The sequence below is a fragment of the Anabrus simplex genome, chromosome 6 (genome assembly GCF_040414725.1).
Source record: "Anabrus simplex isolate iqAnaSimp1 chromosome 6, ASM4041472v1, whole genome shotgun sequence".
NCBI classification, from domain to species: Eukaryota; Metazoa; Arthropoda; class Insecta; order Orthoptera; family Tettigoniidae; genus Anabrus; species Anabrus simplex.
Genome location: NC_090270.1, coordinates 306,926,870 through 307,071,048, shown reverse-complemented (window position 1 = coordinate 307,071,048; position 144,179 = coordinate 306,926,870).

Genomic DNA, 144,179 nt, shown 5'->3' with positions numbered 1-144,179 from the left:
TGAAGATAGACATAGTTCTGGGGTTCACTCAGCCTATCGCAGGAATGGATAACAGGAGAAAACGTGGTCAGGAAAATGTGCATGAGTCTCCATTCCATATTCTGTTGCTTCGATTCGGGCGTGATATGCGAAACCCATGTTTCCTCTCCCGTTACGATCTGACTTAACATGTCGTCACCTTCTTCGGCATAATGAGTCAAAAACGTCATTAAACACTCAAATCTGTACAAAAACAAAACATTCACCTGTAAAGGTAAAGGCCTAACGAACTTTGTCCCAGCTCAAGTTCAAGATCAAGAACTCTTGGTTATCGGAGCAGGCGGCAAGGGTCTACGAAGAAGGTAATCAAAACTTAGCTGTAAGATATGGTGTTTAAACAAACTTGGCGGCTATTTTGAAAAATAGAGTAAAGCATGAAGAAGCTGAAAATAAATGTCGTGTTTGAAAATCGTCTTTCGTTATGTAGTTATTTTCAAACGGCCCTTACTTAAAAAACATCCCTCGTAATAATAATAATAATAATAATAATAATAATAATAATAATAATAATGCGTTCCACTTACGATTTCGATGGTTTTCGGTGACTCCAAACGGTCAGAATTTGGTCCGGCATGAGTTCGTTTACTAGCCAGTAAATCTTCCGACACGAGAGTGGCGTATATGAGCACCTTGAAGTACCACCGGGGTGAGCTGAGGTTCCGCCATCGCACTCTCACGAAAGCACCGCTCTACCGCCCGAGCCACTCAGCCCAGGCATTTAGATGAATACGAGACATCGAATTTTGAGGCACTGAAATGAAATGGCGTATGGCTTTTAGTGCCGGGAGATTCCCCGACGGATTCGGCTCGCCAGGTGCAGTTCTTTTGATTTGACTCCCATAGGCGACCTGCGCATCGTGGTGGTGGTGGTGGTGGTGGTGGTGGTGATAACACATACACCCAGCCCCCGTGCCAGAGAAATTAACCAATAATGGTTAAAATTCACGACCCTGCCGGGAATCGAACCCGGAACCCCTGTGACCAAAGGCCAGCACGCTAAACATTTAGCCATGGAGCCGAACTGTTGAGTCACTAATAAGATGGAATGCAAACTCATTGTAGCGAGTGACAAGTATACACAACTGTACAACAGTTATGCTATGAGATTTGCAGGAAAATCAGGGGTACGACCTATCCGAAGACCGAACCCCTTGAATTTATGTTGTTCTCGCTACATCGCGGATGAACGGGCTAGTCGACGCTTCCTAATAACGAAATTAGTTTGCATTCTGAACTGTTACTGGCTAAAAATCTGGCGTCTAATGATTACTCTAAGTCAATTTGTATCGACGTTATGAAATAGTGAGGCATTTGTTTGATGTGGAAAGTGGAAGCAATGGAAAAATATCTTCAGGCTTGCGGACGGTGTAGTTTGAACCCACCATTTTCCAAATATAAGATCTACAGGGATGTTACCGTGCAGCCAGATCAATCGATTTATTATTCTTATTAGTAGTTGCGGTGGGTGGGTAGCTACCCTTCTTGAATACCAAGTATTAATTGGGACTTAGAATTTACGTACTATATAAACGAATGGTAGACAATCACATGAGGCGAGAGAATTATCAGCGTGGATGTAGTTCTCTAAATGTGAATTATTTCCATTTTTGCCACCTACAATCTGATTTACAAATTGAATTGTGCTCCATCACTCTCGGCGCATTAATTCAATTATCCGTCAGGGATAGCTTTCCGCCCGCGGTGAGATTTCTAATTCTCATATAAAATTACTTGTGCAGGACATTCTCTCTCTCTCTCTCTCCGCTATGAATCCACACAACTAATTTACAGTAACTCCTTACAGCATTTTGCATGACTTCTTACGTCACAGTTTGTACTCTTGTGTTAATAATTGCTGTTTTTTATTTACTTGTGTGGCTTTTAGCGCGGGAGGCGTTCGGGGACATTTTCGGCTCGCCTGGTGCAAGTCTTTCGATTTGACATCCATAGGTGACTTGCGCACAACGATGTGGGATGATAGTGAGGTTGGGTGAAGTTGAGACCAGGTGTCGGCATGTAGCCTACTCCTGTCGAATAACATCAAGGGGTCTGCACAAGGATTAACGTCGCCATCCGACGGATGAATCACCATCAACAACGTCATATGCCCTCACGGCATATGAGTACTGCGGAGGGGTTTTGGAATTAATTCCAGGCTTTTGGCACGCAACCTAATGATTCGAAATTGTATACCACTATATCTCCTACCCTGCCGCCCGACAGTCTAATGATGAAATATTTTTCGACCAACTGGGCACGAACCGGCTAACAACTTCATATACAATTCAATGTCTTAACGATCATGGCCACCAGGCTGTAAATAATTCTGAGCTTTGAACTGTAAGTGCCAGGTTTAAACTGTAGCCTATTATTCTTGTAGCCGTAGGAAACTCATATACAACCACGCGAGTTGTCCGTGCGTTTAGGGGCGCGCAATTGTGAGCTTGCATTCGGGAAATTGCCTCTTCGAGCCCTACTGTCGACACTCCTGAAGATGGTTTTCCGAGGTATCTCATTTTAAGACCAGGAAAATACCGGGGCTGCACCTTAATTAAAGCCACGCCCGCTTCCTTCTCAGTCTTTGCCTTGTCCTATCCCTCGTCTCCGTTAGGTCTCAGTCGATGCGACGTAACATTAAAAAGAAAAAAAAAAATAGACAAACATCCAATACTGTAAATACCTACCTGCCTTTCATACAAACAAGTTGAGACAGCATGCGAGCATGCATGCCACAGAGTGCATTTTTATCGCATTTATAGTGACAGTTGATGATAAACCTTGGCGAGATATGTGGGGATTATTTGTCTCCTTTATTGCCATTATAAAAGCTAGGGTGCGTGATGTACCCAACTATTATTATTATTATTATTATTATTATTATTATTATTATTATTATTATTATTATTATTATTATTATTATTATTATTGTGTATTCAACTTGAGGGGGTTTGAACCTCACCAGCTCCGCCATCAGCTCATCAATGAAGAGGCATTCTAGGGGAACGAAGAGTGAGGTGTACAGAAGTCAGTCTGCAGTGATAATAATCGAGGGCTTTTAGAAAGAAGCAGCAGTCCAAAAAGGAGTGAGGCAAGGCTGCAGTATGTCCCAACTCGTTTTTATTGTTTATATAGAACAGGTGGTAAAGGAAATCGAAGATAAAATTGGAAAATAAATCAAAATCCAAAGGGAGGAATCCAAAACCCTGAGATTTGTCGATGATACTGTTATTTTATCTGAGACTGCAGAAGATCTGGAGAAATTGCTGAATTGTATGGACAGAGTCTTGAGGAAGGAGTGCAAGATGAAAATAAATAAGTCCAAAACAGTGGAGTCGAACGAAGTGATGCAGGAAATATTAGGTTAGGAAATGAAGTCTTAATGGAAGTAGGGGCATATTGTTACTGAGTAAAATGACCAATGAGGGTAGAAATAATGAGGGCATAAAATTCAGAGTAGCAAAAGCAAGGAAAGCCTTTTTTTAAGAAAAGAAATTTGCTCTGTCCGAACATTGATATAGGCCTAGGAGTTAGAAAGATGTTTTTGAAGACTTAAGTCTTGAGCGTGGCATTGAATGGAAGTGAACATAGACGATAAACAGCTCAGAAAGAAAGAGAATAAAAGCTTTTGAAATGCGGTGTTACAGAAGAATGCTGAAGGTGAGATAGATCGAATCACGAATGAAGTGGTACTGACTGAAATTGGTATAAGGATATCGATTTGGCTAAGTTTAACGAGAAGAGATAGAATGATAGGACACATGTAAAGGCACCAAGGATTTCGTTCAGTTCGTTTCTGAGAGAAATGTAGCCGACAAGAACGGTAGCTAAACCGAGGTTTTAATGTGACAAGAAGATTAGAGCAAGTGTAGGATGTAGTTACGCAGAAATGAATAAGATTAGCACCCGTTAGGTTGGCATGGATGCCTGCATCAAACTAGTCTATGGACAGATGCCTCAAACAACAACAACAACAACAACAACAACAACAACAACAACAAAGAAAGAAGCAGAAGTCCTAAAATGAGTGAGGTAAGACTGCTGTGAGTTTGCATCCGGGAGATAGTGGGTTCAAACCCCACCATCGGTATCACAGATACAATAGAGAGCCCTCTATAGATCCCTCTATAATTTACATGTGATTTGTCACCTTTTTTAAGTCGTGGATGGATTAGAGAAATCTCCCAGCCATCCGGGAGCTTTTCAGTTTGCCAAATATTTTCAATTATTTGTGTAATTTATTTGAGTGAATGTTTCAAAAGTTCAGCTACAATTCCTTCCTCCCCTGATGCTTTGTTGTTTTTAAGTTTCTTGTTGTGTCAACAAATTTCTTCTTGTGTTGGTGGTGACGAATTTTCTAGTGTGATTTCTGGCTGGTTTTTGGGAATGTATCTGTAGGTTCGGAACAATTTAAAAGCTGTGAAAAATACGTTGCTAGTACCTGGCATTTTTCGTTATTTGTTAAGGCCAGTTTATCATCTTGTTTCTGAAAACAAAGGTTCTGCGGTGAAAACCCTTTAATTTGTTTCACGAAGGTCTTCGTGTGTGTTGTAATTTGTGAAATCGTCTTCAATTGACTTCAGTGGATCGTTGATGTATTTCCGTTTATTTTATCTTAGAAGTTTAGATGCTTGTTTTCTAACTTCTAAAAATTCCTCCTGTGTTTCTTCTGATTTGTTGCAATTGTAGTTTTGAAATGCCTTTTTACTTTTTTCTAACGCACTCACACATTCTTGATTCCACCAAGGTTGTTTTGGTTTCGAGTGAAGAGAGATGAGATCCTTCGCCGTTTTGATGATCTTCGTTTGAAATTTCTCCCAATCCTCTGCAGGTTGTTCTTCCCATTCTTCTGTTATTCTGTAATCTTTGGTTTTGTGTATATCAAATGTTGGGATCATGGGCGTTTTCCTGTTGAATTTTCTTTTGGGTCTGTGTATTTAATTTTGGTTCTAGATATGTAGTGGTCCGGATAGATGTCAGCACCTCTGCGCACCTGCACATCATGAATTTCCTTTTGTAAATCAAACGATAATGCCACATGATCAACCTGTAATTCTGCTAAATGATGGATGGGTGATCGCCATTTTTTGTTTGGTATTTTTCTGGAATGAAGTTGACATAATTTTCAAATTGTTTTGCTGGCATAACCCAATGAGACGAGTGGTAATCATAATGAACCCGTGTGCCGGATAGTGTCCTACTGCCTTTTTGTATTTGCCTTCCCTGCCATTATGTGTATTGAAATCAACGAGTAGATTCTTCACATTTTTGAGTTTTTGGCCATCTATGTTTCAAAGTTCTTCCTAGAATCTTTCCGTTTTCCAGGCTCTTCCTTATTGCCATCATTTACCGGTGCATGGACATTAATAGAGGTGTAGCTTTTGTTGGTGAGTTTGATTATTAAAGCCATAAGTCTGTTGATGGGTTTCACCTCTTTTACGGATTCTAAAACTACTTTGTCTACAGTGAAGGCCATGCCAAATAGTGTTACTCATTTGCCAATTTTCTTGTTTGTTCCACTTTGGAAGATTCTGTAATTATTGTAGTCTATCGTTTTTGAAACTGTGAAACGTGTTTCTTGCGGGGCCAGTATTTGGATTTTCTGCTTCGTGAGTTCTGTTGTGAGTTGTATAGTTTTTCTGTTTGAATCAGTGTCTGAATGTTGAAAGTGCCAAGATAAGTGTGTGCTTTCCGTGGAAGTTTACCAGAGCACTCCGACTTGCTCTCTCGTAGAAGTCCAAGCTCCCCAGAATGCGAATGCTTGGTTGCCACTTTAGCGTGGATGGTACGTCCTCCTCGGGTGATGTCGTCATTACTTATACGAGTCATGATTGCTTGTAATCAATCATGTGGCTTTCGCTAGTGGTGTAGAACCAGGGATTGTTAGTTCCTGGAGCATGTTTTCAGCCACACTTCTGGTCGTCAGACGCTGACCACTTAGGCGCTTGCTACAAGTCAGAGGTGAATGGTTTTCAATCGGTTCTTCCACCCTCCCTGCCATTGGGATATATCATCTTCTGCCGCCGAGTCCGTTGACCATTTTTCTCTTTACCTCAGGTCATCCGCGAGTGCTTATTTGGCTAAGCCTTATTTACACCTGTCTTGCATGTCTACAGGAATCTGCACTATCATACACTAGGATGCGCTGTGTACGATTTGAGGTGCCCCCATCACAGTGTCTCAGGCAGTGTTGTACATAGCTCTTACTCAGTTCATATTATTATTATTATTATTATTATTATTATTATTATTATTATTATTATTATTATTATTATTATTATTATTATTATTATACTGTCACATTCGATTTCCTATTCCTTGTATCACATCTTTCAGCACCAGAGCTTCAACACCATCAACACCTGTTTGATGCGCCCGTCGTCATTACCATGCTAAAGTTACATGAGAGCAGTGCGGCCCCTTTGATATACTTAATACCCGCACTTCGTCCGGGATACAACTTCACCTTTAATCCGAGTTAATAATGCAACGATTCGCTAGTTAATCCCAGTACACTCAAAGTGTGAATTAATATTTTATCTTCTAGCGTAATCAAAGAGGGATTAATCTGGACCGAACAAGGAATATGATAATTTCCTAGAAAGGCAAATTCATATATCGCACGATGCACAATGGTGCTCTTAAGGTATCATAGAAAATGTAAACCTTTAGTAATACGGTTGTAATTATTTTTGGTATTTTTAGGTTACTTTAGTTTCATGAAGGGCTTCCTAGCTGAGACAGTTCACCTGGAGGGACATAGGTTCGATTCGCTGTTAGGCAGAGGAAAACGTTTAAAAAATCCATTTCTGGAGCAGCCCTTCTGGAGTTCAATCATCCTGCCCCAATAATGATTAGCAGATTAGCCATGGGGCTAACAACTCTGTTCCACTAAGTGGCGAGTTAAAGAAAGTGAATGTCTATATCTTCTATTGGTCCAACGACCTTCATAGCCTGCATTGCTTAATCTTCAAGGATTATTATTATTATTATTATTATTATTATTATTATTATTATTATTATTATTATTATAATTAGCAGTAGCAGTAGTAGTAGTCGTACTAGTAGTAGCAGTAGTAGGAGTAGCAGTGAATTCTCCCAATATTGGATGTCGTTAAGCATATAACTCAATCAATTATTCGTGGATTCTTCTTGCTGTTCCAATAGGTTTTCTTTCTTTCTGAGAAGGCTTCTTTACGTTCAGTACTGCTTTTGTTGTGGTTGCTCTGATGTAGCTCCCAGTTTGTCTACTTTGTGTCTAAACTGTATCTTTCTGGAATGTCTGTTGAACTTATGTTTGCGTGTTTGTGGTTCTTTCGAACTTCGTTAAGCCAGAGTGTTGAGTTCTTAAGTGAGGTTACATTATCTGCTATCCCTTTTGTCAGTCGATTTTCTGGTATAAATATATTGAGATGACCGAAGAATTTCATTCGTCTTTTACTAATGTCAACTTCAATGTTTGTTGCTTTGATAGATTGTGACCTGTGACGTCTTGGCTGTATCTTGCTCCTAAGATTTTCTTAACGATCTTCCTCTCTTCCTTTTAGATGTCTTCAATTCTTGTTTTCTGTTGCGTGCCATTGTTTGACTTGCGTAAAGGACTTTTGAGTTTATGACAGTGTTGTAATGCCAAATTTTTATATGTCTCGACACAGATCTTTTATTGTATATATTTTGGACTAATCCTAATGCTTTTTAATTTTTTTTGGAGATGATATTTTTGTGAGATCTTTTCAAGGCCTGTCGGTTCGATCAGTTCTTCGAGGTACTCAAAGTAATGAACCCTGTCACTTGTATCATATTTTGTCCTCAGGCTCTTGATATCTGCATTTGAACATAAGAAGTTAGTTTTCTCGAAGGATATCTGTAGTCCACCTTTTCTGCACTTTCTTTAAGTATATCTATTATTATTATTATTATTATTATTATTATTATTATTATTATTATTATTATTATTATTATTATTATTATTATGCTTATGATTATTATTATTATTATTATAGCTGCCTCTGTGGATCCGTGGTAGAGTGTCGGCCTCCGGATCCCAAGATAGCGGGTTCAAACCCAGCAGAGGTAGTCGGATTTTTGAAGGGCGGAAAAAAGTTCATTCGACACTCCATGTCGTACGATGTCGGCATGTAAAAGATCTCTGGTGATACATTTGGTATTTACCCGACAAAATTAATTAAATCTCAGCCATAGACGCCCAAGAGAGATCCGGTTTACTCTGTCTGCCATCTAGCGGACCTAGAGTAAAACGGAACGTCGAAAATGACGAGCAGACAGCCAGATGGCGTCAAATTAAAATGTCTGCACACGGTAGCTGAGGCCATACGATTATTTTATTATTATTATTTATTGTTATTATTATTTTTATTATTATGCTAATGTTACACCAGGGAAATAGTAGTAATATTGTACTCTTATTTATTTATTTATTTATTTATTTAATATATTTATTTATTTATTTATTTAGCGTACGGCAACACATTGGAATATACGACAATATATAAATCATGTGAGGCGAATGGAGGAGGATAGGTTACCTAGGAGAATAATGGACTCTGCTATGGAGGGTAAGAGAAGTAGAGGGAGACCAAGACGGGGATGGTTAGACTCGGTTTCTAACGAATTAAAGACTAGAGGTATAGAACTAAATGAGGCCATAACACTAGTTGTAAATCGAGGATTGTGGCGACGTTTAATAAATTCACAGAGGCTTACAGACTGAACGCTGAAAGGCATAACAGTCTATAATGATTATGTATGTATGTATGTATGTATGTATGTATGTATATAAATCGTATATTAAAAATAACTAGGGCCTTATTACTATTAGACATGAAACAGCGTATAGAATGACAATGTATGCACTTATATAGTGAGAGGAATTTTGTCTATCCAGTTAACAGCATCTGGAGTCAACGATAGAGAGTCCTTCAGATCTCCCGAGTATGACGTAATACTAGCCTACACTGCTGCACAATGTGTTGGATGGTCTGCGGAGTCGCTCCGCAAACACAAGATGGATCAGAATTTTGTTCCATTTTAAGAGGAATTCATTACATACTCCATGGTTTGTACGAATCCTGCTGGCAGTTTTCCACGTACGCCGAGGCAGATCAAAACCAGCTGGTTTAGTTTGGGTATTTAAAACAGTTATAATATCTGGTGGTGCATGTTGGATCCATTTTTCTTCCCAATGGTCATTTATATTGAAGTCCGTATTGAAACGTTCAACAGCAGATTTAATTGCTGGATGTCTGGATCTTAACCTGCCAGATATTGCACTTGGAATGTAGTCATGAATTGGAAGGTCCGGGTGATCCAATATTTTCTTATATTCACGTAACAAAGCATCCTGTTTGTTTTATGAATACGGAAGAACAGGATATGTGTCATTTATGTTTGAAAACCGTGCCTGAACGGACAAGTTTTTTGACAGTTCTTATCAGATTCTAATAGATATGGCAAACCAGGGTATTTGCTTCCTTTGTAAGTTTTAAAAGTAGTCTGGAATTTGCCATTTCTTAAATTGCTTGAAAATCAAGAAGTTTTACCAATTAACACTTTTTTTTTGCTAGTTGCTTTACGTCGCACCGACAAAGATAGGTCTTATGGCGACGATGGGACAGGAAAGGGCTATGAGTGGGAAGGAAGCGGCCGTGGCCTTAATTATTGTACAGCCCTAGCATTTGCCTGGTGTGAAAATGGGAAACCACGGAAAACCATTTCAGGGCTGCCGACAGTGGGGTTCAAACCTACTATCTCCCGAATACTGGATACTGGCCGCACTATAAGCGACTGCAGCAGTCGAGCTCGGTAATTAACATTCTAGATTTAGGGATGTTTAGACCCGGAAATTGAGGCAGGCCCATCGATTGATAATAGATTTATCCAGTAGTATGGAACCGATGTCGGATTCTTCCCCTACATGAAAATTAGCAACAATATTTTGGAACCTTGCCTTTTCTTCCTGTCTGAAAGAATAGCACTGAACTTGCTTTGTGAGGTTTGCCTACAAATAAAAGTGGTAACCGATTTCTTCTTTGTCATATTATTGAATCCTCTCTTTTGCAGTTACGAAGACCTGATGTCCACATTATTATAGAAAACCAACATCTGTATTTGAGGAATCATACGCAGCCCAGGTTGAACCCGATCCAAAACAGTATGAAGAAGGGAAATACACTGACTGACAGAGCAAATGCAACACCAACAAGGAGTGTTTCGAAAGGGATGAAAGTTGGGGGAAAAACAGAGACGGCACGGACGAATAATTGATGTTTATTTCAAACCGATATGCAGGTTACACAATGCGCACGGCATCGACTCAGTAGGATGTAGAACCACCGCGAGCGGCGATGCACGCAGAAACATGTCGAGGTACAGAGTCAGTAAGAGTGCGGATGGTGTCCTGAGGGATGGTTCTCCATTCTCTGTCAACCATTTGCCACAGCTGGTCGTCAGTACGAGGCTGGGGCAGAGTTTGCAAACGGCGTCCAATGAGATCCCACACGTGTTCGATTGGTGAGAGATCCGGAGAGTACGTTGGCCACGGAAGCATCTGTACACCTCGTAGAGCCTGTTGGGAGATGCGAGCAGTGTGTAGGCGGGCATTATCCTGCTGAAACAGAGCATTGGGCAGCCCCTGAAGGTACGGGAGTGCCACCGGCCGCAGCACATGCTGCACGTAGCGGTGGGCATTTAATGTGCCTTGAATACGCACTAGAGGTGACGTGGAATCATACGCAATAGCGCCCCAAACCATGATGCCGCGTTGTCTAGCGGTAGGGCGCTCCACAGTTACTGCCGGATTTGACCTTTCTCCACGCCGACGCCACACTCGTCTGCGGTGACTATCACTGACAGAACAGAAGCGTGACTCATCGGAGAACACGACGTTCCGCCATTCCCTCATCCAAGTCGCTCTAGCCCGGCACCATGCCAGGCGTGCACGTCTATGCTGTGGAGTCAATGGTAGTCTTCTGAGCGGGAGCCGGGAGTGCAGGCCTCCTTCAACCAATCGACGGGAAATTGTTCTGGTCGATATTGGAACAGCCAGGGTGTCTTGCACATGCTGAAGAATGGCGGTTGACGTGGCGTGCGGGGCTGCCACCGCTTGGCGGCGGATGCGCCGATCCTCGCGCTCGCGTGCTGACGTCACTCGGGCTGCGCCTGGACCCCTCGCACGTGCCACATGTCCCTGCGCGAACCATCTTCGCCACAGGCGCTGCACCGTGGACACATCCCTATGGGTATCGGCTGCGATTTTACGAAGCGACCAACCTGCCCTTCTCAGCCCGATCACCATACCCCTCGTAAAGTCGTCTGTCTGCTGGAAATGCCTCCGTTGACGGCGGCCTGGCATTCTTAGCTATACACGTGTCCTGTGGCACACGACAACGCGTTCTACAATGACTGTCGGCTGAGAAATCACGGTACGAAGTGGGCCATTCGCCAACGCCGTGTCCCATTTATCGTTCGCTGCGTGCGCAGCACAGCGGCGCATTTCACATCATGAGCATACCTCAGTGACGTCAGTCTACCCTGCAATTGGCATAAAGTTCTGACCACTCCTTCTTGGTGTTGCATTTGCTCTGTCAGTCAGTGTATTTAATACGGATTTAAATCTTTATTTTAAGATTTGTAAATCATTTTATCCAGGAAATCATTTTGCACGGGCAGCGTAAAGGCGTAAAATGATCACACTGCTGTAAGGCAATGAAGATGCCGCTGCTCTTGCAGCTGCCGATGATATTCTGAAGAACCATGCTGGGATTCTCCTCCTGCCTGACGCCATCCCTATATGGTGGGCTGTAATCACTATTGCGTGTTTCTGGAATGGTTGCTAGTGTAGTGTGTTGTCTGAATATGAAGAAGAAAGTGTTGGGTCAAATAAAAACACCCACTACCCGAGGCAGAAGGATTAATCGGACGGGATTAAAATTCCCAGTCGGGCTGGGATTCGAGCCCGGGACTCTCTGAACGGATGGCTTTAACGCTGACCATTCATCCAATGAGTTGGAATAATAATAATAATAATAATAATAATAATAATAATAATAATAATAATAATAATAATAATAATAATAATAATAATAATAATAATAATAATAATAATATATTCATTATGTAATTTTTTCAGCGTTATGTCCATCTGTGGAGCGCGATAGAATTTATTTAGCTGATGCTTACTTTTCCCTTCTCCCAAAATCTCTTCACCTGGGCACTGAACATTTTTCTCCGTTCTTCAGACCTTGAGATATTGGTCCGGGTATTCATTTTCTCAGCAAAATGATGGTTGATGACTGCTTTTTTGAACTGGAGTCGATTCTGAAAATTTTCCTGTGGGATGCCAACTTCCTGAAGGTCTTTTTAAATTTCACTAAGCCAGTTATTCTTGACTTGCATTGAGAGAGCAAGGTTGAGAATCTTTTTGGTGAGCCTGTCATTGTTCATTCTGAGAATATGGCCATAGAAATTTAATCGCCTTTTCCTGATGGTATCGGCGATCTCTTCAGAATGTTGATCAAGCTCCTGAGACTCCCGTTTCAACCATATTCTCCCTGAGATTTTCCTCAATATTTTCTTCTCCTGTTTCTCTTTGTCATTAATAAGTGATCTTCCTCCAATGATCAAGGTTTCCGAGGCGTATAGTTTGATAACTGAGTTGTAATGTCTTAATTTTGCGTTCCCGGATATTGATCTTTTGTTATATGGAAGTCACAGCTGAAGGGAAAGAAATCAAAACTGGGAGGTTCGCGCTGATTATATTGTTGTATTATAAGAAGATCTTTATAAAGTGCTGAACGGTATGGAAACAGCTTGCGGAAGGAGTACAGTACGAAAAAATAAGTGTCTAAAACAAAAGGGAAATGAAATCAGGTCATTCCAGATCAGATCAGGAAATGTCTGAATATTGTTTCTTAGGTAGCAGAATAATGATTGTTGATAGAATTAAGGAGGATATAGAATGTTGGTCGACCGGGAGAAGGAAGGTCTTTCTTAAAGAAGTACCGCCTACCTCAAACGTAGGAAGTTCTTCTTAAAGACTTGTGTGTGGAACTTGCCATTGTAAATCATTTTCAACGACTAGTGCAGAAAAAAATAGCATAGAAGCTTTCTAATATTGAAGATGAGTTGGGTAGATTGGATTTTAAAAAGGATATACAGAAAAAGTTTATGAAAGGAGACATATTTTTTTGAAATTTGAAGACAAGGATAGGTTTATTGGACACGTCATTGGACACCCATAGCTTATTCAGTTGATTTTGGAGGGAAGTTTCCTTTGTTTCTGGTTTTAGGTCCCATTAATTACTTTTACGACTTTTGGAGGCTCCATGGTACTGGGATCTCGTCCCATAGAATCTTCAATCGTCTGTGAATGAACTTAACACCTCCACAATGGATTTGCCACTATCTCTTTGGTCTCGTATAGTTCTACATTGGTAGGTGTGCTAGTTAATAATTGATGAGCCCAAATTGTCACACTGTGGTGAAAAGCTGCCAACCAAGAATGAGTTAGCTGGAAGATATATAATTTCCAATAACGGGCCATTGAATTGGAATTAACGAAAAGTCATGAAGGATGGTGAAATGAAACTGTGTCGCGAATATAGGGTCCACAGAGAGAGTTGAGATTGCAAGACTGAATAGGAAGTGCGTGTGGCACGGAACTATTTACTTCCTGTTGGTTCATGTTAATTGTTGATGGTTGTAATTCAGATTTTGGTGTAAATCAGGACGAGCATTGCGGGTTGCGTTCTCTTGATGACTTGATAGAGAGGCTGTGTTGAAAATTCCATTAACAGTTCGTGGCTGGTGATTACTCTGCATGTAAATGAAGTGTAATGAGCTCCTCATCAAAGACGGCAGCTCACTTTCTCTCTTGTCGCCTTCATGGGGGAGGTAAACCGCTTAAAGCATCCAAGGACTACGCCTTAGTGTGTGGTGTTTAACCTCATGTGAATCATTAATAAAATGACCAGGTTACGTTTCATGTGTAGAACTTCTTACTGTTTAAAACAGCACACTGAAATAATACATTGTACTGTGTTTTCAGTCGATAATTTTTATTCAAGTTGTTTTACGTCGCACCGACATAGATTGGTCTCATGGCGACTATGGGATAGGAGTGGGAAGGAAGCGGACATGGTGTTAATTTAAGTACAGCCCCTGCATTTGCCTGGTGAAAATGGGAAACCACGGACTTTCAACGTCGCGGCTCTAACCTACTCTTTTCCTAATTCGAGCTCCTAATCTCACGACCATCTAGGTCGGTCCGGTAGAATTACAGGCCTACTCATCTTAGGAGTTCTCCGTGGCCAGATTCTCACTTATATAACGTCAGGCTGCGCTCACCCCTTTTGTGGTAGAACCAGGGATTGAACCTGGCTCAAGGAGCGAGAAGCTCCTGTAATACCCCCGCCCCCAAATATCAAATTTAAGATACAGTAGTATATAACCACATCTACTGTTCTTCGGACATTCCTTCGTTTATGATGTGTTGAGTGGCCCAGAATATAAAGCGCTGGCCTTTTGTGTCCAAGTACTGGGGTTTGATTTTAGCTCACGAGGGAACTCCGTGATTTTACTAGAAATAATGTGTACAGTGAGCTGAAAGTAACAATTGTGAAATAGTTTGTTTCGGAGCTCCCCCTGTCTCGAGATATTGAAAGAACGTTAAATCCTTCTAGGAATTAGGCAAACTGAAACCGTCTCCTTTAGCTTAGTCGGGGATTAATAATAATAATAATAATAATAATAATAATAATAATAATAATAATAATAATAATAATAATAATAATAATAATAATAATAATAATAATAAGGAATGAGGAGATAAAGGATAAGTTAGGAATGAACTCGATGGATGAAGCTGTACGCATAAACCCGCTTTGATGGTGGGGTCATGTGAGGTGAATAGAGGAGGATAGGTTTCCTAGGAGAATAATGGTCTCAGTAATGGAGGATAAGAGAAGTAGAGGGAGACCAAGACGACGATGGTTAAACTCAGTTTCTAACGATTTAAAGATAAGAGATATAGAACTAAATGAGGCCTCAGCACTATTTGCAAATAGAGGACTGTGGCGAAATTTAGTAAATTCACATAGGCTTGCAGACTGAACGCTGAAAGTCATAACGGTCTATAATGATGATGTATATAATAATAATAATAATAATAATAATAATAATAATAATAATAATAATAATAATGCGATTATTTTTATATTTGTGAGGCGTAGAATATCATTCATTTTTCTCACTATTTATGAGCCTTACCACTGTTTTGCGTATACACTCAGTTTTCTTTATTTTTTACGCCCCACTAACTACTTTTTCGGTTTTCATAGCATTTTTCATTCGAGTTATCGGAGCTCTTTAACCCTCTCAGTGCGGCACATATTTGTCAGGTACTAGCAAAAAGTGCCACTTACTTTTTGTTCGTTTTGCAACTCTCTGAAACAAATCTTCACCCTCTCAATTTATACCCATTTTCATTGAAACATTTTTCTCCCATATAAAAGAAATATACCTTTTAATTAATGACACGTAATATCAAAAACACATATAGTTAAAATAATTAATGAATTTAAAAATGTAAAACTTTGAACGTCATATTAAGTGAGATATATAGGGCACTGATGCTCAGCAAACATACGGGAGGGTGGGAGGTTGAGTTAGTGGACGGTCTTGGATAACGGCAGTGACCTGCATATGACAGTGAGGCAGGTCAGGGCAGGGAACATTCAGCCTTGTCGAAAATCAGTCAAATATGATTCAAGGACAGGGTGATATGAGCATTGTTCTAGTTCGTGGCTTACGAGACTAGACCTGAGTGACAAGACACGCTGATTCAACCCAGACTTGACATTTATATACCTTTTTAAGGTTTCTTGTTATATATTTCTTCTATTACAACGAGAAATCTCTAGAGATACAGAAGAAATAAAGGTGTACTTGTAACTTGAATTTAAAAAATTAAAATACAGTTAATGAAAATGCTCATTTAAAGGCAAACATGTAGTTCCAAAAATCAATATCACACACTAACTAATGCTATTTCTTGTAGTACACCCTCTTGACTGTCATCTTGGATAAAATTATGTTATTTAGAGTGATAAAACGTCGAAAAATTCAAAATTAAAGATACAGGTTCAGCATTATGGGGATGGCCATGTTTCTGTCCTTGTAACTCGAGGAAAGGGCGAGATTGTTGGTATGGTAAACTAATATCAGGGGTAATTTCACTGAATAATGGTAAGGTAAGGGTCATTCTGCCCGAAGGCAGGTCCGAACGTCCGCAGAGGTGTTCCTGAGCCGGAGTTTACGTGCGGTAGGTGGCCAGTTCCTTTCCGCTCCTCCATTCCCTTACCCCCCCACACCAACAGCGGGTGGCAACCCATCCAACTCCTGACCACGCCCAATGTTGCTTAACTTCGGAAATCTCACGGGATCAGGTGGTTCCACACGGCTACGGCCGTTGCAATGTGGTGATATTGTTAATATTGATATTACCTTTGAAATACTTTGTTACTTTCCCAGTTATCTCTAACCGTGACAGTTGGCAGTGTTGCACTTACAAAATCGTTTTCAAAATCACTCTCACTGACTATAACATCATTAGAATGGTATTCAACACTATTATGAAGTCCAGTTCCTTTCTGACTCGACATAACAATCATCATTCCCTAAACTATGTATGTAATCAGCTAGATGATAATCGTCGTTTGCAAATGTGTCGTTGTGTATGTCCACCATCACTGTTGACCTGCGCATGAGATGTGCGGACAAGACCTTCACATTTTAAAATATTCATCACACGAAAACAAACAATTTTGTATGGCTCCTAGTGGTAAATTTGAAGGTTACGCACCTTCCTTGACAGGAATATACTGATGTGTGCTACCATTAACTGAAAAGTAAGAACTACGTTTGTTTCTAAAAGAGTCTGCACGAGTGATGGAATATCATACCTGGCACTCAAATAGTCAAGGATGCATTATCTGTATCCCCTGCATGTCGTAAGAGGATAATGAGAGTGGAACAAGCAAAGAATCTCTACTTGATCATTCATCATCTAAACCCAAAAACATATCCATGATTCCTTGCTATTTCCGTGTATCAGAGAAAATGTACTTGCGCGATTTTGTTTGACATACCGTTTTGAACACAATTTCTTTCTTACATAAGTTGTGTCATGTTGCCTAAATATTGAGAGGAGTTAAAAAGTTTTCCTTTCGATAACTCGAGATAGGAAGAGCTTCGAAACAAACTTTTTTTTTTTGCTAGGGACTTTACGTCGCACCGACACAGATAGGTCTTATGGCGACGATAGGATTGGAAAGGCCTAGGAGTTGGAAGGAAGCGGCCGTGGCCTTAATTAAGGTACAGCCCCAGCATTTGCCTGGTGTGAAAATGGGAAACCACGGAAAACCATCTTCAGGGCTGCCGATAGTGGGATTCGAACCTACTATCTCCCGGATGCAAGCTCACAGCCGCGCGCCTCTACGCGCACGGCCAACTCGCCCGGTAAACAAACTATTGCACGGAGGTTACTTTTCCCTCAATATTATTAAGTTTCATAAAATTTAGAAGCAGGAATGTTGCGAGGTTCCCTGGAAATTTGGCCCTATGTTGGGAAGGTGGGTGCACGGGGGTGGGAGGGAGTCCAGGTTCAGGTTTGTGATATTTTCAGGCACTGAAATACGCCAGTCTTCTGTCTTTAGACTTACTGGCACGTAAAAGACCTCGTACAGATTAAATTCCACCACCTCAACATCATTGAAAATGTTAAACAATTACTAGTGGAGTTTCGTTCCAAAGGAGTAAATCAATCGTCACGAAGCTGGCGTATTTGAGCACTGTGAAGCTCCACTGGACTGAACCGTTCGATTTGACCGTCTGAGCCACTAAGGACTAGTATCCGTTGACCTCGATGCTCCAGAATCTTTGCATGAAGCGACATGAAGCGAATCGCACTCATTTCGCCAGTTACGAGTCTGAAAATATATATGCGTATTATGTGGTTCTGAACGAGACATTCAAAACTGTAATTGGCACATTGCCTGTTTTAACAGGATATATCTGGGTTCTTTTTTAACATTCTGGCTTATTTATTATGCGATTTTACTTGCACGGTGTCATTCCCACGTTATGCCCTTCGTGATGAATACCATTATATAAGGCGAGTATAATGTACAGCTCTTACCGTGCCCTTAGACCATGGCGATCATTACTAATTATCCTCATAAAAGTTTAGTATAGGGTACTGTAGCCTATGACACACCTCCCACGTATTGCAGTGTTGTTAAACAGTACAGTAGCAAGTCTGACTTCGACTGTACGTGTTATTGCCTTGCAACGTGATAACAAATTTTCCACATTTCTCTGGGGCCAGCGGAGCACCCAGATTATGACATTTTCAGGGGTCAAAGGCTGGATGACCTTTCTGTCGCTGTTCCTATTCAAAATCTTTTCGACGACATCAGGATTCAAACCCGGGACATTCAAATTGTGTGGTGGTGGTGATGGTATAGTGACTGTTTAAGAGGAAATACAACTAGGCAATTATCCTATATTCATACTAATCAGAGGGGGAACATGAAAGGGGACCGACACTTCGGGAAATGAAGGTACCGCCCAAAGGAAGATTAGGGCCATGAAAGGCGTCAAAATGAATGTATCCCTAGATGCGCAACCTAATACCGTCGGGGTCGAAGAGGACAAGAACTGACAAAGGGAGGTCGGATAGTATAGTTGAAAGTGATGAACCTGGCACCATTAATTGAAAATTGACTCTTTTAGAGCCCTACTACTTGGACACACTGGCGACTTCACACTGCCGACCCTTTAGTAACACCAGTGCACATCCAACCACAATGAAATTTTCTTTTTGCTTATGACATTCTAGGATCAGTCCCTAATAAGCTAGGTGTGTGTAATTCCAGGACTCAGATAAGGGCCTCATAGTCGCCAACCCAGTGTCGCTAGTTAAGAGCCCCTGGGCCCCTTTAGTTTCCTCTTAAGGGGACTGGGTAGTATGGATGACCAAAAATAGCATTTTTTGTTTTTAAGTTCAAAAATTCTCCATTCTTTCCCCATTACAACAATATATAACACATGGATCTATAAACCATATTTGAGGTCATTATTGATATTTTAGAGCCTCCGTGGCTCAGACGGCAGCGCGTCGGCCTCTCACCGCTGGATACCGTGGTTCAAATCCCGGTCACTCCATGTGAGATTTGTGCTGGACAAAGCGGAGGCGGGACAGGTTTTTCTCCGGGTACTCCGGTTTTCCCTGTCATCTTTCATTCCAGCAACGCTCTCCATTCTCATTTCATAGCATCTATCAGTCATTAATATATCACTTTGGGAGTGGCGACCCCATCGCACTAACAGCCTATATATGTTTCATTCATTACATCCCTGACCCGGTCAATGACTGGAAAACAGACTGTAGGATTTTTTCATTGATATTTTAATGTAACACGCCCTCTTTTTGTTTTCCGGAAATATTTCTTGTTCTACATCGTGTAACTGAAATCAGGAAAGTTTGTTATCTTGGGAGTTTTTTCTGTTCATCACATTGGCTAGCCTGAGCACGCATTAACGATTGTAAGTAATTTTACCGCATTTCTAATGTTTATGTTAACCTGATGTTTACATTGTGATTGTGCTCATATTCAAACTTCAACCTCATTTTTCTCTAAACACAATTGTTGATCGGTTATGTACTTTTTTCTCGGGAACTAGCAACTGTACAATCCTGAAATTTCTACCACGTACTGTGCAAGTACAAGTACAAAGACTTTAGCAGAATCGCTTTGAATCCATTAGTAGCTATTGAGATAAGTTATGAAGTAAAACCAAAAAATGCCATTACAAAATGCTCAAAAAGTTTGCTCGATCAGATTTTTGTTTAAACATTAACCATCAAGCCCATCAATATAAATCTGCTACAGGATATTAACTACACATTTGCAAGTACATACTCCAATACTCAAGGTCCTGAATCTTCTAGATCACAAGAAAATGGTACAATAACAAAGCAGCCCCTTTTTAAAATTTAACAATACGCCACTGCTCATAGTTTTTCTCAATCATCACGAAATTCACATGATGTATACCCTTACATTATTTTAACAATTATACAAAATATCATAAATATAGCTCAAGTAGTTTCGGAGATATTCAAGATTTATTGGGAACTAACGTTTACACTAACCGGTTCCCTTAAGAAGGCAGGAGATTCCGTGGGTGTTATTCTATGGTGCGGCCCCCACGCACAAGGGCGTATTCAGGTTGGGAGCCAACAGACTACCGCGTCAGTAGTACTAGTAGAACTAATAGTATTAGGTGTCCTTTTTCGTCTTATTTTCTTCATCTTACTGTTCTTTGTTGTTGTTGCTGTTGCTGCTGAACTAGAACTCTCCTTTGTTCGTTGTGTGATAAGTCAGTGTCGTTGTCTTCGGTAAGTTACGTTTGAAATCTTCCAAATCTGTCACCTTGGTGTCTCTTCGAATCGACAGCAGTTGAAGGTGTTGGTGGTGATTATTCCTTTAAGAGGAAGTACAACTGTGCAACCGTCCTCTATGTGACACTAATTGGAGGAAAAAGTACAGGGGTCCAACAGTTCGAAGAATGAAGTTATCAGCCAAAGAAAGACAAGGCCCACGAAGTGTGTGAAAATGAAAAAAAACCCACTCTATGTTCCATAGGTAGTCCAGTCGGGGTCAGAAAAGAACAACAGTTGACCAAGTGAAGTCAGATAGGATGTATGAAAATGAGGAGCCTGGCACAAGTAATTGTAAGCTATGCTAGGATTCAGCTAATGGCCCTGTGGTCACCAACCCATACTTTCAAGTTCAAAGCCCATGAGGCCCCTTTTAGTCACCTGTTACGACAGGCAGGGGATACCGTGGGTGTTATTCTACCGCTCACATCCACAGGGGGAAGCAGTTAAAGATCATTATACAATCATATCGATTTCACACATCATTAAGTACGCTTTAAATTTCTTAAAGTACGTTACTTTTAGAAGGAAGTTACTAGTTAGTTTTTGTTTTCAGACAGTAAGTTCCACTTCTACCATAATAATACGTTTTTAAAATTATACGTGTACATCCGACTTTCTTTACTTCCAACTTTCCTTCTTAGACTGAAACTTTCATGAACTATCGTTTTATCTTATGCACTTACACGATAAATGTCGGGACGTAGTTGTAAGCGGAAAAACAACGCGATTACCACCTACACCACAAGTTTCTTCTTCTTATTATACCGGGCGAGTTGGCCGTGCGCGTAGAGGCGCGCGGCTGTGAGCTTGCATCCGGGAGATAGTAGGTTCGAATCCTACTATCGGCAGCCCTGAAGATGGTTTTCCGCGGTTTCCCATTTTCGCACCAGGCAAATGCTGGGGCTGTACCTTAATTAAGGCCACGGCCGCTTCCTTCCAACTCCTAGGCCTTTCCTATCCCATCGTCGCCATAAGACCTATCTGTGTCGGTGCGACGTAAAGCCCCTAGCAAAAATCTTATTATTATTATTATTATTCTGCTTCTGCTTCTAATGCGTTTTTCCTGTCTCGAAACAAGACATGTATACATTATTAAGATTCACCTTTCCTTTGCCCTTCCAATATTTCTGCTCTTGTATGCTGATAAACGAATGCTTTTCACGTTAGGCGATCGAATGGCTGTAACATTTACAACTGTAAGTATTAATGTCTCCAACCATCCTTCATCTCACTTCGAGTCCTTGTCTGATGGCATGCTCCGTTATACTATCTCCCACCGTCAACCTACGAAGAGATCTTCAACCTCATTTCTTCAGCTTTTGAAAACTTTTAATCCTCTTCCTGTACTTCGTTTTTTATCTCGGTTTCGCTATCAGCAGGGTTCTGCATGATGTCAGGTCCAGAGTGCAATGTTTTCTCCTTGTGAATTTCGTTATATAACTTCCTTATTTCTGTTAATCTCTAAATGTTACACTTCTTCATTCTGCTTTGTTTTCTGCTTCAGTATTAATTGGTCGTATTAATTAAGCTTTTCACTTCCCTTACCAATAATCAAACGTCCTTGTTTGTAACCTAACCAGTGTATTTTACTTCTAGTTGTATTTTCCTTATCCATGCCTCAAAAGTTGTTGTAGCATATCAGTCTCCTTGGCTGTGCAGGTTCATTTCAATATGAAATTAATGAAATGAGGTGGCGTATTGGTTTTGGTGCCGGGAGTGTCCGAGGACATGCTTGGCTCGCCAGGTACAGATCTTCCGATTTGATGTCCGTAGGCGACCTGCGCGTTCTGATGAGGACAAAATAATGATGAAGACGACATATACACGTAGCCCCCGTGCCAGCGGAATTAACCAATGAGGGTTACAACTCCCGACTGTGCCGGGAATCGAAGCCGGGACCCATGTGACCAAAGGCCAGAACGCTAACCATTTAGCTATGGATCCGGACCGTATCAAAGAAAATTCTGTACGTAACACTTAACCAATTGGCACTGGATTACTAGTATTTCTTTCTGAAAACTTCCTTTGCCACCCTAATCATATTCCCAATTTCTTTTTCAGACCATCAATCCTCCCTTACAGTGTGGTGTCGAGATATTACTTTATTTTCTTCTACTTATCGTATCTTCTGGTATTTTGTACAGACTTCTTGCCAAGAAAAGTGATCGACTGAAGATTTTCTCAAGTCCCCAAATACAAGCACTACCGGAACGAAAGAGCACATTATCATACAGGCTACTTGCCTACTCAATACATGGAAGTTCGTCTACTCTTTGCCAATCAAGTGGTGTATTTCTACGGTTCTACAGGGAGATTAAGTGATTACGTTTGTTGCGAATTTTCTTAAACGCTGCTTGTGACTTTCGGAATACCACGCAAGGAGGGTGTATTGAACAAATTTACAGCAGCGCAAAATATAAAATTATCGCATAGTATTGTATGAGCAGGATCATTTTCTGACACACTTAAACTTGCAAATATGTTTGTTGTGGTTATCCATTTGTGGCTATAAGGGATGTAAGTTATATTTTGGGTTTAAACAAAACAAGCCTACAAATAACGTAAACTTCCATTTGTTAGTGGACATTTAAAATTAATAAATCAGTGGGTTGCAGATGAGACTTTTTCATTCCAATAGTTAATTGGCCGTTATCCGTAAATCTTCAACCTTCAAATGAACCACTGCCTGTTAAAATGCAACGAAGCTCTTTTTTTGTCATCCAGAATGAAGCAATAACGGGAGAAAACTTGCCCGAACTTAGTTCTACACGATTTCACGTATTCATCACAAAAGGAGCAGAACTCTGAATATTAGGTAGTGAGGGGAGACGTGCAGGAATTCAGAGGCCTAATGAGCAGATTCATTACAGTTTCCTTCGACAATCTACTACAACATGTGAAGTTCACATCATAATTTTCCATTGAATTGTACCTGCCTGTAATGAGTCGAGGTCTTTCAGTAGAAGTATTAACATAACCGTATCATGGGAGGATGAAGTGTAATCTCTAATATAAAAATATTTGTAACAATTGAAATTCACGGCTAATTAATCAGTAATAAAATTGGCTTATACAATATACAACTTTAGATAACCTGAACCTGGTACAGAAGACATTGCCAATAATTTAATGACAATTGCACATACTCTATTTAACGTGAATATTATAGAAAATGGTAATCTAACGGAGGAATAAACCTTTACAGGAAGGAAATCAGATCTTTATATTAGTGGAGCCTTTATCGCACCATTAACCCTAAGGATGTTCCTTAGAGCATATCTTTGTAACTTGCAGTACCATTAGCTTCTAGCGAAAGAGTACGTTCGTTTTTGCGACCCATTCTAAGACTGACATAGTGTAAGATGCGAGGAACAAACAATATCATGCCCTCATTCTTTCTTGAACCACCACCACCACTAAAAGCTTACTCTTAATATTGTATTAAATATTATTAATTGTATAAATTTTAAATTGGCCTACGTGTTTGTACATAAGATTAAAATATATTTTCCTTTTTATTGGTGCATATTAGCGCGTATCATAGCAAGCAATCGAATTACACACTTAGCAATACCGGCACTTCCATTATAGAATGTTTTTATTTGCCGCATGTAGGGAGCATCACTTAATGTTTTCTCTCTCCCGCCAGCATTCTGTGCTGTGGATTTGGAACTATAAACAGTGTAATTACTTCACAAGAATGGGTCCTTCCGGACCCCCTTGTGACACTCGCGAAGTTTTACGAGGCTGTTGGCAATTCGCCAGGGAGCTATTTCGGCGTGGCTCCCTCGTATTCCTGGTGTTGTTGCAAACTTCATGCCGGTGCACAAGTGCTTCTTACTCATGATCATTTATTGTGATCATATTATCGTGAAAGTCTTGTAACGGAACGCAGGAAGGTAGAGGATTTCATTTTCATTTCGAGTTTTGTAGGAGCAGCTGTTTGGGTAATAAGTTTGAAGTTCTTGATTTCTATTGAGAAATAACAGGTACCGCATTGTCAGGAGCAGTATTGCAGAACTTCTCAAAACATCTGGCAGATTTGAAGTCGTTCGGGAAGTGCACTGTATCTCTAGCGATGGATCTAGTAAGTAAACGTGCAGACATTGTCGGGATTGATAGGGAGAGAAACGTCGGTGGTGTTATTGATCCAACAACAATGTTTGAGAGTAACAGATCAGAGATCAAATAAGTTGATTCTGAAAATAAGACACTCTACGTACCCTGTTTTAAGTACTTTGAAGAAAAGTATCGCGAACCTACCAGTTGCTGGGAGGTGATTGGTTGCCTTTCCGTGCATGAGGGTCTGTCTCAAAATTGTCCAATAATTTCTTGCTTCGTTTTGGTATTCAAGTTTCGTTCTTTAAAAAAATATATTTGTTTAGATGTTTTACGTAATTCGTTGTCAATTGTAAGACTCCATTTATATTGTATATGAAAATAAATTTTCTGATCGATGAATATGATGATGTTTGTTGTTTAAAGGGGCCTTACATCTAAGGTCATCGGCCCTTTTCCTGATCCTGGATAGCTGTACAACATGGGAATTCCAAAATTTTAAAAATATGTAAGCTCATTTTTTCCTAAGATGTGCGAAAATTACTATCTATTTGATGCATTTACCGTATTGTACCCCTTGCTCTAGGGCAGATATCCCTTGTGGATTCTCTCTCTCTCTCTCTTCATAGGCTGCAATTCCGGTAAGGATATGTCCAATTAATTCGATATGTGTACAGTCAACCAACTCCTACCTATTGGCTTCCTGTACGCCACCCGCCACCTCATCTGTGCAGGAAAGTTACTCTATTTCAAGAAAATACGGGAAGAGCTTTGAAAATTCAGACCTTCCTATTAATAACAGCATATCTGATCTCAATAGGGACTGGTGAAATTTCAAACATGCTCAGAGTCTAACAGAGGACCATCTTGATGCAAATGGGCGGTGGAGAAAAGAATTGAACTTGAACACCAGCCTTTCAGCTTTCGTTGTATTCAAACATAAGGAAACAAATGAAATCTATGATGAATTCCTTTACAAGTGGGGGTAAAATTCTATCTTCATAGTACGGCTATGGTGCTCCTCTGGGCTTGAACAACAACACTAGGGCTCATCGACAGAATTTGCCCGATTTTCTGTTCGCAACACATTAGATCCGAAGCCCTCCTTATCTTGTGGCAATGTAAATGCGAGTAAACATATTTTAACTATGCATACTGTGCCTTTTCCATGCTATAAATAAATAACTAAACAGTGCATCGATCTTTGCTAACAAGAATACGATTAATTAAGTACCACAACTCCACATCTCGTGCAGCAGCTACCCCCCCAGGGAAGCCATATTACTGCACAGCCGTCCTTTGTAACAGGGAAGTCTGCTCATAGTTCTTGTACACAGGTTTAAGTTTATATCGAAGAACATGGCCGTCATGCGAAGCCCATACTGAAGTTAGTATCTAACATAAAAAAAATACAGATTCCATTAATATTGTACTATTCTTCCTCCCCAAGCCTTAAAGTGTGTATCTCGTGTTTAAAAACTCGCTGTTTTAAAATCATGATTATCTTTAGAGGTCTCTCTGCTTAATTCGTCAGCAAAGTATCCGTATGTCATTTGGAATGCGATTAAAGATAATGAAATGGGCGAGTAGGCAATGTAGTTAGGGGCTCGTAACTGTGAGCTTGCATCCGGGAGGTTGTGGGTTCGAACCCCACTGAATATGGTTGTTCTTGGTTTCCCATTTTCACACCAGGCAAATGCTGGGAGTATACAGTAAATAATAGGGAAAGGTTTTTAAGGTGGAAGGTTTGGTCACAAAAGGTTCTAAAAATTACATACCATAAGTGCAAAAATGTTGCTGAAATCAAGTTAACTAAGGTTTAAACCAGTTACATGTGTCTTCTAATAAATAATGAACTTGTTGTATTGGATTGCACACAACATTTCAATGTCTTTTTTTACAATACATCACTGGTGCATTCAGAGAGGAGCTCCACTCGACATCTCCAGAGACCAATGAAGCATATCTTGTGAGCACTAACAAAGACAGTTCAGTTATAGTTACAAACGTTTCCACATCTGGATTGTACTTCAAATTTAGTATTCGAATTTATCTTTAGCAAATCCATCAAGGCTCTTCCTAACACTCATCAACTTCTTCCAAACTTTGAATATCATCAGACATAGCCTTGCACTGCATAAAGTTACAACACTAGGTCTTTATTGTTGAGCAATTTTTGGGCATGTTTGATAGCTTCTGCGTCCGTTGAATCTAGGACACATTTGACGCATTTTATTTTATCAAAGTTTTTGCCCAATGAAATCTGTTGAAGGAGAGAAAAAAATTCTGTCTAGTCTTTAAAAACGCAGATAAAAGCGGGGAAAAATGTGCTGAAGCATGAAATAGAAAAGAAAACTGGGCACCATGTAGTAATCACACCAAAAAAATGCAAAAGGCGCAACAGATTGTGTTTACTTTGCTTCATTTCATGCCCCCAAGTACATATATTGACCTATCTGTATGAAAATAGCTATATTTTTGGAAAGGTCTGCTCCTTAAAATCCCATCACTAGTAATTAAGGCCACGGCCACTTCCTTCCCACTCCTAGGCCTTTCCTATCCTAACGTCGCTGTAAGACCTCTCTCTGTCGGTGCGATGTAAAGCAACTTCTGAAGAAATATATATACGGTACCGTATCTCAAATGTCTATATTGAAATTCTATAGTTCTTATGAGTTTCGACTTGACGATTGAGCGCTGCCTTTTGGTGGAGGCTAAGTGAATCAATAAACAGCCAATCATAGGCAGCCGATCGCTCCGATAGAGCTCGTTACCCTCTAGTTCATGTTACAAGTGTTGTCAATCTGTTGTTTGCTGTAACCACATGCTATCAGCTGTGTGTTGTATTGAGCTCAATTCTTTTCGCGGTCTTTGTCAGTTCACTCGTTCATTCTTAACGAAGCACCAACAATGGCGGCTAGAAATGAGTTGATTAAGTGGTTGAAGGAGTAGTTGATGACATGAGGAATGGGGATCTCATGCATCTTGTGAAACAAAACAAGCTCTAGTACCCAGTTTACGTGGTGGGTGAAATAGCCAGGAGGCATGGGCGTCAAGTTGTTCGCCTTCCACCATAGTTTTGCCATTTTAACGCCATATAATTGATTTGGGCCCAATCGAAGGATTATGTAGCTGCAAATAATCGACTCTTCACAGTTTCAGATGTTGAAATATTTCTTTGGAAGCCGTAGGCCGAGTAAGTGCACACAATCCGAGATAAGTGAAGCTTAGGAGAGGGGAAGTGTCACAGACGATTATCTTCAAGACATTATAATCTCGTTACGGTCAAGCGAGAGTGAAACCTCAACAAATGATGTCAATGCCGATAGTGACTCAGAAATGAGTGGTGTATTCCCTTTGAAGATTTTTCTTTCCCTAGGAGGAAATTAATCTATTAACAACGCGAGCTGTTGTAGATGGTGAGTAGAAATTTCATTTTCTTGCATTTTATCTTTTCGAGGATTGATCTATTTTTATCTTACAGCCTTATCCTAAGTATGTCATGTGTTATTGTGAATCATATGTCAGTTATTCATGTTGCTACAAAGAATAATTGGTTCTGGACTTATTTTCGATTATATAGCTGCAGTCGCTTAAGTGCGGCCAGTATCCAGTATTCGGGTGATAGTGGGTTCAAACCCCGCTGTCGGCAGCCTTGAAGATGGTTTTCCGTGGTTTCCCATTTCACACCAGGCAAATGCCATGGCCGATTCCTTCCCAGTCCTAGCCCTTCCCTGTCACATCGTCGCCATAAGACCTATCTGTGTCGGTGCGAAGTAAAGGCACTAGCAAAAAAAAAATCGATTATATAGATTTCCGTTCGTGTTGTGTGATGTGAATCAGCTGTTTGTACTCGTAACAATTTGGCACCAGTGTCTGTCTTCCGGTTAACTGCCAAGTCGAAACTCATAGGAACGGAACGATAGGCGAATGTGCAGTGCCGTACTTTCCTTAAGAATATAGCTTTAAATCTGGGACATGGTTAAGCAAATGCAATTATCATCAATATATAACACAAACATAGATAAGCTTTTGTTTCAAAAGATATGCGATTTGTTATTTGGTCATTTGCCAAACATGTAAAGCTCTTGAGATAAGCCCTTTAGACTTTTGGACGGCAATGGAGCTAAGTATATTATCACATGCTACAGACTTCACACAACGCTTTGTGCAATTACTTGAGCACAGGCAGTTGTTATAAAATGCATTGAATGACTTCCGCATATGTTTGGAGATATATGCATCGGCACTAGGTATTGGGAGATCCGTGGAATATTTAAAAAATTTCCATTTCCAGGATCAGACTCGGAGCGGTCTCTCTCGAAGAAGTCCAGTCAAATCAGAGCAAGTCCAGACAAGAAAGGTGTCCCCAGAGTTGCCTGAGAGGTGTCTGTGCTTTTTTGTTCATTTCTATTTCTTTCCCTCCTATCCTAACCTCCTGAATTTTTAGTTCTCTTACTGTCTAGCCAGTGTCCCTACCTGGCGTAATACTACCCTCGGGTTCGAATCCCACTGTCGGTAGCCCTGAATATTGTTTTCCGTGGTCTCCCATTTTCACACCAGGCAAATGCTGGGGCTGTACCTCAATTGTGGCCACGGCCGCTTCCTTCCAACTCCTAGGTCTTTCCTATCCTATCGTCGCCATAAGACATATCTGTGTAGGTGCGACGTAAAGCCGCCAGCAAAACAAAAAAAAAGTACTACCCTCCGTGGGTGGGGGCGGTAGAGTAACACCCAGGTAACTCCTGCATGTTGTTAGAGGCGACTAAAAGAGGCCCCAGGGGCTATTAACTTGGGAGTGTGGATTTGCGACCACGGGGACCTTACCTGAGTCCTGGTGTTGCTTCCATTTTCTTGTGCCAAGGTCCTCATTTTCATCTATCATATTCCACCTCCCTTAGTGAACTCTTGTTCTTTTCCAACCGCGACGGTATTAGAATACTCGGAGCCTAGGGAGTCTTTCATTTTCACTTCCTTCGTGTCCGGCTCCATGGTTAAATGGTTAGTATGCTGGCCTTTGGTCACAGGGGACCCGGGTTCGATTCCCGGCAGGGTCGGGAATTTTAACCATAATTGGATGATTCCGCTAGCACAGGGGCGGAGTGTATGTGTCGACTTCATCATCATTTCATCCTCATCACGACGCGCAGGTCACCTACGAGCGTCAAATCAAAAGACCTGCAACTGGCGAGCCGAACTTGTCCTCGGATACTCCCGGCACTAAAAGCCATACGCCATTTAATTTCATTACACTCTTCGTGGCCCTTGTCTTTCTTTGGCCCATGCGTCCGCCTGTGGGTGGAGTGGGGAGGTATAATAAGACACGCAGTATTCCCTACCTATCGTAAGTGGCTCTGAACTTTGGAGCGTGGATTGGCGACCACGAGGCCCTAGCTCCTACTACTGATTTGTTTCTGTTTGACGTTGGAGGTGTAACGTTCGATAAAGGATTGCTACGTTAGACCAAACGAACAATGACACTGCAGATAACACTTGTCTGTGGCAGTGTAAACAGACAGCCAGGCCTCGCTGGACTAATTTACTCGACAACAGTTGGTGATGTTATTGGATGACGTAATCCTGTGGTCATATGCATCATTGACAGCCTCAGCATACATCAAGCCTTGTCAGTTATCCGTAGGTAAATACAGTCCAATCCAGACGCGTTGTTTTCAATACCACCAATAACTTGATGAACTGATTGGCGCAATCGCTTTTTTTAGTTTTTCTTTTAAAGTCATCTCCATACAGGCCATGAAGGCTCTTGGAGGGGTGGAAGGTAAATGCTTCCACTATCCGTAACCTCGTCACTAGATGAGATATAGTGGTTAGCTATATTAACCTGGTACTCATTTTTGGTATAGGCTGAGTGAACCTCAGGACCATATGCACCTACGGAAGTAGAAATCTCATTTCTTAAATTTTACGACTTTGTGACGGGGATTCGAACCCACGTCCTTTCGTGCGAACCGAGCACGCCTTTGCCGCCTCGGCCGGGCGGCCTTTGGCGCAATCGCCTAGTCACTGTTATTCTATTCTCAGGGTTGTTGGTTCTAGGTGGTGGTGGTGATTATTGTTTAAGAGAAAGCACAAGTAGGCAACCATCCTACGTATAACAGTAATGGTAACTCTGGATTTAGAATGTTAAACTAGTAGTATTTCTTGTAATATTTTCCGTTCATGGAATTGCTTGTTGTACTCTTGCTTTTGTATTTGTTATTGTTGGGTAATTATGTTTTAACTTTACTTCATTATCACACTACTCCCAACTGCGATTTATTTTAATAATAATAATAATAATAATAATAATAATAATAATAATAATAATAATAATAAAAATAATAATAATAATAAAGCCTCCGTGGCTCAGGCGGCAGCGAGCCGGTCTCTCACAGGTGTGTTTCGTGTTTCAAATCCCGGTCGCTTCATGTGAGATTTGTGCTGGACAAAGTGGAGGTGGGATAGGTTTTTCTACAGATACTCCGGTTTTTCCTGCCATCTTTCATTCCAGCAACACTCTCCAATATCATTTCATCTCGTCTGTGAGTCATTAATCATTCACCCAGAGGAGTGCGACAGGCTTCGGCAGCCGGCAAGATTCCTATCCTCGCCGCTAGATTGAAGCTTCATTTATTCCATTCCCGATTCGGTCAAATGACTGAAGCAGGCTGTGGATTTTCATTTTTCAATAATAATAATAATAATAATAATAATAATAATAATAATAATAATAATAATAATAATAATAATAATAATCAGACAGAAGAAATGGAAGGGATCAGAAACTGTGAAAAAAGAAGATATCGGTCAAAGGAATACAAGGACCACGAAGGGTGTGAAAATGAGCGACTCCCTAGCCCACAGAACCGAATAGCGTCGTGGTTGTAAAAGAACAAGTGTTGACCAAGGAAGGTGGGATAGGATAGATGAAAGTGAGGAGCCTGGTACAAGTAAATGGAAGCAATGCCAGGATTCAGCCAACCCACACTCCCAAGTTGAGAGCCTCTGCTGCCCCTTCTAGTCGCCTCTTACGACAGGCAGGGAATTCTACCCCCCGACCCACCCACAGAGTATTCTGCGATAAGTCTGTTGGTCAGTTGCCATCATCTCTTGCTGTCCTCCGCCAGACGTGTTGCGCTAAAGATGTTCAACCCAGTTATTTTCTCGATAAGGTTCGACACTATCGAGAAGGAGTTCGTCCACAATTTCTCCCTTACCGGGAGTATTGCCAAGACTGATCAATTTTTCTAATGTTGTCTTTCTCACATCTAATAGTGTGTCCAAAGAATGGCGAAATTCTTTGTGCATGTATTGATGATAATCTACTACTGGGGTTGAGCTGGTTTTTAATGGAATCAGTGGTGCTAAATGCTGTCCAAGTTAAGCGCGACATACTTAGCCAACACCACATTTCAAAATAATGGACTTTTTCAATAGCACGAAGTCCATGTCTCGATTCCATAGAGCAAAGCTGAAAATATCAGACTGGATACTACACTCATTTTGAGTGGTAACGAGACAGAGCGATTCTTGTGGCGTGTAAGATGGGAAAAATCCGTGCTATTCGCTTTCAGTACATTAAGGAATTCCTGAGGGACAAAATGGCTACACTGAGACTCCCCCTAATATAGATAACAAAAGGAGAGACGTTGAACAAAGGTTCATTTTATACATCATTAACTAAGCTCCAATTTTCTTGGACCGAGCTCGATAGCTGCAGTCGCTTAAGTGCGGCCAGTATCCAGGATTCGGGAGATAGTAGGTTCGAAGCCCACTGTCGGCAGCCCTGAAAATGGTTTTGTGTGGTTTCCCATTTTCACACCAGGCAAATGCTGGGGCTGTAACTTAATTAAGGCCACGGTCGCTTCCTTCCCACTCCTAGCCGTTTCCTGTCCCATCGTCGCCATAAGACCTATCTGTGTCGGTGCGACGTAAAGCAACTAGCAAAAAATAGCAAAAAAAAAAAAAAAAAAAAAAAAAAAGCAATTTTCTTGGAGGGCAAATCTATGATTGCAGTTACAACAGTAAAATTGGTGATACTGATAATTACTAGGACATTATAATTTATTATTTTAAATTATTATTATCAAGAACCTGGAAACAATACAGGTATACTTGCTCAATTACCTAACTGATTGAATTGTTTCCTACCACTGATTATAAACGATAAAAAATGAGTAACACATGGGCATAGGTGTGAACAGGAAAATCGTATCACTTTTGATGTGAAAATAAGTACCACTCTCACCTTAAAATAAATTAATTCAAAGCAAAACCTTAAAATACAGGACATTTGGTGTTAAAATGGAATATACCTCATGGAGATAAACGTATCTAGATTAATACTCTTTCAGTCGCAGTAGTTAATTTTTTCTACTGCTATAATATGTGTTTGTTCCTAAAAATATTACCTTAACAGGTAGGTGGACTTGTCATGGATAGGGAAAGTGACTCATTATTGGAATTAAAATAGCTGACGAAGTCTGGATATATCCCATTTAAATGTATTGGGAGTCAGAATGTCACGTCGTACGCCTTACCTCAACTGGGAGTCCTTTCGTCCATTCTTCCAGTTTTAGCTTTAGCACAGTCCGGCTGGTTTCATTCAAGAGGAAAATCGAACTCAATGGCGTTTCACACTTGACACCGTTCATGAATATATCCATAACCAGTGTATATTGAGTGCTGATCCTTGATATAATCCGACATCCGCAGGAAACGAGGTGAAAAGTCAGGTTGTACGTTTCACATAAAGAAGTTCCCACAGTTTTAATTACTGTGTTGATTGGGTGACTGTAACTCACTGAGATCACTGTAAGTACCTAGGTGTTAACTTAAGGGAAGGTATCCATTGAGTAATCACATAAAGGTTAAAGACCTCTTCGTACGGTTATGAAGATATTTAAGGGCTGTACATCATCATTATAGACCGTTATGCCTTTCAGCGTTCAGTCTGCAAGCTTCTGAGTATTTACTAAGCGCCGCCACAATCCTCTATTTGCAGCTAGTGCCTCATTTAGTTCTGAACTTCTTATCTTTAAATCGTTAGAAACTGAGTCTAACCATCGTCAACTTTGTCTTCCTCTACTTCTCTTAACTTCCATACCAGAGTCCATTACCTTCCTAGGTAACCAATCCTCACCCATTCGCCTCACATGGCCCACCATCGAAGCCGGTTTATGCGAACAATCATCCATCGAGTTACTTCCTAACTTAGCCTTTATCTTTCCATGGTCCGGCTCCATGGGTAAATGGTTAGCGTGCTGGCCTTTGGTCACAGGGGTTCCGGGTTCGATTCCCGGCAGGGTCGGTAATTTTAATCATCATTGGATAATATCGCTGGCACGGGGGCTGGATGTATGTGTCATCTTCATCATCATTTCATCCTCATCAACGCGCAGGTCGCCTACGGGTGTCAAATCACAAGACCTGCACCTGGCAAACCGAACATGTCCTCGGACACTCCCGGCACTAAAAGCCATACGCCATTTCATCTCCTCATTCCGAGTACACTCTTGCCATTGTTCCCACCTGCATGTACCAGCAATCATTCTCACTAATTTCATGTCTGTTACTTCTAACTTATGAATAAAATATCCTGAGGCCACTCAGCTTTTACTTCCGTAAAGCAAAGTTGGTCTGAAAACAGACCAATGTGAAGATAGTTTCGTCCGGGAGATGACTTCATTCTTACAGAATACTATTGATCGCAACTAAGAGCTCACTGCATTAGCTTTACTGCACTTCGATTCAATCTCACTTACTATATTACCATCCTGCGAGAACACACATCCTAAATACTTGAAATTATCGACCTGTTCTAGCTTTGTATCACCAAACTGACATTCAATTCTGTTGAATTTCGTACCTACAGACAACAATTTAGTCTTCGAAAGGCTAATTTTCATACCATACTCACTGCACTTCTTTTCAAGTTGCAAGCCATTAGACTGCTGGCTTTCGGCACAATCTTGCTATTAAGACCTAACTGAATCACTCCTTGCCACTCTATACTTGTAGTAAGGGTGAAAAGGAAACGGCGTGTAAGTAATTGGTAAGACCCCAAATGGAAACGATTAAAAAAAAGCTGATTGCTTTTTCTGGGTGATTCCCGACGAAAGAATAGTGTTACGAAAATGTCACAAACTTTGGGCTGAGAAGTCTTTGAAGTAACCAGATGGACAGTTCGACTAAACGTTATGTTTCGAGTTGCCAGTGAAGAGATGGCTTGGAACACAATTAGACGAATGAGCTTTAGTGGAGTGGAGTGGAGTGGAGTGGAGTAGGGAAGATAACAAAATGATAATAAAGTTGGAATTCAGGAAGACACATTGTGGCAAATACTTGTTTAGAGGAAGAGGAATTAGGGATTGGAATAATATATAAACGGACCTGTTTCGATAAATTTACAATTTCTTTAAATTTCTTTAAATTAATGAAGAAAATACTGTGTAAAAACTAATAAGGAATCTGCCACGTGGGTGGCAATCCTAAATGCATATCAGTGGTAATTGTTTAGTTGATTGATTGATTGATTGATTGATTGATTGATTAATTGATTGATTGATTGATTGATTGATTGATTGATTGATTGATTGATTGATTGATTGATTGATTGATTGATTGATTGATTGAATAAAACCTGGTGTACCGAGAGAGTTGACGGTCCCGTGGTGTATTAATAGCGTTCCTGCCTCTCACCCGGAGGCCCCGGGTTCGATTCCCGGTCAGGTCAGGGATTTTTCTCTCGACCTGGGGCTGGTTCGAGGCCCACTCAGCCTACGTGATTAGAATTGAGGAGCTATCTGACGGTGAGATGGCGGCCCCGGTCTCGAATGCCCAGGATGAAGGTCGAGAGGATGCGTCGTGCTGACCACACGACCCCTCGTAATCTGCAGACCTTCGGGCTGAGCAGCGGTCGCTGGGCAGGCCAAGACCCTTTCAAGGGCGTTATGTGCCGTGAAGTTTTTTTGTACCGAGAGAGTTGACCGTTCGGGTAGGGCCGCGGAGCTGTCGGCAGCCGTGATGATGGTTTTCCGTGGTTTCCCATTTTATCACCGGGAAAATGCTGGGGTTATGCCTTACTCAATGAGTCTAACCGTCCGCTTCCCTCCCACTCCTCGCTCTTTCCTACCCTATATTCGCCGTAAGATCTATCTTTGTTAGTGCGTAAAAAGAAGCCTGGTGGAAAACCGACATTGCTCTACTCTTAATCTTCGAGGCAGGCTGAGTTGCTCAGACTGAGTGGATTTATGAGCTCATGTTGGCCGGTAAAAGAGCGCCTTCGGGAAAAAAATCCGGAACTTAGGCGTCTTCGAATACCGTAATGCTAGTTAGTGAGACGTGAAAGCATTAATGTTAAATCACACTAAATATTACCAAACCAAAATCACACCAAACCAAAGTCACAGCTATTTTAACCAATTGAATGGAAATAAAAATAATTACTGAATTCGTACACAACGAATGAACTTGGTAACGATAGAAAAGTAGATGATTAAGAATTCGTACAAAATGTTCAAACTGAAATAGAAATAGATACATACCTTATAACTTAATAATGTTATTGGTTTTAATTCCAACTAAGTACCTTTTTGGTTTTCCGAATTGCCGATGTTGGGATTTTCCCTCACAGGGCTGGTAAATGTACCGACGCGAGACTGCCGCATTTGACGAGGTTCAAATACTACCGCACTAAGCTGGAATCGAACCTGCCAGCATGGGCTCAGATACACAGCATTCTGTCTTCTGAGCCTTTTAGCCTAGCAAAATGCATCAAAAGCCTGTGGCTATTCCCTGAGTTGCGTGTACGACTACGAAGCAAGCGAATTCTTTCATTTTCACGTCATTCAAGTCTCTTCCAAAATCTTGTTTTACCGATATTTCGAAGCTTCAAAGGAATCAACAAATTCCTCTGAATCGTATTATTAGCGTTAAGGAGAATTGGTTATTGTTTAATGTTTCTTTCACCGCCTCCATCTCTTGCTTGCATTCGGGATATAGTGGGTTCGAACCCCACTGCCAGTAGCCCTGAAGATTGTTTTCCGTGGTTTCCCATTTTCATACCACAAAAATGCTGGGGCTCTACCTTAATTAAAGCCACGGTCACTTTCTCCCAGTCCTAGGCCTTGACTATCGCATCGTCGCCATAAGAACTATCTGTGTCGGTCCAACGTATACCAAAGGGTAAATTAAATAAATAAATAAATAAATAAAATAAATAAATAAATAAATAAATAAATAACTCGTGAGGACAGATGAATAGACAGAAATTTTGAAAACTCGGAGACAAAAGTCCATACCGGTGGAGTATGTATCTCCTGTGTATGCCATGGAACATAAGTCTACTGAAATAACAACGGAATCTTGAGCGCAATTTAAATGGTAATAGACCGTCAATAGAGTGACTCACGTCATTCTCCCCCAGTGTCGGAAGGGTCGTGGTGTTTATGTGATTGGCAATTTCACCCTTGTACTGTTGCATGATGGAAGGGGTGAAGGCCGGTAAGGGTAGGCTCCATCACTTGATTCTCATGAAAAAGTGCCGGGTTCGAATTAATTATCTCTCTTTGTGATGGATTACAATGGTTACTAATTTTGTTAGATGGTATGTTTCATGTTCATAAGCGCTCTTCGTCATGATCTGAATATAATATTGTAATATTGAGAGCCTGACAAAAGGCGTATTTCCCCCTGGCGCCCGTCCCAGCGCCGAGTCAGATTCTGATGGAAATCATGCCGATAGTTATTTTGATAGGACCTGAAGATGGGGATGTCGAAGGAGCGGGAGGGTTTAGGATATGTTTTGCAGATGAGCGCAATGTCTATTTTCTGGCCTTTAATTATCTCATACAACTCTGTGTGCTGACAACGAACGCCTTCACTATTGGGTGATAGCAAATTCCACCAAGCCGTATATGTATTAATATTTATCTCCCGTATAGCCTCCGTGGCTATGGCAGCAGCGCACCGGTCTCCCGCCCGTCGGTTCCGTGGTTCAAATCCCGGTCACTCCATGTGAGATTTGTCCTCGAAAAACCGGAGGTGGGGCAGGATTATCTCCGGGTACTCTGGTTTTTTCCTGGCATCTTTCATTCAAGCAACACTTTCCAATATTATTCATTTCATCTGTCAGTCATTAATCATTTTCACAGAAGAGGGCGACAGGCTTCGGTGGCCGGCATGGTTCCAATCCTCGCCTCCATTCCTGAAACTGAAACTGCAAACAGGATGTGGTTCCTCGATTTTCTCGTGGCTGGAATACGCTGGGATATCTTTGGAGAAGACAAAGCTGGGAGTAGGGAATGTGGAAGATGATCTTCATTCTGGTACAACGGGAAGTGTTGTAGAGGGGTAAAATGGAAACTAAAGTACGTAACCTAAATATTCCATTAGCTGTTTTGTACAGTTTTTATTGCTTAAGGTTGGCTATTGCCCCATGTCCATCTACAATCAGCGCCTTTGTCTTCCGAGTCCAGGGCCTCTCAAACGTCTAAAATCTCACGAGTGCAAAGCGAGGCGCAGAGGTTCTATGCACCGTACATCGGTCCTACGCGGCTAGGTTCGGACCAGCGTTTTGTCTCCGGGTGACTCGACTAAGCTCGGCTCAACTCGGCTCGGATGAAGAAGCCCTGCAGAGCGTGTGAGGAAGGGGAAACAGGCAGAGCGAGCGAGACAGGCGTTTGGAGAGAGAGAGAGAGAGATACAGCGCTATTGCTCAAAATCGAGGAGTGGGGAGTCTGCACTCTGGTCAACCTAGCGAAGTCGTCTTATGCACCGGTGCATGCATTCTGAGAGGCCCTGGCTTAGTCTGTTACTCTAAGGCATCCTGCCCTTCTCCACTCGCCTCAAATGAGCCCCCCCCTCCCCCAGAAGGCGGTCCATATTATGTGCCGCTTCTTCCATTGGGTTAATTCCTTTGTCGCATCATCGCGAATGCCTTCCTGCCGTTCTTCCCACTCGCTTTTTCAAGTTCTGTTTCTATTTGCTTTACGTTGCACCGACACAGATAGGTCTTATGGCGACGATGGAATAGAGAAGGCCTAGGAGTGGGAAGGAAGCGACCGTGGCCTTAATTAAGGTACAGCCTCAGAATTTGCCTGGTGTGAAAATGGGAAACCACGGAGAACCATCTTCAGGTCTGCCGAAAATGGGGTTGGAACCAACTATCTCCCGGATGCAATCTCACAGCTGCGCGACTCTGACCGCACGGCCAACTCCCCCGGTTTACAAGTAATAATTCTCGCTACTTTCATGTTTGTCACTTTCAGTTTATGCGTAACTTATCCTGAATCTGCCCAACTTTCACTCCTATACAAGGAACTCCGTTTGAAAAACAGAGTGATGTAAAGAAAATTCCCCCAAAGAGCTCATTTCTTTCTAACAGAGCACCGCTGATTGAAGCTGCGAGCTATTTATGTTAATCTTACTAAATTTTGATTCTATTTAACTACATAACTGTGCTGCCATCCTGGTAGAATACACGTGCGAGTAATGGAAATGATCCATATGTTGGTTTTCCCTTCACGAACACGGGTGGCTTTTCTCCAGTCAAGCAGCAATGATCGACACGTCGAATGCCAGCTGTCATCAGGGTAACCGAGCATTCGTTGTGCTTGAGTTAAAGGTAACGTTCTGTTTCCTAGCTCGACTTGCCAAGCTTTCACACGCTCAATATTCGCCACAGGACAGCATGCAGGAGCTGCCATCTCTCGCTAGCCACGTGAAAGTTTTCGCTGACAGCACGTGAAACAGAACAGAACGAGATTGTTCCCGTACAGACGGGTCAAGTGTCATGTATAAGAGCATTCCTATTTTCCATTTCATTTAGGATGCCACGTGGGTATTCGGATTTTTCTGGCAAGAGAATGGACTAGCATCTTAGTGAATTTTTAAATAATAATTTTCATTGACTTCGTTATACGTATGAAGGTCAGTTCATCTTGATATCCGCTTTGTGGAAAGGGGTTTACAAGTCAGGAAATCAATTTTCAGAATTTATTATTATTATTATTATTATTATTATTATTATTATTATTATTATTATTAGAGCCCGGATTGTTATGCATTAATAGGTTAGAATTCAAACATACTGAAGCTAGTAGCAATTATAGCCTACCTTCACAATGAATATGATATGAGGTTTGCATAAATATTAGGGGTACGGCCCATCAGAACTCCTATAATTTATGTTACTCTTGCTACACTATGGAAGAGCGGGTGACGGACACTTCCTGCTAACCAAATTAGTTTGCAGTCTAACCTGTTACTGCATAAAAACCCGGGCTTTTATTATTATTATTATTATTATTATTATTATTATTATTATTATTATTATTATTATTATCGATATATTAAAAGAGTTTACTGAAACAGTTTTGGCGAATACGTGTGTCCGTCCTACTGGACCGATTTACTTCATTTCTGTTTCATTCTCTCCGGAATTACCTGCCGGTGAATCATGTGGCATTGATAGGTCTCTAAGTTTAACCAACTTTGAGTGATCCTAAAATCAAATCACTGAATGACAACTCTAATAATTGCAGTCGAAGGCTTACCCTAACCCGCAATACATTCCTTACTTAAAGGGTTACCCATTCACTGCCAAACCCGTATATATACGTTTTGGTGCAGTGTGTACCTCGCCGATCCCATAATGAACGCGATATAGTGTCATGGTTTGAGATTCCGCGGAAATGCTCAAAGACGTTCTGTACGGCAGATATACCACTCCATTTCGAGTGTTTTGAAAGTGATTTGGTGTTACTTCAACTTCGTTAGAGTGGAACATCTTTCCCGCTAGCGTCCTGAAGTATACATTCATCTCTTTTTGACAAAGAAATTGAATGTTTCCTCATAAATAGTGATTCTTTAGTGCTATAGTTTATAATAAATATAATAAATATGGAGGTTATCTAAGTGGCGATAGTGAACTACAAGAAACTGCGAGGTAGTGATGATGAATCTCATACGGAGTTGTCACCCCTTCCTCAGATAAATTATTTTTTCCCCAAATGTAAATGATTTTGATAATACCAGTTCTTGGATCAATAATTTTATATTATGCTTCAGTAATAGTATCACCGAGCGGAGTAGCCGCGCGTATTAACATGCCACGTCTATGGAGCCAAGCTCTGCACTCGGCAGGCGAGTGGTTCGAACCTCACAGTCAGCTGTCCTGAGAATTTTTTTTTTTTTGTGGTTTCCCTTTCGCACTCCCAAGCAAAATGTCGGGACAGTTCCTATTCATAAACCACAGCCGATTCCTTCCACTTCCTCACCCAGTTTCAATCACTATCATTCATTTCATATCTTCTCAACTGAGGTTTGCATCAGGAAGGGCATCCGACCGTAAAATTATGGTGTAAAATATCTCATTTCATCCCTGAGCCCGTATTGGGCTGCAGGGCTAAGGGGACGATATGCATTCCATTAATAGTATCATGATTATGTATCTGTAAAAGTATGGCTTTTAGTGCCGGGAGTGTCCGAGGACATGTTCGGCTCGCCAGATGCAAGTCTTTTGATTTGACGCCCCTAGGCGACCTGGACGTCGTGATGAGGATGAAATAATGATGAAGACGACACATACACCCAGTCCTCGTGCCAGCAAAACTAACCAATGATGGTTAAAATTCCCGACCCTACCGGCAATCGAACCCGGGACCCCTGTGACCAAAGGCCAGTACGCTAACCATTTAGCCATGGAGCCGGACTCTGTAAAAGTGCTTCTTCCTTAAAAAAAACCGTCCCAGAGGGTTCGCCTGGTCATCAAAACTCGGCAGTGAAAAGGTTAGGGTTGCTAAGCGACTAACACTTTCATTAAAAATCTGATGTATTATGTGATTTTCATCCTTAGTAACGTCATCGCATGCAGCCATATTTGATTACTGCCTGTGAAGCTACAGAGTGTACACTTCATCTACTACATACACCTCGATACTCTGACCTTCCCCTGCTTCTGAATATATTCAACAGATGGCAGAAAGTTCCTAATAACTAACATGCTGCTAAGAGAAAATAGTCTACGTACGCACAGACGAGAAGATGGTATGAAGTCAACTAGCCTCCTCTCTGACCATTATAAAATTGCAGGGACAAACTCTTAAAAAGTCGGGTGTCTACTTCTACTTACCTGAACCAGTGTTCAGCCATGGCCAATTGTATGTTGCAACATCTCGGGCAAGATCGTTTGAAAATGTTAAGATCCAGATACGCTGGAATGGTCGAAGCACAGAGAATATTGTATGGAAAGAAGTGTTCTAAACTAAAATACGAATGCTTCTTTTTTGCTAGTGGCTTTACGTCGCACAGACACAGATAGGTCTTATGGCGACGATGGAATAGGAAAGGCCTACGAGTTGGAAGGAAGCGGTCGTGGTCTTAATTAAGTTACAGCCCCAGCATTTTCCTGATGTGAAAATGGGAAACCACGGAAAATCATCTTCAGGGCTACCGACAGTGGGATTCGAACCCACTATCTCCCGGATGCGACCCCACAGCTGCGCGCCCCTAACCGCACGGCCAACTCGCCCGGTAAAATCCGAATGAATCAGTTATTACGTACGGGTATTAAATGTTCAAAATCTATTGAAAAGGGCAGGCAAAACAATGTGACTCCAACAGGCAGTTCAAGACGAGTTATTTGACCCATTTATAAAGAGTGCTGCGGAACAGCACATGTCCACCAATTATTATTATTATTATTATTATTATTATTATTATTATTATTATTATTATTATTATTATTATTATTATTATTATTATTATTATTATTATTATTATTATTAGCAGTTACCCTTGGCTTCGCTCTCGTGGATTCCGTTATTTGTTAAAAGTAACCGTTCCTCAGTACTGTACTAAGATGTTTGAAAAACAATAAAGTATAAAAACCCACCGAAAAACTGAATTTCATTTATCCCAGAAACTCCTTGTAAACCACATTTTTGGTATTGCCTTTTGAGGCTAACATGACCATGTGACATAGAACTGTACATGTGAGAAACACTTTTCTGTCAAGCCGAAGATTAACTTTAAAAAAAATATTTTCTTTATTTTTATGAGAGATTCTAAATACCTATTTCCACGTCTGTTTCATCTTCAGTTTTTGAGATATACCTAACCCCTTAAAAATAATTCAACCCGTTTATCTGTCCTTCCCCATTCGCACCCACCTAAGTGGATTTCCGAAAATGAAAAAGTACATGTTTCTTTATGCTTAAAGAAGATTCCAAATACCAATTTTCACGTCTGTAAAATGTTACGTTTTTGACATACACTGTAGATACACTCATTTTAAAAATTTACCCGCTTTTTCAATTCTTTTCACCCTTTAAGTGGATTTTCCCGGAAACAAAAAAATACTTGTTTCTTTATTTTTAAAGGAGATTCCGAAAAAAAAAACTGTTTTCATGTCTGTAACATAGTCACTTTTGAGACATAAGTATCCTTATAAAAAGAATTCAACTTCTTCTTCTCTCCTTTCCACCCCCCTTCTCCTTAATTGGACTTTCCGAAAACAATAAGTACGCGTTTTAAAAAATTTTAAAGTAAGTTCAAAATACTAATTTTCACTTCTGTAACAACTTCAGTTTCTGACATATAAGTATCCCCATAAACAGAATTCAACTCCCTTACTTATTTTCACCCTCCCCACTTATAGTCATATTTCGAAAATAAAAAATACATTTCTTTATTTTTAAAGTAGATTCTAAATACTAATTTTCACGTCTGTAATAATCAGTTTTTGAGATATAAGTATCGGAATAAAAGAGTTTCAATTTCATTCATATCCTTTCAACCTCCTCCCTTAAGTGAATTTTCAGAAAACAAAGTAATGTTTTTCTTTATTTATAAAGGAGATTCCAAAAATCAACTATCATTACCGCAATATCTTCAATTTTTTTGAGATATATGTATCCTCATAAAAATAAATCATCTCCCTTTTCAGCCCCTCCTCCAAGTTGATTTTCTCCAAGAAATGACTATTTATTTCTGAGGGAGATTCCGAATTCCAATAATCACGTCTGTAGCATCTTTCTATTTTTGGATATGAGTATCCTTTTACAAATAATTCAACTAATTTTTCAGTTCTTTCACCCCTTGTAAGTGTATTTCCCGAAAGCAATAGAATGCCTGTTCCTTTACTTCTAAAGGAGATTCAGAATTCCAATTTTCAGGTCTGCAACACCTTTACTCTTTGAGATATAAGTATCCTCGTACAAGTAATTCAATTAATTTTCAATTCCTTCAACCCCCCTTTAAGTTGATCTTCTGAAAACAAAGAAATACATATGTCTTTATTTTTAAAGGAGACTCCGCATACCAATTTTCATATATGCAACATTTTCAGTTTTTGAGATATGTCTATGCTAATAAAAATAATTCAACCCCTTCGGTCCTTTTTAGCCCTCCCAGCTCAAGTGTTCTTTGAAAACAAAAGTACATGTTTCGTTATATTTTAAAGAGATCAAAAATATAAATCTTCACGTCTCTAACATGTTAAGTTTTTGAGATGTTCTGTAGATATTCTCATATCAAAAATTCATCCCTTCATTTCCCCTTAAATGGATTTCGCGAAGAGACAGTCTGTTTCTTTGCTTTTACAGGAGATTCCAAATACCACTTTTTACGTCTGTAACAATTTACGTTTATGAGATAATTATACTGTAGATATAATCTTTTTGAAAATTCACCCGCATTTTCACTCCTGTTCCCGCCCCCCATTATTTGATTTTCCTAAAACCAGAAAATACGTGTTTCTTTATTTGTAAAAGTGATCCCAAATACCAGTTTTCGTGCCTGTAACATCTTCAGTGTTTTAGATATAAGTATCCTCATAAATGTTATTCAACGAATTTTCCCCCTTTTTCACCCCCTTTTTCAAAAACCGATAAATAGGCTTCTACTTGTTTCTTTGTTTTTAAAGTACATTCTAAATACCAATTTTTACGTCTTTAAACTTTAAAGTTTTTGAGATATAGATATGCTCCTTGAAACAATTCACACCCCTCCCACTTTTCATCCCCTTAGCGACAGAATATCCTAAAATCCAACCTTAGTGAGAACCTGCACTCTAATATAAGTGTATCCCCTGAATTTTATTTCGTTCTGTCCAGTAGTTTTGGCTCGGCGATGATGAATCAGTCAGTCAGTCAGTCAGTCAGTCAGTCAGTCAGTCAGTCAGTCAGTCAGTCAGTCAGTCAGTCAGTCAGTCAGTCAGTCAGTCAGTCAGGAAATGTTATTTTATATATAGATAATAATTACAATAACAATAATAATAATAATAATAATAATAATAATAATAATAATAATAATAATAATAATAATAATAATAATAATAATAATAATAATTGTACCGGTTGGTACACCTATACGCCGCACATTTGAATTTTCCGCCTTAAAGTACTCCTCTACAGCTGAAACTCTGAACTTTAAACTGAATTAATTCAACCGTTTATCAGAAGATGTCACTGTGTTAATATCGAATTGTTTTTGTTTACTATTATCAAGAAGTTAGGACATTCTCTCACAGATGTCTCTACCAAAAGATTATGATCATGCACCCTGGTGCGAAGTGAAGAAACTTTTCTTGAAGATATTTTGTATTCATAAGTCTGTTCTTTACTAAATGTTGTTCTTTCATTTGTGGGTTGGCAATACTAATCTTTCTTTCCGCCAGTTTTAAAATTAGCCAATCGTAAATTTCTGTCATTAATTTTCAGCCAATGGCGTCTTTCTTTACCAATGTCGATGTGTAACTGTAAGCTACGCAATAAACGACCGTGGGTTTGTCTTAATCATTCATGAAAGGTCTCGAATCTTCCCAGAGAGTATAAAAACTGCTGATTTTCCTGGCTCTCCGCCACTCGTACAACATCTAGCTTAGTGTATGGAAGAATAGCAGGAGGCGGAAAGCGCCTCTTTCATCAGTCAGCAGCCCTTCAAAAAGGTAATGGCCGTTTAACATCTTTATTTTCTTGCTAGCTCAGGAGTTTAATCCTCGGGGAAGGTCCGAAACCGTTTTTGATGTAACCTATACCATTTTGATGTAAAATTTCCATGTTACTTTAACTGTAAATCGGGGATAGAGAGTGCTTTACCCTCTCGAGCTCCCCTGCATTTTGATCTGAGGTGACTACGTTTTCATAACCGATTTTCTTCTCTTTCCTAATGTATTAAAATTTTATTATACGGGTCACCTCCCTAGTGTGGGAATAGCCCCTGTTGAATTGGCCTAGCGCCACTTATGTTTTACCTAGTTTCATGTAGGAGTGCAAGTTCCCGCCTCCATTCCTTTTGTATTTAGGGCCGTTTAATTTAAGGTCCAGTAGAATGGGTACAAGGTACCCCTGTTCATTTGTAAGTGTGCCTTGAGAGGCAGGCAATGCGAAAGTTGTTGTGGCCTTTAATAGGCTTGAAAGATTGAGAGCGGTCAGCTCTTTCTGGTATTTTGAAAGGCGCCTCTAGGATGCTTGACATTACTAGGTGGGAGCAAGTGCTCCATTTAATAAGGGTTTTCTGCCCTTTGGTATTTTGTGGTTGTAAGCTGAGAGCTCAAGGATTGTGAAATTGGGGCTTGAAGCCCAGGTTTTGTAAGAACCCCTTAACTTGTGCTTTCGTTTGTAAAGTTATAATTGTACCGGATTTTCTTCATTGTTATTTCACCTAGTGAAAATTTGTTAAATCTTGTTGTCTATTGAAAATATAACCTTTATTTAAATTTTTTATTCATCTTTCGGACTTGTAGTTAGACCCATTCCAGCCCGCAGCTTCTTTCACCTCTGCTGTTCCACAGATACCTCGGAATAAGAATAATAATAATAATAATAAGAAGAAGAAGAAGAAGAAGAAGAAGAAGAAGTTACTCAGTGGTCCCGGATTTTTTTGTCTGTTCATCCAAGAATTTTACTCCTCCACTGATGACTGTAATAGGAATCACCCACCGCAAACAAAACTAAGAAGCTGTCTGACGAGAAAGAATGTTGACACGATCAAAAAAACCGAGACATACAGCTGTTGAAGTCGTCATGCTCAAAACGTACCACTCCAGCTTGTGCCGGTCTTTTGGAGGGGGAGCTATCATTTGGCATTGTAAGCCCCAGTTAGGAGGTAGCCTATATCTCACAGATTCTTCTCCTTCTTCTTCTCTTCTTCTGGCTGGGAAATTCGAACCTGGCTCAATCCGGTGGTACCTGAAGACGCACAAAGGCGTCAGCCTCGTGTCGGTAGATTTACTGTCACGTAAAAGAACTCCTGTGAGACAAAATTCCGGCACCTTGGCGTATTTAGTGGGACGTAAATCTAATAACATTACTTTTTAAATGTGTTTATTTCAAAGCTTAAATGTTATCTTTAGCTTAAAAATATCTCGTAAATGAAAGTACTTGCAATTGAAACTCGTTATTGTGTGGCTTACTGATATGTTGCGGGGAATAACCAAGAGAAAATCACAGGTCTGCTCCTAGTTGCTGTGTTCGTGCGAGCCGTTCGTTTTAGGGCCAATTTTTTGGTTATTTGTTTAATGTCGCACTAGCACATCGAAGGTTTACGGCGACGGAAGGATGGGAGAGGACCAGGATTCGGAACGTGGAGACCGAGGTGTTAATGAAGGTACAGCCCCATCATTTGCCTGGTTTGAAAATGGGAAACCACGGAAAACCATCTTAAGTGCTACCGATGATGGGATTCGAACCAACCTTCTCCCGAATTCAAGCTCTCAGCTGCGTGACCCTAACTGCACGGCCTACTGGCTCAGTGCCAGGAACTGACGAGGTGGGACGAGAAGCTACTAGAGCACAACTGCAGAACTTTGGTAACTTTGCTTCTTAAGGAATTAGTTAGAGCACTCTCTCATCATATGTCAGAAAATTAACGAGATACTGAAAGATTCTTTCTGATGACTAGCTCTATTATTTATGAAGCACACTGTACTTACGCTGCATAAATGACCGCTTGAAGAATATTAAAGAGACCTGCTGCATATTGGCCTGAGTGTACCGTAGTTGCATATTCATGAGCTGTGTGCTCGTCAGAAGTTATACACACAGAATGGAAAGCAGACTTTACACTATATCCCCATGAAACATCGCACCTTTCTAATAGGAGTGTGTCTAGTTTGCGCACTGCATCATCGTGGGGTGTGCGATTTGTCAATCGTCCTCAATAACAATGCATACTGTAGTAGCAAACACATCTGGCCGAAATACAATAGTCAAGGTAACGTATTTCTTTATCTTAATCAATTCTATAAAGTTCGGTGCTGGGAAGTTGCAGCTTTCTAATTAAAAATCCACTGCAGTCATTCGACCGGGTCAAAAAGGAATTAATGAAGCCTCCATCTAGCGGTGAGGATAGGAGTTGTGTCGGTTGCCGAAGCCTGTCCCACTCCTCTGGAGAAATGATTAATGAATCACAGATGAAATGATATTATGTTTCTGGAAAGGATGATGACAGGGAAAACTGGAGTACCCGAAGAAAAACATGCCCTGCCTTCGCTTTGTCAGGCACAAATATCACATGGAGTGATGGGAGCCACGGAGGCTCTGCAGACGGTTCCTTGAATGAATGGTCAGCGCAGTGGGATTCGGTACACAGGGCCCCGTGTTTGATTACCCCTGCAACTTATACACCATACACAACACTATCCTCCACTACAATAACACGTACCTTCCCACACACGACAGACGCCGCCTACCTTCATCAGAAGGTCTGCGTAACAAGAGCTTCACCAGGCTAGAAATAGCCACACGAAATTATTATTATTATTATTATTATTATTATTATTATTATTATTATTGTTGTACCGCACGGTTGGCTGCGTGGTTTGGGCTACGTAGCTGCCACATTTAAAAAGGAAGATATTGGGTTCGAATCCCGCTGTCGGCAGCCCTTAAGATGGCTTTCCGTGGTTTCCCCATTTTCAAACCAGGCAAACGCTGGGATTATACCTTAATTAACGACACGGTCGCTTCCTTCCCACTCCTAGCTCTTTCGTATCCCATCAACCTCATACGAGCTATCTGTGTCGGTGCGACGCAAATCAGCTTATAAAATATTATTATAATTATTAATATGTCCGGATCGTTGGCTGACTGGTCACCATAGTGCTCTGCTGTTCAGACGAAAATGATTCGATATCCGACCAGGTCGGAGATTTTAATCTTATATGGTTAATTCCTTTGGCGCGGGAACAGAATCTAATCCTGCCTTGTGTAGGCCTAATGATTCTGATCATGTTCGGGAGGTTGACATGGGTTTATTCAAATTGCGGGGGGAAATATCTCGTATAAGAGAATTGGATTTCGATTTTTAAAATTGAGTTGTATCACTGAAGGAATAGTTACGCTAACTACGGGAACCCTTGAATCTAAATATAATTTGGACAAGCAAGGATACTCCTTAGATATTTGATATATTTGAGCCTCATTAGCTATCAGACAGATGATGTTAGACATCTGATATATTTGAGCCTCAGTAGTTATCAGACTGATTATATTAGACATCTGGTATCTTTGAGCCCCAGTAGCTATCAGACAGATGACATTAGACATTTGATATCTTTGAGCTGCCAGACAGATGAAGTTAAACATACGATATCTTCGAGCCTCAGTAGCCATCAGACAGATGACTTTTGGACATCTGATGTATTTTAGCCTCAGTAGCCACCAGACAGATGACGTTAGACATCTCATACCTTTGAGCTTCAGTAGCTATCAGACAGATTATATTAGTCATCTGATGTATTTGAGCCTCAGTAGGTATCAGACTGATTATATTAGACATCTGGTATCTTTGAGCCCCAGTAGCTATCAGACAGATGACATTAGACATTTGATATCTTTGAGCTGCCAGACAGATGAAGTTAAACATACGATATCTTCGAGCCTCAGTAGCCATCAGACAGATGACTTTTGGACATCTGATGTATTTTAGCCTCAGTAGCCACCAGACAGATGACGTTAGACATCTCATACCTTTGAGCTTCAGTAGCTATCAGACAGATTATATTAGTCATCTGATGTATTTGAGCCTCAGTAGGTATCAGACTGATTATATTAGACATCTGATATCTTTGAGCCCCAGTAGCTATCAGACAGATGATATTAGACATCTGATATCGTTGAGACTTAGTAGCTATCAGACAGACGACATTAGACATCTGATATCTTTGAGCTGTCAGACAGATGAACTTAGACATATGATATCTTTGAGCCTTAGTAGCCATCAGACAGGCGACTTTAGACATATAATATATTTGAGCCTTAGTAGGCATCAGGCAGGTGACTTTAGACATCTGATGTCTTTTAGCCTCAGTAGCCACCAGACAGATGACGTTAGACATCTCATACCTTTGAGCTTCAGTAGCTATCAGACAGATTATATTAGTCATCTGATGTCTTTGAGCCTCAGTAGGTATCAGACTGATTATATTAGACATCTGGTATCTTTGAGCCCCAGTAGCTATCAGACAGATGATATTAGACATCTGATATCGTTGAGACTTAGTAGCTATCAGACAAACGACATTAGACATCTGATATCTTTGAACTGTCAGACAGATGAACTTAGACATATGATATCTTTGAGCCTTAGTAGGCATCAGGCAGGTGACTTTAGACATCTGATGTCTTTTAGCCTCAGTAGCCACCAGACAGATGACGTTAGACATCTGATATCCTTGAGCCTCATTAGCTGTCAGACAGATGCTATTAGATATCTGATATCTTTGAGCCTCAGTAGTTATCAGACAGTTGACGATAGACATCTGATATCTTTGAGAATCATTAGCTATCAGACAGATGAACTTAGATATCTGATATAGCCTCAGTTGCCATCAGACAGATGACGTTGGCCATCTGATAACTTTGAGCTTCAGTAGCTATCAGACAGATGAACTTAGATATCTGATACATTTTAGCCTCAGTAGCCATCAGGCAAATGGCGTTAGACATCTCATACATTTGAGCGTCAGTAGCCATTAGACAGATGACGTTAGACATCTAATAACTTTGTGCTGTCAGACAGCTGACATTAGACATTTGATATCATTGAGCCTCAGTAGCTGTCAGACAGATGACATTAGATATCTGATATCTTTGAGCTTCAGTAGTTATCAGACACATGACGATGGACATCTGATAACTTTAAGCCTCATTAGCTACCGGACTTAGACATCTGATATTTTTGAGCTCTCAGATAACGACAGACGGCTGTTGTCTCTAACAACAGAATCTATATCAGACAGCTGACGCATTTGATATCTCACGAACGAGCTATTTCTTTTAACAATATTGTGCAAATTAGCTGTGAGTAAATCTTGGACTCTGAGCGTGGTTATCGGGACTTGAGCTAGGATGTGATGTCATTTGGTGCGCATAAGAACGGCAAGTCTTAACAACCAACAAAAATGTATGATGTAGATTTTGTAGCGAAACGTGCTTCTCTCGCTACAAAGTTAATAAGATCAAGTTGCGAACCGTAAAGTTTGTTAAGGAGTTTCAGATTACCTTTCCGAGACGCTCATGGATGTATTGCAGAAACTTTTAGCGCTCACAGGTTACAAAACTTTTCTTCGCTATGTCAGTATCGCGTAATGTTATTATAAACTAACTCTTTACTTTCTAGATATGACTGTACTGATCTGCAGTATCGGCTGATTTATTTCTCGTTACATCGTTTCTTTGCAGCTCATATCCTGTGGTCTATTTAGCGTACGGTGACGGGAAAGAATGCATATCCTTTTATTTAGATAAATGGACCCTCATTATCGGAAGATGGTGGGTTCGAATCAAACTGTCGGTAGTCCCGAAGGTGGTTTTCCATGGTTTCCAATTTTCAAACCGGGAGTTGCACCTTAATCAAGGCTACGGTCGATTACACATCACTCTTAGCCCTTTCCTGTCCCATCGTCTCCATAAGACCCATCTGTGTCCGGCTTCGCGGTGTAGGGGTAGCATGTCTGCCTCTTACCCGGAGGTCCCGGATTCGATTCCCGGCCAGGTCAAGGATTTCTCTGTCCATCTGAAGGCAGGCTTGAGGCGCACTCAGACTACGTGATTACAATTGAGCAGCTATCTGACGGTGAGATAGCGGCCCCGCTCTAGAAAGCCAAGAATACCGGCTGAGAGTTTGCGTCGTGCTGACCACTCGACACCTCGTAATCTGCAGGCCTTCGGGCTGAGCAGCTATTGCTTGGTAGGCCATTGCTCTTCGTGACTGTTGCGCCATGGGGTTTGGTTTGGTTTCTTTTTTGTGTTAGTGCTACGTAAAGCAAATTGCAAAAGAAAAACACCTCATTACCACACTTCTAGATCCTTTCCGCTGTGTAATTCCTGTGTTCCCAGTTTTAATGTTGGAAACCTTTCTTAGCAGGCAAAGAAGAGGTCTCCATAGTAAGAAAAAAGTAAAATTAATCAACTCCCTCAATTGTGCAGAGAGTTGAAGGGATAAAGGGCCCGGAAAGGTTTCAGATTGTGAGTCTTGAATAGTTCTATCAAACTAGGAAAAAATTCGAAAATTACTTACGGCCTAAATGCAGTTCCTGAAAAACAGCCTAAAATCGCTTATTTCTTTACTCGTTTTATTTTTGGTTTATATCCCAGTCAAATTAAGTTATTTACATAATTCTTCCTGGGAAATATTCCTTGGTTCAATACCCTCAGCTGAGTTTTTGATTTCTTGAAGAATGTCCACACCGAAAGTAGTTATAAGGGCATAAGTGAAACTCTGCATTGAGTCACATTAGCGCTTGTAGTGGCGCTTAAGTGAAACAAAGCATTGGCTCATATTAGCGCTTGTAGTGGCGCTTAAGTGAAACAAAGCATTGGCTCATATTAGCGCTTGTAGTGGCGCTTAACTGAAACAAACCATTGGCTCATATTGGCACTTCTAGTGGCCCTTAAGTGAAACAAAGCATTGGCTCATATTAGCGCTTCTAGTTGCGCTTAAGTGAAACAAAGCATTGGCACATATTAGCGCTTATAGTGGCGCTTAAGTGAAACAAAGCATTGGCTCATATTAGCACTTGTAGTGGCGCTTAAGTGAAACAAAGCATCGGGTCATATTAGCGCTTGTAGTGGCGCTTAAGTAAAACAAAGCATTGGCTCATATTAGCGCTTGTAGTGGCGCTTAAGTGAAACAAAGCATTGGCTCATATTAGCGCTTGTAGTGGCGCTTAAGTGAAACAAAGCATTGGTTCATATTAGCGCTCGTAGTGGTAGAAAAGGCAAACTGCTAAACTAATCGACCGGATAACGATGATTAAGAAAAGGATTGCAATATTTACGAATAAATAAAGAATATATTCTCATACTAATTATATTTTATATGCCTAAAATTCGTAGCTCATACCCCAGGATGCTTTTAACATTGAGTTGTTTGCCTGAAGGGCTAGAACTGTGTTTTTTTGTTTCCTTTTTCTCGTGTTCATCAGGATTTACTGAAGATTTAATATCTTACAAGATAGCTCCTCAATCAATTTCAGTCACTACACTCTTTATGAAACCGGGAAGTGGAAGTTATGTCGTTAGGGGATAACAATAAATGAATGTAGAACAATTAGGATTGATGAGAACAGGGTCTATGAATGTGAAGATGCTCTTGTATAAAGCTGTGGAGATTGCCTTCTCTCTTCCCTCATTGACCCGTTGATTATTCTGTGTTTCTGTGTAGGTTTCTACCTTCGTCTATATAATTTCATACACAAGTCCGTAGATCACTAACGGCTCTATGATCAGATGAGAAATCGAAGTAGCAACTTTATTGGACGCACTGTGGAGTCCTTTCTGTTGAACCTTTGGAAACTTAGAGACGGCATTTGAAAGCTATGTGGTCCACAGTTAGCTACCCTTCTTAGAGTTCGCTGCAAGATGATGTTTTCGTTCCCGTTCGTTTGAGTGTGACAATGGCTACATAATTTTAGAGGTTCTGGTTTGTTTGTCCAAATAGAGCAGGATGGAGGACAATTCCTCCTTGATAAAGTAGATTGCAATCTAACATACTACTGTACACAAATCTATGTCATAACTTTAACTCAAAGGGATTTCTTGAAAGACTACGTAATGTTTTAAAGAAATGTAATGAGTTACGAGATGAGTCTAAATTGATATACGGAACATTAGTGAGATCAGACTATTCGGGTCCTTAGTTCAGACGCCATCAAGAAGTTTTTCTAAGCAGCAGGCGCTACTTGCTCCTATCGGGACGGCTGACTGCTGCGTCAGGAGAGGGAAGTGGACAGGCGGGTTGCATACTGTGGCGGTGCCTACAGTAAACGCACGGCGATAATATTACCTTAATAATGTTAATAATAATTGTTTCGGGGTATCCCATGGAACGCAGAGGTGGTAGACGATGCGGGGGTGAATGGGTCTAACTACAATGTCAAGAATTTAATTTAAAACTTAAACTGAAGGTTATATTTTCAAAATCTTCAAACTTAACAATTTTTACAGGTACAGGTAGCAATCATTAAACAGATGGGGAAAAATCCAAGATTCAGAATCTTAACACTTTGGGCTTTAATCCCCTAGCTCTACATATCCTGAGCTACTAGCTCAAATTTACAAAAGAGCACAAATTTATACAAAGGCAGAAATCCCCTAATTCAAAGAGCACTTGCTCCCAAAATTACAACATCTAGCCCTGAAGAGGCATTCATTAACCTTACAAAAACTTTGAAAAAGAGCTAACAGACTCTCAGTTTACCAAGCCTATTCTAGGCGACATCAGCTTACAATTTCTGGATTATACAGGGGTATTTAATACCCAACCTACTGGACCTTCATGGAACAAGAATAACGGCTAAATAAATGGCCCAAACACAAAATGAATAGAGGCGAATACTTGCACTCCTAGATATGGACACATAAAACCTAACGGGCACTAGGCCGATGAAACAGGGGCTATTCCCAAACTATGGAGGTGACTCGTATAAGAATAGATTACAACATTACGGAAAGGAAGAAAACCAGTTACACAACATAGTCACCTCAAACCAATATGAAGGGGAGTTCGAGAGGGTTTATCACTCTCTATGCCCGATTTATAATTAAAGATTTTATAAATTTTTTACATTAGCCGGCAGAAAGTTACATTTTAGAAAAACTAGATTACACAGTTAATGATTCGGACCTTTCCCTCAGGTTAAACTGCGGAGCTAGAAAGAAATAAAGATGTTACGTATCCATTACCTTGCCGATGTACTTCTGCCTGATGAATGAGGCCGCCCGCCTCCTGCTTTGACACACACTTAGTAAGATAACGATCAATTGGCCAAGAAACGAGAAAATTCGCAGTTTATAAACCCTCGGCGAAAGTTCGAGATCATTCAAGATTAAACAAGCCACACCCTCTCACGTTTATTGGTCAGTTTAAAAGTTACACTCAAAATCGAAGAAGAAGAAGAATAAGAAGAAGACTGTGATTGGTAGAAAATTAATTACAGAAATTATGGATTGGCTAGATTCAAAACTGACGGAAATCAAAAGGAAATATTGCCAACCCAAAAATAAATGAACATCAATCAGTAAAGAAAACTTATGAATACAAAACTTCTTTGAATCATAAGTTCTTATACCTCGCACCAGGGTGCATGATCATAGTTTTAGTAATGACATCTGTGGAAGAATGTACACACTTCTTGATGGATAGCAAACAAAACTAGTAGAAATACAGTCAGTTCAGGAAGCTTCACAATAACAAAATTACATCATATTTTAGTGGTAATATCTTCTGAGTAAATTTCTAAGTGGGTGTCGTTTCAATTTCACTATTTCACCAATAGAGGAGTTCATTTAGGCGCTAGATTTAAATACGCGGCGTTGGGGTGTACCTCCCGGTACAGTAATAGTAATTTGGAGCATGGATGATGGGGAACTAACAGCACACAGATTATAGAGTATAACAAGGCAACAAAATTATTCACCAAACAAGGAAAAATACAGGAATATGCAATATGACCTGAAAAATACATTTTCACGATTAATTCAAGTTTTGGGATACGTGCCTTTACTGATAGAAAATATAGGCTTGAACGTCGTTTGGCGTAAGAATATCGTGCATCCCCACTGCACTTCAGGTGTGGTGGTGTTGATTATTGTTTTAAGATGAAGTACAACTAGCCAGCCATTCTTTGTATAACACTAATCAGAGAGAAAAATGGAAGGAAGTGGACACTTCAAAAAAAGAAGGTGTCGGCCAAAGGAAGACAAAGGCCATGAAGGGCGCGGAAATGAAAGACTCCTTAGGCCTCGAGTGCTCTAATACCCTCGGGGTCGGAAAGGAAGAAGACTTGACCAAGGGAGGCCGGATAGGATAGATGAAAGTGAGGGGTCTGACACAAGTAAGTGGGAAGCATCGCCAGGAGTCAGCTGAAGGCCCTGTGGTCGGCAACTCACACTTCAAAGTTAAGAGCCCATGGGCCCCCTCTAAGCCGCCTTTAGCAACAGGCAGGGGATATCGTGGGTGTTATTCTATTACCCCTCATCCACAGGGGAATACTGCACTTCAGTACGCATTTCGTCATTCACTTCCCCTCCATGCTCGTTCAGTTGCTCTCGTTGCTCGACAGCCGGGAGGAAACTGGCTCCGAACGCTCTGAATTGACGTTAGCTGCCTTAGCTAAGTGGTTGGTGTATTGCCATTCAGTTCATCATATTTTGCTTTACGTCCCACCGACACAGATATGTCTTATAGCGACGATGGGATACGAGAGGCCTAGGAAGTGGAAGGAAGCGGCCGTGGCCTTAATTATGGTACAGTCCCGGCATTTGCCTGATGTAAAAAGGGGAAACCACGGAAAACCATCTTCAGGGCTGCCAACAGTAGGGCTCAAACCCAATATCTCCCGATTACTGGATACTGGCCGCACTTAAGCGACTGCAACTGTCGAGCTCGGTGCCCTTCAGTTAATAAGGCTCCAGGTTCGTTTTCCGTGTACAGTTAATTCCTCTACCTCTGCTGATTTCTGTTCGTTTCAATTCACATTCCTTTCTTTATACTGTACACAGTACATAGGCAGTCACTCTACCAGCCACCACAGAAATACGCAATAATGATTACACCCCTCCACGTATGGTTGGCGTCAGGAAAGACAACTGGGTTGAGTGACTGCGACGGTAGAACTTAGCCAAGGGTGGCGGTTCGATTCCACCTCCGTCCGATGGCATTTGAAGTTGCTTAAAAACGAAAGGTAGATTTATCAGCATGTAAAAGTGGTTAGCGGTACATAAAATTATTATGAGTATTATTAATAAACGAAGTGGCGGATGGCTTTTAGCTCCGGGAGTGTCCGAGGACATTTTCGACTCGCCAGGTACAAGTCTTTTAAATTGACTCCCGTGGGTGACCTGCGCATCTCGCTGAGGATGAAATGATGATGAAGACGACACGTACAACCAGTCCCCGTGCAAGCGGAATTAACCAATGAAGATAAAAATTCTCGACCTGCTGGGAATCGAACCCGGGACTCCTGTGACCAAAGGCCAGCACGCTAACCATTTAGCCACGGAGCCGGACAATATTATTATTATTATTATTATTATTAAAGGATTCCGACTGTAAAACTGAGCATAATCTTCATTTTTGTACCGAATCCAAGTAATTTAGAATAGATCATGAGAAAAGGAAGAGGAAAGAGAAGGAGAGTCCTCAGTGCGTATGAAAATGAAAATGAAATGAACATGTGTTAGTAACCGAATCCAAAGTATAGGAACTCATTCGTAGATCCCCTCATCATCAGGATTATTTCTTCAAAAGACCATGATTATATCTGGGTTTACCTCTGAAATCTCGAAAACAATGTAACAGCATTCCAATCGTGGCGTAATACTTAAAAAGTAAGAAAATAATTATATTGATCAGCTGCTCAGTAAAATATCTACGTAAGATATTCTCTCTCTGTTCCTTTGTGTTTCTCGCCGCCTTCCTTCTGACGTTCTTGTTTCTTCTTACGTGGTATGTAGAATACTTGGCCTTATTATTCCACATTCCACATTTACATTAATCTGGTGTTAAAATGGAAGGAAGGCTTGGCGCTGTATTGTGCCAGCACTTTATGCGCCCCAGGCTGTGTCTGTTTACGATCTACTCAGCCACTTCCCGTGCAGCTCCTGAATCACAATACATTCCATTACATTTAGATTCGCAGTAAACTAAACAAGGTCGCTGCTAAGCCTTTAAAGGACTGCCAAGCTTTGTCTGATACGGAGATATATTCACGAGCAAAGTCGCCTGCAAATGGGGTGACTACGTTTCCCATAAGTGGGGGTGGGGGAGGCACATATTCCGCCAGCTAAAATTGTTTATGGTTAGGCAGTTAGAAATACTGTACTACTTGGAGAAATGTTCGCATACATAGTTTCATCACAGTTCATGAATTAATGTTAGTATTTTTTAAACAGCTTGCTAATTACCTCTAAACGTCAATCCGATTTGCATATATTGACATGACAATCTGTGTAAAACCAGGCTACGTGCGTTTGGTGCTCTTGCTGGCATGACCTGCTATGCACAGAACACTATGTCTTCTGGTATGGAACATGCGGTCAGTCCGTCTTATCATTGGTGAGAAAGCGAGCGAGTTCGCCGGGCGGTTAGGGTCGCGCAGCTGTGAGCTTGCATTCGGGAGATAATGGGTTCGAAGCCCACTGTCGGCAACACTGAAGATAATTTTCCGTGGTTTCCCATTTTCAGACCAGGCAAATGCTGGGGCTGTGCATTAACTAAGGTCACAGCCGCTTCCTTACAACTCCTAGGCCTTTGCCATCCCATCGTCGCCATAAGCATTTCTCTAGAATTCATCTTCAGTGAGTGACGTTCAAGCTATCTATAACAAATGATGGAGAAACTGTTGAGGATCAGACCAGACTTCGGGCAGAGCACTCACCATACATTCGAAACTTAGTAATATGCGTTCATGTTCTCACGTTCACACTTAGCTTATAGCTCCGAAACTAAAACTAAATGGAATACTTAAGGTACCCTGTGGAAGGAGATATGGGATATGGGAGGAGTTGGTGGACCTCAATTAATTACACGGGCGGGGTTTTAAAGAAGTGAAGAATTTGTTCGATCAATAAATCTGAAACAAGACATGCAGGTAGTTAAAACGTCTACAGATAAAATATTTGTCGCCTCACATTCTTGTAACACAATAATCCAAATCCCGTAAGAATGACACAGTGGAGGGGCCCAAAATTTTAAGTTGGATTGTTAGCATGTTCGTCTATGTTTACCAGGTCAGTAGCGTCATCGCATCACTGTGTGCTCTTTCTTCCTGTAAGTAGGAGCTTGAGAAAATCTCGTTTCAAGTGAACCTCGTTCTGTCCCTCAGTTCAGAATTTAAAACTTCTAACTGGCCATGAAATGAACAATGGGCCTTGGAGGAAGAAGAGACAGAAACGCTACCTGTACACCACGGGGCTGGAAAATAATAATAATAATAATAATAATAATAATAATAATAATAATAATAATAATAATAATAATTGTTACCGAGGTTTGGTGGATTAGCAGAGGTGAAAGAAGGTGCCGGGGTGAATGGGTCTAACTACAAGGCCGAGATATGAATTAACATTGCATTAAAGGTTATATTTTCGAAAATAGCAAAACTTAACAATTTTCACATACAATTTCAAAGTTTAACAAATAACAACAAATTCAACAAATAGCCGACAATGAGGTACAAGACCAGGAAAAGTCAAGATTTAAAGATAATTTAACAATCTGGGCTTCAAGCCCCAAGTTTTCCAATTTCCAATTTCTGAGCTCTCAGCTCACAAACACATATTTACCAAAGGGCAGAAATCCCCACCATACATGGAGCACTTACTCCCAACTTTTAATATCAAAAGCCTCTCTGAGGCACGTTTAGCACAAATAAAAGAGCTGACCCGCTCTCAATTTTCTGAGCCTATTAAAGGCCATAACAGACTTTACCAATAACTGCCCTCAAGGCACAACTTACAAGGAAACAGGGGTATCTTGTACCCAACCTACTGGGCCTTAGCAGAAAAATAATAAGTTAAGTTATTGGCCCAAAATGCAAAATGAATGGAGGCGTGAACTTGCACACCTACATGAAACTTCTTAAAACCTAAGAGGCACTAGGCCGATGAAACAGGGGCTATTTCCAAACTATGGAGGTGACTCGTATAAGGAAAATTTAAGTTATTACAGAAAGGAAGACAACCAATTACAAAATGTAGTCACCTCAAACCAAAATGAAGGGGAGCTCGAGAGGGTAAATCACTCATTATCCCCGAATCACAGTTAAAGATATATGAAGTTTTACAAAAGCGACGGAAAATTACATGTTTGAAGATAGGTTACATAGTAAAGGTTTCGGACCTTCCCTGCGGGTTAAACTGCTGAGCCACCATGAAATAAAGATGTAAAGCGGCCATTACCTTACTGGAGAACTGCTGCCTGAAGAAAGAGGCGCTTCCCGCCTCCTACTACATGTCAATACACTAAGATAAGTGTTGATGATGTGGCCGAGAGACAAGAAAATCAGCAGTCTTTATAACCTCGGGGAAGATTCGAGACCTTTCATGAATAATTAAGACACACCCACAGGCGTTTATTGGTTACAGTAGACAGTTACACACAAAATTGAAGAAGACATTCGGGATTGTCTGAGAATTAATTACAGAAATAATTGATTGGCTAACTTCAAAACTGGCGGAAAGAAAAGCTTAATATTGCCAACCCGCAAATGAAAGAACGAAATTTAGTAATAAGAAAACTTATGAATACAAAATTTCTTCAAAAATGTTTCTTCACTTCGCACCAGGCTGCGTGATCATAGTTTTTTGGAGAGACATCTATAAGAGAATGTCCACACTTCTTGATCAATGGAAAACAAAACAAGTTGAAATCCACACAGTATTGACAACTTCGTAATCACAAAATTTACGGTAGTGACATCTGAGAAACTTGGGAGTTGATCCAGTTCAGAGTTTCTCCTGTAGAGGTGGACTTTAAGGCGGAAAATTCAAATGTGCGGCGTAGAGGTGTACCAGCCGGTACAATAATAATAATAATAATAATAATAATAATAATAATTTTATCGGAGGTACACCCACTCCGTGCATACAAACTGAGCGCCTTTTAGAAGGCATCTGTAATGCGATCAGTGAACTGTCTAGCTGAATAAGTTCCGAAATTTATATTCAGATGTATCTACTGTCGACTTATGTGCCCCCTCTGATGGAAAGATAGACAATTAATCTTCGAAGGATTTTTTAGTTTCTAAGTTTACAAAACTTTACTGTTTGTAGATTATTTTCTGTGTTATTAGGTTACTAATGCTGCTATCCCTTCTTTCTTCATTTAAGTTTTCCACCAATTACGAAGTTTGGATATTTATTAAATTAGCCAATAGAGATTGAGGGTGTGTACAGGGCTTCTCCCCAGAGAGTTCTGGAACTTTCCTCTCCACTACAAAAGCTGGGGCGTTTTGGGCCTTGTTGTCTTTTCGTTCGCTCCAGTCAAGTGGTTTAGAGTGTACTCGTAGTGGAGGCAGGCTCACCAGTTCAAGGTAATGGCAGATATCTTTTAATCATGTGATTGTCTCAAGAAGCTGACCTGAGGAGAAGGTTTCAAAATTATTTCGTAATGTAAATCTATCAAATTTTCAATGTAAATTTTCAAATAAGTCTAAGGACTTTATTATAACTTGGTGAATAAAGGGTGTTAACCCTCTTGTAATCCCCATTCAACTTGGTATTGGGATGACTATGAGTTTGTAAACTTTAAAATTTATGTTTTATTTTTGGTATTTACATCTTTCTGTCCATCTAGTCACCCCTGTAGTATAGGCTTAGGCTCTGTAACCTCAGGCCATAAGCCCAAATAGGGTTTTTAAGAACTGTCAAGTGTATTTCAAAGGAGTAACAGTGTTCGCCTCCTAACATTTTAGTTTTCGACCGATATAGTAAATCTTTCCTTTTTTTCACTAAGGCCGTGCAGAATGGGTACTTATTGTCATTGTTAAAGTTTAATTTGCCTTTTTATATGTGGTTTAGGCTATCGAGCGAGGAAGATAGTACAAACTGTCCGTTCTTTATCTAATGTAATGTTTAGATTGTCCCTTGGAGAGGCTTGATTGTAATGAGTTTGGAAAGTAGCCTTCTAGAGAATTAATTGAATGGACCATTGGTGCTCTTTTGAACATGGTAACTTTGGAACTTCAAGCTCATTCTGTACATTATTGTGTACCTGATTGTTTTAGGCTTTTCAATTATTATTCTTGCTAGAGCTGACGAGCTCACCTTTGTCTGTCCAACTGTTATTTTGTTATTTGGTGTTGTTCATCTACAGTAGATTTGAATTCACACACAAAAGGAAAGAAATAAAATTTCAAATTTTAGAGTTTTAAATTAAGATTTGATCTTTTCTCTGTCCACCCATTCACGCCCGCATCTTCTTACACCACTGTGCTCCACGAAAACCCCATAATAACAATAATAATAATAATAATAATAAGAATAGGATTCATTATGTTTACACCTCTGAACATCGTAAAACTCTAATAACGGTGGTACAATTAAATAATGTGTACTCGTTCTGCCCTCTTCTAAGCTAAATTACTCGTTCATTATTGTGTGTTTTTCCGTGTGCCGGGAATATGCATGAGTGCGTTCTTCGATATTTTTAAATGGGAATTCCTGCCTGGTTCTTGGTTACTAACCCGGGAGTGGTCTTTTGTGACCTGGCGAAATTTATTTTGTTCGATTGCGTTTATTTTTAAATGTAGTGACCTTGGTTGCCACATACCTCTCCCCACAATTCTTAGAAAGAGGGATTATTGTCCAGGGGTGCAATGAAGTGTCCTGTTAGACCCCGCATCATCAGACCTGTTCATTGGAAGTAAAACAGCAGCAGTGTTGAGTGTATCCAGTGACTGGCTCGTGTTATAATGTTAGGAATGCATTCAGTTATTCCCTTATCGCTGAAATGATTTAAGAAGAGTATGAGGCAAGAGTGTTATGTCTTTTTCAGTTCGTGGAAGAGGAAGAAGTCTTAGGGGGAGTCAGGCCGAATTAGAAGTTGTAGACTCTAGCAGAGGGCTAATGATGAAGTATTAAATATTAGTAATGATGACCTACCTTTTTCTCAACGGTTTTGAACCACACAGGAAAGGATGGTGTTACAAAGAGGACAAAAATGCACCCTCCTAAAAACGTACCTACCGGAACCCACAAAATTGCCACTCATTTAACAGGAAGTGATACTCGAAGCAAGAAGTGCATCATCGCCTGGAGAATCTTCGATAAATTTTTCACGAATGGTGGTATCTCGGAACTCATTGTAAACCGTTGGAACCTGGAATTTGAAAGAGTCAGATAAAAATTATACCCGAAAAAGGTAAAACATGTCAGGATATGGATTTTAATGAAGAGGATTATTATTTACAGTAGCGTAATTATTTTGGAAGGACCCTTCCCTACCACGCAGGGATATACTGCAAGAATAGAATTACGTAGTTAATAAGCCTGTCAGTTTAATTATGCAATATAACGTGTTTAAAGATCATTCCTAGGCAAGACAAATTTATATTTTTATATGCTGTATTAGTATTAGTATATACATATTTTCGTTAACATTTTAATCTATTGAGTTTATAAACCTAATGCATCGAAATATGATGCATAAAAATAAGTAATTTTGTTTTTAGAGTAAGTTCAATCATAGTGGTCAGAAAGTAACCTGCGCCACATCTCACGTTGCACGAATGAGTGCCACCTACCAGGATTAATGAGCTGAATGCACGATGTACCAGTACCGTATTAGAATTAACATTTTAGTCAAGTAACCTCAATATAAAATAAGATCGATAACGAACCTACATTTTAATGTCTGATATACGTGTCACAGAATTACTCCCAGTTATGAGGAATTCGACCGTTTCTGTTTCCTTACCTCAGAACAAACTGTTTGATTTGGAAGAGTTTCTAAAGAGAGGAGTGTAAGTTATACCTTTAGTAGAAGTTACGGTGCATCTCTACGTGTAATCTGTTCATGAGTAGAATTATTCGTAACTCTCTGATGTTTCCGCAATATATACTTAGGAAACCGACAACAGCATAGGCAATCTGCTGTACAGAAGTGTTAGTAGGGTAGCGTAGTTCACGTACGTCACGGCGCCGGCATCGAAAAGCACGCATTCTGAATAAGCAAAAAGCCACTGCTAATACAGTTGGGAAATTCCGCATACTGTTAGTAAGGTCATAAATGAATGAAAAATGCTCTCTTCTTGAAATTCACACATGTATACCACATACTTATTAAATATATAGGCCTATTCACTTTGTAGATTTTCTTTTTGATAGTTTTCGACTGATTGAAACAGAATATTTTAACACTTTAAGTATATAGGCCTATTCACTTTGTAGATTTTCTTTTTGATAGTTTTCGACTGATTGAAACAGAATATTTTAACACTTTAAGTTATGAACATAGGCATTGTCAAAAAAGAAATAACGTTTCAAAATATGATACTGAAAGTGTTACAGTCCAAAGTTTAGCTATTTACACTGTATCTAACGTTAATTGTCATCGTTCTCACTGGGCAGAGAGTAAGTTTAACCTGATGCACATTCTTCAGGGACGACAAACTTGATAGATTATAGGTCGATGACCACATGTCCCCTTGTTGAACCACTCATTGATTCCACTTGTGCTGGCCTCCTCGCTTTCGCTTTCCCTATCTTACCTCCCTCAGTCAGATATTATTCTCTTCTGACTTCTACGGTATCACTTTCGCGAGACCTTCGGTTTCCATCATTTTCACGCAATTCTTTGCCCTTTGATTTCTTTTGCCATTCCTTAATTTTTGTTGAAGCTCCCTCCCCCACACCTCCCCTCTGGCTAGTGCCAATAGAGGATGGTTGCCGGGTTGTACCTTGAATTCAAACATTTATCACCGCCACCATCATTAAGCTATGGTTGTAGTCATAAGGATGGTATCACGTTTAGCTTCCGGATCCCATCTGAGTGATATTGTAGGAGTGTACTCATTTTGCTATTCTAGAGATGGAATATAAAATGAAAATAGACCTATTCCACAATCTAAGTTAATAATTGTTTTCTTCACCCTGTCCGACTCCTTCGCTGAATGGTCAGCGTATTGGCCTTCAGTTTGGAGAGTCCTAACTTCGACTCTCGGATAGATCGGAGTTTTAACTGTGTATTGTTAATTTCGTTAGGTTGCGGGCTGAGAATTGGTGTCCGCCTTAACAGAAATCTCTTTGTGCCTACCATTTTGTTCCATTTTATGATACGTGGTCGGGGATGAGATGAGGTGAGATTAAGTTATACGTAACCTGAAAACTTTGCAATCCGTCGAACACACAAGATCAATATAAATATTACACTATAATATAACTTTAAAACACACTATTAGACAAGGAATAAAAATACACTAAGATTATCTTTCCCTCCTTCCGTCTTTCTTTCTTAATCTGTTTAGCCTGCAGGGTTGGTTTTTTCCTCTGATTCAGAGAAGGGTTCCTCTTCTATAGCCTCAAGAGAAGTGTCCTGGAGCGTGATATTTTGGGTCGGGGGTTACAACTGGGAAGGAGGACCAGTACCTCGCCCAGGCGGCCTCATCTGGTATGCTGAAGAGGGGCCTTGTGAGGGGTTGGGAAGATCGGAAGGGATACACAAGGAAGAGGGGAGGAAGCGGCCTTGGCTTTACGTTGGGTACCATCCCGGTATTTGCCAAGAGGGGAAGTGGGAAACCGCGGAAAGGCACTTCGAGCATGGCTGTGGTAGGAATCGAACTCTCTCTATTCAGTTGACCTACCGAGACAGAGAGGACCCCGTTTCAGCTCTCGTACCACTTTTCAAATTTTTGTGGCAGAGCCAGGAATCGATCGAGGGTCTCCGGGGACGGCAGCTAATCACTCTGACCACAGAGGCGGACAGTTATATAAAAATAACACCTTACAAAAACTATAATTAAAAATATCGGAATAATAGGCTACCATTAAATGCTCGTTAAGAACCGTTGCATTGCTTTTAAAAGAATTGTACCGGGCGAGTTGGCCGTGCGCGTAGAAGCGCGCGGCTGTGAGCTTGCATCCGGGAGATAGTACGTTCGAATCCCACTATCGGCAGCCCTGAAGATGGTTTTCCGTTGTTTCCCATTTTCACACCAGGCAAATGCTGAGGCTGTACCTTAATTAAGGCCACGGCCGCTTCCTTTCAACTCCTAGGCCTCTCCTATCCCATCGTCGCCATAAGACCTATCTGTGTCGGTGCGACGTAAAGCCCCTAGCAAAAAAAAAAAAGAATTGTAATACGAGAAAGTAATAATAAAAAGAAGAAGAAATGAACAATGATAAAGGTTGAACAGTCTTTTTCAGCCTGTAACATTATTTTATCGTATCAGCGACATAATATCAAAATGGAAAGCTTGGAGAAGTACGTGGTGACACACTGCGCATCACGATAAAACAAAGTTACCGTACTAATTTGTGTTTAAACACAGATTCTATATTAATATTTATTTGATTCATTTGTAGTGCATGAGGGCAACAGGACATTAGCTAGAATAACACATTATGTAATATACACTTTGATTAACAGTGCATGACATTATTGATAAAAATATTGGAAATTTTTGATTATGCCCTTAAATTGATTATTTATTGCTGTCAAAATTAGTGAGTAATACATATAAAATATCTAAAGCAACAACGATAAATTTGTCATAAAATATGGAGGTATTTAAAACAATTTCAATACCTCATAGCATAACCATAAGTCGTAATAAAAGGAATACACGTACATTTATGTAAATTTGGTGCGTTAATACTACTAAAATATTTTATTAATATTACACATTTCGTGCCGGGATGTGTTGCTCAGGCGGTTGAGACGCTAGCCTTTTGGCCCGAGCTTGGCAGGTTCGAACCTGGCTCAGTTCAGTGGTATTTAGAGATGCTCAAATACGTCAGCCTCCGGTCGGTAGATTTACTGGCATGTAGAATAACACTTGCGGGTTAAAATTCCGGCACTTCGGCATCTCAGAAAACTGCAAAAGTAGTTAGTGGGACGTAAAGCAATTATTATTATTATTATTATTATTATTATTATTATTATTATTATTATTATTATTATTATTGTTATTATTTGCAATTTGTTTTACGTCGCACCGACACAGATAGGTCTTACGGCGACGATGGGACAGGAAAGGGCTAGGAGTGCGAAGGAAGCGGCCGTGGCCTTAATTAAGGTACAGCCGCAGCATTTGCCTGGTGTGAAAATGGGAAACCACGGAAAACCATTTTCAGGGCTGCCGACAGTGGGGTTTGAACCTACTATCTCCAGAATACTGGATACTGGCCGCACTTAAGCGACTGCAGCTATCGAGCTCGGTATTATTATTATTATTATTATTATTATTATTATTATTATTATTATTATATAATTCGCTGGGGCCATCAAGGACCACGTTAAGTCTTGTTGCATTTGACACTGAACTTGGCCTTCTTTAGAGCCCTAATTTCCTTCATTCTTTGTAAGTGGGCCTGCTTACGCTCCTCTGTCCAAGGGGCACCGTGTCTTCTCTTCGGTTGCTCGTCTCGGTTTAGCCCGTTCGTCAATACTTTCTTTCGGAAGAGATCTCTGTTAAGGGCGTCTTCAGCTGGGATATGTAGTATTTGCAGGTCTTCTTTGGTATTTCTAAACCAGGGAATTGTGGTTTTGGGGTTTGAATAAAAAAAGTGAAAGATTTCTTTAGTTAACTTTCTTCCATCCATTCTTTTCAGATGACCGTAAATTCGTGCCCGTGTTTTTCTGATGTTGTTGTTTGAGTCATCAGTCCATAGACTGGTTTGATGCAGCTCTCCATGCCACCCTATCCTGTGCTAACCTTTTCATTTCTACGTAGCTATTGCATCCTACATCTGCTCTAATCTGTTTGTCATATTCATACCTTGGTCTACCCCTACCGTTCTTGCCACCTACACTTCCTTCAAAAACCAACTGAACAAGTCCTGGGTGTCTTAAGATGTGTCCTATCATTCTATCTCTTCTTCTCGTCATATTTAGCCAAATCGATCTCCTCTCACCAATTCGATTCAGTATCTCTTCATTCGTGATTCGATCTATCCATCTCACCTTCAGCATTCTTCTGTAACACCACATTTCAAAAGCTTCTATTCTCTTTCTTTCTGAGCTAGTTATCGTCCATGTTTCGCTTCCATACAATGCCACGCTCCACACAAAAGTCTTCAAAAACATCTTTCTAATTCCGATATCAATGTTTGAAGTGAGCAAATTTCTTTTCTTAAGAAAGCTCTTCCTTGCTTGTGCTAGTCTGCATTTTATGTCCTCCTTACTTCTGCCATCGTTGGTTATTTTACTACCCAAATAACAATATTCATCTACTTCCTTTAAGACTTCGTTTCCTAATCTAATATTCCCTACATCACCTGCCTTCGTTCGACTGCACTCCATTACTTTTGTTTTGGACTTATTTATTTTCATCTTGTACTCCTTACCTAAGATTTTATCCATACCATTCAGCAACTTCTCGAGATCTTCCGCAGTCTCAGATAAAATAACAATATCATCAGCAAATCTCAAGGTTTTGTTTTCCTCTCCTTGGACTGTGATTCCCTTTCCAAATTTCTCTTTGATTTCCTTTACTGCCTGTTCTATGTAAACACTGAAAAGGAGAGGGGACAAACTGCAGCCTTGCCTCACTCCTTTTTGGATTGCTGCTTCTTTTTCAAAGCCGTCGATTCTTATCACTGCAGACTGATTTTTATACAGGTTGTAGATAATTCTTCGTTCTCGGTATCTGATCCCTATCATCTTCAGAATCATAAATAGCCTGGTCCAATCAACATTATCGAATGCCTTTTCTAGATCTACGAATGCCATGTACGTGGGCTTGTCCTTCTTGATTCGATCCTCTAAGATCAGACGTAAAGTCAGGATTGCTTCACGTGTTCCTACATTTCTTCTGAAGCCAAATTGATCTTCCCCCAACTCAGATTCAACTTGTTTTTCCATTCTTCTGTAAATAATACGTGTTAAAATTTTGCAGGCATGAGATACTAAACTAATAGTGCGGTAGTTTTCACACCTGTCAGCACCGGCTTTCTTGGGAATAGGTATAACAACATTCTGCTGAAAATCGGATGGGACTTCTCCTGTCTCATACATCTTGCACACTAAATGAAATAACCTTACCATGCTGGTTTCTCCTAAGGCAGTCAGTAATTCAGCGGGAATATCATCAATTCCAGGTGCCTTGTTCCTATTTAGGTCACTCATAGCTCTGTCAAACTCTGACCTCAAAATTGGGTCTCCCATTTCATCAGCATCAACAGCCTCTTCATGTTCCAAAACGAAATTATCTACATCGTTACCTTGATACAACTGTTGGATATGCTCCTGCCATCTTTCTGCTTTGTCTTCTTTCCCTAGAAGTGGCTTTCCATCTGAGCTCTTAATATTCATGCACCTAGATTTCCCTTTTCTGATTGTGTCGGTAATTTTCTCTATTTTGCTGTAGACTTCCTCGTTGGATCTCTTTTGATGGATTCCATTTCTGTACTTTGATCCCAAGATTCCTCTCACAATTTTGAGTTCTTTTTTTCTCCAGTTCTTCAAGGAGTCCTTTGTTGGCATTTAGAGACAGGGTTTCGGCTGCGTATAGAACTACAGGCTTCAGAACTGTTTCGTAGTGACGTATCTTGGTGTTTTGGGAAAGGCATTTTTTGTTGTAGATTGTGCGGGATGTTTGGTAGGCTATTTCCAGTTTGCGTACTTGCTCCTGAAGTGCTTCTTTGTCCAGTCCATTTTTCATGATGATCTCACCCAGGTATTTGAATTTGTCTACTCGGTTGATGTCCCCGTATTTTATATGGACTTTTGGTGGAGCCTCTTTGATGTTAGTCATTACTTCTGTTTTCTCAAACGATATCTGCAGACCAGTTTGTTCGGCAATTTCCTTTAAAATTTAAACTTGAGCTCTAACGGTTTCTATGTCGTTTGAGAGAACAGCATTATCATCGGCAAATACTAAGCAGTCTGTTGAGATCCCCTTGGATTTGGTTCCTATTGTTAATGGAATGTTGTTGGTTTCCTGTAATCTCACCCGCCAGGTTCTGATGATGTTTCCAAGAACACAGTTGAAGAGTATCGGGGATAGCCCATCACCTTGTCGGACTTCTGTTTTGATGTCAAAGGAATGCGAGAGACATCCGTGGAACTTCACCTCGGATTTTGTATCGGTCAGGGTAGTTCTAATTTATGCCAGCAGTTTCAAATCAACTCCAAATTCATTTAAGATGTTTAGCAGGACTTCCCGGTCAATGGAGTAGTACGCTTTCTTGAAGTCCACAAAGACAGATACATACTGTTTGGACCTTAGTGTACAATATCTAATGATCGTTTTGTGATTTTGGATCTGTTCGGCTTTTGAGCGACCTTTTCTGAACCCTCCTTCGTATTCACCTATTTGATGTTCGACTTGTGCTTCCAAACGCTCCAGTGATAGAATTTTGTAAGTCACGGGTAGCAAAGGTATTCCTCTGTAGTTGTTCATGTTCTTCATGCTGCTTTTTTTGTGTAATGGATGAATCAAAGCTACTTTCCAATCTTCGGGTAGGGTCTCCTTGTTCCAATTTTCTTCTATTTGCTTTTGCAAGATATCAAGTGATTCCTCTGGGGCATATTTCCATAGTTCTGCTACTACTGAGTCTTCCCCCGGCGCTTTGTTATTTTTGAGACGGGCAATGTGGCGCTTGATTTCATCTCTGTCGGGTGGTCTGGAATCTGGGTACCTGAGTAAGGGTTCCGTGATCTCAATGGGGCTTTGCGGTTTAGAGCAATTAAGTAAATTGTTCTTCTTCCTCTTATTATTATTATTAATATTGTACCGGGAGGTACACCTCAACCCCACACTTTCAAAATAAGCACCTTAATGAACTTCTCTATCGACCAAAATGTGAAATTGTTACTACATAAAGTTGAGGCTCTAATCAGAAGATGTTACTACCCAAACATTGAGTAATTGTGTTATTGTGAAGTTTCCTAAACTGACTGGATTTATATTGATTTTGTTTATGCTGTACATCAAGAACTTTGGACGTTGTTCCACAGATGTCACTACAAAAAGAACTATAGTAATGCACTCTGGTGCAAAGTAAAGGAAGTTGTTATTGAAATAAATTTTGTGTTTATATGTTTTCTCAACTTTCATTTGTTTTCTTGATGTAATTCTAGGTTTGCAACACATCTGTCTCATTCCGTCAGTTTTGAATCTGGCCAATGAAAATTTTCTGTAATTGATTTTCAGCCTATCACAGGCTTCTTGTTCGGTTTTGAGTGTAACTTTTGGGTTCAGCCTATAGAAATGAGAGGGTGTATCCCGATTAGCCCGGAATCCTCTCGAACCTTCCCTGAGGGTGTGTAAGTTGCGGCTTTTCAAGTTTCCTTGTCTCATTTGATCGTCGTCTTTCTGAGTGTGTGTGTTAAGGCAGGAGGCGGGCAGTTCATAAGCCAGGTAATGTTCACCTAAATTCTCTTTTCTGTAGCTACATCTGCAGTCTTATCAGAGGGGAAGGTCCGAATTTTTAACCATGTAATAAATCTTTCTAAAATGTAAATTTTCTTTCGGTTAATGTAAAATTTCATAAAGCCTTTAACTGTAAATCGGGGATAGAGGGCGAGTCACCCTCACGAGCTCCCCTTTATCTTGGTTTGAGGTGGCTACGATTTCGTAACTGTTTTCTTCCTGTAATGTATTCAATTTATTTCCATGCGAGTCGCCTGAGTAGCTTGGGAGTAGCCCCTGTTTCATCGGGCCCAGAGCCCTTTTAGGGTTTTAATATTTCATTATCTTGGAGCGTAAGTGTACGCCTCGATTCGGTTTGTGTTCGGGCCAGTCATTTAACCTGTTCTTTTTCCGCAAAGGCGCAGTAGGTTGGGTACTAGATACCCCTGTGTAAAACTAAATCCATTTGTAAATTGTGCCTTGTGAGGTCAGAGAGTGTAAGATTTTGATGTAATGCTGCCTTGAGTGGGCTGTAAGGAATCAAGAGAATGTAAGCTCTTTTGAAAATTTTGTAATATTGAGGGGTGCCTCTGGAAGGCTAAATGTTGTAACTTCTGGGACAAGTGCCCTTAAATCTGGATATTTACGTCCCTGTCTAACCATAGAGATTTCGTAAAATTTAGGAAATATGATCTGGCATCTAAGAATTTGTAAACTAAGGGCTTGAAGCCACAAAGCTGTAAAAATTCACTAACCTGGGATTTTCCAAATCTTGTTTCAAGATTGCTAATTGTACCCTTCATGTTATTATGTTCACTCAGTGGAAAAACTGTTGTTTGATATTCTAAAATAAATATAACTTTTGCAGTTTTAATTCAATTTTCGATATTGTAGTTAGACCCATTCAAGCCCACACCATATTTCACCTCTCTGCGTTCCACAGATACCCCGGAACTATTATTATTCGTTTTTCGATTTTGGCCTACTTTGGACCACGGTAAACTGTTGACTTGCTGGTTAGTCCTATTTTATTTTCCCAGAACTACTCCATTCCCTCTCCTCTGACCGCATCTTCTTGGACTTTTAATTTTGTTTTTACTGGAACCCCTTGAATTTATCAATTTTAGAACGAAACAAACCTCTGTTAAAGATCTCTTTTGGATTGATGCCAATTTCCATGTCTTTTCTTGTTTCTTCTACCCATTTAGTAGTGGCTTTTAATTTGATGATGTGGTTAAAGATTTTCTTCGTTAGTCAACCCTCGTTCATTCTCGCGAGCTGCCCATAAAACTTTAGTCTCCTCTTACGTATGGTGCCTGTGATCTTCTCTGCCTGCCTGTAAAGGTTTTCATTTCTCCTATTCCTCTATGTACCATGCTTTCTCTATTTCTGGTCCCAAGGTTCTGCTCAAGATTTTTCTTTCTTTCTTCTCTAATTCATCTATTTCCCCTTCTTTCTTATTCAGTATCAAAAGTTCTGAACTCTAAAGTTCCTCTGGGTTTATACACTGACTGACAGAGCAAATGCAACACCAAGAAGGAGTGGTCAGAACTTTATGCCAATTGCAGGGTAGACTGACGTCACTGAGGTATGCTCATGATGTGAAATGCGTCGCTGTGCTGCGCACGTAGCGAACGATAAATGGGACACGGCGTTGGCGAATGGCTCACTTCGTACCGTGATTTCTCAGCCGACAGTCATTGTAGAACGTGTTGTCGTGTGCCACAGGACACGTGTATAGCTAAGAATGCCAGGCCGCGTCAACGGAGGAATTTCCAGCAGACAGACGACTTTACGAGGGGTATGGTGATCGGGCTGAGAAGGGCAGGTTGGTCGCTTCGTCAAATCGCAGCCGATACCCATAGGGATGTGTCCACGGCCACGGTGCAGCGCCTGTGGCGAAGATGGTTGGCGCAGGGACATGTGGCACGTGCGAGGGGTCCAGGCGCAGCCCGAGTGACGTCAGCACGCGAGGATCGGCGCATCCGCCGCCAAGCGGTGGCAGCCCCGCACGCCACGTCAACCGCCATTCTTCAGCATGTGCAAGACACCCTGGCTGTTCCAATATCGACCAGAACAATTTCCCGTCGATTGGTTGAAGGAGGCCTGCACTCCCGGCCGGCGTCCGCTCAGAAGACTACCATTGACTCCACAGCATAGACGTGCACGCCTGGCATGGTGCCGGGCTAGAGCGACTTGGGTGAGGGAATGGCGGAACGTCGTGTTCTCCGATGAGTCACGCTTCTGTTCTGTCAGTGATAGTCACCGCAGACGAGTGTGGCGTCGGCGTGGAGAAAGGTCAAATCCGGCAGTAACTGTGGAGCGCCCTACCGCTAGACAACGCGGCATCATGGTTTGGGGCGCTATTGCGTATGATTCCACGTCACCTCTAGTGCGTATTCAAGGCACGTTAAATGCCCACCGCTACGTGCAGCATGTGCTGCGGCGGGCGGCACTCCCGTACCTTCCGGGGCTGCCCAATGCTCTCTTTCAGCAGGATAATGCCCGCCCACACACTGCTCGCATCTCCCAACAGGCCTACGAGGTGTACAGATGCTTCCGTGGCCAGCGTACTCTCCGGATCTCTCACCAATCGAACACGTGTGGGATCTCATTGGACGCCGTTTGCAAACTCTGCCCCAGCCTCGTACGGACGACCAACTGTGGCAAATGGTTGACAGAGAATGGAGAACCATCCCTCAGGACACCATCCGCACTCTTATTGACTCTGTACCTCGACGTGTTTCTGCGTGCATCGCTGCTCGCGGTGGTCCTACATCCTACTGAGTCGATGCCGTGCGCATTGTGTGACCTGCATATCGGTTTGAAATAAACATCAATTATTCTTCCGTGCCGACTCTGCTTTTTCCCCAACTTTCATCCCTTTCGAACCACTCCTCCTTGGTGTTGCATTTGCTCTGTCAGTCAGTGTATAATGTTATTATTTCTATTATTACTATTACATATTTTGTGTTCTGATATTACGTAACAATCTAGACCCTAGAGATTACTGACCACGAGACGTTACTAAGCTATTATAATCCCGTCCCTCCTACCCGCAACACTTTTACATGCCCATCAGTGACGGTTCTTTCTGCTTCATAGAGAAGATTAAAAATAAACAAGCAGGTTAATTACATCCTGTGCTAATTGGAAGTCCCTTGTCTAATGAGCACATTGCATGTTTGTCAGATAACCCTCTTATCATTTCTGCCAGAGAAAACATATGCGCTGCGAAAACAAACAAAAGTCATGCAGGAAATCATAGTCCACAATCAGAAGCAGAAGTCGAATGTTTACTTTCCTCGTACAATCGTCAGACGATCTCCTGGGAGTAATATTATTATCTGGTAACAATGGTGACGGTGAAACACGGGCAGGGTGGTGCATCCTCGACTGCCTGCACCGTAGTATGGCGATTACCGTTATACAAAGCAAGCTTGAAGTTTTAGGTAACTGCTGATATCAGGATGCATGATATCGCGATCCAATGGACGTGATGATAATAATAATAATGATAATGTTGATGATAATAATAATACTAGTAATCATTTGTGGTCCGACGAAGGAAAATGGAATGTGGATTAAGATGGGAACAGTGGACCTCTGCTCATTAGCTGACAGGTTCATTGATGCCGTACGCAAGAGACGCCTGAATTTATATGGCCGTATCTATAGAATGGACAGCGACAGACCCACCAAAATATTATTTAAAGTAGTCAACTCAAAGAAGGTCAAAATAAACTGCTTAGAAGAAATTAAGGTGGACCCCCAAGAAATGAATATTACGGGCGACATCATAGAAGATCGTGGAGCCCTAAGTTCAATAACAGCCAAACACAAATTCATGGAGAAACATAAAACGGAAACTGGTAGGAAGTGGTTCACAGAACGCCGGAGTTCCTCTTTTATTTATAATAAGTCTACTAAACCCTCAAAACACTGCGGCTGTTACTGTAGTGACAGCGTACCACTAATTATTATTATTATTACTATTATTATTATTATTATTATTATTATTATTATTTGTTCATATCGGCCTTCTAAGCACCACATTATTTCTGCTGTCTTCTCTGGGCTTTGATCTCTGTTCAATGCTCCTCGATTTGCTGCCGCTGTTCCTCTTTTCTTTCTTCCGTTCACGTCTTTCCCGGCTTCAGCTTTGGCCTTTCTTGAAAAGCCTGGTGTCTTTTAGTTTCCTCCTGAGTGGGATGCCTTCTTGTATATCTTCGACAGTGATCCCCATCTCCTGTGGGTCTCCTTCCACCTCCTTTAACCCAGTTGGCTGGGTCTTCTTATCCTTAAAATAGGAAATGATCTGGTTCAATAATCGTGTGGGTTTCGTTCTTTCAAGTGGCCATACAATGTTGTTCTCCTTCTCCGCATAGCATCAGAGATCCTCTGGACATTAGTATGCAACTCATGGCTATTCCGACGTCTAAATTCATCTTTGTCTTTATTTGGGCAAAGAATGTTCCGTAAGAATTTTCTTAATTTAATTTCCAATTTTTCTATCAAGCCTTTCTTGTTCATAGCAAGGCATTTCGCTGCATGATTGATTTATTTTTATTTATTTACATAGTGTCAAAAGCAGACATAAGTTTAAAATTAAATATGTGGAAAGAACATAAAACATATTATAAATTCTTCAGTGATGAAGAGCGAAATTGAACTATGTGAGCCCAAAACCTTGTGACAACAAGTGCATTTGGCTTTGCTTTAACCAGGTCTTTTGTTGTGTAAGTGAAAAGCATGAACTACATTGCAGCAAATGGGCTGTGGTCTGCTCTTCTCCACATACACACAAGGTACTGTCCACTTCGAAACCACATTTCTTCTGGTTGACCCTGCACCGCGTAACACCAGAGCGCAGTCTATTCAGTGCTCTCCAATTCACCCAATCTGTAACATGGCCAGGAGGGAGTTCCTCTTTTGGGGTCATCCATTGACTGATACTCGTATGTTGACTCCTGGCACGCCATTCTTGAATTATTGCTTGGTGCGCTGTTCCTGCAAGTGTTTCGGTTACTCTCAAGAAGCTTTTCCTAGAATTAAGGCGCTGGCGAGGTGGCTCATATCTAAACAAAAGGTGGGCTTGAGATCTCAACGTCTTTCCCTTTTCTTTCTTGGCTGCCACTTCACGGCGGATATCGGGAGGTCCTATCCCTGCAAGGCAGTACACTTTTTCCAAAGATGTAGGTCTCAAACATCCAGTAATATTGCGGCAAGTCTCGTTGAGTGCTGCATGAACTGCTTTAGCATGGCAAGATTTGTACCCTACCGGGCATGCGTTTTCAGCTGAGGAATAGCAGAGCAAATAGGCAGGTGTCCTCACTCTGTCTGGCTGTTCTCCCCAAGATGTTCTATTTAGCTTCCGTACAATATTGTTCTAGCAGCCACTTTGTGCTTGATGTTCAAACATTGTTTTCTGTAGGTTAACGCACGATCCAGAGTGACTCAGAGGTACTTCGGGGTAGGACGATGCTGTAATGCTGTGCCTTGCCAAGTGACATTCAGAGTTCGGGAAGCTTCTCTGTTGTTTAGATGCAAAACACAGGTTTGCGTCTTAGTTGGTTTTGGAGTTAGTTGAATCTTCTTGTAATAGCCAGCGAGAGTGTCTAGAGCTTTGGACAATGTTTGTTCGATCGTCTCAGAGTTATCCCGCTGAGAGGTGATGACATAGTCATCAGCATAGATAAAACTATTCATTCTGGTGGGATGAGGCTGATCATTTGTGTAAATATTGAATAGCATTGGTTCTTATGTATCCTCCGCCTGCTTCTTTTCCCCTGGAACTCAACGAAGAAACTTCTGTTTTGAAGTAGGTTTCTAATGGCACAGGTCAGATAAAAGTTCTTTGTCACGCTATATACCTTTTCTAGGAGAATTCGGTGATTAACAGTATCATATGCTGCTGAGAGATCTATAAATGCACCTCCTGTAATTTTCCTTCTTTCGAAACCATCTTCTATGTGTTGACTTTATTTTAACACCTGCGATGTGCAGCTTTTTTCTCTCTTGAAACCAGCTTGCTGTGGAATCAGAAGTGGCTCGATTTTATCAGTTTTGGTTTTCCATTAAGCAAACGTTGGTGTGCTATTTGATCTCCACTTACATTGGCATGTGTGTTAGCTTGAGTAGGACCATTGCTCAAACGTCCTAAAAGTCTCCAAGCTTCTTGACTGCTCCTACCCTTATCAACTTCAGACATTAACTTCATCCACGTCTCCTTCTTTGCCTGGGAAATAGAAGAAAGAACACTTTGTGCTTCTTGAATAGTTTGCAGAGCAGCTGTTTCACGAGTTATACCTTGAAGGTAATGTGTCCTGCAGATGGCCGTGAACAGAATTTCTCGATAAAAATGAATTTGCCATAATCTTCGGGTATAGGAGAGAGAGTTTTTATCCTCTCATCCAACATAGTGGAAAACCTTTTCCAGTCAGTCTTTCGAAAGTTGTATTTCCGTCTGAACCGAACTTCGTGTGGTCTTATGGATGAAGAGAGGTGATATATTAGTAGCCGGTGTTGTGTTCTTCGGATTGGTGAGCCCATTTCTTTTGAACATTACTGCACAAAGCAGTTGCTCACAAAAAGAAGATCTGGGTTATACCCTCGATGTCATCTTCCACTGTTGAAAGAGGAGGGAATCTTACTGTCGTGAATAAGTGAAAGCTCCTGAGTTTCATCCCATTAAATGACTATCTCTCCATTCTCATCTTCTTGTGCATATCCTCAGACGTGACTACGGCTGTTAAAGTCACCGATTATTATTGACTTTGTACGTTTACCAAAATTTGCAGGTGGGGAAAAGAGAACTTTTCATTTGGAGGTTTGTACACAGATGTAATGGTCATGTTGCTTAGCTCGACGGTGATTATTTCTATGTCGTCTTCAGTATAATGAGTACTACTGATCTGGAGACCTGGCTTTTCAAATATAGCACTGCAATATTTCGTATGTGACCTTTCTGCAACTAAAATCATTCCTGAAATCTTTGGACTTTCTGATGTTCATCCCTGTTATTTATTTATTTATTTCTGACTTACTTTTGTGGTGAAGTTAGGGCTCACGGCCCTCTCTAACACTTAACCACTATAAACAATAAAATTTAAAAATGTAAACATAAAATTTTTTGCTAGTTGCTTTACGTTGCACTGACGCAGATAGGTATTATGGCGACGATGGGACAGGAAAGGGATAGGAGTGGGAAAGAAGTGGACGTGGCCTTAATTAAGGTGTGAAAATGGGAAACCACGAAAAACCATTTTCAGGGCTGCCGACAGTGGGATTCGAACCTACTATCTCCCGAATACTGGATACTGGCCGCACTTAAGCGAATGCAGCTATCGAGCTCGGTAAAACATAAAAAAGGCATAGAAATTGTAAAAAGAAATAATAATACGGACAGATAATTTTAAGACTAAGTTAGGCCTACATATCAGTACACTAGTGTGACAATAAGAATAATAATAATAATAATAATAATAATAATAATAATAATAATAATAATAATAATAATAATAATAATAATACAGTAATAATAATAATAATAAATGAAGAAAACCCTTTCACACAACATACACACAACGACTCACACAAATCAGTTTTATGTTCCTAGAAAGAACTTTCTGCAGGCAGATTTGAATTTGAGACGAATGAAGGTGCCGAATGTCCATTGGGAGGTGTATTACAGAGTCTCGATGCAGTAACTAAAAAGGAATGATTGTACGAATTCGTTCGACTTAGTGGAATTTCAAGTAGGGAACCAGAACGGGTACTAATTTCATGGAATGAGGAAAGGAAACGAAAATTAGAAGAGAGGTAAGTATGAGTGTTCTTCGAGAGCACTTGGTAAACAAGTGTCGTTAGGTGAAAATTCCTTCGTTCATTTATGCGTAGCCATCGCAATGTTTTGAAATATGGTGTGACATGAGCGTCATGTCGCAGTTGGAAGGCATATCGTATGCATGAGTTTTGTGCTCGCTGAAGTCTCAAAGCTTGCTCAGCATTTAGATTGACTAGTACCGTATCACAGTAGTCTAGAATTGGGAATAGTAGTGCTTGGATTAATTTTAATTCAAGTTTTTGAGGAAAGGAATCCTTGTGACGTTTCAGGGGATATAGAGCTGCATGAAACTTTCTACATACATTTGTTACGTGCTCATTCCAGGTCAGATTCTCATTAATGGAGATTCCAAGATTAGTTACATTTCTAAGGTACGGTACAGCAATGTCATTGATTATGATTGGAGGAGGATAGATATTGCTTATTATATGTAATAATTTAGAGTCTCGTATGATAATACTTTGTGTTTTACGAGGATTTAGGAGTAAGTGGTTGTTTCAATTTCCGAATTAATATGCTGAACTGTTTCATGAAAATTGTTTGTAGTGGTGTGTTTGTATATCTGCATATCATCAGCATATAAGTGGTAGTTTCAATACTGAAGTGTGGAAGATATGTCATTAATATGCAAGACGAACAGTAAGGGCCCTAGGACAGACCCTTGAGGGACACCGGATGCGTTTCCTGAAAGCACAAGACGTTATATTTCTGATCTTGGCATAGTTTCTGTAAGAGTTCTTATTTGGCAGCTGACAAGCCTTCAGAATTTATGGATATTATTGTCATGGATGGCTTTGAAAAGAGCCAGTCCACGAACTTGTTGATTGCGGTAATATGATGTAATGTGTCTGTTTTGTCTGCAATAAAGATACCTGTTTGTTCATATGGCCGAAGGCAAATTAACGAAGGAACATTCTCCTCACTTTCAGAAGGCTGTCGACTACCAGTGCTAGCCACAGCTGAGTTGTTACTTCCGAAGTTGTTTTTTCTGAAGACATTTTCAACCTTCTGACGAGGACTCCATTTACTACTAAACCTCTTAATATCGTTTATTGATATTTGCTCTTAGCTCAAATTGATAGTTGGCTTGGAGACGTGCCTATCTTCGAGTGGCGCAGCTTAAAAACCTCGTTCTATTTCCACTGGGTGTATTCCTTTCCTCGCTGTCTCTCAACTCCTCACTGTTTTAATTATACCTCCTCGGTTCATTATCATCGCTTTTCTCATTCCTCCAATGTATTGCTGGTGGGTATTATTATCTAAAAGGGGCAAAATCGGCGATGGTGGCGGAACGTCGACGAAGTCTTGGGGAATTAGGTAAAGATTGGGAATAGGTATAAAATGTTGTAAAATGAAGCCCTTCATAGTCCTTCAAAAGCTATTACTCTTCAAGTAAATCAAAAACAAGTTGCTTATATGCCATTATTTTAAACATAAAATGCGCCTTTTCTTCAGGAGACGTGTGTGTATGTGTATGTCGACCCCGCATTCCGTTTGTTTTCGGAGTCGTGTATTAAAAAAGAAGAAAGTTCTTTTGCGATTTTCGATGACCGGATGCCCTTCCTGACAGCAACGTAACCAGGTGAGTTGATGAGATGAATGACGTAATGTATGAGAATGGAGTGTGTGAAATCCAGTGCCGGCACACAGCCTAAACCTGTCGAATAGCCCCCGAGTGGTCTGCTCAAGTCTTATCTTTGCCATCCGAATCATCATCAAGGCTCATATTCCCTCACCCTATATGAACATTGCAGATATGGTGTAATTTAATCCTGGCTTTTGGAGCGCAATCAAGTGATTAGAGATTGTATGCCACCACCTCTCCTACCCTGCCGGCTAACATTCTGCTGGTGAAAACTTATCAACCAACGGGGCTCGAACCGGAAAACCACGATGTCAGACCATGTATCCATGTAGATTTCATGACCATGGCCATCAGTCGCTAACTAACTACGAAGTTTTTCATTCCATACCCTAAAGTGATAAGGCGGGCGTCTTAGAGGGCAACGCCCTCTCTCAGCCCAGGAGGTTTTGAGCGGTGAAGGTGATGTATGGTCAAGGGAGGGTGTTGGCGGCTGTGGTCTTTACTATGAACTGTGTCGGCATTCACCTTTGTGCAGGATAATGGACAACAACGGAAAACCATTCTCACGACAGCCGAGGTCAGTGACCGGCCCCTCTGCGTCTTCCGAATACAGAGGCATAGAGCCGTGGCCGCTCCTCATCTGCTCGTCGGAGTGCACAGCCGTCGGACCACGGACCAGCCGTGGTCACTTTTAGGTCAAAACCTACTCTGCATCCGCTGTTGTCGGAATACATTTTTCTTCTTTTTTCGTGGAAGTGAGGGAGACAAAGCTCACTCCCCCTGCGTGGCGATCAGCACGATTTGCATCGCCTCAGACACGAGGGAAGATTGGCAGTAAGTGATACCGAAGTAATTACTCGCCTGCTTAGCCTGCTACCAGGCCAGATGAGGTATCATAGTGGTGTAATCGGATAGTAAGGGCCAAGACAAAACTACATAGGCAAAAAATAGAAAAATGCATACATGTAAAACTTGACTTATTGTAGATAGAACATGCAAGGATGTGGGCTGGAAAGTTCGAGGTTATGTTAGTGGGGAACATGTATCATGCACGAGTCATGTTCATTTTCCGGCACCGTGCGAGTTTGGCCGTGCGCGTAGAGGCGCGCGGCTGTGAGCTTGCATCCGGGAGATAGTAGGTTCGAATCCCACTATCGGCAGCCCTGAAGATGGTTTTCCGTGGTTTCCCATTTTCACACCAGGCAAATGCTGGGGCTGTACCTTAATTAAGGCCAAATACCAGCCTACTACTATGTGTTCGAAAATTAGGCTTACTAACGCAAGGGGGCGCATTAGACGGTTAGCGTTGAGGAATATTTGGTACAGCAATACTACAGTTGCTGTCAACATATCGACATATCCTATTCCACGCAACACCAATACAAATAAACGAAACTGTAAATAACCTTCGCCTCGTTTTTTATAAGCACTTAAGCTGGACGAAGCACACAATGAAAATTTGCCAACGAGTATTCATTTCTTTGCACTCCCTTAAAAGTTTACGGGATCTCCTTCCACTAAATACGAGAAAGTTACTTGTTCAAAGCTTAATTCTACCCTTCTTCGATTATGGTGACGTAATATGCAACAACCTAAACACCATACTCAACGCTAAACTTCAGCGGGCCTATAATACATGCGTCGCCATAAGACCTATCTGTGTCGGTGCGACGTAAAGCCCCTAGCAAAAAAAAAAAAAACATTTTCCGGCAATGTTTGTTTCTTAGGGGGATCATCCGTCTTGGCACTGCGGGATTCCGTGCGAAGTTCACTAGCTTTTGGGTTCTTGGACTGCAGAGTAAGTTCCGACGTCGGGCTGCTGCAAGCTACCGTATGGTAAGTACATATGCACTGCCAAAGTACTAGGGGAGCATTTTTAGCTCCACTTGCTCTATAAGCCCTCCTGGACTAGTATGACCAAACGTTACGGCTAAGTACATTCAGGGAAGTCAATCGTAAAAGCACCATTGTTTCGCCACAGTGCGGCTTGACCTCATTAATCGGAAACTGCACATTTTCATGCCTTTCTCAGAAGACGTGCATGGTCAAAAGTGATAAACGGAGAGAGTTATCAACTGCCGTATTGCGCATGCATGTGTTGAACGGTGGTCATAATTACGATAAACCACTGCTAAGAATAACCTCAGAGTGTAAAAGAAATAAGCCTATTTATATGATGTTACTTGTTTCTTTTATCTATTTGCCCGTGATCCGTTAGAGTAAAATAGTTATTTTTTCATTTATATTTATTTATTGACTTATTTTATATTTTATATTGCGTGGCTCAGGCTATGAAGCCTGCTGTTATGCCATACCATCTTATATGTGATAGAGTGTACAAACTACATAGTATTAAGATTCCTAATTACATATAATTAATTTAAAAATTAACCTTAAATAATAGATATAAAAGGTAAATTTCTTAGAGTTACTATAAAGAGAAGATTAAATACTAATTTCTTACGTCTATGTAGCATTTATAACATCTTTTTAAATACATTTCTACTATGTACATCTCTAAATACAGCCGGAAGGGAATTCCAGTTGCATATGGCTGAGAGTATGAATGAGTTTCCGTAACCGGTCGTGCAGTAAATTGGGAAGCTCAGCAGGGAAGAGGTTTCTGACCTTGTAGGTATACTGTTTAGGGATGATAAGTATTTAAGATCCATTCTCGGATAACTTGGCATGTCTGTATGGAGGACATTGTGGACAAGCGAGACAGAGTGAAGGTTTCTTCTCTCCGCAAATTATAACCACGGCAGGGTGATATATGACAATACCTTGGCTTATTTAATACAAAACCGACGCATGTATTATAGGCCCGCTGAAGTTTAGCGTTGAGTATGGTGTTTAGGTTGTTGCATATTACGTCACCATAATCGAAGAAGGGTAGAATTAAGCTTTGAACAAGTAACTTTCTCGTATTTAGTGGAAGGAGATCCCGTAAACTTTTAAGGGAGTGCAAAGAAATGAATACTCGTTGGCAAATTTTCATTGTGTGCTTCGTCCAGCTTAAGTGCTTATCAAAAACGAGGCCAAGGTTATTTACAGTTTCGTTTATTTGTATTGGTGTTGCGTGGAATAGGATATGTCGATATGTTGACAGCAACTGTAGTATTGCTGTACCAAATACCAGCCTACTACTATGTGTTCGAAAATTAGGCTTACTAACGCAAGGGGGCGCATTAGACGGTTAGCGTTGAGGAATATGCAGCGGGCCACCAGTTGTTATCTCGTTGTATTCAGACGTAGCCTGCCTGCAGGTAGTAATACCATTGTGAATATCAGTTACTAGACGTCTCATTCATCATTCGTGCATGCGGGACTGCACGGTGCAGTTGGGCCATCTGGTATATATAATTCGTATTCTTGTTTGCAAGTACAGCCCCAGTGGAGTTGAGCTTCATGCACCCGTTAAACAAATATCCGCCCTCATCCCTTTCATAACTTTCTGGAAGTACCTGGAATCGAACCCTAGCCTCCGAGAACGGTCAATACAGTATTATAAACAACAGTTTTCAATTTTTTGTATCACTTCATAAATATCGTGTCTTGATGAATACTTTTTTAAATCTGTATTTTCAGATGAAACATTGGGGTGCGTATTATATACGAGTAAATACAGTAAGTAGGCCTGAGTAAGTAAAAAAGTACCTTCTCTGGTTATCAGACACGATCTAGGTCCCTTTTTTTGCTTTACGTCGCATGGCACAGGTAGATCTTACGGCGACAGTGGGCCAGGAAAGGCTTAGGAGTGATACGGAAGCGATTGTGGGCTTGATTAAGATACTCCTCCAATATTCGCCTGGTATGTTAACATGGGAAACCACGGAAAACCATTTTCGGCGCTGCCTACAGTGTTTTGGAACCTATTATCTCCCGAATGCAGGTTGATAACTATGTGACCCAAACTGTGTAGCCACATACTCTTTGCAATACCCAGGTCAATTGACTGTGATCGATCTCCCAGCGCTGTTACATGTAAATACTACCGAACTGCGTAACAACAGAGAATTTTTGTTGTATCCTCTCTTTTTGCGTTACATTTTATCATTATCATTATGATAATAATCATCATCATCATCATCTTCATCACCATCACTGGAAGTACTTAGGAGTTCCCCTGGTGAAAGTAAACTCAGCTGTAATGACGACTGCCCTGCGGCATGCCGTAATCACGCGTGCTTCGTCGGACGGTTGGCCGCGAGAAATGCAGGCTATTTGCTGTAATTAATAGTGTGGCTCCAGGGAACACGATGAGATGGGGCCTGCGATAACACTCCCTCCAGTGAAATGAAGATCGAAATACCGACACGAAAGCTCTATCCCCTGCAAAGTTATCATTTCATCACTCTTCCGTCATTTACATTGCAAACGCGGAGTGAAACAGTGTGTGTCATAGGAGACCGCAACATAAAAAAAACAAGGTTTTATTTTTACGTGACTGGTGATAACCAGCCACGGGACCTCGTATACTGTATGCGTGGAAAATCCTATCACAGCATGATCGGTTGTCCGGCTTCCACTCTCGACTATGTCATGAACACAAGACCTAATTATAATCAATAGACTTCTGATTTTTAGCTGTGGGCCTAATAGTTTTGTACGCAAACTAATTTGGTTATCAGGAGGTGTCGTCCAGTCCGATCTCCTATAATGTAGCGAGTGTAACATACATTTAGGAGTTCTGATGTACTATGCCCCTAATGTTTATGCAAAGCTCATTGCATAATTGTTGCGCAGGCTAGTGAATTGTAACTTGTTTCAGTAAGTTTCGTTGTAGCTTTCTACTGCCTAAATATCAGGGCTTTAGTAATCAATATGAAGATCCCAAGTTTAGAAAATTTAGAATTAAAAAAAGATCAGCAGAGGGATGAAGAGAAAGTTGAATGTGATATTCTACTATAATTACTACCGATCCTCATTAATGTAGCTCACATGGGATTGAAATAAATACAGGGACATGGCTATCCATTTTAAAATTCCCACCTACGTTCGTCAGCAATTGAACCACGACCACCTTAGAGACTAATTTGTACGTTTTGTGGGAATAGTGGTAAGAATCATGGGATAGCAAGACAAATACTTATCCGGAGTGAGTCAAATTTTCAATCTGATTTACCTCTTCTTTTGAATGTGTAAATATAAGTGATAGTAATACATATCGACTGCACGAGTTGGCTTCCTGTAAGTATAAGCCAGTATCAGTGATTGTGGTTATAATTGTTTTAAGAGAAAGTGCAAATCAGCAACCATCCTCGTTTAACCGTAATCAGAAAAATGATGGAACAAATCCGATCCTTTGAAAATGAAGGTATCGGCAAAGGGAAGGGAAGCGTGTGATAAGAAGAGACGATTAATTTGAACTCCAGATATCGGCATTCTTGAGGATTATTTTTCTCTACTTTTCCATTTTTCCATCTATCAAATGTTGGGAGTGTTCCAGAATTAAGGCCTCAGTTGTTACCTCCACAGTCTTAGCCTCCCCCGCACAAACGTCATAAAATGGCATTAGATACAAAAAATCGATAGCAATTAGAGGGAGAATTTCAGACCAAGGAAAGAAAATTCAAACTTTAAGATTTGCTGAAAATGCCATTGCATTCATCTATTGAGGGTTAGGAAAATTACATAATAGATTAGCAATGGCATTGGAGAAGGAGAAAAATAGTGAAGTTAGGTAAATACATAAATACATTAGATAAATATTGTAAGTGAAAAATAAATGTAAAGAATTTTCGTCTCGTGAGATCTGATAATGCCAAGTTGAGTAACTCTTAATGGGTGACTCCCAAGTCGGCAAATTCGAACCAGACCCAGTCAGATGATATTTGAATGTGTTCTTATACGCCTACCTCTAGTCAATAGATATAATTACACGTAAAATAATCTTACGGGACGTAATTGCGAGACATTGCTGTATCTGAAAACCGTAAAAGATGTTTGTGGGACGTAGCGTTATTATTATTATTATTATTATTATTATTATTATTATTATTATTATTATTGTTGTTGTGTAACAATAATATAATAATTCTGGTAATGACGGTAAGCTTCAACTTAGGATAAGAAATATTAGAGGAAATATATGGATATTTTTTTCTTCTCTAACCATTGAAGGCAGAAGGAAGAAGAGTATTCAATTAACACTAGCCAAAGCGAGGAAATATTTTTAGTATGAATAGAAATGTGTACCTTTCAAACACAGAAATTCGTCTAATGAAGTGATTCTCAATAATACTGAGAAGAGGAAAACAACTTAGTGAAATTGGGTAGGAAGGAAAACTAGATGAATGGGAGATACATCCTGAGACCACCAGGATTGTTCAGTTAATTTCAAATTGAAATGTTATTCAAAAGAAGGAAAACGCAGCGTGAGCCCAGTCAGAAATTTGGAAAACATATTAGATTCGAACTGATATAGATGCAGTTTTTACGTATATATCAACATGTTAGCACAGAACTGGATGACACGGACAAGTGCACTAAACCTCTCTTTGGTCTGATGACAAGCAGGAATATATCAAAAAACACGTTTTACTCCAGCAGCACGATCTCAAAACTGAAGTAACCAAAATGATCTCCCGGTCGAGACTCCATGGCTGATAATCTCGGTTATGAGATACCGTCATAGGACTTTGAAGCCATGCCTCTCAGTGGAATTGGTAGATGCATTTCCTTGTTGTTATCTTGTTGTTTAAAGGTGTCTGGCATCTAGGTCACCGGTCCAGAAGCGTTCTCAATCTGAGCATACTGCGGCCAAGTGCTTGAACTATTTGCCTAAAACATGCACCCTACTATGGCGGCAACCCGCCAAACAATACTGACGGAGGAGTTGCCGCATAAAGTACGTTACGGCGGCGTGTGGGATAGAAAAGGAAATTACGTCTTCGGGAAGAATCCAGAAAGTTACTAAAGGCTATTACTCTGTAGAAATGGATGTTATATGGATAGGAATGAATAATATATGTTTCCTATTTTCGCCTTTACACTTTTCAGTTTGCAATTTTAAATGATCCCCAGACTGAGTTTGCAGGCCAATTGATGAAAAAATTAAACCAGAAAGCGATAGAGGCCAACTGTACTATACTGTACGTTGATAGTATGAGTCTTAAAATATCACGGACTTGTTAGATCTGAAGTTAATTGGGAGAGTAAGAAGGCTATGAAAAGACCGTCGTGGACTTTACAGTTGGCTTTCGCCCATATTGTCACAGTTCTGCTTCCCGCTGGCCCACGCACTCTCGACCTCTAAAGTCACATCAGAGAAGTTCGTAGGCAAGTCAATAAGTATCTTCAATCTTGCTCTAATTGCCCTTAGGTTGGCTCTATAGCATTATGTGCTCACTAGACGCTAGATGGCACCGTTGTCTAGGTCTGTGGTAGGTTTCAGCGGTATCAGATTAGTACACCTTGCGCTGTGACGACGTAAAATGGCCGCGCCAATCTCTATTTGCACCAAGGAAGAAAAGCGTTCCGTAATCCGTTCTTTAGTGGTCTGGAGCGGAAATTCATAGACAACTTCAGAATAATACGGGGACAATGTTTTGCCACAGAGAACTGTTTACCAGTGGATTGAACGGTTCAAAAGGGGTCGCACGAGCGTGAAGGATGAGGAAAGAGCCGGGCGGCCGGAACTGATGCCAATATTGAACATGTGCGTGATATGATGCTGAATAACAGACGAGTGACTGTTCTATGAATTTCTGCTCCTTGTAAACCATCAGACCACAGGAAACGGATTACGGAGCGCTGTTCATTCTTGGTGCAAATAGAAAGTGGCGCTGTCATCTTAACGTCGCAACAGAAGAAGTTGTACTGATCTGATAACGCTCAAACCTACTACTGACGTAGGCAACGGTGCCATCTAGCGGCTGGTAAGCACACAACGCCATTCAGCCAAACTAAAGACTATTGGAGCAAAATTGCATATACTGTATGACCTGCCCTCGTAATTGCCATCCTTTTCCTTTTTTCATCAAGTCCAATGTTTTCTCCGCCATGATTTAGAAAATACACAAAATGAACGAGATTACTATTTCATCAAATGAACATCCACCAGTTGATTATGAAATTATTAGAACAGTTGTTATGGTCGTTATTCACTTCTGAGGAAGCGCAGCAAAATCTTTGTGAATCGCAAAATTTTCCAGCAGTTTATCTTGTTTCAGACGGCATATAAAGCCAGAAGAATATCATATCAGCAAAAGTCCATCATTAAATATCAGTACCTATCTGGTCAAGTTCACATTAACATAGATTTTCGGTGAATTTGATATGGGAAAGAAATAATAATAGGAAAGTTATGACATTAATTACCTCCGATATTTGCCAGGTTTCAAATGGTAAATCATAGCAAAATCTTCATGATCTAACTTGATGTATTTGGAACCTACCTTCTCCTGAATGCAAATTTTCAGCCACTCTACCCTACCACAGATCCAACTCACTCGATTATTCGTTCAGAAATAGGCAGAAGGAAAGCATGAAATTAATTTTAAGAAGAAGAATATTGCGTCTGATTACTTGGATTCGATTCCTGGCCGGTTCGGGGATTTTCATAGTGACTGATTAGTTCCCCTGGCGTTTGTACACACCACCGCAGAAATACGCAACAGTGAATAAATCCCTCCACATAGATTTGACGTCGGGAAGGGCGTCAGGTCGTAAAACTGGGCCAGTTCCTCAGGTACGACTCGCATCACATCAGGTACCCATCTAGGGTGAGGGGAGAGCGGCGGAAAAGAACAGTAATGTTATTGGTTTTACGTCTAGGTAAATAATTGTACGGTTTTTGGAGACTTTGAGTGAGGTTTTTTTTCTGAAGAATTATTTTAACAAGCAAACAAATTTTTAATCTAAGGGAATTCTTACACGATAGATATTATTTCACAATATTCAATACTGTGCAGTAAGGTTTAGATTGGACATTACCATTATACGCTGGAGAAAGTAAATGAAAATCCGAAGCCTTCTTCCAGTTATTCGAGTAGGAGTGGAATGAATAAAGTCCCCATCCAGCGGTGATGATAGGAATTGTGCTGGCTGCCGAAGGCTGACTGACTCCTCTGGGACAATGATTAATGACGGACAGATGAGATGAAATGATATTGTAGAGTGTTGCTGGAATGAAAGATGCAATGAAAACGGGAGTGCCTGAGGAGAAACCTGACCCGCCTCCACTTTTTCCATCACATTCTCACATGGAGTGGCTGGGATTTGAAGCACGGAACTTAGTGGTGAGAGGCCAGAACTCAGGAGGCTCTATACTGGAGAATATTAAATTTATTTAATTTAATTTTATCCCTGTCATTATATTGTTCCATACGAGGAGCATACAGTGCTATGTCATGTCAGTCTGTGCCAAACTGTCTTCGCATGGGGTACCTGCTTGTCGCGTAGCTGTGTTTGTCTTCCACTTGTTATCCTTTCTTTTTCTGGTAGCATATTCGATTTACTTGTGTTATTATGGATAGCCAGTGAACAAAGAAGGCTATTCGCTTTACGTCGCATCGACACAGAGAGGTCTTATGGCGACGATGCGATAGGAAAGGACTAGGAATGGGAAGGAAGCGACCGTGCCTTAATTAAGGTTCAGCCCCAGCATTTTCCTGGTGTGAAAATGGGAAACCAAGGAAAACCATATTCAGGGCTGCCGACAGCGGGATTCGAACTCACTATCTCCCGGATGCAAGTTTACAGCTGCGCGACCCTAACCTCTCGGCCAACTCGCCTGGTGAACAAATAACGATGTTTGCTGCTGCAATGCTATCCTTCAAGCAAACGTAAAAAGCTTCACGTGTTTATTTGAATATATTGGTGATATCAGTAGGTAAGTTATTGTCGAAAATGTTAGGTTTTCAAAACTATCTTACGTTCTCAAATAACAAAGTTATAGACGCCGTTGCATGGACAGAGATTGTCTCCCTCACCGTATTGTGTAAATGGTGAGATAAGGTTCACTGATTGGTTGCATGATTCCTCAGCTATCCTCAAAACATTTATTGTAGTCTGGAAGCTCCACAGGAAGTTCTCTCAACCTACCTGCGTATTCATATGTCAAGCGCGTTCTGAAGCAGTCTTTAGTCCAACTCCGCTTTTCCTTTATTTTGGCTGGGTTGTCCGAAAATTTGCGAAACGTGACGCGACAAAGTGTGTGACGGAAGTGTAACCATAGCAACCATGCAGGCAATGTCTTATGGGTAGTTGCCAACTGAAATGAACAGCCGTTGATGGATGGCTATGACCAGGAGACATATTAATGGTCATTTGATTTTCGCAAAAGGAGAAGTGGTTTCGATTTTTTTCCTTCTAAACACACTGATATTACCATGACAGTACTAGCCCAATATGTATCACCAATTTGCGGCACGCGACGAAGTACAAAGTGCACAAACTAATGAAGCAGTTGCGAAGAAATAATTGCCCAATAATATTAAGCCGTGTAGAGACTGAAATCTTTTGCGCAATTTATTATTGACCATGTAAGGGTCGCTTTAAGTTACTGTTGATATCATGACCATAGCTAGGGGCCTTTCAGTTTACCGTTGAATCCGAACCACTGGAATATCACTTTTAACCTCAAAATTTCAAAAGTTCCCAGTGCATTATCCGGAATGCTAACCATGGCCGCCTTGGTGAGAAGCAAGTGACGATGGCACTCGGCTGTAACGTTCCCACGTAAAATGCTGGTTAATCTACCGACACGAAGCTGGCGTATTTGAATACCTTCAGAACTCCACTGAAGTAAGCTGGCTTCACACTCACTGTACCGCTTATAATGATATTATTGTTTTTATGTCCCACTAAGTACTTTCTTACCGATCTCGATAGCTGCAGTTGTGCTGGCGGTATGCAGTATCCTAAAAAAAAATCCACTTTCTTGGCAGTTTTCGGAGATGCCGAGGTGCCGAATTTTAACCCGCAAGAGTTTTCTACGTGCTAGTGAATCTACCATCACGAGGTTGAGCACCTTCAAGTACGACCGGACTGAGCCAGAATAGAACCTGCCAAGTTGTGGTTAGAAGGCGCAGCGCCTCAGCCGTCTGCACCACTCAGCCTGGTGCTCTTATCCCCTGAGCAACCTAATCCGGTGGCACCCAGCGATAATTAAAGGATTCACATTGTCGACTGTCGCTCTTTATAAGACGTGGAAGGAAGATTTTTTTGTACAATTTGTTTTATGTCACACCGACCAAGATTGGTCTGACGGTGACGTTAGGATAGGAAAGGCGTAGGAATGGAAAGGAAGCGGCGGTGGCTTTAATTAAGGTACAGCCCCAGCCCTTTCCTGGTATGAAAATGTGAAACCACGGAAAACCATCTTCAGGGCTGCCAATAATGGGGTTCGAACCCACTATCTCCCGGATGCAAGCTCACAGCTGAGCACCCTAACCGCACGGTCAACTCGCCCGGTTTTTTTATAAATTAGGAAAGATTATTTAACGGAGCTCGTGAATGGAAGGGTAGTAAAAAGCGGATATTCCTGCTTCTCGTTCCGATTTTTCAATTATCTTTTTATCATATTTCTTAGTAGGAATGCAGTTGTCGAAGAAGCCTTCTGTGCGGGTGTGTCATGTTACTCATCTGAAGCTTTCTTAGAACTCTGCGTTAATTGAGTGTTCTGTTCAGCGAAAGCAAACATCTTCATGAGCTATTGCTCGCAATATCCCCAGACAGGAAACTGTTATAGTTTCTAATGGTAGTGTTTAGGGAACAACTTATATCATTTGAATGTCTCGGACGAACAGTCTTGAGACATTAACAAGTTAAACAGGCGCTAAGTTGGCGAATGTAATGGGACTGCCGCGGAACCTAGCAACAAGAAACTTGGAAGCAGCGAACAATGCCAATAGGTGGGGCATTTATGATCCTGTAAACTTCTAATAGCTACCGTGTAATATTCTCGGCGCTGGGTCATGAAGCATCTAAACAGGCTGACGGCACGAGTTGAATATGTCAGCTATTGTACAAGTTGTCACTCCATAATCCTTTCTTCATGATGATGGTGAAGATGATATTTGTTGTCTGAACGGGCCTAACAGCTAGGTCATCGGCTCCGCTTCTTACTTCCTTCAACAAAAGAAAGTATTCAATAGTAAAAGTGTTCACAGGTGTAGTCACTCAAAAACTTTGTGTGTTCCTTAGATTAAACACTTTAGCACAACTCATTTTAAGGGTACACGGAAAGTGATTCCTTGGTGGGGAAAATCAACGTTTTCTTCCCTTGTTATGAAATTTTGAAATTCCTCTTTGCGATGACAATGAGGAAACAACATATAGAAGCATTTTATTCTTTATTGTCTTATGCACGGTGAGAGTTCTGGTTTCACCTGCCTCAGCGGATTCGACAAAAAATTTGTACCAAATGAGGAAACAGTTGTCGTTTTTTCTTCTACTACTACTGTATTTTGTATAATTTGATTTACGTCGCACCGACACACATGGGTCTTATGGCGATGATAGGATAGGAAAGGGTAAGGAGTGGTAAGGAAACTCCCATCGCCTCAGCATTTGCCTCATGTGAAAATGGAACACCATGGAAAATCATCTTCAGAGCTGCCGATTGTGGGATTCGAACCCACTATCTCCCAAATGCAAGCTGACTGGTGCGTGCCTCAAACCACGCGGACACTCTCTTGGTACTACTACTACTACTACTACTACTACTACTACTACTACTATGTGGCAAGAAACAGTGCTATCAACTGAGTTGGCCGTGTGGCTAGGGGCGTCCAGCTGTGAGCTTGCAAGCTTGCATTCGGGGCATGGTGGGTTGGAACCTCACTGTCGGCAGCCCTGAATATGTTTTTCCGTGGTTTCCCATTTTCACACCAGGCAACTTCTAGGCCTGTACTTTAATTAAGGCCGCGGCCGCTTCCTTCCCACTCCTAGCCCTTTCTTGTCCTACCGTCGCCATAAAACCGATCTGTGTCGGTGCGGCATAAAGCATATTGTGTTCATCCGCAGGATGATCGTTAATCCTTGAGAAGAACCCTTATTGTTATTCGACAACGTCATATCGACTATCATATATAACGTCAGGAAGGGCATCCGGTCATAAAAATATTTAGGAAGGTTCATCTCACTTATTATCAGACCCCGTTGGCAAACAGGACAAAGGATGGTCACACACCACCGTCTGATCATTTACAATATCGATACCGAAGTACAAACGTACGTCACGGATGTTTTCTTTTATGAAGTGGAGGCAGACGCCGACACAAAGACAATTTCCACCTTTATCAACTAGAAAATCTTTCAAACAAGAACAAATCAGATATTTAATTAATAAAATTGAACCTTTAGATAACGAAGTGATGTCTATTTTACATTCCTGCAATGCCGTGTCTTACAAGATCCTACTCAGTGTGTTCGTGTGGGAGAAAAATCATTAGGAATATTTATGCAGATTTAAAAGATTTTAATTAAGATCTCAGTTTTAATTAATTGGCTTGAATGGTAGGGAAAGATAACCCTTGCCTACAAATAAATATTTCTTTAACCGAGCAAGGGATGGTATGATTCGGGTCACGAAGCTTTTTTGCCCTTCTCTTTGCATTCCCGCCGAAGGTTCTTAAAGTCCCATTCACAATAAAAAATCAACGTATAAATGTATTGGGTTTGTAGGCATTCGCAATAAACGACATCAAAGTAATTACTGGCCAGTGTGAAAATGAAACAATTTAATATCGATGTAGTTGACACCTACAGTAATTTAAAATGATTTCTTGCGGGCTGAAAGCGAAGTAGTCTATGTACGTATAATAAAACATAAAGCGCGCCTTCTTTTTTTAATTTAAGGAATGTTGAACGAATTTATTTTCGTTGTTATAGCTACTTTTATTATATAACTTGCACAAGGATCTTAGAAATAATTCATATTACTTTCGCCGCATTTTTCACTGACGTTAGGTATTTAATTTCGGCCATAAGAATGTAATAACAAATGTGAATTAATCTGCACCAGCATTAGAATAACTTTTCGGTAAGGGACGCACAGCTGTGAGCTTGCATCCAGGAGTTAGAGTTCGAACCCCATTGTTGGCAGCCTTGCAGATGGTTTTCCATGGTTTCTCATTTTCACACCTGGAAAATGCTTGGTCCGTACCTTACAGTAGTTAAAGCCACGGCCGCTTCCCCCCCCCACTCCTAGACTTTTCCTATTCCATCATCGCCATAAGACATATCTGCGTCCGTGCGACGCAAAACAAATTATAAAAATATTTTAAAAAAATCACTGTTTCTTTCAGACGAGGTAGTGCAGCCTACTCCTTGTCCAGTCACTGAAAGAAAGAAAGAAAGAAAGAAAGAAAGAAAGAAAGAAAGAAAGAAAGGGCGCATGTAATTGAATAAGTTCCTCACAGTTACATTTTTCTTAGAAACAATTGAACCTATACATATACACTTTGTGCGTGGTATCTTTACTTTATTTACAAGTTGCTTTACCTTGTACCGACACCGATAGAACTCCTGGCGACGAGGGGATAGGAAAGGGGTACCTGGGAATGGGAAGGAAGTGTCCGTGGCCTTAAATAAGGTACAGCCCCAGCATTTTCCTTGTTTTTTTTAATTGGAAACCACGGAATACCATCTTAGGGCTGCTGGCAATGGGGTTCGAACCCACTATCTCCCGAATGCAAGCTCATAGCTGCGCGCGCCTCTGACCGCACGGCCAACTCACTCGGTCTTTTGTGGATATCCACAGGGTTTACACCTACACGGGAGGTGAATTATATTTGATAATAATTAAAATTATGATAAAATATTTAGTGTGAGGAACATAAAATACCAGGTGACAAGACTTTCTTTGAGCTTATATGTAACTTTCCTCACTTTCGTATTAAAGGCGCTGTGTCGTTATATCCTGTGACATCGCACTCCTGCGAACTGCAAACTCCTCGTCTAATAAATATTCCACTTCCCTTCTAACTCCTTTTAAGATATATTTCCTTATATTTTCCATTTTTTGAAGAAGCTTCCTTCTATAACAAAACATCTGAGTCGGTGCGACGTAAAGCCAATTGTAAAAAATGAATAGACTCTGCAATACATAACGAGACATTATGGACTCCTTCAGTAAATATTGTTTTTGAGGGAAAGTAACTGGCAGTCGTGGGCGCGGAACACATCTGACTAAAAAAATCTGGAAACTTAATTCAATATTTCATTGACCGAACTTCATCAATCTACAGCCAACAAAATGAAAATTGCTATATGGACCGGTACCGCCCGGAAACGGATTGGCACTATATTATTATTATTATTATTATTATTATTATTATTATTATTATTATTATTATTATTATTATTATTTGCTAGTTGCTTTACGTCGCACCGAATTAGATAGGTCTTATGGCGACGATGGTACAGGGAAGGGCTAGGAAGTGGAAGGAAGCGGCCGTGGCCTTAATTAAGGTACAGCCCCAGCATTTGCCTGGTGTGAAAATGGGAAACCACGGAAAACCATCTTTAGGGCTGCCGACAGTGGGGTTCGAACCTACTATCTCCCGAATACTGGATACTGGCTGCACTTAAGCGACTGCAGCTATCGAGCTCGGTATTATTATTATTATTATTATTATTATTATTATTATAAACATTATTATTAACATTATTATGTCCGGCTCGATGGCTAAATTGTTAGAGTGCTGGCGTTTGGTCACAGGAGTCCCTGGTTCGATTCCCGCTAGGGTCGGGAATTTTGAACATAATTGGTTAATTCCGCTGGCACGGGGACTGGGTGTATGTTTCGTCTTCATCAACATTTCATCCTCATCACGACGCGTAGGGCGCCTACGGGCGTCAAGTCAAAAAGACCTGCATGTGGCGAGCCGAACTTGTCCTCGGAAACTCCTGGCACTAAAAGCCGTACGCCATTTAATTGTATTATTATTATTATTATTACCGAGAGAGTTGGCCGTGCATTGACAGGTTGCGTAGCTGTGAGATAGCGGGTTCTAACCCACTGTCGGCAGCCCTGAGAATGGTTTTACATGGTTTCCCATTTTCACATCAGGCAAATGCTGGGCCTGTACCTTAATTGAGGCCACGGTCGCTTCCTTCTGACTTCTGTTCCATTGTCGCTGCAAGACCTACCTGTGTCGGTTCGATGTAAGGCAAATTGTAATATATAATAATAATAATAATAATAATAATAATAATAATAATAATAATAATAATAATAATAATAATAATAATAATAATAGGGGCCCGACTTGTTACGGTTCCGCTGCCAGGTTCCGGAATAGGAACTGGATTCCCTTTCGCCCCATGGGGTCCTAACACTGTAGTCTCGGCCCCCATCGACATCGGATTTCTCCTAGGGCTTAGGATCGACTGAATCGTGTGCAATAATAATAATAATAATAATAATAATAATAATAATAATAATAATAATAATAATAATAATAATAATAATAATAATAATAATAATAGGGGCCCGACTTGTTACGGTTCCGCTGCCAGGTTCCGGAATAGGAACTGGATTCCCTTTCGCCCCATGGGGTCCTAACACTGTAGTCTCGGCCCCCATCGACATCGGATTTCTCCTAGGGCTTAGGATCGACTGAATCGTGTGCAATAATAATAATAATAATAATAATAATAATAATAATAATAATAATAATAATAATAATATGTTGTCCTTGGTCCAAGGGGTCCCGAGTTCTATTCCCGGGGATTGTAAATGATTAGTTAATTTCAATGGTTCGCGAGCTGGCTGTCTTAAGTATTAGAATCTTCATCACTGGTAGGGTCCCATTCTCTTACACGTGCAGGTCGCCTATCGGGCGTCAACTCGAAAACATGATGATGGTGATGATGCTGATGATGATTATTATTATTATTATTATTGTTGTTATTTTTATTATTTCCTCAGAGGACTCTCGGAACAAGCAGAGGATTTGCCACGTGGCGGTGTCCCCAGCCAGCCGACCGTTGGCCTTCGTGCTTTACGATCACATAAAGCAGAGTTGTGGCGAGGCTGAGTTTCATTGTCGCCCGAATATTGAAAAACATATTTTTTATTACCGCAAGAGGATATTCGTGTCGTATTTACGACTGTACATACCCTTTCTAATGAAAGAGGAGCATCGTGGGAAGCTGAGCTGAACTCAGATTCGCTGCGTATTGTTCGAAACCAATTTATTGTCCGTACAAAGCTGCGTTTAGGAGTAAGTGGTTGTTTCAATTTCCGAATTAATATGCTGAACTGTTTCATGAAAATTGTTTGTAGTGGTGTGTTTGTATATCTGCATATCATCAGCATATAAGTGGTAGTTTCAATACTGAAGTGTGGAAGATATGTCATTAATATGCAAGACGAACAGTAAGGGCCCTAGGACAGACCCTTGAGGGACACCGGATGCGTTTCCTGAAAGCACAAGACGTTATATTTCTGATCTTGGCATAGTTTCTGTAAGAGTTCTTATTTGGCAGCTGACAAGCCTTCAGAATTTATGGATATTATTGTCATGGATGGCTTTGAAAAGAGCCAGTCCACGAACTTGTTGATTGCGGTAATATGATGTAATGTGTCTGTTTTGTCTGCAATAAAGATACCTGTTTGTTCATATGGCCGAAGGCAAATTAACGAAGGAACATTCTCCTCACTTTCAGAAGGCTGTCGACTACCAGTGCTAGCCACAGCTGAGTTGTTACTTCCGAAGTTGTTTTTTCTGAAGACATTTTCAACCTTCTGACGAGGACTCCATTTACTACTAAACCTCTTAATATCGTTTATTGATATTTGCTCTTAGCTCAAATTGATAGTTGGCTTGGAGACGTGCCTATCTTCGAGTGGCGCAGCTTAAAAACCTCGTTCTATTTCCACTGGGTGTATTCCTTTCCTCGCTGTCTCTCAACTCCTCACTGTTTTAATTATACCTCCTCGGTTCATTATCATCGCTTTTCTCATTCCTCCAATGTATTGCTGGTGGGTATTATTATCTAAAAGGGGCAAAATCGGCGATGGTGGCGGAACGTCGACGAAGTCTTGGGGAATTAGGTAAAGATTGGGAATAGGTATAAAATGTTGTAAAATGAAGCCCTTCATAGTCCTTCAAAAGCTATTACTCTTCAAGTAAATCAAAAACAAGTTGCTTATATGCCATTATTTTAAACATAAAATGCGCCTTTTCTTCAGGAGACGTGTGTGTATGTGTATGTCGACCCCGCATTCCGTTTGTTTTCGGAGTCGTGTATTAAAAAAGAAGAAAGTTCTTTTGCGATTTTCGATGACCGGATGCCCTTCCTGACAGCAACGTAACCAGGTGAGTTGATGAGATGAATGACGTAATGTATGAGAATGGAGTGTGTGAAATCCAGTGCCGGCACACAGCCTAAACCTGTCGAATAGCCCCCGAGTGGTCTGCTCAAGTCTTATCTTTGCCATCCGAATCATCATCAAGGCTCATATTCCCTCACCCTATATGAACATTGCAGATATGGTGTAATTTAATCCTGGCTTTTGGAGCGCAATCAAGTGATTAGAGATTGTATGCCACCACCTCTCCTACCCTGCCGGCTAACATTCTGCTGGTGAAAACTTATCAACCAACGGGGCTCGAACCGGAAAACCACGATGTCAGACCATGTATCCATGTAGATTTCATGACCATGGCCATCAGTCGCTAACTAACTACGAAGTTTTTCATTCCATACCCTAAAGTGATAAGGCGGGCGTCTTAGAGGGCAACGCCCTCTCTCAGCCCAGGAGGTTTTGAGCGGTGAAGGTGATGTATGGTCAAGGGAGGGTGTTGGCGGCTGTGGTCTTTACTATGAACTGTGTCGGCATTCACCTTTGTGCAGGATAATGGACAACAACGGAAAACCATTCTCACGACAGCCGAGGTCAGTGACCGGCCCCTCTGCGTCTTCCGAATACAGAGGCATAGAGCCGTGGCCGCTCCTCATCTGCTCGTCGGAGTGCACAGCCGTCGGACCACGGACCAGCCGTGGTCACTTTTAGGTCGAAACCTACTCTGCATCCGCTGTTGTCGGAATACATTTTTCTTCTTTTTTCGTGGAAGTGAGGGAGACAAAGCTCACTCCCCCTGCGTGGCGATCAGCACGATTTGCATCGCCTCAGACACGAGGGAAGATTGGCAGTAAGTGATACCGAAGTAATTACTCGCCTGCTTAGCCTGCTACCAGGCCAGATGAGGTATCATAGTGGTGTAATCGGATAGTAAGGGCCAAGACAAAACTACATAGGCAAAAAATAGAAAAATGCATACATGTAAAACTTGACTTATTGTAGATAGAACATGCAAGGATGTGGGCTGGAAAGTTCGAGGTTATGTTAGTGGGGAACATGTATCATGCACGAGTCATGTTCATTTTCCGGCACCGTGCGAGTTTGGCCGTGCGCGTAGAGGCGCGCGGCTGTGAGCTTGCATCCGGGAGATAGTAGGTTCGAATCCCACTATCGGCAGCCCTGAAGATGGTTTTCCGTGGTTTCCCATTTTCACACCAGGCAAATGCTGGGGCTGTACCTTAATTAAGGCCAAATACCAGCCTACTACTATGTGTTCGAAAATTAGGCTTACTAACGCAAGGGGGCGCATTAGACGGTTAGCGTTGAGGAATATTTGGTACAGCAATACTACAGTTGCTGTCAACATATCGACATATCCTATTCCACGCAACACCAATACAAATAAACGAAACTGTAAATAACCTTCGCCTCGTTTTTTATAAGCACTTAAGCTGGACGAAGCACACAATGAAAATTTGCCAACGAGTATTCATTTCTTTGCACTCCCTTAAAAGTTTACGGGATCTCCTTCCACTAAATACGAGAAAGTTACTTGTTCAAAGCTTAATTCTACCCTTCTTCGATTATGGTGACGTAATATGCAACAACCTAAACACCATACTCAACGCTAAACTTCAGCGGGCCTATAATACATGCGTCGCCATAAGACCTATCTGTGTCGGTGCGACGTAAAGCCCCTAGCAAAAAAAAAAAAAACATTTTCCGGCAATGTTTGTTTCTTAGGGGGATCATCCGTCTTGGCACTGCGGGATTCCGTGCGAAGTTCACTAGCTTTTGGGTTCTTGGACTGCAGAGTAAGTTCCGACGTCGGGCTGCTGCAAGCTACCGTATGGTAAGTACATATGCACTGCCAAAGTACTAGGGGAGCATTTTTAGCTCCACTTGCTCTATAAGCCCTCCTGGACTAGTATGACCAAACGTTACGGCTAAGTACATTCAGGGAAGTCAATCGTAAAAGCACCATTGTTTCGCCACAGTGCGGCTTGACCTCATTAATCGGAAACTGCACATTTTCATGCCTTTCTCAGAAGACGTGCATGGTCAAAAGTGATAAACGGAGAGAGTTATCAACTGCCGTATTGCGCATGCATGTGTTGAACGGTGGTCATAATTACGATAAACCACTGCTAAGAATAACCTCAGAGTGTAAAAGAAATAAGCCTATTTATATGATGTTACTTGTTTCTTTTATCTATTTGCCCGTGATCCGTTAGAGTAAAATAGTTATTTTTTCATTTATATTTATTTATTGACTTATTTTATATTTTATATTGCGTGGCTCAGGCTATGAAGCCTGCTGTTATGCCATACCATCTTATATGTGATAGAGTGTACAAACTACATAGTATTAAGATTCCTAATTACATATAATTAATTTAAAAATTAACCTTAAATAATAGATATAAAAGGTAAATTTCTTAGAGTTACTATAAAGAGAAGATTAAATACTAATTTCTTACGTCTATGTAGCATTTATAACATCTTTTTAAATACATTTCTACTATGTACATCTCTAAATACAGCCGGAAGGGAATTCCAGTTGCATATGGCTGAGAGTATGAATGAGTTTCCGTAACCGGTCGTGCAGTAAATTGGGAAGCTCAGCAGGGAAGAGGTTTCTGACCTTGTAGGTATACTGTTTAGGGATGATAAGTATTTAAGATCCATTCTCGGATAACTTGGCATGTCTGTATGGAGGACATTGTGGACAAGCGAGACAGAGTGAAGGTTTCTTCTCTCCGCAAATTATAACCACGGCAGGGTGATATATGACAATACCTTGGCTTATTTAATACAAAACCGACGCATGTATTATAGGCCCGCTGAAGTTTAGCGTTGAGTATGGTGTTTAGGTTGTTGCATATTACGTCACCATAATCGAAGAAGGGTAGAATTAAGCTTTGAACAAGTAACTTTCTCGTATTTAGTGGAAGGAGATCCCGTAAACTTTTAAGGGAGTGCAAAGAAATGAATACTCGTTGGCAAATTTTCATTGTGTGCTTCGTCCAGCTTAAGTGCTTATCAAAAACGAGGCCAAGGTTATTTACAGTTTCGTTTATTTGTATTGGTGTTGCGTGGAATAGGATATGTCGATATGTTGACAGCAACTGTAGTATTGCTGTACCAAATACCAGCCTACTACTATGTGTTCGAAAATTAGGCTTACTAACGCAAGGGGGCGCATTAGACGGTTAGCGTTGAGGAATATGCAGCGGGCCACCAGTTGTTATCTCGTTGTATTCAGACGTAGCCTGCCTGCAGGTAGTAATACCATTGTGAATATCAGTTACTAGACGTCTCATTCATCATTCGTGCATGCGGGACTGCACGGTGCAGTTGGGCCATCTGGTATATATAATTCGTATTCTTGTTTGCAAGTACAGCCCCAGTGGAGTTGAGCTTCATGCACCCGTTAAACAAATATCCGCCCTCATCCCTTTCATAACTTTCTGGAAGTACCTGGAATCGAACCCTAGCCTCCGAGAACGGTCAATACAGTATTATAAACAACAGTTTTCAATTTTTTGTATCACTTCATAAATATCGTGTCTTGATGAATACTTTTTTAAATCTGTATTTTCAGATGAAACATTGGGGTGCGTATTATATACGAGTAAATACAGTAAGTAGGCCTGAGTAAGTAAAAAAGTACCTTCTCTGGTTATCAGACACGATCTAGGTCCCTTTTTTTGCTTTACGTCGCATGGCACAGGTAGATCTTACGGCGACAGTGGGCCAGGAAAGGCTTAGGAGTGATACGGAAGCGATTGTGGGCTTGATTAAGATACTCCTCCAATATTCGCCTGGTATGTTAACATGGGAAACCACGGAAAACCATTTTCGGCGCTGCCTACAGTGTTTTGGAACCTATTATCTCCCGAATGCAGGTTGATAACTATGTGACCCAAACTGTGTAGCCACATACTCTTTGCAATACCCAGGTCAATTGACTGTGATCGATCTCCCAGCGCTGTTACATGTAAATACTACCGAACTGCGTAACAACAGAGAATTTTTGTTGTATCCTCTCTTTTTGCGTTACATTTTATCATTATCATTATGATAATAATCATCATCATCATCATCTTCATCACCATCACTGGAAGTACTTAGGAGTTCCCCTGGTGAAAGTAAACTCAGCTGTAATGACGACTGCCCTGCGGCATGCCGTAATCACGCGTGCTTCGTCGGACGGTTGGCCGCGAGAAATGCAGGCTATTTGCTGTAATTAATAGTGTGGCTCCAGGGAACACGATGAGATGGGGCCTGCGATAACACTCCCTCCAGTGAAATGAAGATCGAAATACCGACACGAAAGCTCTATCCCCTGCAAAGTTATCATTTCATCACTCTTCCGTCATTTACATTGCAAACGCGGAGTGAAACAGTGTGTGTCATAGGAGACCGCAACATAAAAAAAACAAGGTTTTATTTTTACGTGACTGGTGATAACCAGCCACGGGACCTCGTATACTGTATGCGTGGAAAATCCTATCACAGCATGATCGGTTGTCCGGCTTCCACTCTCGACTATGTCATGAACACAAGACCTAATTATAATCAATAGACTTCTGATTTTTAGCTGTGGGCCTAATAGTTTTGTACGCAAACTAATTTGGTTATCAGGAGGTGTCGTCCAGTCCGATCTCCTATAATGTAGCGAGTGTAACATACATTTAGGAGTTCTGATGTACTATGCCCCTAATGTTTATGCAAAGCTCATTGCATAATTGTTGCGCAGGCTAGTGAATTGTAACTTGTTTCAGTAAGTTTCGTTGTAGCTTTCTACTGCCTAAATATCAGGGCTTTAGTAATCAATATGAAGATCCCAAGTTTAGAAAATTTAGAATTAAAAAAAGATCAGCAGAGGGATGAAGAGAAAGTTGAATGTGATATTCTACTATAATTACTACCGATCCTCATTAATGTAGCTCACATGGGATTGAAATAAATACAGGGACATGGCTATCCATTTTAAAATTCCCACCTACGTTCGTCAGCAATTGAACCACGACCACCTTAGAGACTAATTTGTACGTTTTGTGGGAATAGTGGTAAGAATCATGGGATAGCAAGACAAATACTTATCCGGAGTGAGTCAAATTTTCAATCTGATTTACCTCTTCTTTTGAATGTGTAAATATAAGTGATAGTAATACATATCGACTGCACGAGTTGGCTTCCTGTAAGTATAAGCCAGTATCAGTGATTGTGGTTATAATTGTTTTAAGAGAAAGTGCAAATCAGCAACCATCCTCGTTTAACCGTAATCAGAAAAATGATGGAACAAATCCGATCCTTTGAAAATGAAGGTATCGGCAAAGGGAAGGGAAGCGTGTGATAAGAAGAGACGATTAATTTGAACTCCAGATATCGGCATTCTTGAGGATTATTTTTCTCTACTTTTCCATTTTTCCATCTATCAAATGTTGGGAGTGTTCCAGAATTAAGGCCTCAGTTGTTACCTCCACAGTCTTAGCCTCCCCCGCACAAACGTCATAAAATGGCATTAGATACAAAAAATCGATAGCAATTAGAGGGAGAATTTCAGACCAAGGAAAGAAAATTCAAACTTTAAGATTTGCTGAAAATGCCATTGCATTCATCTATTGAGGGTTAGGAAAATTACATAATAGATTAGCAATGGCATTGGAGAAGGAGAAAAATAGTGAAGTTAGGTAAATACATAAATACATTAGATAAATATTGTAAGTGAAAAATAAATGTAAAGAATTTTCGTCTCGTGAGATCTGATAATGCCAAGTTGAGTAACTCTTAATGGGTGACTCCCAAGTCGGCAAATTCGAACCAGACCCAGTCAGATGATATTTGAATGTGTTCTTATACGCCTACCTCTAGTCAATAGATATAATTACACGTAAAATAATCTTACGGGACGTAATTGCGAGACATTGCTGTATCTGAAAACCGTAAAAGATGTTTGTGGGACGTAGCGTTATTATTATTATTATTATTATTATTATTATTATTATTATTATTATTATTGTTGTTGTGTAACAATAATATAATAATTCTGGTAATGACGGTAAGCTTCAACTTAGGATAAGAAATATTAGAGGAAATATATGGATATTTTTTTCTTCTCTAACCATTGAAGGCAGAAGGAAGAAGAGTATTCAATTAACACTAGCCAAAGCGAGGAAATATTTTTAGTATGAATAGAAATGTGTACCTTTCAAACACAGAAATTCGTCTAATGAAGTGATTCTCAATAATACTGAGAAGAGGAAAACAACTTAGTGAAATTGGGTAGGAAGGAAAACTAGATGAATGGGAGATACATCCTGAGACCACCAGGATTGTTCAGTTAATTTCAAATTGAAATGTTATTCAAAAGAAGGAAAACGCAGCGTGAGCCCAGTCAGAAATTTGGAAAACATATTAGATTCGAACTGATATAGATGCAGTTTTTACGTATATATCAACATGTTAGCACAGAACTGGATGACACGGACAAGTGCACTAAACCTCTCTTTGGTCTGATGACAAGCAGGAATATATCAAAAAACACGTTTTACTCCAGCAGCACGATCTCAAAACTGAAGTAACCAAAATGATCTCCCGGTCGAGACTCCATGGCTGATAATCTCGGTTATGAGATACCGTCATAGGACTTTGAAGCCATGCCTCTCAGTGGAATTGGTAGATGCATTTCCTTGTTGTTATCTTGTTGTTTAAAGGTGTCTGGCATCTAGGTCACCGGTCCAGAAGCGTTCTCAATCTGAGCATACTGCGGCCAAGTGCTTGAACTATTTGCCTAAAACATGCACCCTACTATGGCGGCAACCCGCCAAACAATACTGACGGAGGAGTTGCCGCATAAAGTACGTTACGGCGGCGTGTGGGATAGAAAAGGAAATTACGTCTTCGGGAAGAATCCAGAAAGTTACTAAAGGCTATTACTCTGTAGAAATGGATGTTATATGGATAGGAATGAATAATATATGTTTCCTATTTTCGCCTTTACACTTTTCAGTTTGCAATTTTAAATGATCCCCAGACTGAGTTTGCAGGCCAATTGATGAAAAAATTAAACCAGAAAGCGATAGAGGCCAACTGTACTATACTGTACGTTGATAGTATGAGTCTTAAAATATCACGGACTTGTTAGATCTGAAGTTAATTGGGAGAGTAAGAAGGCTATGAAAAGACCGTCGTGGACTTTACAGTTGGCTTTCGCCCATATTGTCACAGTTCTGCTTCCCGCTGGCCCACGCACTCTCGACCTCTAAAGTCACATCAGAGAAGTTCGTAGGCAAGTCAATAAGTATCTTCAATCTTGCTCTAATTGCCCTTAGGTTGGCTCTATAGCATTATGTGCTCACTAGACGCTAGATGGCACCGTTGTCTAGGTCTGTGGTAGGTTTCAGCGGTATCAGATTAGTACACCTTGCGCTGTGACGACGTAAAATGGCCGCGCCAATCTCTATTTGCACCAAGGAAGAAAAGCGTTCCGTAATCCGTTCTTTAGTGGTCTGGAGCGGAAATTCATAGACAACTTCAGAATAATACGGGGACAATGTTTTGCCACAGAGAACTGTTTACCAGTGGATTGAACGGTTCAAAAGGGGTCGCACGAGCGTGAAGGATGAGGAAAGAGCCGGGCGGCCGGAACTGATGCCAATATTGAACATGTGCGTGATATGATGCTGAATAACAGACGAGTGACTGTTCTATGAATTTCTGCTCCTTGTAAACCATCAGACCACAGGAAACGGATTACGGAGCGCTGTTCATTCTTGGTGCAAATAGAAAGTGGCGCTGTCATCTTAACGTCGCAACAGAAGAAGTTGTACTGATCTGATAACGCTCAAACCTACTACTGACGTAGGCAACGGTGCCATCTAGCGGCTGGTAAGCACACAACGCCATTCAGCCAAACTAAAGACTATTGGAGCAAAATTGCATATACTGTATGACCTGCCCTCGTAATTGCCATCCTTTTCCTTTTTTCATCAAGTCCAATGTTTTCTCCGCCATGATTTAGAAAATACACAAAATGAACGAGATTACTATTTCATCAAATGAACATCCACCAGTTGATTATGAAATTATTAGAACAGTTGTTATGGTCGTTATTCACTTCTGAGGAAGCGCAGCAAAATCTTTGTGAATCGCAAAATTTTCCAGCAGTTTATCTTGTTTCAGACGGCATATAAAGCCAGAAGAATATCATATCAGCAAAAGTCCATCATTAAATATCAGTACCTATCTGGTCAAGTTCACATTAACATAGATTTTCGGTGAATTTGATATGGGAAAGAAATAATAATAGGAAAGTTATGACATTAATTACCTCCGATATTTGCCAGGTTTCAAATGGTAAATCATAGCAAAATCTTCATGATCTAACTTGATGTATTTGGAACCTACCTTCTCCTGAATGCAAATTTTCAGCCACTCTACCCTACCACAGATCCAACTCACTCGATTATTCGTTCAGAAATAGGCAGAAGGAAAGCATGAAATTAATTTTAAGAAGAAGAATATTGCGTCTGATTACTTGGATTCGATTCCTGGCCGGTTCGGGGATTTTCATAGTGACTGATTAGTTCCCCTGGCGTTTGTACACACCACCGCAGAAATACGCAACAGTGAATAAATCCCTCCACATAGATTTGACGTCGGGAAGGGCGTCAGGTCGTAAAACTGGGCCAGTTCCTCAGGTACGACTCGCATCACATCAGGTACCCATCTAGGGTGAGGGGAGAGCGGCGGAAAAGAACAGTAATGTTATTGGTTTTACGTCTAGGTAAATAATTGTACGGTTTTTGGAGACTTTGAGTGAGGTTTTTTTTCTGAAGAATTATTTTAACAAGCAAACAAATTTTTAATCTAAGGGAATTCTTACACGATAGATATTATTTCACAATATTCAATACTGTGCAGTAAGGTTTAGATTGGACATTACCATTATACGCTGGAGAAAGTAAATGAAAATCCGAAGCCTTCTTCCAGTTATTCGAGTAGGAGTGGAATGAATAAAGTCCCCATCCAGCGGTGATGATAGGAATTGTGCTGGCTGCCGAAGGCTGACTGACTCCTCTGGGACAATGATTAATGACGGACAGATGAGATGAAATGATATTGTAGAGTGTTGCTGGAATGAAAGATGCAATGAAAACGGGAGTGCCTGAGGAGAAACCTGACCCGCCTCCACTTTTTCCATCACATTCTCACATGGAGTGGCTGGGATTTGAAGCACGGAACTTAGTGGTGAGAGGCCAGAACTCAGGAGGCTCTATACTGGAGAATATTAAATTTATTTAATTTAATTTTATCCCTGTCATTATATTGTTCCATACGAGGAGCATACAGTGCTATGTCATGTCAGTCTGTGCCAAACTGTCTTCGCATGGGGTACCTGCTTGTCGCGTAGCTGTGTTTGTCTTCCACTTGTTATCCTTTCTTTTTCTGGTAGCATATTCGATTTACTTGTGTTATTATGGATAGCCAGTGAACAAAGAAGGCTATTCGCTTTACGTCGCATCGACACAGAGAGGTCTTATGGCGACGATGCGATAGGAAAGGACTAGGAATGGGAAGGAAGCGACCGTGCCTTAATTAAGGTTCAGCCCCAGCATTTTCCTGGTGTGAAAATGGGAAACCAAGGAAAACCATATTCAGGGCTGCCGACAGCGGGATTCGAACTCACTATCTCCCGGATGCAAGTTTACAGCTGCGCGACCCTAACCTCTCGGCCAACTCGCCTGGTGAACAAATAACGATGTTTGCTGCTGCAATGCTATCCTTCAAGCAAACGTAAAAAGCTTCACGTGTTTATTTGAATATATTGGTGATATCAGTAGGTAAGTTATTGTCGAAAATGTTAGGTTTTCAAAACTATCTTACGTTCTCAAATAACAAAGTTATAGACGCCGTTGCATGGACAGAGATTGTCTCCCTCACCGTATTGTGTAAATGGTGAGATAAGGTTCACTGATTGGTTGCATGATTCCTCAGCTATCCTCAAAACATTTATTGTAGTCTGGAAGCTCCACAGGAAGTTCTCTCAACCTACCTGCGTATTCATATGTCAAGCGCGTTCTGAAGCAGTCTTTAGTCCAACTCCGCTTTTCCTTTATTTTGGCTGGGTTGTCCGAAAATTTGCGAAACGTGACGCGACAAAGTGTGTGACGGAAGTGTAACCATAGCAACCATGCAGGCAATGTCTTATGGGTAGTTGCCAACTGAAATGAACAGCCGTTGATGGATGGCTATGACCAGGAGACATATTAATGGTCATTTGATTTTCGCAAAAGGAGAAGTGGTTTCGATTTTTTTCCTTCTAAACACACTGATATTACCATGACAGTACTAGCCCAATATGTATCACCAATTTGCGGCACGCGACGAAGTACAAAGTGCACAAACTAATGAAGCAGTTGCGAAGAAATAATTGCCCAATAATATTAAGCCGTGTAGAGACTGAAATCTTTTGCGCAATTTATTATTGACCATGTAAGGGTCGCTTTAAGTTACTGTTGATATCATGACCATAGCTAGGGGCCTTTCAGTTTACCGTTGAATCCGAACCACTGGAATATCACTTTTAACCTCAAAATTTCAAAAGTTCCCAGTGCATTATCCGGAATGCTAACCATGGCCGCCTTGGTGAGAAGCAAGTGACGATGGCACTCGGCTGTAACGTTCCCACGTAAAATGCTGGTTAATCTACCGACACGAAGCTGGCGTATTTGAATACCTTCAGAACTCCACTGAAGTAAGCTGGCTTCACACTCACTGTACCGCTTATAATGATATTATTGTTTTTATGTCCCACTAAGTACTTTCTTACCGATCTCGATAGCTGCAGTTGTGCTGGCGGTATGCAGTATCCTAAAAAAAAATCCACTTTCTTGGCAGTTTTCGGAGATGCCGAGGTGCCGAATTTTAACCCGCAAGAGTTTTCTACGTGCTAGTGAATCTACCATCACGAGGTTGAGCACCTTCAAGTACGACCGGACTGAGCCAGAATAGAACCTGCCAAGTTGTGGTTAGAAGGCGCAGCGCCTCAGCCGTCTGCACCACTCAGCCTGGTGCTCTTATCCCCTGAGCAACCTAATCCGGTGGCACCCAGCGATAATTAAAGGATTCACATTGTCGACTGTCGCTCTTTATAAGACGTGGAAGGAAGATTTTTTTGTACAATTTGTTTTATGTCACACCGACCAAGATTGGTCTGACGGTGACGTTAGGATAGGAAAGGCGTAGGAATGGAAAGGAAGCGGCGGTGGCTTTAATTAAGGTACAGCCCCAGCCCTTTCCTGGTATGAAAATGTGAAACCACGGAAAACCATCTTCAGGGCTGCCAATAATGGGGTTCGAACCCACTATCTCCCGGATGCAAGCTCACAGCTGAGCACCCTAACCGCACGGTCAACTCGCCCGGTTTTTTTATAAATTAGGAAAGATTATTTAACGGAGCTCGTGAATGGAAGGGTAGTAAAAAGCGGATATTCCTGCTTCTCGTTCCGATTTTTCAATTATCTTTTTATCATATTTCTTAGTAGGAATGCAGTTGTCGAAGAAGCCTTCTGTGCGGGTGTGTCATGTTACTCATCTGAAGCTTTCTTAGAACTCTGCGTTAATTGAGTGTTCTGTTCAGCGAAAGCAAACATCTTCATGAGCTATTGCTCGCAATATCCCCAGACAGGAAACTGTTATAGTTTCTAATGGTAGTGTTTAGGGAACAACTTATATCATTTGAATGTCTCGGACGAACAGTCTTGAGACATTAACAAGTTAAACAGGCGCTAAGTTGGCGAATGTAATGGGACTGCCGCGGAACCTAGCAACAAGAAACTTGGAAGCAGCGAACAATGCCAATAGGTGGGGCATTTATGATCCTGTAAACTTCTAATAGCTACCGTGTAATATTCTCGGCGCTGGGTCATGAAGCATCTAAACAGGCTGACGGCACGAGTTGAATATGTCAGCTATTGTACAAGTTGTCACTCCATAATCCTTTCTTCATGATGATGGTGAAGATGATATTTGTTGTCTGAACGGGCCTAACAGCTAGGTCATCGGCTCCGCTTCTTACTTCCTTCAACAAAAGAAAGTATTCAATAGTAAAAGTGTTCACAGGTGTAGTCACTCAAAAACTTTGTGTGTTCCTTAGATTAAACACTTTAGCACAACTCATTTTAAGGGTACACGGAAAGTGATTCCTTGGTGGGGAAAATCAACGTTTTCTTCCCTTGTTATGAAATTTTGAAATTCCTCTTTGCGATGACAATGAGGAAACAACATATAGAAGCATTTTATTCTTTATTGTCTTATGCACGGTGAGAGTTCTGGTTTCACCTGCCTCAGCGGATTCGACAAAAAATTTGTACCAAATGAGGAAACAGTTGTCGTTTTTTCTTCTACTACTACTGTATTTTGTATAATTTGATTTACGTCGCACCGACACACATGGGTCTTATGGCGATGATAGGATAGGAAAGGGTAAGGAGTGGTAAGGAAACTCCCATCGCCTCAGCATTTGCCTCATGTGAAAATGGAACACCATGGAAAATCATCTTCAGAGCTGCCGATTGTGGGATTCGAACCCACTATCTCCCAAATGCAAGCTGACTGGTGCGTGCCTCAAACCACGCGGACACTCTCTTGGTACTACTACTACTACTACTACTACTACTACTACTACTACTATGTGGCAAGAAACAGTGCTATCAACTGAGTTGGCCGTGTGGCTAGGGGCGTCCAGCTGTGAGCTTGCAAGCTTGCATTCGGGGCATGGTGGGTTGGAACCTCACTGTCGGCAGCCCTGAATATGTTTTTCCGTGGTTTCCCATTTTCACACCAGGCAACTTCTAGGCCTGTACTTTAATTAAGGCCGCGGCCGCTTCCTTCCCACTCCTAGCCCTTTCTTGTCCTACCGTCGCCATAAAACCGATCTGTGTCGGTGCGGCATAAAGCATATTGTGTTCATCCGCAGGATGATCGTTAATCCTTGAGAAGAACCCTTATTGTTATTCGACAACGTCATATCGACTATCATATATAACGTCAGGAAGGGCATCCGGTCATAAAAATATTTAGGAAGGTTCATCTCACTTATTATCAGACCCCGTTGGCAAACAGGACAAAGGATGGTCACACACCACCGTCTGATCATTTACAATATCGATACCGAAGTACAAACGTACGTCACGGATGTTTTCTTTTATGAAGTGGAGGCAGACGCCGACACAAAGACAATTTCCACCTTTATCAACTAGAAAATCTTTCAAACAAGAACAAATCAGATATTTAATTAATAAAATTGAACCTTTAGATAACGAAGTGATGTCTATTTTACATTCCTGCAATGCCGTGTCTTACAAGATCCTACTCAGTGTGTTCGTGTGGGAGAAAAATCATTAGGAATATTTATGCAGATTTAAAAGATTTTAATTAAGATCTCAGTTTTAATTAATTGGCTTGAATGGTAGGGAAAGATAACCCTTGCCTACAAATAAATATTTCTTTAACCGAGCAAGGGATGGTATGATTCGGGTCACGAAGCTTTTTTGCCCTTCTCTTTGCATTCCCGCCGAAGGTTCTTAAAGTCCCATTCACAATAAAAAATCAACGTATAAATGTATTGGGTTTGTAGGCATTCGCAATAAACGACATCAAAGTAATTACTGGCCAGTGTGAAAATGAAACAATTTAATATCGATGTAGTTGACACCTACAGTAATTTAAAATGATTTCTTGCGGGCTGAAAGCGAAGTAGTCTATGTACGTATAATAAAACATAAAGCGCGCCTTCTTTTTTTAATTTAAGGAATGTTGAACGAATTTATTTTCGTTGTTATAGCTACTTTTATTATATAACTTGCACAAGGATCTTAGAAATAATTCATATTACTTTCGCCGCATTTTTCACTGACGTTAGGTATTTAATTTCGGCCATAAGAATGTAATAACAAATGTGAATTAATCTGCACCAGCATTAGAATAACTTTTCGGTAAGGGACGCACAGCTGTGAGCTTGCATCCAGGAGTTAGAGTTCGAACCCCATTGTTGGCAGCCTTGCAGATGGTTTTCCATGGTTTCTCATTTTCACACCTGGAAAATGCTTGGTCCGTACCTTACAGTAGTTAAAGCCACGGCCGCTTCCCCCCCCCACTCCTAGACTTTTCCTATTCCATCATCGCCATAAGACATATCTGCGTCCGTGCGACGCAAAACAAATTATAAAAATATTTTAAAAAAATCACTGTTTCTTTCAGACGAGGTAGTGCAGCCTACTCCTTGTCCAGTCACTGAAAGAAAGAAAGAAAGAAAGAAAGAAAGAAAGAAAGAAAGAAAGAAAGGGCGCATGTAATTGAATAAGTTCCTCACAGTTACATTTTTCTTAGAAACAATTGAACCTATACATATACACTTTGTGCGTGGTATCTTTACTTTATTTACAAGTTGCTTTACCTTGTACCGACACCGATAGAACTCCTGGCGACGAGGGGATAGGAAAGGGGTACCTGGGAATGGGAAGGAAGTGTCCGTGGCCTTAAATAAGGTACAGCCCCAGCATTTTCCTTGTTTTTTTTAATTGGAAACCACGGAATACCATCTTAGGGCTGCTGGCAATGGGGTTCGAACCCACTATCTCCCGAATGCAAGCTCATAGCTGCGCGCGCCTCTGACCGCACGGCCAACTCACTCGGTCTTTTGTGGATATCCACAGGGTTTACACCTACACGGGAGGTGAATTATATTTGATAATAATTAAAATTATGATAAAATATTTAGTGTGAGGAACATAAAATACCAGGTGACAAGACTTTCTTTGAGCTTATATGTAACTTTCCTCACTTTCGTATTAAAGGCGCTGTGTCGTTATATCCTGTGACATCGCACTCCTGCGAACTGCAAACTCCTCGTCTAATAAATATTCCACTTCCCTTCTAACTCCTTTTAAGATATATTTCCTTATATTTTCCATTTTTTGAAGAAGCTTCCTTCTATAACAAAACATCTGAGTCGGTGCGACGTAAAGCCAATTGTAAAAAATGAATAGACTCTGCAATACATAACGAGACATTATGGACTCCTTCAGTAAATATTGTTTTTGAGGGAAAGTAACTGGCAGTCGTGGGCGCGGAACACATCTGACTAAAAAAATCTGGAAACTTAATTCAATATTTCATTGACCGAACTTCATCAATCTACAGCCAACAAAATGAAAATTGCTATATGGACCGGTACCGCCCGGAAACGGATTGGCACTATATTATTATTATTATTATTATTATTATTATTATTATTATTATTATTATTATTATTATTATTATTTGCTAGTTGCTTTACGTCGCACCGAATTAGATAGGTCTTATGGCGACGATGGTACAGGGAAGGGCTAGGAAGTGGAAGGAAGCGGCCGTGGCCTTAATTAAGGTACAGCCCCAGCATTTGCCTGGTGTGAAAATGGGAAACCACGGAAAACCATCTTTAGGGCTGCCGACAGTGGGGTTCGAACCTACTATCTCCCGAATACTGGATACTGGCTGCACTTAAGCGACTGCAGCTATCGAGCTCGGTATTATTATTATTATTATTATTATTATTATTATTATAAACATTATTATTAACATTATTATGTCCGGCTCGATGGCTAAATTGTTAGAGTGCTGGCGTTTGGTCACAGGAGTCCCTGGTTCGATTCCCGCTAGGGTCGGGAATTTTGAACATAATTGGTTAATTCCGCTGGCACGGGGACTGGGTGTATGTTTCGTCTTCATCAACATTTCATCCTCATCACGACGCGTAGGGCGCCTACGGGCGTCAAGTCAAAAAGACCTGCATGTGGCGAGCCGAACTTGTCCTCGGAAACTCCTGGCACTAAAAGCCGTACGCCATTTAATTGTATTATTATTATTATTATTACCGAGAGAGTTGGCCGTGCATTGACAGGTTGCGTAGCTGTGAGATAGCGGGTTCTAACCCACTGTCGGCAGCCCTGAGAATGGTTTTACATGGTTTCCCATTTTCACATCAGGCAAATGCTGGGCCTGTACCTTAATTGAGGCCACGGTCGCTTCCTTCTGACTTCTGTTCCATTGTCGCTGCAAGACCTACCTGTGTCGGTTCGATGTAAGGCAAATTGTAATATATAATAATAATAATAATAATAATAATAATAATAATAATAATAATAATAATAATAATAATAATAATAATAATAATAATAGGGGCCCGACTTGTTACGGTTCCGCTGCCAGGTTCCGGAATAGGAACTGGATTCCCTTTCGCCCCATGGGGTCCTAACACTGTAGTCTCGGCCCCCATCGACATCGGATTTCTCCTAGGGCTTAGGATCGACTGAATCGTGTGCAATAATAATAATAATAATAATAATAATAATAATAATAATAATAATAATAATAATAATAATAATAATAATAATAATAATAATAATAGGGGCCCGACTTGTTACGGTTCCGCTGCCAGGTTCCGGAATAGGAACTGGATTCCCTTTCGCCCCATGGGGTCCTAACACTGTAGTCTCGGCCCCCATCGACATCGGATTTCTCCTAGGGCTTAGGATCGACTGAATCGTGTGCAATAATAATAATAATAATAATAATAATAATAATAATAATAATAATAATAATAATAATATGTTGTCCTTGGTCCAAGGGGTCCCGAGTTCTATTCCCGGGGATTGTAAATGATTAGTTAATTTCAATGGTTCGCGAGCTGGCTGTCTTAAGTATTAGAATCTTCATCACTGGTAGGGTCCCATTCTCTTACACGTGCAGGTCGCCTATCGGGCGTCAACTCGAAAACATGATGATGGTGATGATGCTGATGATGATTATTATTATTATTATTATTGTTGTTATTTTTATTATTTCCTCAGAGGACTCTCGGAACAAGCAGAGGATTTGCCACGTGGCGGTGTCCCCAGCCAGCCGACCGTTGGCCTTCGTGCTTTACGATCACATAAAGCAGAGTTGTGGCGAGGCTGAGTTTCATTGTCGCCCGAATATTGAAAAACATATTTTTTATTACCGCAAGAGGATATTCGTGTCGTATTTACGACTGTACATACCCTTTCTAATGAAAGAGGAGCATCGTGGGAAGCTGAGCTGAACTCAGATTCGCTGCGTATTGTTCGAAACCAATTTATTGTCCGTACAAAGCTGCGTTGGGCGCTTTCCAGCGTAACTGCAGTATGTTATCAATAGAATTTATATCCATTCTATTCGAAAGATACAAGTGGAATTTAATTCGCAAAAGTTTCCTTCTTCTGTCTCAGTTGTACAGACGAACAGTCGTTGTCTTGTTATTAGCAAAGTGCCACGTTTGACCGCTGCTCTGCTTGCTAGCTTCTGAGTCAAATCAGATACGAGAACTCGGTACCGTTTACTACTGGTATTGTAAAGTACTGCGGTGGCACAACATTGTGTTACCTTAAAATATATAAAATCTGTAAAGTTGTTAAACCATTGGTATTATCAATCAATCAATCAATCAATGAATCAATCAATCAATCAATCAATCAATCGATCAATCAATCAATCAATCAATCAATCAATCAATCAATTAATCAATCAATCACTCTGCATTGATCTGCATTTAGGGCAGTCACTCAGGTGCCAGTAACCTTGCAGTATGGGCTCTAGCTATTACCGCTCTTCTTCTCCTCCTCTCTTTACCTGTACTAGCAGGTGCTAGACTCTTCTTGATCGATTTCAAAGAAACAGGAAAAATCTCCCTTGGTAAATAATTTCAGTCCTGAAGTCCTACTATAAACGAATATTTGCCCCAAAACTCCGAACGGGCTTATTCATCTACTATTGTCCTTCGAAGCCATCTCACCACTGACAGTTCAAAACATTCCGCTTGGTCGAGCAGCTCGTCTTCTTATTTCCAAGTCTTCACAGCCCAAAAGTGTGCAAATTTTGTTTTCACTACCCCTTTACCAGAAACCACCTATAACAAATCGTGATGATTTCCTTTCGATTTTTACCAATTCCCGTATCAAGTAGTCCTGGTGAGGGTTCCATACATCAGTGAATAGTACGCCCTCTCCTTTACTTCCTTACTACAACCCCTAAATACTCTCATAACCATACGAGAGATCTGTAACCCTTATTTACAATTTCGTTAGTGTGATTACTCTAACATAATATACTGGACCGATAATTCTACCTTGCTAACAAAATTGCAACTCCAAGTTGGAGTGCAACCATATTTTTTTATAGCAAGCTCATCTCGCGTTCTATGGCGTGACAACTCACAGTGGGGAGGGAGCCATCAAACATTCGAACGAGGTCGGAACATTTCGGCAGACTTCGGGTAATAAGTAATGAAATTCTGGATAATAACCCGAGAGATTACGGCACTGTTATTAACAAAGAAATAAGTAATTGAGGATTTGGGGAAATATCTGATGAAGCGTTAAGACCACAGGGTGGAAATCTATTTAATTAGGCCTGGAGAAATGTTGGAATCCATACTGGTAGAGTAGTGACACGTGTCTAGGACATGCAGTCAAAATGCGCGGCAACCCTAATGCACGAAATTAATTAATAATCCCGTGAAAGTAACAGGAAAAATCAGCAAACAATACCATCGTGACTGGAAAAATAGGCGGAATCTCTGGATTGAGTCTCGAAGAAATCGGTCCATTGGTCTTCAGTCGGAATGATTGCACCACAGAAGATAACGCCATGCATAGCGTCCCTAGAAAAGGCTTAAATACCCCTTCTCAAGCAGGAGCGTCAGTCGTCATTCTATGTTCCGAGAAGGTGAAGCTACGTCAGTCAACATTAAGAAGAAGACTTAAAGTGGCCGAAATATACTTGTAGAATCTACAAATCCAGTTGGCTTGAGGGATGAATACTTTGCCAAGTGGTAAATCGTGAACGAAGACGAAATTAGCTATTTAAACATTGCAGTTACGGCATCTATCACGGTCGGGGAAGAAACTTATAAATTTAATAACTATAGTATTCCTGAACTCATAGGGAGACAGCAGATTCATAGATAGTTTTTGTGAATTACTGCGGACAATGTTATTCTTTTTTTTTGTAATCGGTGAGGGAGGACGATAGTCTGGCGGAGATAAGCTTTGTGTCTCATGGTCAATCACACCTGTGAACATCTGTATAGGAAGGAGTTGGGAAGATTCCGCAAACAGCATTATTTGAGTTCTCGACACGAAGCGAGGCGGTATAGAATAAATTATGGTAACGTGTGTTGCTTCAAGCCAAGTGTAAAATCTGTGTGTGCATGTTTTAGCATAGATATTCTTCTGTAACTTGAGGGTGTCACGAGATGACGATACAGGGTGAAATTTTAGTTTCGATTGTGAAAATTGCTGTTAACTTGTAATGAACACCATGCTTTCTAATAATATTTCGCAACCCATCCAAAGCAACTGATAGTCGATTTGGTTTGATTAAGTGTCCATTCGGGAGATGTTCAATTATCCGATAGTATAGAAGATTGGTGGATAACCTTAATTAAATGTAAATTTGGATTTCTACTTGTTGAAGGTCAGATTTTCCATGGAATGTGTGGATTAACTCTCAGTTATCCTTTGGATCAATATTGCTCGGTTTTCAGTTTTTATTATCGTTTTCTGGGTTTTTCTATACAATACATCTTCATTCTTTGAAAGACAATAATAAACCATTTGAGTAAACTTTACCATTCACGTCATGCATTGTGACTGCGTTAAAACATGTGAAAATTTTAAGTGACTTTTCTTGCCAATCTAATTAATAAATTATCGTGATTTACATTGAATAGATATTTTAGTAAGCAGGTTTTTTGCTCTTCATTTGAGTAGTTGTGTTCTCCTCTGAACCCTATAGTTTGGTCGATGAATTGACTTAAAATAACTCGCAACGACCCGAAGATCCAAGAGTACGATATTGCTCTACTGAAGCAGCAGAGGCAGACGACCAACGATGGAACGGTGAGTTCAAGGATTCAACACTGCGGGTGATGGTTGGTCCGCCCTGTCAATATATTGTCAGTTCCAAATTTTGTACACATATTTCACTCCTACATGTTTCGGGAGCCCCAACTCCCTTAATCAGCGATGTGTATATTATGAATCAATATGCCCCGTATCATAAGATTTAACATTATTCAGCTATACATAAGATGTCGTCAATATATAACATTATTTTTAACACAAACACACTTAATGACCACTTCTTGATCATATTTGTTGTAATGATACACTTTAAAACATAATAGAACACTCTAAATCACTTATAAAAATTTCAATTGGTTATTCTTATGTTATATAACATTTTAGAACGCGTATTAAAACGTTATATGGTTTCCTTAAAAATCGGCCAAGGATAAAAGTACTGTATTTTTGCTACTGTTTTTTCTGTTGTAGCCCACTTAAGAGTAGGCCAATTAAAATCAACTATTATACTACCAGAGTTAAAATTTTCGCCTTGTTATTCTTAGAACCCCTTCTAGAATGAACTGATTTATCTTTGAATTATTTGACTCCTGAAGACCAAAATGTGTAATAGATTATATCAGGTCAGATTTATATATTCCGACATATCTATCACAAGGAACAGGAAGGAACACACTCACCATATTACTCCAAAACATGGGGAATTAAATTCAAGACAAACTGCTCAAACCATACGAAGATTTCAGCTCAATTGTTTCGTTCCACCAAAATTAAACATAGGCCTTCAATATGTACCTGCTTTAATATAGACATCATAAAACTGTGTTAATTTAACTTCAATACCAGTGATAGCTCACAAACGAAACTTTTAGATAATTTTAGACATCCTATTTAAATTTAGAAATAAGGCGTCTTAAACTTAGAATAAGTAGTGTTTAACATTGTAATATAGAAATCATACCAGTGTTAAAGGAATATTAAGACCAGTGACACTTCACAACGAACTATTAGATAATTTTAGACTATTATCATTGACGCATGCTTCATCATAACAATGTATGTCCGGCGCCATGGTTAAATGGTTAGCGTGCTGGCCTTTGGTCACAGGAGTCCCAGATTCGATTCCCGGCAGGGTCGGAAATTTTAACCATCATTGGTTAATTTCCCTGGCAGGGGAGCTGTTTTTATGTGTTGTCTTCATCATCATTTCATCCTCATCACGATGCGCAGGTCGCCTGCGGGATTCAAATCAAAAGACCTGCACCTGGCCAGCCGAACCCCTCCTGGGATATCCCGGCACTAAAAGCCATATGCCATTTCATTTTTCATTTCACAACAATGCATCATTTAAATTTAGAAATAAGTCATGCTAAACTTAAAAAAGTGGTGTCTAACATTGTATGTTATTTTAACAAGAACGAGTGAAATAATTTTACAAAATTAGAAACTGATAATATATTGGCAGGTTGGACCATATTATCGCCCGTAGTATATTATATGAACCGAGTCAATACGTACCTACCAAGGGAAAAACGGTCAAATTTGTCGAATCTGATTGCTATAATGAAGATATTTACTTACATTAACCTCTAGGTACTTCCAGTAATCCGGATGAGTTCATATGATCCCATCAACACAGTAATTAAAACCGAGAGACTTCTCCTCTTTGTGATGCTTACAACCCAACTTTTCACCCCGTTAACTTTCATAACAGCAGCTGCTGTCCATCTCATGACTTTGTCGAGATCAGTTTGCAGTCGCTCACAATCCAGTAAATTACTTACTACTCCATACAGTAGAATATCATGTGCAAGAAGCCTTATTTGTGATTCCAGTTCCTTACTTACAGCATTACTAGTGTATATAAGGAAATACAGAGGTTCGATAATACTGCCTTGTGGTATCCCTCTCTTAAAAAGATTACAGCATCAGTTAACGCTCCACCTATTTTAATTTTTCGAGTTTTATTTTAGAGAAATTGTTATTATAACTTCCAAATGTGATAATATGTTGTGATAATCTGGATAATTTACTCTATTAAATGTAATCTCGGCACCAAGAAAGATGTCGCGTGGTTTTTGTCACGTAGCTATCAACTTGCGTTCGGGAGATAGTCGGTTCGAACCCCACTGTCACAGCCCTGAATATCGTTTTCCATGGTGTCCGTTTTTCCCATGAAAATACAGAGGATCTACCTTAATGAAGGTCATGGTCGTCTCCTTCCCTTTCCTATCCCATCGTCGCCATAAGACGTATCTGTGTCGGTGTGACTTAAAGAAAATTATAAACGATTAGAAAATGAGTTAAAAATGTAAACACTTCAGTAGGTTATCTGAGAGATCGACGATCAATCTACTGCAGTGGGATTACTTTCGGCTCGTGTGTGTGTGTGTGTGCATGAAATTCCTTCACTCAAATTCTTAACAAAGAACACGGAAGCCTTTTCCTGAACTTACTCAAATAACGGTACTCATCGCAAGCAAAGTAGATGCAGGTTGACACTTGGCGAGTTGGCCGTGCGGCTAGGGGCGCGTGGCTGTGAACTTGCATCCGGGAGATAGTGGGTTTGAATCCCACTGTCGGAAGCCCTGAAGATGGTTTTCCATTTTCACACCAGGCAAATGCTGGGTCTGTGTCTTAATTAAGGCTACGGTCACTTCCTTCCAACTCCTAGGCCTTTCCTATACCATCGTTGCCATAAGATCTATCTGTGTCGGTGCGACGTAAAGCCAGTAGCAAAAAGATGCAAATTGACTCCGTCCGAAATACCTGGAAGCTCCAAGAGAATTGAGCGACCAACGCCCAAGTTGAATCGAACCTGTCAACCACCAGGTAATCACGTGATTCTCCTTCCCTACGTCCGTCTCAAGGATTCTGCCCATCTATTCAACAACAACATTTTAACGCTGTTTACAACCCAGTGCTTAAAACCACACCCCGTGGTACAACAGCCCTTATAGGTCATGGCTTACTAAGCGACCGCTGCTTAGTCCGAAGGTCTGCAGATTACGGGGAATCGTGTGGTCAGCACGACGAATCCTCTCGGCCGTTATTCTTCGCTTTCTAGACAAAGGCATCTATCTCACTGTCAGATAGCTCCTAAATTCAAATCACGTAGGCCTCAGCCTGGACTTCGAACCAGACCTCAGATAAAATTTCCTGGCCTTACCAGGAATCGCACCCACGGCCTCCGGATAAGTGGCAGGCACTCTAACCCTACACCGAGGGGCCGGGTGCACAACCCAGTACTTCAATTTTTACAGGTATATATTTTGGTGTTTTATTCTTACATACCAGTTTTGTCGTACCTTCTTTGATGTTTTGGTGGAAGGGATGAGTAAGCCAGACCGAGCACCTCCCAGCCGGCCCAAGGACATGCCGCGGCCCATCCCTTTATTGTTCTCTTCAGCTGGTTTCATCGTGTGCCTTCTCGTACATGACACGCGAATGTTTAGTCTGTGCCCGAGCCCCGGAAAATCTAGTACTCCGTCATCAGGATATATAAGGGAGGCTAGCTGCAAACAGTGACTTGAGTAATGGTAGTAGGACGGCAGCAGTGCTGGATGCCGTCAGTGTCCTATTGGAATCAGAGTATCGCGTGTATTCAGTGGATTTCTGTGTGCGTACTGCCTTGGAGTACAGAGTGGAGTATTGTGTGTGTACCGGCGTGGGGTCTGTGTGTGGAAAAATTTATGTGAATAGAGTTGGAGCAGTGTTGCTTATCGGTGTTTTGAGGTGTATAGTAGTACGTTTTACCATTGATGAGTTGTTGCTGCTAGGTGACCGCTGTTTATAGTTTCCAGTATTGAGTAGTTCACTGTGTGGAGTAGTCACGCGAATTTATTTAGTGAGTGGCGGACTTTCTCTGGAGCCGTGCCATGAAAAGGTGGTTGTGTGTTATGGTGATCAGCAGCGCTGTGTTCAAAGCTTTCTGTTCAGCTGTTGTGTGTAAAATGTCTGAGCGTGCAGAGCAAAAGTGAAAACTGAAGCCTGTCAATAAGGATTATAGCCCGTTCCGGGTAAACGCTGTCGAGATGGAGTCCTACTGTGAGAGACTTATTTATAGCAAGTAGTGGAGTGTGGTCATTCATGGTTGAATATAACTTTTGTATGTGTGCTTATTGTGTAATGCTAGAAATAATTAGATCGATAAAGCAGACTGTTTTATTGGTAACAATACTGAAACTCAACGTTTCCAGTTAAGCTATCTACCATACAAATCCGTTCAGAGGTTATCGCACAGATTATTTTTATGTAATGCAATACTTACAGGAACAGTTTTATTTTTACCGAGTTCCTGGAATTATGACCTAAAAATGAGCCTACACCTGCAATTTTGTGTTCATTTTGAATTATATACAGTATAAAGATTGGCTGCACAAAGTGACAACATTTTCTTTTTACGCGTAGGAAGTTCCCGCTGTACCGCACTACGATTGTGCAGGATGGTTGACATAAATCGCAGGGGATTTAGAAGGCTATGTAACTACATATTCATGATGGGACTCTAAACCTGACAACTCGTTAATATTTTATAAGAATCCTTCCCCTAGGTATTATATAGATGGACTTGACATTCCTCCGTGGGTCAGATACTGTCCCAAGCCTTTGTTATGAATCAACAGTAGCAAATTCTGCGTGACGAGCAGACTGGAGGCTTCAACAGTTCAATGAAAGCTGATAAACTAACCCCTTGACTTGACCTAGTGCGATTAGTGCGCGCTAGATTGTGTCTAATTGTGTCTAGCCATTAAACTGTGGTGTGATACTCACAGTGGGCTTGTATCGGAGCTATATTCTGCGGCTAAATGGCACCATCATTAAAGTTCATTGCTTTGATGCGCATTGTGATGCTCTTTTATTGTATGACGTGCTTTATGAGCACTACTCTTTCTCTCTCTCTCTCTCTCTCTCTCTCTCTCTCTCTCCCTCTCTCACTTCGTATATCGCTACTGAAACATTTTACTGGGAAGCTAGAAATTATGGGACAATGATTTAACGGTGGCAGATATCGCAGTAACTCGGCGTTGTGCAGCTGATATTGCTGCAACATACCAGAGCACCGACCTGGGCTTTAATGATACTTGATAGGGATAAAAGACTGGATCATGTTATTTTTATTTTATAAAAAAATACAGTAAAGCCAGAGATGTGGCTTCACAGTTCCTCCTGACACATTTGCGTCTGAATTCAATATTTCTTCTTTCTCCTCCCTGCTGTAAGTGGAATTTTTTCGTTTTCCATTTGGCTAATACACAAATTTCCTATGGAACAAGAGAAAATATAAAAATCCACCTTAGTCAATACAATTCAATATAGCCTATATTATAAATATTAAAAATTCACGATTAAAAACTATGGCACACGTTTCAGGCAATTAATTTTCTCCTTTTCCGAAGGAATTTTGTGTATTACACATCGTCAATAAGAAACATTGTGAATATGAGATTCATAAACTCTAGTTCCGTTTTGTTATGAAACTCAAAAGATACGTACTTTTAACAGCGCCGACAACCATATTTTCGGTGTTTTTTCGTGTTCTTTCGTGTACTACTCGTGAAAAACGACGGCCCAGCTGGGTATGCATCACCAATGGCACCTACACGTTCTTCTTCTTTTCTCGTCAAGGTCACCCTGAAGGGTAGTCCAGTCCTATTCAGGACCGTTAATTCAACTGTTAATTATTAGCATGTTTGGCAAGACTGCACCCGACATGATTATGGTTTCGGGAGTCAGTACGTCCCATATTATTGCCTCTGGCGCGACTGATAAGCTATACGCCATAAATCGCCCCGGATCTCTATGACAAGAAGTGAATTACCCGCAAAAATACTGAGATGGCAGAGAGATACGAATCATTATGTAAACGTGTACCACCGACCGTCGCAAAAATGTTGACTTAGCAGGACCCTCACCAGGATTATTTGATTCAAGAATTGTAAAAAGAGAACAAAGAAAAACAGCTCAAATTTTTGTAGATGATTTTCGACAAAAGGGTAGCGTTACAAAAATATTGCAAAGTTTGGGTTGGAAAGAACTGCGAGAAAGAAGACGAGCTGCTCGACTAAGTGGTATGTTCCAAGCTGTCAGCCGAGAGATGGCGTGGAATGACATTAGTAGACGAATAAGTTTGAGTGGCGTCTTTAAAAGTAGGAAAGATCACAATATGAAGATAAAGTTGGAACCCAAGAGGACAAATTCTGGCAAATATTCATTTATAGGAGTTAGGGATTAGAATAACATACCACGGGAGATGTTAAAATAATTTCCAGTTTCTTTGAAATCATTTAAGAAAAGGCTAGGAAAACAACAGATAGGGAATCTGCCACCTGGGCGACTGCCCTAAATGCTTTACGTCGCACCGACACAGATAGGTTTTATGGTGACTATGAGATAGGAAAGGGCTAGGAGTGGGAAGGGAGCGGCCAAGGCCTTAATTAAGGTACAGCCTGATGTAAAAATGGGAAACCACGGAAAACCATCTTCAGGGCTGCTGACAGTGGGGTTCGAATCCATTATCTCCCGAATACTGGATACTGGCCGCACTTAAGCGACTGCTGCTATCGTACTTGGTATGAAGATATGTGACGAGGTAATAATGTGCGATTTGAACCATCATGTTTGGTTTATTCGTGCTCGAAATAGATATCTGGCGATTGACCGCTCAGAACTCATGGTTTACTGCGTTGTCAGTGAACTCGTGTTTACCAGCAAAATCATCTTCCCCATATTCACTTGCACTTCCTTGCGGAATTGATATTTGAATGACTGGAGTGGGTAGTGAGTGCTTACTATTGTTTTAAAAACTAAAATATATAATTAGTTAGGTTTCTACGAAAGTGTACGCTCTGTAGCTAGCTCTCAACCACACTTCTTTTAGTCTTTCCCCTCCTCTTCCCGAGATACCGGTAGTAGATTAGATCTTACTTGAGCTTAGTGGCATTTAATAAAGTTTAATGCCCGCAATCCGTCCACGTATGTGAGCCTCTGTATTTCGACGATGTTTGGCCGATAAAATCACGAAAAGGGAATTCATTCTGTGATTATACTTGCAGCATCATTGTAACGTGAGTGAATATACGAGTATAAGGCGTGAGCGAATTGTTTCCTTTTGAGGACCTTGTTGCAGCGGACATGCAACGTAGCGCGACTTCGATGCACGTATATAAGCACCAACATGTAGGCGATGGGATTAGTGTCACAGTCGTGCCGTTCCGAGGTATGTACGTTAAATGCGGCCACGTGACGATATTTAAAACGCGTCCAAACAAGACCAACGTGCTGTTATTCTGTTCTTTGGCTGCCTAAGGACAAACACCGGTGGGCATCCATTGGCGAACGAAGACTGTGTGTGTGACAGCATCTCTGTCGAAAACCACCGTTGTGGAATGGTGCACCAAGTTCCGTGAAGATCGCGTTTCGACACAAGACGCCGGTCGACCTCGGATATCAGACTCATCCATTACGGACAACAACAAACGGGCGCTGGATGATCGCCCTATAGTCCTGATCTCTCCCCATGCGATCATTACGCCTTCGGTCCTCTCATAAAAGCCTTTAAGAGTCTACTTTTCCTGTCGGGCGATGATGTGCAGCAGGCGGTTACGAACTTCTTCACGCAGCATGGCATGGTGTATTACCACACGGGGTTGGTGGGATGAGTCCCTCAATGCTCACAGCGATTTTGCCTAATTGGCATCCCGATGCAGGACTGTACGGCCGTCGAATGGAAACATTCTGATCGCCCCTTATAGATTACTGATGCAATGTGTATAACATATTTAACAAAATGCCTCGAGAACTCCCCATTTCTGAGCCCAAAAGGCCAGCGATCGAGTAAATAAAATTTACAAATCCATTGTTTAGACAAGTAAATTATTAAGCGCCTTGATTTTCATCCTGATATAATTTTTTTATTTATTTATTTATTCATTTGTTTATTTATTTAATATTTATTAATTGATTAATTGATTGGTTGATTGACTGATTGATTGGTTGATTGATTGATTGATTGATTGATTGACTGACTGACGTATGTATGTATGTATGTATTTATTTATTTATTTATTTATTTATTTATTTATTTATTGATTGATTGATTGATTGATTGATTGATTGATTGATTGATTGATTGATTGATTGATTGATTGATTGATTGACTGATGTATGTATGTATGTATGTATGTACTGTATTTATTTATTTATTTATTTATTTATTTATTTATTTATTTATTTATTTATTGGTTGATTGATTGATTGATTGATTGATTGATTGATTGATTGATTGATTGATTGATTGATTGATTGATTGATTGATTGATTTAGTTAGTTAGTTAGTTAGTTAGTTAGTTAGTTAGTTAGTTAGTTAGTTAGTTAGTTTGTTAGTTAGTTAGTTAGTTAGTTAGTTAGTTAGTTAGTTAGTTAGTTAGTTAGTTAGTTAGTTAGTTAGTTAGTTAGTTAGTTGGTTGGTCGGTCGGTCGGTCGGTCGGTCGGTCGGTCGGTTGGTTGGTTGGTGAAGAGCAACTCCAACTTCCAGGCCAGGGGAGCACGGTGTTGTCAGTATATCGTAGAAAGTGCAAAAGAGTTATATTCGTAAGCACAGCTTCAGCTACTAACGAAAACCATCACCCACAGGAGAACGATGTGACTATTGCCTTTAGGTGGTGCAAAAAGCACCTGCCTATAAATGGAAGATATGTAGTGGACAAAGGTCACGTTTCACGAAGTGGTGATGGTGAGAGGTTACGAAATTCATCAGAGTGGACTTTTAACTTGTATCATGAAGAGCGAAAGAGGACAGAGTCGCTGCACTGGTCACAAAAGTTCACACCATTTAAACCAAAATAAATTTCTTCGATTGGTAAATTATTTGAGATGATCGGATGTATAACCACCATCGAGCAATACGTAAGCTATGTGATCGTCCTGGACGGTTTACAACACCGAAATATCGGTCTTGATGAGTAACTTCTGTGACCATGCAGGGACTCGTCCTTCATTCGGTCCTCATGGTGCAAGATAAAGTCTACCTCCTTCATTTTGTGAACTCTGTCGAAGGCCACTTTCAAAATGTTAACTCTTTTCTTCCTATTCAGAGGTAGGGTTTTTAACGCACCTCACGATGATAAACTTCTCATCGTTACTCCATGGACAGAGTTTGCTATAACCAGCTAAGATTGCGCATGCGAACTAGACGTTGCGAGGCACTATCGCAGATATTACCAACAATATTCTTCCCCAGCCTCAAAGAAGGATGCGTTCCTCCTTAAACTTGTCAGGCCCCATTTTCACACCAGGCAAATGCTGGGGCTGTACCTTAATTAAGGCCACGGCCGCTTCCTTCCAACTTCTAGACCTTTCATATCCCATCGTCGCCATAAGACCTATCTGTGTCGGTGCGACGTAAAGCCCCTAGCAAAAAAAAAAATCAGGTCCTACTGACATTCAAATATATTTTTTCTTGTTTCAGGTAAGGGTCGTACCACAGGTGGTCGAGACACGCGCCCTCTCAGCTCAATTGGTGACTTACGTACGGACTGGTTCCTAGAATGTCGGTAGGAGAAACTTCTTCTTGTTCATTCTTCATCTCCACAAACAAATCTGTTTAATTAACTGTGTAAGTTTCAGAAAACTGAAAATAAATATAACACCTAGTGAAAGAAAATTAAATATGTTTGTGATATTATAAATGTGCACTGGAACGCACGGAATCTTGCCGATATAGAAGCAGTGGTTTATGTTGGTAATTTAAAGTTACAACACATCTACCCCAACCAAAGCCAGCCCCTTTCCTGACTCTTATAATTCTCTTGTGTTGATTGGTAGCCTCTCCTTACCTTTCGTTTATGGAATCTTAAAAGGGCGGGACAACTAAACAGTCAAGTCATAACAAATTGGTAGGCTGGAAACCTTAACTAATATCCAGAATTAATCATATTTTATTCTTGTTAATTTCCCATTTCCAGTATTTTTGTTGTGTTGTGAATCAAGGCCGGCCCCGTGATGTAGGGGTTGCGTGCCTGCCTCTTACCCGACGGCCCCGGGTTCGATTCCCGGCCAGGTCAGGGATTTTTACCTGGACCTGATGGCTGGTTTGAAGTCCACTCAGCCTAAGTGATTACGATTGATGAGCTATCTGACGATGAGATAGCGGCGCCGGTGTCAAGAATAACGGCCGAGAGGATTCGTCTGCTGACCACGCGACACCTCGCAATCTGCAGGCCTTCGGTGTTAGCAGCGTTCGCTTCGAGGGCTGTAGTGCCAGGGGGTTTGGGGTTTACGTGAATCAAGGACCTCCACAGTTGCTTGTCTCTGCAGTACTGCCTTCCTTCTTCCAATATTTTTTCTACTTTTACTCTTCTCTTTTCTAAAATATCCTTCACCGTATCCATCCACCTCTTTCATCGCCTTCCCCTTTGTCCGCTTCCGATTATTTTCTCTTTAAACCTTCGCTTTGGTGCTCCATCCTCTTCCATTCTTATCATGTGCCCATACCATTTTTTTACTGGTCTCTATCATGCCTTGCAGTTTAGGGAATCGAATTCTCTCCCTCTGATTTCTACGTTTGTGATTTTATCTCCTAGTGTCTTCATGTTACTCCTTTACGAAACTTCGTCCCGGCTTCTTGGCATCATGTGACTATACCATTTTAGCTTACTGGTCTCTACCGTGTCTTGCAGTTTAGGGAATACAATTCACACTCATGGATTTGTTCAGTGACCTTCCATGATCACAATCAAAAAGGAAAACGGAATCCACTTTGGTGTTGAAACGTTGGATCTAAAATAATATATCGTAGTTATTTTTGTTAATCTTACATAAAGAAAATGCATATACTCTTTGCGGCTCGAAATAACATTGTGACAATGATTAAGGGAGAAATACTGACCCGCAGCACATGTATCACCTAGAACGAAAAGTTGTTACAATACTGAACCTTAGAGTACAGAATTTAGAATGGATTTAGAATGTTAAACGAATAGTATTTCTTGTAATATTTTCTCTCTATGGGATTGCATGTTGTACTATTGTTGTTGTTGTTGCCTGGTAATTATGTTTCAACTTAACTTTATTATTACACTACTGTACATGACCATTGCCACCAGGATATTTTCCAATTGCAATATATTTGTTAATAATAAAAACCATATAAACTTTCTAGCCACAGTTCTATGCTGAAATATTATGACATGGCGGTTCTTCTAGGCGTAAGTTCGACATAACTGATATGACTACAAGGCCCGTCATTGCTATGGCCAACCTCACTCTGCTGCGTACCTATTGGTGCGTCCCTGAACTAATGAAGTAGGCCTACTGTTCCACCGACTTAGTATAGACGCACTTTGCAATGTAATGCACTTTAACCACTCTGTTTAACCATTTCTTCACTCCTCCTCCTTTTTCACCCCTCACCTAGTTCTGACCTCTGTATGCCCGAATTTCCATCAAATAAATATTTCTTTTTTGCTACTTGCTTTACGTCGCACCGACACAGATAGGTCTTATGGCGACGATGGGACAGGAAAGGCCTAGTAATGGGAAGAAAGCGGCCGTGGCCTTAATTAAGGTACAGCCTCAGTATTTGCCTGGTGTGAAAATGGGAAATCACGGAAAACCATCTTCAGGGCTGCCGACAATGGGGTTCGAACCCACTATCTCCCGGATGCGAGCTCACAGCTGCATGCTCCTACCCGCACGGCCAGCTCGCCCGGTTAAAGAAATAAGAGACTGGCTCACCAAGAGGCAGGTGTGGCCAATAAATAATAAGGGGATTCTACCAACATTTAAGGAGAGAAAAGATTATTGGAAATTGGAGGCATCGGCACGATTCCGTGCTCTTGACTGTGCCTCAGTTATTTCATTTATTTATTAATTTATGTATTTATTTATTTATCTATTTATCTCTCGTGCACTACCGGGCTTATTACATCCCACTGCACTGCTTGATGATAACATGGCTTTCAGGTATAATGCACATTACGCGCGTTAATCTATTTTGCATTAAATGTATGAAACGGATGAAGTTTCTTCAACCTGATTAAATTACATTATATGTATAACACACCGTTAGATACCTTGCTTGCTTGTTTGTTTGCTTTCTATTCACACGATAGGGGTATTAAATGTGATTAATTGTATACAGTTTATGAAGTTTTTAACTGCAAACTATCTCTACGAATATTAATCTAGCAAACTCCAAAATGATACGTCGGTATTATCAGCTTGTTATCATAACGACAACGGACAAGACAAAAATCACAACCGAGCAAGTGGCCGAGTTACGTGTATTACGCTACTAACAGCTTGCATTAAGGGTTTTTTGGGTTTGAATCCAACTTTCGGCAGCCCTGAAGATGGTTTTCTGAGGTTTTCCATTTTCACACCAGGCAAATGTATGTATGTATGTATGATCAGTCCGTCAGCGATGCCGCTGATGGGATCCTCAACAGCTCTGCCATCAGCTGTCATAGATGGCCTAGGCATCACCGAAGAAGCGTACTAGGGAAATGAGGAGTGAGGTAGTTTCCCGTTGCTTTCCTCACCGAGCCAGAGTTGCTATTACATATCAGTCTGCCAAGCCCACTGAAATGCATGCACCAACCGACCCTATGAGCAACATTTTCACACCATTCATAGCAGGGACTGGCTGCATAAAGATTGGCATTACTAGCATCGCTCATACCTCAGTCACTTTCATATTGTCTAAGCCAAGGATAAGACAGAGACAGATCTATAAATGTAACAAAATTGCAGTAGCCTATAGCAGAAGACATAGTGCACTGTAAATACTAGGTCCTGCCAGCAAAGGCATACCAGGAAAATACTGGGCCTTAATTAAGGCCAAGACCGCTTCCTTCCCGCTCTTAGTCCTTTCCTATCCCAATGTCGTCACAAGACATATCTTTGTCGAAGTGACTGAAGAAAATTGTAAAAAATATCACACATTTTTTGTTTATCCATTGCTTATTGATGAAAAGCATGAGGAAAGAATGAAACCGAATATGACTCAGAGAAACTGCCATGGGCAAATACATCTAACACGAAACACTCAGATGAATTTAAATCATGTAGTTCATTCAAACAACGGACACGTGACTCAAATTGCGGTCGATACTGGAGTGAGATTTTCACCTCAAAAATCCCATAGAATCAGGAATGGCATGCGGCCTTAAACTCCCATCCAAAACCAAAATAGCCGGGTTGAATGGCTCAGACGGTTGAGGCGCTGTGAGCTTGCACTGGACGAAGAATTCACCACTGATCTGCGATTAGGGCAGTCACCCAGGTGTCAGATTCCGCATCACTTTTTTCATAGTATTTTCTTAAATAATTGCAATCCCTGACTCCTCTTCTTATAAACGAATTTTTGCCCCAACTTTTCCTCCTAAAATGTAACTTTAACTTCATACTGTGATCCTTCCTACTTTTAGAAACACCAGTCAGACTTATTCCAAGCCATATCTCCACTGACAGCTCGGAACATACCACTTAGTTGAGAAGCTCGTCTCCTTTCTCCCAAGTCTTCCCGGCCCAAACTTTGCAACTCTACTCTTTCGTCGGAAATCACTCAGAATAAATCAAGCTCCCTTTCTTTGGATTTATCCCGGTTCTCTAATCAAGTTATCGTTGTGAGTGTCCCATACACTGAAACTATACTCTGGTTGGGGCCTTACCAGAGACTTACATGCCCTTGTCTTTACATCGTTACTAGAACCCCAAAGTACCTTCATAACCATGAGCAGAGATCTATACCCATTATTTTCAATCCCATTTATGCGAGTACCCCAGCGAATATCCTTCCTTATATTAACTCCTAGGTACTTACAGTGATCCCCATAAAGAACTTTTACCTCATCAATGCAGTAATTAAAACTGAAAGGACTTTTCCTATTTGTGAAACTCACAACCTGACGTTTAATCCCATTTATCATCATACCGTTGCATACTCCCCATCTCATAACATTGTTCAGGTCTTTTTGCAGTTGCTCACAATCTTGTAGCTTATTATTATTCTATACAGTATAACATAATACGCAGAAGAGTATGTAACAGATCTTATCGATTGATATTTATCTAAGCCTGAAGAAAAATATCAACGAGAAGGGAAATATAGAGCTCAACCTAGACATTTGAACAGTGAAACATGTGTATCAGATGTTCCTCCGCTTCTTGCTTACTTTCAAACTGAAGTTTGGCTCGTGTTATTTCATTTAGTTCTTGAGAACAAGTTATGGGGGCACGGAAAACATGAGGGAATACGATGAGATGGAGGCATATGTCTCGGCGTGGGTGACAAATGGCGGGTAACGACGTCTCGAAACGACCCACGTGACGGGAATGCCAACGGCTGGGGTCGATCCCGCGGGACCTCGAGTACAGTCTCCACAGGAGGTCCGCAGTGAAATATTATCCCCTTTTTCCGTCTTCAGGAACAAGCACGTTCTGGTGAAGATGTATTTTTCGTAATTCCCATATTTTTTGTGTTCGCTCGGTAGCGAGTTACTCTTGACTTGTTGGGGCTGCAGCTCCTGTTGATTGAGAACACGATCCCCAAACTGTGTTATGGATTCCTTTCGATACCAGTAAAACTGTACGCCCTTAACACTCTCCCTGTTTTTAACTCTTTGGAATTATCTGTAAGTTTTTAGAAGAGTCGCACACACCTGAGCATGCATCCGGCAGATAGCGGGTTCGAACCCCTCTGGTTGGCAGCCTGAAAATGTTTTCCGTGGTTTCCCATTTTCATACCAGGAAAATCCTGGTGTTGTGCCTTAATTAAATCCACGGACGCTTCCATCACACTCCCAGGCCTTTTCTATCCATTGTCGCCATAAGACCTATCTGTGTCGATGCGACGTAAAACGAATTGTAAAAAAAAAAAAAAGCCAACACACATGCGAAGGCGCATTGTAGAACCGTCTGCTTTTTAGAAGCATAGCCAAAAATTTCAGGAAGTGTCGTTATTGACTTCATGACGTCGTAGATTTTCTATTTTTCTTTTTGTCTAAATGTATTTCCTTTGAAGGTCTGTATACATAAATATCTATAAATCATTTGAAAATATATCCAACGATCGTTGCTTAGTCTCCCTCTGCTTCTCCTACCTTCCATGACATAGTCCATTATTTTCCGAGGTATCCTATCTACCTTCACTCGCTTCACATGACCCCACCATCGAAGGCACGCCTGTCTTCTTAGTTTTGGCCCTCTCAGGACCCAACGCCGCCGTAAAAGCTGTTCGTAAATCGACTATAAATTTCCTGGAAAACAGAGCAGATTGTGTATGCTTATTCTATCGCGGTATTTCAGACTCCATATCTCCCTGAATTATAGCTACCCTATCAACCTTTAACAGTTCGCCAGTATTTGTAGGTAAGATATATTTATTCCGTGATCTCTGTGAAACCTCTACGAAGCACATCCACCTACAAAGCAAACTTCAAGAGATAAAGGCATTACATCCCTGATGAACACAGGGATGTCAGAAGGGGAGTGTGTGAAGGTGTTTTGATATGTCAGACAGCGGTAGTTCGGACTTAGTAGTGAAATTCCTTGTCAGACTGGTTGCTTTACTGGTCTGAATCGTTTGTTCGGGACAGTGATAGACAACTGACATTCTCCAAGCAAAATTCCGTCTCGCTACACAGAGTATCTAATAGTATATAATGGATAATTATGTATTCTTTGGCATGTTCTTTTGAGGAATCGTACGGAAAGTTAACGTGATTTTCTACCTCTCTAATGTGAGCTGTATGGCTGGACTGGAGAGGTAGTAATATTTGGGATGTAACGTCTTCCTTGTTGGTAAATTATGTTTTAAGTTAGTTTAACTCTATAATGTAATGAAAGTAAGCGACGTATGATTGTAATGCCATGATAGGAAAAAAAGACTGTTGAGCCATGTTGCAACACCTTTAAATTATATTCTTCTATCCTGTCAATTTTTCGTTGCACTTTAGTTTCATTTCAAAGTCATCTCCATACAGTCCATGAAGGCCTTTGGAGGGGTGAAAGTTAAAGGCTTCCACTATCCGTAACCTCAGCAGTTGATGGAGTAGAGTTGCAGCTCTACACCCGGCCGCCTTTGTCCCCAGGAATTAACCTGGTACTCAATTTTGGTGTAGGTTGAGTGAACCTCAGGGCCATGTTAGTTTCATTTATTATTTAACTAGCTGATGTACCCGTGCTTTGCTACGGGATTCTCAGAAAGACTGACTTTGTGGTCTTCCTAACTGAAATCAACATAGGTCATTACAAAAACGTAAGTATGAATGTAGCGATTAAAAGCAACGCTAACATATAAAATACTCGATCAAATGGAAATCCACACGTTTTATCACTTTTAACGAACAGTGCTGCGGTTAGATTGCGGTGCCAATCTAATAGTCCAAAGTTCCAGAGCTGGAATGACCAGGCCGCAGATTGCCATGAACACTCATCTGCCATTATTCCGCTAAATATGCACACTGTTCATTCCAATCAGTGCCTCAGAGTAGGGATTGAATAGCCCGAATGCTATGATGATCCAGTGTGTTACGTACCATTAGTATCAGAAAATTTATAAACCAGGGGAATGGCATGCTAAAGAAGAAAGTTATCTAACTCCCCAGCTACCTCCCATCAATATTCAGGCAGGCTATTACACTCTGTACGACTGGGCGAGTTGACCGTGTGGTTAGCGGTGCGCAGCTGTAAGCTTGCATCCGAGAGATAGTGGATTCGAACCCCATTGTCGGCAGCGCTGAAGATGGTATTCCGTGGTTTCCCACTTTAACACCAGTAAAATGCTGGGCCTGTACCTTAATTAAGGCCTAAGACACTCCTAGCCCTTTCCTATCCCATCGTCGCCATAAAACCTATCTATGTCGGTGCGACGTAAATCAAATAATAATAATCTGTTCGCAGCAGTAATCCTATCTACCAGAGATGAGGGGCAACAGAAGACACAAAGCACATCACGACAAACAATGGTCAATGTAATGTTATTGTTGATCAGTGTTATGAGCTTTCTATATTGTAGGCCTACACATTTAGTTTTCTTTCGACTCTGTGATTTGTAAAATATTTTATACAGTAAACTGTAGTTTCTTATTCTCCAACTTTACATACCGATTTTCACTGAATACTGTTTACCATTTTCTCGTTACTCGGTGCTGATATGAACTTAGTAACAAAAATCCAAATTCATGAATATCTTTGTGATCATAGCCAGTACGGTAACAATGTATAAGACATGAACAATATGAAATTTAATACTATATAACCTTAGTTATGTAGCATTCATCGATTACACCTCTAATAAGAAATATTTCAGAATTACATTTTAGGCCTTCCCCTAAACTACCATTTTACTCAACGTGAATAAAATAATTTACAGCCTAGATTATAGCGACTTACTTCCTGAATTTGCATACCGATTTGCATCGAGATAGGACTACTAATAAGAACAATATTTGAGAATTAAATTTTAGGCCTTCCCTAAACCACCATTTCACTCAGCGTGAGTAAAATGATTTATAGCCTAGATTGTAGAGGCTCATCCCCCGACATCACATATCGACTTTAATTAGACCACTAATAACATAAATTGTTGAGAATTCAATTTTAGGCCTTCCCCTAAACTACCATTTCACTCAGCGTGAGTAAAATGATTTATAGCCTAGATTGTAGAGGCTCATCCCCCGACTTCACATAAGGATTTTCACTAAATTCTCTTCAACCGTTTTCTCGTGATGCGTGTACAGACAGACAGACAGACAGACAGACAGACAGACAGACAGACAGACAGACAGACAGACAGACAGACAGACAGACAGACAGACAGACAGACAGACAGACAGACAGACAGACAGACAGAAATTACGGAAAAGCAAAAAGTGCATTTTCTTGTTACTATGGACATGACCGATACAGAAATACCATTATTTTCAAATTCTGAGCAATGTACAGACAAAACTCTTATTTTATATATATAGATTTTCTTTTCTACCGCATTCGCATATACAATGGAACGGAAACATGTGATTTGGAGCTAAGATGGTAAAGTCACCTGTCATTGGAAAGGCTAGCGCACAATGGGCCATCTAGTGACGAACGAGAGTACCACTTACCACAGACAAACAGTAAAGAATTCTTAAATTCAAAACGTCATTATTAGAGAAGTCTTGCTCGTGAAAAGTCAAGATTTTCTTCTGAAGACTTGCAGCAAAGTTCTTCGTGAATCGTAAAGAACTTCACTTTGTTTTCTTGACACTGCATAAGCCCAGAGCTTATTATCATGTCTAAATTTAGGGTCTGTGAGAGCATCAATCTAAATATTAATAAACATTGTGGTTTAAGAGATCAGCGATTATATATCTTTTCGCATATAATTTGTAGTGAGATTCTGTGAATTCTAGATGGGGAGAGAGTGGTATATATATTTTTGTTCATAAAGTCGTATACAATATCTTAAAATGTTGTTGCATTGTAAGTTCCGTGAAAACGCATCTTCAGCATGTATCACATATATTCCACATCAGCTATTTTTGGCTTCGCCATTTAAGAAGTCCGTGGTTTCACCGTGAAACAAAAAAGGTAACTTCTGGTGGCATTCTTGCGCTGCAACGAACATTTTTTTTGTACGCTCACGTGAATGTTTTTAATTAGTTTCACCCTGCTGAGCACGTCCCGTAATAAAGGAACTACTTGTAGACGCCTGTGGCTGGCGATGTAAATAAATACTTGCTCAATCGGAGAGAGTTGCTAGCAATATACCTACAAATCATCTAGCCGAGTCAAATTTGTACGACTATGGACGAGACTATTAATTTACAAGTTATCTTGAGGGAAAATACGTACGAGGGTGACTTTTGGGCATAATAAGTCTTGTTCAATGATTTAGGAATTATAATTTTCACCGATATACATCCAGACCGGACGTAACGTAATGCTCGTAATTTTAAGAACATAATCTTTTTGTTCCTTTCTTTCTTTCTTTCTTTCTTTCTTTCTTTCTTTCTTTCTTTCTTTCTTTCTTTCTTTCTGAATCTGTTTACCCTGCAGGGCTGGTTTAACCGTCGAACTCAGCGACGGATCCCACCTCCACCACCTCAAGGCAGTGTCCTCGATCGTGAGATTTTGCGTCGGGGGATACAACGTGGGTGGGGGGGGGGAGGAAGAATGACCAGTACCTAGCCCAGGTGGCCTCACTTGCTATGCTGAACAGGGGCCTCATCGGGGGATGGGAAGATTGGAAGGCATAGACAAGGAAGAGGAAAGGAAGTGGCCGTGGCCTTAAGTTAGGTACCATCCCGGCATTTTCCTGGAGGAGAACTGGGAAACATCGGAAAACCACTTCGAGGATGGCTGAGGAGGGAATCGAACCCTCATCTACTCAGTTGACCTGAGTGGTCCCCGTTCCAGCTCTCGTGCCACTTTTCAAATTTTGAGGCAGAACTAAAACCGAACCCGTGCCCCTGGCGGTGGCAGCTAATCACACTAACCACTACACCACATAGGGAGACATCTTTTTACTTAAAGGGGCTTAACATCTAAGTCATTGGCTGATTTTAAGAATATATTCCTTGTTGAATTCTACAACGATTTACCCCAACATATCTCAGTACAAATTCTGAATGTTTTTGAGCCAGAGAAATATGTCGGATAATATGTTGAAAAACAAAGACAATTTTATAGATTAAAACGATGAATTTGATCTTTAAATAACAACAAATCCTGGTTCGTGATTTATATTTTTATTTCATTTTTGCTAGTGGATTAGAGAGTCGTACTAAAAGACGGTTCATGAATAAATTGGCCCTGATTGGTTTCAGTAGGATCTTTATAGGTAACTAGAAGGATCGAAGAAGATATCGGATTTGGGGAAGAACACTAGAACTTGACTAATTCGAACGTGAAGTGCCCAAGACAAAATTCAAACCAACTACAAATTCAAATTAAACAATAGCTCACGTTGTGATTACCCAGTCTAGATTTCAGAGTGATGCAATGCATAATTTAGGGGAACCAGGCTGGCCTCAGTTCTGTACTTAAAAAACGAAAGCAGACATCCTGCACACGGTACTACTAGCATTTTGCTGTTAAAGCAGTGTATAATCTATTATTAGCAGACTTCGGATTTTCATGCTGTGAATAAAATGAAATGGCGTATGGCTTTTAGTGCCGGAATTGTCCGATGACATGTTCGGCTCGCCAGGTGCAGGTCTTTTGATTTGACTCCCGTAGGTGACCTGCACGTCGTGGTATGGACGAAATTATAATGAAGACGATACATATAGTACACCCAGCCCCCGTGCCAGCGAAATTAACCAATGATGGTTAAAATTCCCCACCCTGCCGGGAATCAAACCCGGGACTCCTGTGACCAAAGGCCAGCACGCTAACCATTTAGCCATGGAGCAGAATTTTCATGCTGTATTGGTATTGAATGCAAACTTACTAAAACGAGAAACAAATATACACAACTGCACAACGGTTATGCTATGAGCTTTACATAAACATTAGCAGTCTTACTAATAAACGGTGTATAACATTTATACAAGGTTTATACACCGTTTATGTGAAATTCGTTACTAATAAACCGCGTATAAGCCTCTTGTGTATACATCTGTTATAGTTATTCATTGAATTGCTTATACAGACCAGGACCCTTGTATAAGCGTTGGATAGCAGCGAGTAGGGGAAAAAGAAACGACTGAGCAGTTTATTTTCGTGGTATTTATTGTCTACAGTAATATAATCGTGGTGAAATATTCGACTTATCCATTTAACATTGAACACACATTGAAATAATAGACGATAATGTTGATGATCTTCAGGATATTTTAAACATAGAAGACATACACCATTCAGAGGTTATGGAGGCTAGACATCTTCGTAAAGTAAAACACTTTAAAGAGACGGAACGGCAATGAATAACTATAAAAGAAATGATGGTTGGGCGTATTTTTGTGTAATAATATGTTACTGCTTAATAGATTTTTGATATTGCGAGTTTATTATACATTATCTGCCCCTACAAAGATCTTTCTCAAATCTGAGTACCTGTAAAAGGAAACATATTCCTTGAGATAAAAAATGGCATAACTTGCAAACCATACGTAATATGATTTCCATACTTTGTAGTTGAATACGCAGAAATATGATGTATAAATGCCTAATAGAAACTTTTTTGATCAAACCTTTCTTTTAAGCTACAAAACAGTTTTTCCTTTCTCCTGAAAAGTAAGGATTTTGGAATGTGTACCCTTTTCAACTCGCCGATTCAATTACAATTGCTTACGTTTTCCGTACTGCCCCAGTTAGGAGCTTTTGATCTTTTCTTAGCTTTTCTATTTCTTTTTTGGGCGTTCATTACACAAGCAAGCTGAAGAAATGTTGATATCAATATAAGTCAATTTCCAGCTGTCTCACGGAATGACAATGAATAACTAAGTTATAAAAGAAATGATGGTTGGGCGTATGTTTTTCTAATAATGTGTTACTGATTATTAGACTTTTGAAATTGCGAATTTATTATACATTATCTGCCTCTACAAAGATCTTTCTCAAATTTGAGTATAAAAAGGGACACATTCCTTGACATAAAAAATGGCGTAACTTGAAAACCGTACGTAACATGATTTCCATACTTTGTAGTTGAATACGCAGAAATATGATGTATAAATGCCTAATAGAAACTTTTTTGATCAAACCTTTCATTTAGCTACAAAACAGGTTTTCCTTTCTCCTGAAAAGTAAGGATTTTGGAATGTGTACCCTTTTCAACACGCCGATCCAATTACAATTGCTTACGTTTTCCGTACTATCCCAGTTAGGAGCTATTGATCTTTTCTTAAGCCTTTCCATTTCTTTTTTCCTGGCGTTCATTACACAAGCAAGCTGAAGAAATGTTGATATCACTATAAGGTAATTTCCAGCTGTCTCACTTAGTGTTGCCACTGCCTTTCCGATATGCCGTGCTACTGTGCGACTTTCCGGAAAGGTTTGCTCGTAGATAACCAGCAGAAGCGATCAGTCAGTGAAGTGCAGGAAGAGATTCCTACGCCTTGGAACGAGTGTATGCGTGCTGTATAGTAATACAATGCGTATACCTCGTTTATTAGTAAGAAAAATGTAAAACGCTTATACAGGGTTTATTCACTGTATAACTAAACAAGAGTTAAACAATTGTATAAGGACTTTTTATTAGTAAGACGGTAGGGTTACGGCCCAGCAGAACTCCTTGAATTTATGTTACTCTCACTCCTATGCGGAAGAATGGGTTGGACGATATTTCCTATTAACCATATCATTTTGCAATCTAATCTATTACAAAGAACCGGTGTCTAATTATTAGTGTTGGGTCGGTAGCAAAGCCCAGCCGTTCTCGCTTTAAGGAGAGTTACGACTGAAATGTCGCGATTTTCGACTACAAAATCAAAATTTAATTTTAACCTTAAAAAATCCCACAGTTCTTCCTCTTTCAAATCCTTCTGTCATTTTTTCCCTGGTGATATTTCTGTAAATGCCGGGTTTAATGGGTAGCGGTTCGGCGTATATTCAGCAAGTGCATGCCCCTTTCTCTCACATTGTCAGAAAAAATTAGCTTCAAAGTTGTTTCGGACTACTATTTCAATAATACCGTTGGAATATATTTACCTCTAGTAAGTCTGTGCAGTACTTAAGAGGAGAAAGAAGTCTCAGGGAGTAACTTACAGTCCAGGACAGTTTTAAAGCAAGTATGTTTCTTAAAACTTTCAATTACTGTTATGTACATTTAAAATATTTCAGCTTTTTGCCATGCATAAAATGCTTCTTATCGGATTCACTAGAAATTTCCAGAGAATATTTGAATATGTACAGGAAAAAGAAGTTGTTCTGAATTTTATTATTAGTTCAATATTACCTTCATATTCTTACTCTTGAAATAGCATGAAACTGGATTTTTGTTTGTAGAGTGTATATTGAAAAATTGAATAATTTATATCTCCCATAGTTCATGTGTGACTGCAAAAACCGGGAGTTGTTCTCAAATATAAGAGTGTTTTTGCCAAGTCTCCCAAATTATAGCCCAAAGAATTGAAAACTGTGCCACAAGGAACATTTTTTCGTGCAACATTCAAAAAATGAAAGTTATTTGTCAACAGCTTTGCAGCCAATAAAGTAATCAACTCTAACTTTTGCATGGGGCTATATCTTATTAATATGTCCTTGTGTTTGAAATTAAGTTTTGTTAAGTGGTAAATTGTAGAAGTTCAACGTTTCAGTCCCCGTAATTCATCTGTAATTAATGATTGATATTTACCAACTATTCTAATGCTCCGTCTTCTAAGCGTTCAGTAGGTAGAACAATATCTCATCTCATCCGCTAATAGCTGCCATTCAACTCCGGTTTTAGGCCTAATGAGAGAATTATTTCTGTAACCGAAATTTGAATGTGCACTTGCTACAAAACTACTCAAGGAGCATACCCACAGGTGGCCAGAGCTTGAAACTTTTCTTAACTTTCCAACAATGACAGTTCCTTTTCCAGCATCAGAACGATTCTAGCCTACTTTTCTCTTACAGCCAGACAGCGTTCCATCATTCTTAGCCACCATTATTATGCTGAAAACACTTCTTAGCAGACAAAGTAGGGATCTCCCGACTACAAAAAACGTAAAATTAAGCAATTTCCTCAATTATGCCGAAAGTTGAAGGTCTAAAGGGCTCGGAAGGGTTTCAAATTGTGAGCTATATCAACGTAACAAAACAAATTTTGAAAATCACTTACGGCCTAAAAGCAGTTCCGTAAAACACCCTAAAATCGGCTTTTTCTTTACACGTTTTCTTTTTCATTCACATCCTAGCCAAATTTAATTACATAATTATTTCTTTAATTTGTTCCTTGGTTCAATACCCTCAGTTATTTTTTTGATTTTTTGAGAACTGTCCACGCGGAATGTGAGAGAAACTCTGCATTCACTCACATTAGCGCTCGTAGTGGTTCTTAAGTCAAACAATGCATAGATTCACATTAGTGCTGGAAGTGCTAGAAAAAAGTAAGAAAAGAATCGTAATTTTGAGAAATAATAAAAAATGTAGTCTCATACTTTATTATATTTCATTTACCTGAAATTCATAGCTTATATTCCTAGGACTTTTTCAACATTGAGCTTTTCTTCCCGAATTCTTTTGAAAATATGAGGGGTGAAATATGGTATATTTTTACCTTTAATTCAAATCAAACACGTTTTGTTATCCCTTGTCTGTATTTATCCCTTTGCACTCGTATATCAGACATTTTACGACATACGTTTATTTGTAGAACAGAGCGCGTTAACGGCATCATTTAAGCTTTTAGCAACTTGGACAGCATCACGTCTATAAAGTACTGGTTTATGGTCTGAAGAATGTATTTTTTTCAGTCAAGATGAGGGGCGACTGAGCGCAGAGGCATACTTCATCTACGCACACACTCAGAATATTACGAGGGACTGTGCTAAGTGCAGTAATGGACAGAACAAATAAGGGGGAGGAGAAGCACACTTCTTCTTCGAAATTTTTGAGAATGAATCATCGAGACGTTCTATTTAGATGGTAAAAGTAAAAAAAACCCACATTTTTCATTTCAAGGTTTACGGAATCATGTAAAGAACATTTCAGTTAGTATTCAGATTTATTCCCCGAACAGATAGCACTACACCCATTCCTTTCCAGAAGAATAAGTGTGAGTAAAGTCGTGTAACCACACAGACTTATTTGAGGGTTAATATTACTTTTGTAAGAATGTCAAGGGAACTCGAGAAAATTTCGAATTATCCACCAATTCGAGTTATAAACGTCCGAATTTACCGGATTATATTATTATTATTATTATTATTATTATTATTATTATTATTATTATTATTATTATTATTATTATTATTATTTCCTTTTCTTCTTCTGCGTGAATGGGTCACTTAAGACCACGCGAAATCAGCATTTGTTGAGCTTTCCTCCGCGCCCAATATTTCTTCATTTTCATCCATTGTTGTGATTTCTGTTCCTCCCACCAAGTACGTCGTGTAGGTTCCTTGTCGTCTTCCTCAAATCCGCTTGTGAGAACAATTTTCCTTATTATATTCCTATCGTGAAGATTTGGTGATCCTAATTCGGAGACGTCCTTCACCACTTGCTTATTATTATTATTATTATTATTATTATTATTATTATTATTAACGAAAATGCGCACACTGTGCAATATTCAAAAACTACATTGTATTACTCTAGTCGTAGTTTTGATAATGGAATTTGTCTTTTAATGCATATATGTGCATGATATCTTTCACAGTGTTCAGCCGGACAGAGTGGCTCAAACGGTTGAGGCGCAGGCCTTCTGAACCCAACTTGGCAGGGTCAATCCTGGCTCAGTCCGGTGGTATTTGAAGCTGTTCAAATACGTCAGCCT